This window comes from Amblyomma americanum, chromosome 1, assembly GCF_052857255.1.
Source record: "Amblyomma americanum isolate KBUSLIRL-KWMA chromosome 1, ASM5285725v1, whole genome shotgun sequence".
In the NCBI taxonomy this organism is placed as follows: Eukaryota; Metazoa; Arthropoda; class Arachnida; order Ixodida; family Ixodidae; genus Amblyomma; species Amblyomma americanum.
This window is the reverse complement of record NC_135497.1, coordinates 40,951,161-41,075,432: the sequence shown is the minus strand read 5'-3', so window position 1 is coordinate 41,075,432 and position 124,272 is coordinate 40,951,161. Positions and strand designations below refer to the sequence as shown.

The window sequence follows — 124,272 nt, the reverse complement described above, 5'->3', positions numbered from 1 at the left end:
GCGTGGCTGTAAGCTGTTTCCCTGTAAATATATTTTTCCCTTTTGGTGTGCACATCTTCACGTTACATTATTGGTGGAGGTGCGGGGTAAACGTGGGCGAAAAAACCACAACATCGTCGAGGTAACATAGACATGTGGACCATTTAAAGCCGCGAAGCAAGGAGTCCATCATTCTTTCGAAGGTAGCTGGCGCATTACAGAGACCGAATGGCATAACTTTAAACTGATATAAGCCGTCCGGTGTGACGAATGCCGTCTTTTCGCGGTCATTGTCATCAACAGAGATTTGCCAATACCCGGACCGAAGGTCAATTGAAGAGAAAAATTTGGCTCCGTGAAGGCAGTCCAAAGCATCGTCTATTCTTGGGAGTGGATAGACGTCTTTTTTTGTTATGTTGTTTAGGTGCCGGTAATCAACGCAAAAGCGCCAGCTGCCGTCCTTCTTTTTAACCAGCACAACTGGTGAGGCCCAAGGGCTCGACGAGGGCTCTATGATGTCTTTACTGAGCAGAGAGAGAGAAACAACTTTATTGCCATAGATTGGCGGGATTTAGGGCAGGTGGGCTTGGTGTGGCCCCCAGGTGGGGGCGACTTCCTGGGCCCACGAAATGAGTGCCAGTTGGATGCTCTTGTCTGGCCTTTTGAGGAGTTCGTTCCATCCATCTTCGGAGGGAGCTGGCAGTAAGGTTCGAGGGGGCGGATTTCCCGCGCAACCCCAGAGGATGTGAGCCTGGGTGGCGATTTCTCCCTGGTAACAATTTTGGCAGACGGGGTCGTATTCCCCGTCTGTGATGAGTGAAAGTCTAGAATGGCTAAGGATAGAGTGTGTCTGCAACCTGCGGAGCAAGGTGGCTTGCGCTCGGTTCAAGTCGGGGTGTGGAGGCGGGAACTGGCGTCTCATCTCTCTGTAGAGGTTGGTAATTTCGGCAAAGGTCTGGGGAGCCTCGGCAAGAGCGTCTGGGTCCGTGGGGCCGGCCGCCCGGTTGGTTAGTCCTCGGGCTAGTCGGTCGACCCCTTCGTTTCCAGAGTTTCCCGCGTGGGCGGGTACCCAGACCAAGTTGATCTTATGGTCGGGAGTGCAGCCGCGAAGGATGCGTGCAGCGGGGTGGCAGATAAAACCTGCCGAGTAATTTTGTATTGCTCTTTTGGAGTCGCTGAGGACTGTGCGCGTACGTGGGTCAGCGATGGCCAGCGCGATGGCGGTTTCTTCTGCCGCTGTCGGAGAGTGAGCTACTACTGTGGCGGCGGTGACGAGAGTAGACTGTGGCGTGGCTGCACAAGCCACGTATGTGTTTGCACTTTGCCGTGCAGCATCTACGTATATTGCGTGTTCGTCGGCAAGGTATGTGGCATCTAGTGCTTGGGCTTTCAGCTGACGGCGCGTATCATGGCGGCCAGGTAGCATGTTTTTGGAGATTGGTTTTATAACTAGGCGGCTATAGACCCCTATCGGAATGGGCGTCGTGGGGTGGACGTCGCCTATGGGGTTGATGTTGAGACGGTCAAGTATGAGCCGCCCGTGTTTAGTGCGGGAGAGGCGGTGGATTTGGGCGGTCTTGTGTGCCTCTATGAGTTCTGTGAGCGTGTTGTAGCTGCCGAGTTGGAGGAGGTGCTGTGTGCTGGCGTACTGAGGTAGCCCCAGTGCCGCTTTGTAAGCTGAACGTATAATGCTGTTCACAGCTTCCTCGTCCTTCCGGCGGAGGTGATAGTAGGGGTAGGAGTAGACTATCCTGCTAATGAGGAAAGCTTGCGTGAGCCGACAGAGGTCATCCTCCTTCATACCTCTGCGGCGGGTGCTGATGCGGCGGATAAGGCCGTTGATCTGGTTGGCTGTGGTGCGGAGGCGCTGAATGGCCTCCGAGTTTTGCGTGTTGTTCTGTATTAACATACCCAGAACGCGAATAGTGCGGACCGGAGGTATGGGATGTGTGTCGACTTGAAGCACAATAGGTTCTTGCGGGTCGGGGACAGGCAGGCGAGCTCGTCTGTCCCTGATGACTAGTAATTCGGACTTCGTGGAGGAGCATGTGAGCCCGTTCGCCTGTACAAAGGAGTGTACTTTATCGATTGCTGTTTGGAGGGAGTTTTGGATTTCCCCGTCAGAGCCAGAGTTGGTCCACAGGGTAATGTCGTCGGCATATATTGAGTGTTTAATGTGAGGTATCTTTTCCAGGAGCAGAGGGAGGCCTCTCATTGTAGTGTTGAAAAGGAACGGAGATAGGACTGCTCCTTGTGGTGTTCCTCGGGTGCCTAGTGTGATCTTCTCACTGTGGAGGTCTGCAATATGAAGTTCTGCTGTACGGTTATGAAGAAAGTCGGCGATGTAGTTGTAAGTGCGAGTGCCTACATTCATTTGTGAGAGGTTTGCCAGGATGGAAGCATGTGACACGTTGTCGAAAGCCTTGCTGACATTTAGGCTTAGGATGGTTCGTGTAGCTCGGATGGGTCTCGGATCGAGGATGTCGTGTTGGATTTGCCACATAATGTCTTGAGTGGAGAGGCCGGTTCTGAAGCCGATCATAGTGGGGGGGAAAAGGTCCTCTTGGTCTACGTGAGTGTGGAGTCTATTGAGTATGACGTGTTCCATGACCTTTCCCAGGCAGGACGTGAGCGAGATGGGCCGAAGGTTGCCCAGCTCGAGTCGTTTGCCTGGCTTAGGTATGAAAATCACTTTGGCATGCTTCCAAGTGTCTGGAAGGCGACCCTCATGCCAATGTTGGTTGAAGAGGTCCGTGAGTGCTTCGACGGACTGATCTTCGAGGTTACGAAGCATCTTGTTGGTTATGTGGTCGTCGCCAGCGGCCGCGGTGGTTTTAATCTGGTTGAGGGCGGCGCGGACTTCTCCTGCCGTGATGTCGGCGTCCATGTTGGTGTTCTGAGCACCCGTGTATCCTGAAGGGATGGGAATTTCAGTGGAAGTATTGATGTATTTGTCTTTCAGGGTAGCGAGGAGTTCCTCATTTGTTCCCTGAAAAGCGTGTACGACACGGGTGAGGTTCTTGTGAGATGTGGATTTGGTGTGAGTTGGGTCCAGTAAATGTCTGAGCAAGAACCACGAGTTTTTGCATCCTAACTGGCCGTTAAGACGGTCGCAGGTTTGATGCCATTGCTCCTGACTCAGTTTGACGGAGTAAGCTTCGATCTCTCGCTCGAGGCGAACGAGACGGAGCTTGAGGGGTCGATTGTGCTTTTGGCGGAGCCAGCGAGCCCTAAGACTGCGCTGGGCCTCCCACATGTGTATTAGTTTGGCGTCGGGAGAGGGGCCATCCTCGTTCTGGGTAGTCGTGGAGGTGGCATTGGCGGTGTCTTCGAGAAGTGCGTTTGCCCATGCGTCCAGGTCGTCTATGGGGGCCGAAGTGCGTTTGGCGCGCACGTATCGGAAGGCGTCCCAGTTAGTGTGCCTGATTGTTCGGTTGGGGGCTTTGCTGTGTGTAGCCGTGAAGGTTGTGCTGAGAACATAATGGTCGCTACCTATGTTCATGCCGAGGTTTTCCCAGCGTGTGTCTGGGATGTTGCGGGCGAAAGTGAGATCAGGGCAGCTGTCCTGTGTGACACTGTTTCCAATGCGAGTAGGCCTGTCGGGGTCTAGGAGTAGTGTCAGGCCCAGTGTTTGGGCTGTCTCCCACACTTTGGCTCCCTTACGACCGCATGCTTTGCGGGGGTAGCCCCACTCGGTATGCGGCGCGTTGAAGTCACCTAAGATGAGTAGCATCCCTGTTTGTGCAGTCGCGCAGGCCTTACGAACGAGGGTTGCCACTCGTGTGCTTTTGTCGCTAGGGGGGCTGTAGACGTTAAGGATGTGGAGCGGGGCTTGTGAGTGACTGTTCGGTAGGACCTGTACGAAAGTGTGCGGAACCTCGGGGTAACTAAGGTCTATATGATTAGCTGCTAAATTTCGGTGGACCAGGATGGCGGTGTAGGGCCGTTGGTCTGGTGTCGTTTGTTGGTTATATGCGGCGTAGCTGGTAAGTTTCGTGTCCATGTATGTTTCCTGAAGTGCGATGATGGGGGGGGTGTGCGGCTGGGCCTGCAGGGTGTGCTCCAAGGCTCGCCGCTTCGCCTTGAAGCCCCTGCAGTTCCATTGCCAAACTGTGAAGGGGGAGCTAGCCATCGCGTTTCCCGTAGGGTTCGGGGCGCTGTGATAGCGCGACGGGTGATTTAAGAATGCCGCCTGCACGTGAGCGCGCGGTTGCACTCTCCGATGTGGCGACAATAATGGGTGCTGGGTAGTTAGGAGGGGTTGGCGACTGCAAGGGGGTTGCTGATGTCGGGGGATTCGTGAGGGTATCGAGCCTGGCATGAAGGGTTTGGATGTTGGCTGCCATTGTGGCGCAGCTTTCTACTAGACGGTCAATGGTGGGGGCGAGTCGAAGGAGGGCGCCCTCGAATTGGGCCATTCGCGCATCAGCTGCCTCGAATTTGGCATCTATGTCTGCTTGTGAGGAGGGGAGAGGTGCTTTACGCTTCGTGCGCTTAGGCTGCTCAGTGACCATGCGTGGATCACCTACAGGGTCGGATGTGGGAGCGTGAGCCACCTGCTGTGGTTGCAATTTGGGGTTTGCCTGTGCTGATTCTAGGCTATGAATTTTAGCGTTTGCTTTGGCCAATTGTAGCTGTAGTTCCTTGACCATATCTGCCAGCTCCCTTACCTGTGAATCTGGTGGAGAAGCGGTGACTTGTGCAGGAGTCTTCCATCCAACTTGTTTGGCTGCTTTGGTCCCCGGCCGGGCTTGAGAGCTGGCCCGAGAGCTGGGTGAGGCGGATGTGGAACGGCTGCGAGTGCGGCTGGAAGGGCTGTCGCTGCCGTCGCTGCCAAGCGGGGGGAAGGAGCCGTCCCGCAGTAGGTTGTCGTCGCCGCGTTTGCGGTCTCGGGACCGGGACTGGCGTCCGGGGTTTGCCAAGTTGGAGCCGGTATCGGTGTCAGTGACCGACGGGGAAGACTTGGGCCGAGTGGAGGACGTGAACCGGTATTTGCAGCTTCTTCTGCCTGTAGGGTGGGCACCTTTGCAGACGATGCATGAGGCTTGGCACGTGGGCGGTTGGCCAGCTGGAGGAGGGTCATGGGCTGCGCCACAGCGTCGGCAGGTCGGTTGTCGCGGGTGGGGGCACACATCCGCCCTGTGGCCTAGCTTCCGGCAGTTGAAGCATGCCTCCGGACGGCGTTTGTAGGGGTACACCTCAAAAGTGAAGCCGAGATACCTCACGTAGCGGGGTAGCTTGGCATTGGCGATAGTCACCACGAAATGTCGTGTGCGGCCCATGCGGCGTGCGGCGACTACGGGGAGATCAGGGTTTCGAGCTTGGAGCTCAGCGAGGATCTCAGAGTCGGTCTCGTGACTGTAGGCTCTGTATATGATTCCTCGAACGGAGTCATCGGGGGCTGGGGCGTACGTGGCTACCCGGATGGCATTGGAGTCAATGGTTAACGTTTGTATTTTAGCATACAGGAACGCCCGTTCTTTTTCCGGTGTGCTGATGGTAACAGTGTTGTTTGTGGGGTGGATGCGGACTTGGTCGGCGGTGATTGCAAGGCGGCCGTCGATCTTGGCGGCGTTGTAGATGGCCATCGCCGATTTGGCCGGGCCGACTGCGTTGAGGTCGACGGTACCTTGCGGTCGGAAGACGATTTTGTAGTCCTCTGTAGGCAGGCGAGGAAGTGGTCGTTTTTTAGTCGGCGGTGGTGGACGGCCGCGGGGTCGTTGGTCTGACAGGACAGTGGTGGCTGCAGGCGTTTGGGTGTTGGCCGGCGGCGTTGCCGGTGGTGGCGGGCGTCTGTAGCGGCGTTGCATTTCGAGCGCCGTCCAAGTGCCATCGGCCAGCTCCGCGGCGGTAACATCCGTGCCGGTGACTGTGTACTGCATCTTTAAATGCAGGGAAGCGCCGTCGAGGCGAAGCGGGCGTCGCCGCCGCAGGTGGGAGCAGAGCACGCACTAGGCGTGCGGAGCCGTTAGGCCTAGCTCCCGCGGGCGGGCGTTGCCGCAAATCGGCCGTAAAGTTGAAGACACTCGCCTGAAAGTAGTTAAAAGTCCCACAGGTGACGCCGGATGGGTGGCGGGCCGTCCTGTGAAAAATTGGTGGCTGTAAATAGCCGGAAACTGGTGAAATCGCCGGAAAATCGCAGACCGCATATAAGATGCGTCCGCTCGCTCCGAGCGCAGTCGGCGTTCCTCTACTGAGCATCTTGTCCACCTCTTGCTGTATGATGGTGCGTTCTGTACTGGACACTCTGTAGGGTCGTCTGTGAATAGGAGCTGCGTCACCAGTGTTGATGCGATGCGTGACCACAGATGTTCGAGCCAAAGGGCGGTCATCGAAGTCAAAGATGTCGCGAAAAGACGACAGAAGATACCGAAGGTCGTGAGCTTGCCCTGGTAAGAGGTCAGCAGCAATCATTTTTGCATATTCATCAGGTGGTGGGACGTCAGAGTCGCGGCAGTTCGACGAGGGTGGGACGCTTCTCACCGCCGATACGACGCATTCGGCAGCAGGGCACAGCGTGGCGAGCGACATACCTTGTGGGAGCGGCTGAACGTAAGAGGCAAAGTTAAGAACCGGAAGGGACGCTTGATTTGCCGACATGGTGACAACTGTATGCGCAAGGGCAACACTGCGTGTAAAGGGCACATCAGGAACCGGAGTAATGATGTAGTCACCATCGGGAACTGGCGGGACCGAGGAGAAACGGACATAAGTGGCGGCATCGGGGTCCAGGCGGACAAAGTCGGCGGTGCACAGTCGGTGAACAATTGGATCCGGTGGCTCTGAAGGAACAGGTAGAGCGAGTTGAACGATGCTTGTGGCGCAATCTATAAGGGCGGAATGGTCGGTGAGAAAGTCAAGGCCGAGAATGATGTCATGAGGGCAGTGTTCGAGGACAGTGAAGAGCACAGAAGTATGGCGGCCGGCTATTGAAACACGAGCAGTACACATTCCGACGACAATAGACATACCGCCATCTGCAACACGGACCACAGTTGAGGGGGCAGGAGTGAGCACTTTCCTTAGGCGACGGCGAAGACGAGCATTCATGACTGAGACGTGCGCTCCAGTGTCGATCAGAGCGGTAACAGGGACCCCGTCCACGTCGACGTTAAGGATGTTCCGATGAGCATGAAGAGTTAAAGGAGGGTTTTCTGGTCGGGTCGTCAGAGCAACATCACCCCCAGACGCTGCAGCCATCAGTTTTCCGACCGGGAGCGGGCATATGGGGCCGGCGACGAAGGGCGGCGAGGTCGGGGCGATGGAGATCGACGGCGCTGAGGTGACGACGAACGGTTGGTAAGCGGGGTCTGAGCGTTGTGGCCAGAAGAGGTCGTTTCCGAGGGCGAGGGAGAGCGGCGGGAATATGCAGAACCCGGCGGGTAGCGGCTGTAGGTCGAGGACGGACGGCTTCGGCAGTGTCGAGATATGTGGCCAACTCGGGAGCAGTTAAAGCAGATGGGCCTGTCATCAGGTGTTCTCCATTCATCTGGATTGCGGCTGCGTCGAGGGTAGTATGCACGTTCAGAACCGAGCTCCGGGGACATGCGGCGAGCATATGGGGCACTAACTGAGCAAACAGGTTGAATCCCAAGATTGGCAAATTCTTTGCGAACGACAGCCTGTATAAGGGATACTGCTGGAGTACTGTCTGTTGCGGGCGGATGAAACGCAACGGGGGACATTGCCTCTACTTCTTGGCGCACAAGTCGTGTCAGGCTCTCAGATGTCGGCAGACGGCTCGGTGGAGTCGAGTCTACACAGGACGACGTCGCAGTCGTATTCGGCAACCGCGTGAACTGCGGAGAAATTCGGCGGCTCTTCGCTTGTTCGAACCGGCGGCATTCCTTGATGATTGCGTCAACCATTCCGCAGTCCTTGTATACAAGAAGGTTAAAGGCGTCATCTGCGATGCCTTTGAGCACGTGACCTACTTTGTCGCACTCTGACATAGTGGCGTCGACTTTCATGCAGAGGGCTAATATGTCCTGAATGTATGATACATAGGACTCTGTGGACGTTTGTGCACGGCATGCGAGCTCCTTCTTCGCAGCGAGCTGACGCCCGAATGGCTTACCAAACAGGTCACAAAGCTTGCGCTTGCAGAGATCCCAGCTGGTGAGTTCATCCTCGTGGGTCTCGAACCATACCCTGGCAGTGCCCGTCAGGTAGAAGATGACGTTGGCCAACTTTAGGGTCGGGTCCCAACTGTTGTGTGTGCTCACGCGCTCGTACATTGCGAGCCAGTCCTCCACGTCGACGCCGTCCGTTCCGTTGAAGGTCCCAGGATCTCTCGGATGGGCAATGATGAACGCCGGGTTGGTGGACGCCGACGGAGCGGCCCCTTCGCTGGTCATGGTTGAAGAGCCGGCGAGCTGACGACCGCTGCGAAGTTCCGTGCTTGCTGTGGCTGTACCCCGCACCTCACACCCGCTGTACCCCGCACCTCTCTTGCAGAACGTAATCCTCCACCACGGCGCTCCACACCAATTGCTGACGGACCGCGGCCGCTACTTTTTGTCCCGAGTAGTTGACGATATCCTCCGGTCCTGTGGCACGCAGCATAAGCTCACTACAGCTTACCATCCCCAGACGAACGGGCTTACCGAGCGCCTCAACAGGACTCTGACCGATATGCTATCCATGTATGTCTCGCCCGACCACCGCGATTGGGACGTTGCCTTGCCTTATGTAACATTTGCTTATAATTCGTCGCGGCATGATACCACCGGCTATTCTCCTTTCTACCTTCTGTTTGGTCGGCATCCTGCGCTGCCATTGGATACATTACTACCGAGTTCTACTGCCTCGACCACAGAGTATGCACGTGACGCCATCTCCCGAGCAACTATGGCCCGTTAAATCGCCCGAGACCGGCTCACCGCATCTCAGACCTACCAGAAGTCAGTTTACGACCGCCGGCATCGCCCAGTACACTATCCGCCGGGCTCACTCGTCCTCCTTTGGTCTCCTTCTCGCCATGTCGGTCTCTCTGAGAAACTTCTACGTCAGTACAGTGGCCCTTATCGAGTTCTCCGTCAGGTGACCGACGTGACCTACGAGATTACACCTCTTCATGCTCCGACATCGTCCACTAGCCCTTTGACTGACGTCGTTCATGTAGTCCGTCTCAAACCGTACCACACGCCTGCTACATCATCCACTTAGCACCGGGACGGTGCTTTTGCCGCCGGGAGTTATGCTACGGTTGTGCTTGTGCTTGGAACGCTCGTGCTTGGTGCGCTCGCGCTTGGAACGCGAAGAGGACGAAGTGCGTTTCTGCTACTGGGCTTCGCGTGCCCGGTTGTTCGGCTGCGTGGCTGTAAGCTGTTTCCCTGTAAATATATTTTTCCCTTTTGGTGTGCACATCTTCACGTTACATTATATATATATATATATATATATATATATATATATATATATATATATATATATATATATATATATATATATATATATATTGACGTGGTAGCTGTGGCAGGGGCAGCCTGCACGCCTCTCCTTAACGAATTACGGGTTGCAGGATCGCATGTCGCCTCCTTATGTACCCGCCGGAAAGGTCTCGTGACGATGGGCCACGCGAAGCACAAGCGACCACGCGCCCCTGCGCGCTCGGCTTCTTTTTTTCTTCTTGGTCATGTCGGGTGGGGAGAGAGAGGGGAAAAACTTTATTTGGTCCATTAAGGGTTTAGCGTTCGGTCTTCGCCTGCATCGCTGCAGAATCTTGACCTTCAAAGCAGGGTTGGGCCCCTAGTCCAGGGCTCCACTGAGTCGCGCTGCTTCGCTTGCGTGCTGCACCATTGCCCTTTGGGCGGCGATCTCGCTGCTGGTGAGCCGGCTCTCCCCCTGCTCCGCACTCAGGGTTTTGTGTTGGTGGAACGTGTAGTTTCGCTTACACTCCCAGGTTATATGGTAAAGTGTGGGGGTTGCTCCGCACTACGGGCATGTGTTCCCTTACTATGTAGGATACATTTTGCTAAGAATGTGTAGGTTAAAGAATGTTCCCGTTTGCAGCCTCCGCCAACTAGCTGCTTCTTGTTGTGTTAGGCCCTTATGTGGCGGGGATCAACTAATTATCCTGCCTCTTTAATAGTTTAGGTATTTTGAAAATCCGATCTCCACGGTGAAGAGCTGTCCCAGGGCGTATGGCCGCTCGGCTCGGTACGTGATCTCTCGAGCCAAGCTGTCTGACCTTTCGTTTCCTTCTATCCCCGTGTGTGCGGAATCCAGATTAATTTGTGGGTTGCTGTTTTTCGTAGGTGTCCTGCTTCGCGGAGGATAGCTAAGGAAGCCCTGCAGATTCTACCTTTCGTATAGTTTCTGCATGTCTCTTTTGAGTCCGTTAGGATGACCAATGATTCGTCTTTTCGATAGCCATCAGCCGCTGCCAGCGCAACAGCGACTTCCTCCGCTTCTGCTATCCTGACGCTACGTGTAGTTGCGCTGGTGATTAGATTGCATGCGTTATCAACTACCATTGAAGCTGTCTTGTAGTATCTTTCGCGTCTATTCCATGGATACATGGTTGCATCCGTGAAGACTGTGTTTTCTAATTTGGCTAAGTACCTCTCCACATAATCTGTCCGCGCCTGTCTAATGGCCGTGTGGAGATTTGGGCCCATGTTTTTCGGAATGGGTTTGACCTGCAGGGTTTCACGGACCTCGTCGGGTATATCGGCGGATCGATCGAAATGCCCCTTTGGGACGCGACCCAACCTTGTCAGGAGCGCTCTTCCTGCAGCCGTGTTTCTGAGTCGTTGCAGCTGTGCTTCGTGCTGTGCTTCTGCCAGCTCCACAAAGGTGTTGCTGATTCCTAGCTGTAGGAGCTTCTCATTCGTTGTGTTTCTTGGTAGGTGGAGTGCCGTCTTGTAGGCCTTCCTTAGGATTGTCTTTGCCTGCTCCGTTTCGCTTTTGATCATGGGGTGGTATGGCAGCGAGTAGATGACCCTACTGACTATGAGGCTTCGTACTAGTTTTAGCGTGTCTTCTTTCAATCCATGTCTTCGGTTAGAGACACTGGTTATCAGTCTGCCTACCTGTTCGGCTGACTTGCCGAGCAGGCAGAGTGTGTGGCTGCATTTTCTGCTTGCTTGCAGCCACATCCCTAGGACTCTGATCATGTTTTTCTCCGGGATGTTTTGCTCCTCTAGTTTCACTTCGAGCGGCGCGTCGGTGGGATGTCTTCCTACCCTCAATAGTTCGGACTCTTCTGTAGAGAAGGCTAGTCCTCTTTTCGTCACGTATCTTTCAACGCATTTTGCTGCTCGTTGTAGCAGTTGTGGGGGAGAAATTTCTTTCGGCATTGGTGGTAGTGGTTTTATTAAAAATAATAGTAAAAAGGAAGCAAAAGATTTTTGCTAGCCCCGGCATCTGCCATCGATACTGAAGCACCTGAGCTGGGGCAGCGGAAATAAAGGATAGCAGGCAGAATGGAGAAATGAAATGAAAGAGGAGAGGGGACAGGAAGAGAGGATAGGGGGAGAAGTAATATGTACACTGTTCACACAATAAGAAATGTGTCCAGGTTGTGCGCGTGATTAGTTCATTTTAGAGGAATTAAATCACACACGCGCGCAGCACTGTGTTGGTTACAACTGGAGTGGGGCGTCCAGTTATTAATCGTTCATGGTAGAACTCTCGGAGCGTTCGGCCACTGCGTGTTACTACCTGACGGAGAACAAACGGGACGCCAAGCCCGTGTGTTCGAGGAATGCACAGAGGCTCACCAAATTTCGCTCACGAGTGCGCGCACTGCCCTGCGGCCACAATAGCGCCTTGATGAAGTCTGGTAGTATGCCCTGCGCCCTATAGGCGGCGAGCATATCGCGACGAGCATCGGCGAACGCGGTACAGTGAAGGAGCAGGTGTTCTAGTGTTTCCACTGCACCGCATCCGTCACTTTAGGCATTGAAAATGGGTTTGGGGGTAAGGAAATGGGGCAGTAGCTCTATCACATATCGGCGGACACACGAGCCGCGCTCTAAAGAAAGGGATAAAGGAAGGAGTGAAAGAAGAAAGGCATTAAGACGTGCTGTACTGGAGGGCTCTGGAATAATTTCGACCACCTGGGGATCTTTAACGTGCACTGACATCGTACAGCACACGTAAAAATTTGGTTTTTGGTGAAAAGAAATGGCGAATTATCTGTTTCAGACCTCGGATGGCACCTGAACCTCGCCGTAAGAGAAGGCATAAAGGAGGGAATGAAAGAAAGGAAGGAAAAGGTGCCGTAGGGGAGGTCTCCGGAATATTTTCGACTACCTGCGGATCTTTGCCGTGCACTAGCATCGCAAAGCACACGGGCGCCTATGCGTTTCGCCTCCATCGAAACGCTGCCGCAGTGGTCGGGTTCGAACCCGGGACTCCAGATAAGTAGCCGAGCGCTAGTTCTCACCACTGAGCCACCGCGGCGGGCACAGCACACGGGCGCCTTTTGAGTTTCGCCTCTATCGAAACGCCGCCGCTTCCATCGCAAGACCCTGCGCTTCGGTCCTGCGTCCCGCGTGCATCACCAGGTGGGGAGGGAACTTACTGAAAAAAACGGCTTTTGAGGATACGAAATGGCGCAGTAATTGTCTAATGTTTCTGTCTACCCCCGAACCGCACCGTTCTGCTGTCCAGAAGAAAGAGTGAAAGAGGTGCCGTAGTGGAGGCCTCGGGAATATTCTCGACCGCCTGGGGATCGTTAACCTGCACTGTTATCCCTCAGCACACAAGCGCCTTTGCATTTTGTCTCCATCGAGACGCGGCCGCCGCGGTCGGGTTAGAATCCGGTTCTCTGGATCAGTAGCCGAATGCGCTAACCACTGAGCCACCGTGGCGGGTTCCCTCAAAACCAATTACAGTTTTCCTGTGGAAACTATGGTCTCTCGCAGTGGATGGTGGCAGGGAATGCGTAAAGCAAACCAAGCAAAGCTGCAGTTGTATGAAACCTGGAAACCCATAACACATTTATTTTGTTAATAATAATAATAATAATTGGTTTTTGGAGGGGAAAGGAAATGGCGCAGTATCTGTCTCATATATCGTTGGACACCTGAACCGCGCCGTAAGGGAAGGGATAAAGGAGGGAGTGAAAGAAGAAAGGAAGAGAGAGGTGCCGTAGTGGAGGGCTCCGGAATAATTTCGACCACCTGGGGATCTTTAACGTGCACTGACATCGCACAGCACACGGGCGCCTTAGCGTTTTTCCTCCATAAAAACGCAGCCGCCGCGGTCGGGTTCGAACCCGGGAACTCCGGATCAGTAGTCGAGCGGTTGAAAAAATGAAAATGAAAATTGGTTTTAAGGAAAGGAAATTAAGCATTAACTGTCTCACATATCTCGGTAGACATCCGAACCACCGAGATATGTGAGACAGTTGCTGCGCCATTTTCTCTCCTCAAAACCAATTTTCGCTTTTTTTTTGTCAATAATTGGTTTTAGGGGAAAGGAAATGGCGCAGTATCTGGCTCATATATCGTTGGACACCTGAACCGCGCCGTAAGGGAAGGGATAAGGGAGGGAGGGAAGAAAATGAACATGTGTTACGGGATTCTTTTCAGCATTTCTTTGTTACAGCTAAATTTACAAACTTAGGCATTGAGAATACCTACTGTCTATTTTGCGTATGCGATTATACATGTTATTCAAAAAAAAATAGCTCAGTTGAGGTGTAGTTACGGCCACAGTGGAGCGACTCTGCCTGTATAAGCGGTTGGAGCATAACGCTGGATATCTATGCAATATAGACCGTTTCAGTGGCTATGTACCTTTTAGGACACAAGTGTTATACATTTTAACTACGAATACATGGCTCATGAGTGTGCTCAGGATGGATAGATGGAAACAACCAAGGTGGAGTTCTGCCATGCATATTGCCATATGCGGGCGCCGCAGCCCGTGGTGGCTAATGTCGTCAGGATATGGTCATGGCTTATTGTGTCGAAAGCCTTATGAATACCCAGGGCCAGTATGGCTCACGTAGCGGCTGTACGGCGCTTAGTGTAAGAGAGAGACACTTTAAGGGCGAGAAGTACGTCTTGCGCCGAGATGTTTGGACGGAAGCCAAATCGAACGTTGGAGATAAAGCCTGTTGTTTCTAGGAACGGTTGCAGGCGATTGAGAATGACATGCTCGAAGAGCTTGCCGACACACCTCGTTAAGGAGATGGGGCGCAAATTTCGAAGCATGATGGGTTTGCCCGGTTTGTGTATAAATCGCATCCTGGCATGGGTCCAGGCTGATGGGCGCGTCTTCGCGTGCCAGTGGTTATTAAAGACCTCCGTTAGTTCCTGAAGCGAGACATCGTCCAGATTGAGTAGTGCCTTGTACGTTATACCATCCGGCCCCGGCGCCGTAGAGCGGTGAATACTAAAGAGTGTCCGGCGGACTTCTATGGTGATATCGGCATCAGGTTGCGGGCTAGGTGGAGGTAGATTGGGTGGATCATCTGACTAAAGGGGTGTGGGTATATAAGTGTCGCGTAGTTGGCCAATTACGTCTGCGCCCTTTTGGAGCTCAAGATTTATTAGACGTGGTGTATTTACTTGTGTCTGAGATTTAGTGGTTTTTGGATTTAGAAAGAGCGCGTAGGAGGGACCATGTGCATGCGTTTAGTGCTTAATGTACCCTTGAGGTCGTTACAAAAGGTTGCCCAGTTTGCGCGGGCTTGCGTGTTCGCCTATTCTTCTACCTCAGTAATGAGAGCGGCTGTGTGGTGTCTCAATTTACGATTATGTCGCTGGTGACGCCAGCGCTTGAGAAGTGGGTTGTGTTGTGCTGGGTTTAATGGCGCATAAGGAACTAAATCTATCATGCGCCAGGCTCAATGTATAAGGAATTGTTTCTGCAGAATTTCAAATATAAAATATTACGGCGGTGTAGAAAGCTTGAAAATGTATTTTCTTCTACGTAGTATTGAGAGTGAAAACAAGATTTATAAATGCATAACATTAAAAGCTGTAAAAGAGGTCGGGTATCCTGATCACCCGTCCTTGGCTGGGCAAGGACTGGAGGTCCCTTATCAATCAAATAAAAAAAAACCTCAGTCCTTTTCTCCGGAATGAGAAAGTGGTTGAGGTGCACTAAAACACAGACCAGTGGGCAAAAAAAATTTTCCACTCTTGAAAAATCCTGTTTCTTTGAGAAAGCTAAAACACATGATATATCGATAATTGCATCATCTCCTAAATGCAGTGCAGGTTGAAAAGGAATGCATTCGGTATAAAATTGAGTAAAATACTTTTTCCTTAGTCTTTCTAGTTTCGCACGATACAATAAAGTGTGGTTACAGTTGAATCCTGGCGCTACGAATGCAGCTTCAACGAAATTTTCGCCACAACGAAGAATTTTTCATTCCCCGCGAAATACCCATAGGAGTTAATGTATTAAAATTCCCTCGAAAACGAATTACTTTGTGAGCACGCATTCGCTTCTACGAATTTTTCACGAGCCTTCACCGGTCACTGGTCCGCTTTTCTTCAAAAGTTGGGTGCTGTACGAGATTATTCCCTGCTAAAGCAGTGGCTTGGAGCAGCTAAATAATGCACGTAATGTATGTTTATTATATTCTCATGTATTCTTTATTTAAAAATTGGTTGGGAGTCGTTTATTCGTCATAGGGAAGCAGCGAGAGGACTTGTTGGTGTCGTGCGAAGGCCGTCGGCCGTACGAGGGCCAAAGACGAATCCAAATCCAGTCGCCAGCCTACCCTCCCCGCCTTCGCAGCAGCCATTGCCGCCATTTTCTTGTGTGTCGGTGTGTTAATCGTCGATCTCTCGCTGCAGTCTGATCTTGTCGATCGCCTCTGCCATGTCGCCGCCAACGAAGAAGCGAAAGTTCATTTCGCTAGAAGAAAAGGATAGAGTTATCGCCGTATCGGGAAAAAGAAGGCAATTATTGCCGCAGATTTAGGCATCGCACCGGGTTCGCTATCAACGATTTTGGAGAATAAGGACAGCATTAGGAAGACAATTTCATCGGGCACTTCAGCGCAGCACAAGAGAGTGACGCAACCAACGTATGAAGAGCTCGACAAGGCTGTCAATGCTTGCTTCGTCGATACGCGAGCAACAAACATGCTCCTGAGCGGTGAAATTGTACAGCAGAAGGCCCTAAATTATGTTTGTTGGCTAGGACTGAACGACTTTAAGGCAAGCATAGGATGGCTGAATCGCTTTAAAGAAAGGAATAACATCGTCGGCAAGGTTTTGTGCGATGAATCGGCATCTGCGGACGTTGACGGCGCATCAGCATGGGCGGCGGACAACATGACTGTCATAATTAGCAGTTACGCTCCGTTTGATATTTATAACGCAGACGAGACGGGCACCTTCTATGAGATGCTGCTAGCGAAGACGCTTGATTTTAGAGGTAAGCGTTGTCACGGAGGCAAACATAGCAAGGAACGAGTGACTGTGCTGCTGTGCACAAATATGCATACATTACTGACGCTGCTTTCGCCTCGTGTAGTTTTGATCTTTGGCTCTGCTTTTCTAAGACGCCTTTTATCCTGTTGACCGGCCGTTTGTTAAAATGTTTTTCTATTGTTTCGATTCTGACTTCTTTACAATGATTTTGCTACAACCAGACGTTATCGCCATCCATTGCCACCCACTTACTAGGCTTACTCTTTGTATTTATAGGAATACTGCTACTGTTTTGCTTTAATAGTGATTCCCATCTTTCTTGGCGGCGGTGTTGATGATCTGAATCCCGAACGTCTATTGTTTGCCTTTTTGCTCTGTTTTGTTTTCATATCCTCTTTTCGGCCTTCTGTGATCGCTCACGCTGTTACAAATTTTAGCTGCTTCCTGAGAAATAAAACCGTTGGAAGTTGCGCTCTGTATACGTCATTTGTGTTCCTCTTTCGTCTTTGTCTCCTTTGCGCGCGTATACACACTTGTAAGACATAAATAACCCAACTACCCAATTGTATTCATTCGCTTGTGGCATTTTAATGTCCGACAGTAGTTATTGGTATAGTTATTGGCTGCTCAGAGTCATTGCTTAACGTCTTCGGCATTCATACCTGGGGCTTCTTGATCGTACCTCGCTGCTGAAAGAAGGATTGTTGGAGTTCCACAGAGCCGTGGCGAAGGACCAAGCCATGGAAGCGGCGACATGGAGCACGGAACAAACTGAATCTCCGCAGTGTATAGTGACGACGCACCGGGGCAGTCAATCTATTTTCGAGGTTAGCCGCCATTTCGAGGATTAAAGTACAAAGCCGATACAGTCTGGTTGCGCAGCACGGTGCGAGCAAGAAGCTCCAGACATCAATGCCGAAGACGTTGAATTCAATCGGCAGTAAAAGTTTGAAGGAACTACAACAGGCGACATTCAGTGGAACAATCGCAGCGCGCCTTTGGGGAGAGCATGTTTCATATATACTCTCACTTATCACAGGAACCATGCGCAGTCAAGTGTGCGTTGAACCTGTGACACACGCAAAGCTCGCCAACAAAGCGAAAATACTGCACAATGCACAAACCTTAAAGCGAATGGAAGGGACTTCTCGCAACTTGTTCGCAGAGGAGTGGAAGCGACGAGCGCTTGCGATCCAACCATCACCCATCGGTTTGGATGGTTCACCAACGTAATCCCCAGCTTTATTTGCGCAGTCACAAGACGCCGACAATAGTCGCGAGACACCGATAGGACACTTTGTGCGCGCGAATTAAGCCAATGATCAAGTGGCTGGTCTTGCTCGTCGTGTTCGGTGGCAGAGGATCATGGTCAGCAGCGCATTCAGGGCAGGCCGCACATGGGTGCGCCACGCGGTTGGCCAGCGCGAGCGAGACCTTGGTTTTTTTCTTTTCGCCACGTTATGGTCGGGATCAACAGGCCACTTAGCGACCAAGTCGCTTGTTATCCCTAAACACCCTTTAATCTTATGGCCAGAGGCACAATCGTCGCATTTAAAGAAAAAATGTTGCTCATCATCCAGACCTTTTTGCCGTGCCTGTAGCGTACGAAACCGTAGGCTCCAAAGCACTGCGCGCTGCGAGCCTTGTCAATGACAAAATGGCAGCTAGCGGCCGCTGCCTTCTATGCCCGAGCGCAAAAGTATGGTAACTTGAAGCTTACTGCACCTTTCACCAAAGCTAAGTGTCGCGTTTCAAGGCATGCGTTCTGGACGCCCGCATCTGATAAAAAGTTTCTTCGGCATTTCATCCATCCCGTATTTTCTATTGCTCTCCAGGGTCGCCGTGTTCTTTCAGTATGAAAGGGGGAAGGCGGTGTCACTGAGGAGGAGAAAAAACACATTTAAGTATAGTGTGCTTGTTTGTCTAATAATAATAATTGGTTTTTCGGGAAAGGAAATGGCGCAGTATCTGTCTCATATATCGTTGGACACCTGAACCGCGCCATAAGGAAAGGGATAAAGGAGGGACTGAGGGAGGAAAGGAAGAAAGAGGTGGCGTAGTGGAGGGCTCCGGAATAATTTCGACCACCAGGGGATCTTTAACGTGCACTGACATCGCACAGCACACGGGTGCCTTAGCGTTTTTCCTCCATAAAAACGCAGCCGCCGTGGTTTGTCTTCCCGAGTGGAGTCCTCGTTTCACGGCTTCGCGATCCTGCAGGCCCACTAGAGCAGCTGTCGCTGGTCTTGCGGGTGTGGGAAACGCACGTCGGACTGCGCACCTGCAAGAAGCCGTGGTTTTCAACGGCGGGGACGAGTTTCGCTCTTGTACTTTTTAAGGGTCGGAAATTTTGGGAAGAATATTTGCTCTAAAAAGGTGTGTCCGTTTGTGTGGAAGCTCCGAGTTGGGGTAGTGGGAGGAAAGTTGCAGCGCCATCTGACAGGTTGGGGGGGGGGGGGGGGGGTCCTGGACGAGAACTGCCGTTGAACTGCATGGTTAGTATTAATGGACTGAGGTGATTGTGAAAGGCAGCTAAAGTCTTGCAAGCTTCGTGTTGAAGCGCGTTCGGGCCAGAGTCTATGAATATCGCAGGGAACTTGACTACTTACGCACTTTTAATGCGAAAGCATTTTTCCCTTTTTATTTTTAATTTTATTTTTCTCCCCGTCCTTTCTAATAACACACCTACTCTTTAGCACACAGCCCTAAGACAACACATACACTAAGTTCACATTTCTTTGCCAAGAACCAATGCGGTTTTGCAGGTTCATTTGCAGCTGCCTCATTGAATGTTATTGTATTGTTATTTTGCTCTGCTGCTGATGTCTATTTTTTTACCCTGAACAGGCAATAAAGAAAAAAGTTTTGTGGCCTATGGGTTCATGGCTTCATGGGCCGATGGGTTCAGTGCTCGCCTGGAAAGTAATGGGTTCAATTCCTCACACTTTCGGAAGTAATTTTATTTTCCTTTGATACCACGCTGACATAATCTGGGATTTTCGGAACCACTGCGGCAGTTCAACGCCGAAGCCGGGTTTCGTTGTCGATAAGCAATATAATGCTTTTCCATTAAAAATGAACGGATATAAAATCGTAAATTCTTTGAACAGTACAAAGTGACGCAGAAGGGTTTTGTGAAGGTGGCTTAAAAAAAGGCCACTAAGAAAGGTCGCTAAACAGCAAACCAAGGGCATCACATTCTTTTTTAGTAAGGGAAGGGCCTGTCATTTCAGGTTATAAAGGTGTTTTCCCGATGAAATTGAGGAAGTTTTAAACTTTCGCTTGTAGCGTAGAAGCTCCGGTTTCTAGACATGCAGTTTTCTCTAAAAACCCTGTTTGCTGGTGTTATGATCCTCGTGATGCACATTTAATTGAAGCCATCTTAACATGTTGATGCAATCTCTTTTACGTTTTCTGTTACGCATTCCGTTTACTTTATTTCTCTCTTTTTGTTTGTATTTCTGTTTTCCAAATTTTGTTGGCACTAGTAAGCGTGACATGTGCTTTTTAATTTTATTTTTTTATGTACCCTGTGGCCCTATTTTGTATTTATTTCGGTGTTCCTATGCCAGCTGTTCTGTAATATATTGATGTGTTTCAAATTTTTACTGATCATGTATAGTGCCTTGTTTCCCTCTTTTTGCTTGTCCCCTTTTAAGTTTGATCTTGAAGTTTTGCCGCCCCCCCTTACACAATCCTCTACGGGCCTGTAAGATATTTCAAATAAATAAATAAATAATAAGCCACTCTTACCTTTCGCTTCACCCACTCCAGGTTAGTAAAGCGGATGAATAGACGCACTTTGCTTCAAAATGATCTAGCAAAATCTTGCTACCGTTGCATGCTCCAAACTTTTTCCAACCAGATAAAATGGGCGTGCGAAGCAGGGCATACCTTTTTGTTGCGTAGCTACATTACAGTAGCATTTCGAGCCTTCAGCGTGGCGACGCCGTGGCGGTGGCTGCGCCGCCGTGGCTGATCACGTGGTTCATCATCTGGTTGGTCACGTGATAAGCCACGTGGTGCGGAGCAGCTGCAGATGCTGGCGGCCCGGCGCACCGGCGAAACCGAGCTGCCACAGCTGTGCGCATGCGCCGTGTCAATTGGGACGAAGATTAATTCATTCATCTTTATTCGACATCTTTAAGAGGTCTGGAGCACAGTCAAAAAGCTCAAGAAGACAGCTTCACGGGGTCTGTGCCCCTTAACAATTCATGTTCGCACAGACATGTATAAATGATAGTTAGCAACGTCAGTTGCAAATTTATAATTCAGAACATAAAGAGTCGTGACAGAAAACTAAATGAACAAGTCTCTTATTAATATCTGTGGACAAACAATTCACAATATACTAGTAAAAAATATTGTGGGTAGATACAAGGATAATATTTGAGTATAACAAAGGACGACAGCAAGGAAGCATAGGTGGATACAGGATAGCAAAGCCAACAATCTGAAAGTTAGAAAAAACAACAGAAAGTGACACGTTGATGAAAGTTGTAAAAACTGTAGGAAATGTCGTAGTCTTTCTTCTACGTTTTCTTTTAGCTTACAGATTTTTTTCATAGATTACGAATATTTAGCAGGGACGTTAATCTCACGCGTAATGACTGAAGTAGTTGGTTCGCACTGATGTAATGTGCCATATTTCATGGTGACGTGTTTCATAAACATGATTTCTCATCAGATGAAGAAGGAACGCCCAGCAAAACGGAGCGGCGAAAGACTGACTTTGCAATTCAACTCAGTAAGTACCACTCGGCCAGCTGTAGCTATCGCATCCCTCCAGGTTTAACCTGAGGTAAACCATCACCAATTTTTTTCACTATTAGTTTCTGTAGCAGAATGCATTCTGACCAGCCTTCGCGCTCATTAAGAAAAGGCTCCCCAGACGAGCAGTGAAAAGAAAAGAGTGGCTCTGCTTCCTTATGTTCGCAGCGTTTCAGACAACCTAAAGAAAATTGTGAAAAAACTTGACGTGAAAATTATTTTCACTGTTCCCCACAAGCTAAAACTCTGCAAGCTCAAGAAGCCCTACGCTTCTTTCAAATACCAATGTGGTATAAAACATCAAACGGCATACTTTGAGTGCGAAGATTGAGTTATTGCTTCCCGCTGTCTTGTGGCAAGAAGAATGTGGGACAGTCTGGGCGCTGTCTCAACGACCGGCTGCGCGATCCCAACAAGAATATAAGAAATTCGTCCGGTGGATTTTCGGGCGTTCGCTGCAGAAAACGTCGCGACTGTGTTCTGCTCTTAAATTAGTGCCGCATCATTCGAAGAAGTCGACGGCGACTAACTCGAGATATCACCGACCCACACAAAAAATAGCTTCACTTCGGAGTACCTGAGTCAGTTCACAGTCATTTTCATTACCAAGAAAAGAGATTGCCTTTTTTAGTAATCATTCACATGTATGAATGCTGCTGCTGTCATTCCAGTGCTACAGGAAGCGCGTAAAGCACATGTGGTGTTTCTCCAATTAAATCAGTTGAATCTGTCTGTCTGTGTCCCTGTTTTGGCAGCGCTTCTGAATATGACGTATATGCACCAATTAGCCCGATCCGTCACCCTCCTCGCTTCTCGGTATGAGAGAAGAGGCCAAGGAGAGGAGTTGGGTGGGGGGGGGGGGGGGGTGGAGTATCTCCTGCTATTTCTCTCATATCCAAGCGAGATTCAGTTCAGTGTTTGTGTTGGCGCTCGGTCGGCGATCTCTCCGGCTGTCCCATTAACGCGTTCAGTACCATGGAGAGAGGTGTACGGTGTGCGCAGGGCGCCACCATCCCTTGTGCCAGAGTCCTGCAGGCGGATTGTGGACCAGTGACCATTGTGATGGGCCCGACCCGTACTGGAATCCTCGAGTTCGTGCCACGTATAGTGTTGATGTCCAAAATTCCTTGACTTGTCAGAGCATACAGCGACACTTCCACTCTCTCCACGCGCGCTTATTCCGACGCAGCTTGGCTGTGCAGGTCGTTTCACACCTTCCGGTGGTTTTGCAATATGGGGTAGATGTTGTCGAAAGCCTGGTAGATGTGCTCCCGGACCTTGGCTCCTGCGGGAGTGTTAAACCATTGAAGGCAATGAGTGAGAAATTGTGAGCAAGAACCTCCTAAACGCGGGAACCAGCTCATGCTTGTAGGGGTGAGCACAGATACAAGTAAAAATAAACTAAATATAGACGAGCGTCATGCAAAAGCAAACAGATAATGCGAAAAAAAGGAGGAAAAAACAAAGGTTTCACATACAAAAGGCTCTCAAATTGTCAACAAACATTTCTACATTCAGGCTTTTCACTACACACTTCGGCAATTCATTCCACTCTGTAATAGATTTGACAAAAAATGAGTGTTTAACTGTATTAGAATATGCACGAAACTCTCGTAGCATTTTCCATGGCTATAACGTGTACTTGCTCGCGAAACAGATGTAATATAATCATGAGTGTTTATTTTCATCAGATTATCATATATCAGGCACAGAAATTTCAACATAGCTTCAGTGCCCCTTGTCTGGAGAGATTCCAGGCCAATAGAATTGATCATAGCGGTTACACTATCTGTTCGTTTGTATCTGTTGCAAATGAACCGGTCTGCGACACAGTTGGAGTCAAGCGACTCCGCATTATTAAATAAATAAATATATAAAGTTACTTTCGCTAGCGCTCGTGCTGTTCGCGTCTCTCACATTGTCTTCCTTATTGTATTGCGCTAGTCTTTTTCATGAGCTATGCACCAATTAGAACAACAAGAGTCGCTAGTGAATAATTTTCTCGTTTGCGAAATTCTGTTTCAAACGAACAAATCTCTGCAGTCAGCGTAGTTATACAACAACGTGAGGCTTGATAAAATGTTGGTTTCCAAAATATCAAGTCGGGAATGCTCCTGAATCAAGGGGCTGCTTCAAGTCGTATTTCAGGACGGTACCAACTAGCACCGCGTAGTTGGCTCGGCTAATGAGGAGAGTCGCAAAGGGCTGCACTGCTGACCACAGTGAATATTAATGAGCGTCATCCTTCTTAGAAAAATGTGCTTGTACCACAAAGTGATCCACGAGGGCAAGAAAGCGGCCTATAAGGTAATAACGTTTGTATTTAAATTTGTGAAATTGCGCGTAATTGTTTGCCGTTCAACTGTAGTTGTTTTACGTGCAGTTCTGTAGCCCGAGTTTCCACGCATCAATTTTTTTTACAGCGCCCGCTGGATCCGGGTAGGTCTTCCTCATAGGGGTAGTGGCAGTGTATGCACGCCACAAAAAACCTCACCATTTCGGAATCATGCGATCCTGCTGAGCAGCGGCAATGACCAATGAGACTGACTGCCGTCTGTGGTCACGCGATCGAGTGACCCGAACATGTGGTGTGGATGCGCCCTGGCTTAGAGCTGCTGTTGTTACTTCTTTGCACTTCATAAAATATTTCTAATCCGTTTAATTTCATATGCATATTGTGGCGCAGGACAGGGTTAGCAAGGGGGGATGAGAGAGGCCTCCTGGCGGACTTAGTTGGGAGGCTGATGATGATGACATGGGGTCTTGAGCTCAGCATCTGAGCAACCTTCATTTTTCTGGCAGCTCGTTGTAACAAAGCACAGCGGATAGCAGGGCAAGAATTGGGTCAGGCGGTTGGTGAAAGCACAGCGCCAAGGGACAATATATTATGCGATGACAACGACGCGGTGCAAGCTATTGTGCCGTCGTTTTCTTCGCTTTCTGGGTTGCCTCTCTGCACTGCGTTCTCATCATGGGCACGCGTGCGCTCTTACGCTTCTTTCATTTTCTATCATTTCATAGTGTACTCCGTGCTGATCTGACGAGTTCTGTAGCAAAAAAAAAATGCCGGTGACGAACGGCTCTAACGTCTCGAGTATCATCAACGCAGACCCGTTCATCGCAATAAAAACAGGTACTTTGTGAAGGCAACCACCCACTCCAAAACATCAGTGCGGCCCCGTGCAACATCATCACAGAGCCATCACACGCTCTCGAGCGCTATCGGCATACGTGCGGCGCCCCCTGTGGACTGCAGAGTCCTCAGCGGTGAGCAGCGCCTTTCCAGAGACGAAGACAAGCAATGGGATACTGGGCTGCACCATCCGGTACACCAGGCCCGGGAACAGCTCCGGCTAGTAGCTGAAACATTCCGGAGGATGGTGAGAGCTCTTCGCTTAAAAGCCACATTACTGCTGAATCGTCTTGAAACCCAGCCGTATATTCGACACATTATCCCCAATCATGCAAAGGTGAAATTCTGAAATATAACACAAGATTAGTTCCGAGCCTCGTCCGATGGTACTCCGTGCTCTGGCTTCCGTTCACCTCCTTGGGGCTTTTCGCGAGCCACTGTATTTTGTTAGAGGGAAGAGTTGGGCTTCGGCGGGCTACTGGAGGGATCAGCCTAACATTACACTGCCGGAAAGTATTCCGCTGTAGCGGCACTTTAGATGAATGTGAGGTATTGACCGTTATCATTCATGGCACATTTCTCATGTCCTAAAGGCGGTTTGATGCTTCTCCAATAGCCGCATAATATCCTGTTATCGTTCCTCCTCGGAACAGAATATTGAATTAGACACAGCCGACCACATTTCCCGAAACAGAACCAAACTGAGCATCCAGGGTTACGGCAGGCATTCTGCATGTAAGGTCACTCAAAACTAACACTTGTGGCGAAAAATTAAATTTCAACGGTCGAACTACTACTTGAGCAATTTTACTGCTGATTTGTTGTACATATCCAAATATACGCGAACATTTTATCGCTTCTATTTATTGTTCTGGTCTATCCTTCTCGAAACTAGCCTTACTGACTAGTGTCAGTTGCACGCTGTTAATATATTCATCAGTAAACCTACAAACTTCTCACAAACTATGGACTGGCAACAACTGAATGCTGGCTACTCACACTTCAATCCAGCACATTAGTTGTCCGGGCATGTCAGGGGCAAGGGTTCACAAATGCCGATCTGCCTTCACCCAGTGACCAGGGAGACCTTATTGGCAACGTTCATCGCATGTGGTGGGGCCAGGCTTGATGAAGATGCGCGAGAAGCAGCCATGAATTTATTCGTGGCCTCTGCCGCAGACGCGCTGGCTACCATCCCCTTCAAATATTATTCGGTCCTTTTAATGGCCAAACACTAGAAGCGCGAAACGGTTAAGTTGGAACACCGGCCTTGCCTTTCGCTGCATCACGCACAAGGCTCGAAGGCACCCGCCACTCGTCCCTCTCAAGGTTGCTCTGGCCAGGAGGACATGAAGCTAATGATGACGTTCGATTTTAGTGGCACAAGGATATCTCAGGCCAACAAAGACTGAGGTGAAATTGTGAGCTCATGTCTCTGAAAATGCAAAACGAAGGTGAGGCCAAAGTGTGCTGAAAATCGGGCGTCTAGGATCCATTCTGAACACAATGACTAAGTTTCCTGCAACACTATTCACAAGGTGAGGAGGGTAACAATGGTCATAAGTACGGGTGATTAGCGAAGACTGGTGTAAAAAGCGGTGAAAACGGTTCGTGACACTTTTCCGAGAGGCTTCTCTGCATACCCCTTACTTTCGCAAGAAGGCTCAGTAGCCACCTGGGCTCAATAGTGCCCCCACTACTGAAGGACAGACTTATGTTATTGTATTCTAAGATATGTGTGTTACATGTGGATAAAAATGGTCACTGCTGATAACGGTACCATTTTAAAACTTTGCCTCAGCTGAAAAGGTTTGGTTTATATGGGTTTAACGTCCCAAAGCAACTCGAGCTATGAGGGACGCCGTAGTGAAGGGCTTCGCAATTTTCGACTACTTGGAGTTCTTTTACGTGCAATGACATCGCACAGTACGCGGGCCTCTAGAATTTCGCCTCCATCGAAATTCGACCGCCACGGCCGGGATCTAACTCGCGTCTTTTGGGCCAGCAGCTCAACGCCATAACCACTAACCACAGCCGCAGACTCAGCTAAAGAAGGTTAAAACGCGATTAAGCTATGCACTGGATGATCACATAGGAATGTGGGGGGCGCTGGAATCCGGTTTGTGTTCAATACAGGGAAACATCGCTTTCTGGCGTTTTCTAATGCAGGACACTTCAGCGGGGCGGGGAGCACAGACAAGCAGACCTCACACTTGTAACATTTCTTTTTGATTGCGTTTCTACCTCTATGCTGTTTGGTAGTATGCAGTTCATTATCTGTAAGGTTATGCTACTCATCCAGTCATTGCAACCTAAGTTTTCTTCGTGTCTGTGGTTTGAAATGCCACGTGTTATATACGGTGTTTCGAAGAGCAGCTCATGTATCCTGTCCTCTCGAGTCCTTTCATGAAGTTATCCTTTCTTAAAGTAGGCGAGATGGTGCATCTCGAGGCTATCGACAGCACTACGTGTTCACGCAGTTGTAGTTCAACTGTGCTGAGTTTTATGTGGATGCTTCAAAGTCTTCTGTGGTTCCCCCTGTGGTGCACACGGCCCCAGCTGAAGTAAAACGTTGACGACAAATACCAATAGAAGCATTTTCATAGCTTACATGAAGACTATTGACTTTACAGCGGCCGTTGAAGGCGCGAGGCAGTGCCAAGAAAGTTTTACTTTCTCTACCTTTGCGCCACCGATCTTTACTGACCAACATTCAGAGAAGATGGCTGGAAGGACATTTAACGTATCGGAGCAACACTTGATAAAAAAATACGCCAGCCTTCTTCGATAGGTCGGCCTGGTGCACGGCTTCTCTGCTGTGGAATGTTTGAGAAAATGATTTTTTGATCCCATCTTTGGCAGAGCAAGCACTCGTTACCCATGGCCAAGCTGCATTTGCGCCATCAAAGTCGAACTCTCGCAAAAAAAACACAAAACATCGGGCTCTTCCCCAACCAAAGACCAAAGAGCTAAGAAGTGCCAGCTTGGAGCACAGAGAGAACCACGGCAGCGGTGGCTCACTCCACGTCTCAGGCAGGAGGTACTGGTGCCAAATCGCGGCTGCACTGAACCCAGGTGATACGCGGTCACTGACCATACCTCGCCGAGCGGTCTTGTCAACCCTTTCCCCTGGGACGTGTGGTTCGTCAGAAATCCGCCGCCAGACAATTCTTAGTTTTGCGGTTATATTTTTTTCCTTTACGCACAGGATAAAATGAATCTAAGTACCCTTGGCAACCAGCCTCCCCGTTCATTATCCTGAAGGAAGCGAGCAAAAGTTGCGAAGCTAACAATAGTTCAGCACCCTCGTCATATCTGGAATGTCGTCGACCGTGGCGTCTATCGATTGGCCACCAATGATAGCTTCGAGCAACTAGTGACGCAAGACTATCGGAAATTGAATATCGATAATAGCGATAGTTTTTAATATCGGAATGAATTTAACGGCCACATTTACACCTCCCTTGTCAGCCAATTTTTGTCCGTCCACAGCACCGGAAAGCTCGCGAAAATAAAATACATGCTTCAGTAGTATTCGAACCCACGCACTTGGGTGCTAGACTGACGCACAAGTCACTCAGCCACTGCCTGCTCAGGGCTGCAGTTGATATTTCTGTACTGTGTTTCTGTCTACCTCATAAGGAACTGGTGACGGACGTTTTACAAACGGTCACTCGTCTTAAGTGAAGAAGACAAAGCAGTCGACGCAAAAAAAGGGATAAAGGAAAACAGAGACGGCAGGAGGTCACTAGATAAAGAAGAAAATAACGCGAGAGAAGGCGAGGCAGCTGATGTAAAGCGGCGGTAGGGGTTTAATGTAGTTGAACCGAGTACGCGTGCGAGAGCTATGGCACTTAAGCTCCGCCGTAGGGCTTTACAGGCTTAATGACCATACATGCAGAACTGGTCATTGTGTACTTAACATTCAATTTCTCGCCGAGTCCCCGTACCACTACTGCGCTGGTAGGTGGCCGTTTCTATCATAGCCGCCGGTAGGGATCGTGCGACCCGTGCTGCTCTTCCTGAGCAACCCCTCGTGATTAATCGTTAATTTAGCTGACGCCTACCAGGGCAGCTTGTGATGAATGCCACATGTTTACGTAACCTAGGTGACGCGACGCCCTCCTCTCATTGGCCTCATTTGGCGCGACGCTCCTCCGAACTTACCCAGGTTAGTTTCGAGCACAAGACACAAATTTGTTGGTACATCCTGAATCGTGCTTTCGCGCCAAAAGCGTGTGCGCCGGCGAGCCAACCGCGCAGTGAGGAAAGTGGCATTCGCACTTGTTTTGTTTGCGCTCTTTTGGAGGTGTGGTACCAAGAATCTAACATTGTGTGTTTAAATTTAATAAACAAAATGCCCATTTACCGTCTTGGAACACGCAGAGTGCCTTTCTTTGGTATGCGTTCTCTTTGGCGTTCGATCCCGCATCTAATCTCATCCTCATCTAATCTCGTCGGATCTCATCCTCACCAACACTCCCGACCCACAGCGCAGATTCCACTACCTCGACATCAAGACCATAATAATCAAAGGCACCGCCTACGACATATACTCCTACCAAGCTGCACCGGGGGACTGCGCCCGCGGCATGGTCCACGGGGTCCCTCTTGACCACTCATACGAAGACATCAAAGACCGTCTCAGTCACGAGCGGAAACCTTCCATCCTCGACTTTAGACGCATGAGCTCGACAGAGTCCATCATCATCCTCTTCGAACAAGACTGTGTGCCCAAGCACATCTACTACTCCTCTGTACTCTATAGGTGCTACTTCTTCAAAAAGAAGATCGAGCACTGCCGTAACTTCGGCGCACTCGGCCACCGTGCGGATGTGTGCCCGGCACCCAAGCAACGCCGCTGTCCCGGCTGCGACCAAGTCGAACCCCCTGAGGACCACTCCTGCACGCCGCAGTGCAAGGTCTGCGATAAAGTACACCTGACGGCGGACAAAACGTGCAAGGCGCGATTCCGAACGCCATAATTCGTCAAAAAGAGCTACTGGGATGCGAAGTGAGCCGCCGAGGCAAACGCCAGCCAGACTCCCACCAGCCAGGCTCCACCCCAACACCGCAGCCGCTCCACTACCCGTAAGCCCCAGGCCCCGCAGCTCACATCAGTCCTTCCCGGTGCTGCAGCCTGCCGCACCAAACAGCCGTCCACCCCTCACAAGCCCAAGGCCCGGTCACGCTCCTGGACTGGAACCAGGCCACCACCACCTCCAGTCCCACCGAGACCACCTGATCAGGCACCCGGCCGCTGCACCAATGAGGTGAGCTGGGCAGGCGTAGTTTCCCAGGGCTCTTCCAGCCCCTCTATGAAGAGCTGCTGCGTGTCCGCGCGCAGCTCGCCTCCCTCCAGACCACCAACCACCGCCTCCAGGCACAGCTGCATGCCCACCAGCAGGCCCAAACCCCTACCCTGGCACCAGCGGCCCCGGCCGCTCCTACCCCCAATCTTACACCGCCACCTCTCCCTACTCGCGAACAGCCGGACAAGAAGCGGGCCGCAACACCCACTACCTCCCTCACCACACCAACCCCGACCGATGGAACGCCAGCCCTGCCTCCCAATTTGGAACAGCTCATGGAGGCGAGAATTCAGGCCGCGGTGCAGACGGCCATCCAGGCCTTCACAAATCAATTCGCCAACCTCACTACCCGTCTAGACGAATTTTCTCGCCAAATTGACGAGCGATTTAAGGAGCAAGAGGCTCGCCACGCGACAGCCTGTGCTGCCGTGATGCCTAAAAAGAAAGCCCGGCTCCACTCCGTCTCCAACTCCTACACTGCAAACGAAAGCTTCAGTGATGGCGAGACCACGCACTAGCGTAACCATCTGGCAGTGGAACTGTCGAGGTTTTGGTTCCAAGCGGGGGCTCTTTCATCAGTTCCTAGCTCGGGTAGACGGCCCCGACGTGCTTGCGCTGCAAGAGCCCTCCAATCCCCTCACCCTACCCAGCTACGTGCCCATCGTACCCTTTTCTCCTACACCCCCTCGGGTCCCGGAAATAGATCATCTCCTCATCGAACTCATGCCGCAGCGCGCTCGGGATACTAGTCTCTTTATCGTCAATGTATACAGCCACCCGAACTGCCTGCGGCACGACTGCGGCAGAACCACATCCTTGACTCCCCCGCGGGCGACACGAAGGCTATCCTCGGCGTCGAGCTAACATAAGCTTTCGATAACGTTACCGACGCTGCCATCCTAGATGGCCTCCGCGCCCTAGGCGTAGGCCCGCGGATGCACAATTACGTCCGCGATTTCTTCTCCAAATGAACAGCCACACTCACCATGGGCGACCACCGGCTGTTGGGTGTCTCTCTGGGAGCACGGGGAACCCCTCAGGGTGCTGTACTGTCTCCTATCCTCTTTAATATAGCCCTTCTCCAACTCTTCCACAAACTCGCCCAGATACCTGACATACATTTCAGCCTCTATGCTGACGACATCACTATCTGGGCTAATCGAGGCAGTGATGCCGACAAGGAACACAACCTACAGTCGGCCCTCAACATCATCGACCCATACCCTCGCGCGCGCGGCCTAGCCTGCTCTCCTTCTAAATCGAACTCTTCTACCGCCACAGGCCGCACGATCCCGCCAACCCTCCTATCTCACTCACTCTAGGAAACCGCCCAATTCCCCTGGTATCCAAGATTCGCATCCTGGGCCTCGTCCTTCACTCCCACGGCGCGCATGGCAACGCCATCCAAACTCTCCAGACCCAAGCACAGCAAGCCATCCGTCTCATTCGACGCGTGGCGAACCGGCGCGCGGGTCTGCGAGAGCGGAACACTCTCCGCTTCACCCAAGCTCACATCACGAGCCGTACGGTGTACTCATTCGCCTACCTCCCCCTAAAGCAGAAGGAGCGGGACCGCATCAACGCTTTCCTCAGGAGCTGCACGAAGGTTGCCCTCCGCCTACCCCCCAGCACCTCTACTACCCGGCTCCTCAATCTCGGTACCCACAACACGTTTCAGGAGCTGGCAGAAGCCACCTTAACAGCACAGCTGACTCGCCTGTCGAGTGCCGCGGCAGGCCGCACTCTACTCTGTCAGCTAGGCATCACCCCGATCACCCATCCTACCGAGGGTGTTCCCCTACCTCCAGACCTATACGCTCCCATCTCATCATCCTTCCAATCACTAAGAACATGTACCCCGAGCACGACGGAGAACGCAGGACAGCCCGCGCCAAAGCCCTGCACAAGCTCTACCGCAACAGTCCCGAGGTAGCCTACGTGGACATGGCAGCGTACTCGTCGGGCTCCCGCATGGATCTCGCCGTCGCTAATTCTCAGGCCCGACTAATCGCATCAGGATCCGTCACTACAGACTCATCGCAAATTGCAGAGGAAGCGGCCATTGCACTCGCTCTTGCCTCCACCTCTGCCACGAAAATTATCTCCGACTCAAAATCCACCCTATCCAATTTCGCCAAAGGCCTGATATACCGCACCGCGGCTCGGCTCCTACGCTTCTGGCACCCCACTCACCCCGTAACCCTTATCTGGACCCCCGCACACGCAGGCCTCCAGGGTAATAAGGAGGTCCACTTCCTCGCCCGAGGTCTCACTTTACGGGCCGGAGTTGGACCTCCTCCGCCATCCCGGGAGCGTCTGCTTACGTTCAAAGCTATTCTTGCCTACTACCGAGATACCCGGCGCGTTTACGCATCGCCGGCTCCCTCCCTAACCTTAATCCAGGCCGCCCGCTTGCGCCGACTCCAGACCGGAACTGCTCCCTACCCTATTCTCCTTCTTGCCCGCTACCCAGATCAATTCCTTTCTTCTTGTAAGCTCTGCGGGAAACCGGGAGACTTCCTTCATGTCCTCCTCACATGTCCTGCCTTCGCACACCCTCCATCCCCCACCACGGCGGAGTCATACTGGGAGACTCTCCTGGCCAGCTCCGCTGCTGCTGACCAGCGCCGGATAATTACCTACGCACTGAAGCGGATAGCCCTGCAAGGGCTGTCCTTTGCCCTGTAAGGGCAGCCCCTAAGGGTTGCCTAGTGCCATGTTAGGGGGTTTGCCCCCTTGGTATTTGGCAATATATGTTTCCACCACCACCGCATCCGTGGCCTTCATCGCACCTGCGCTTGCCTGAGCTCGCTCGTGCTCGTGGTGTGTGTTGGTTCTCTTCGTGTCGTTTGTGCGTGTTTAGTGGTCTTGCCGTGTGCATTAAACGTATGTGCTTGTGCCAATGCTGGCGTCCTCGTTCCTTAGTTCCCTCTGACCGGCTTCTCCTGGAACACGTAACATGGCTGAAGAAGAAGGTTTTTAACATTAACACATCTTCCTGCCGAGATGCTGGGAACAGGAAGTGACATAAGCAGACCATACATCAGCGCTCCGTCATCTTGGCCGCAATATTCGCTATGTAAACCTGACAAAACACGACACAGCACACATGTATTCCTGCAGTACGTTAACCCAGGGGTTTCACGGATTAGACTTCAATGTTTTCTTTACACTAGGAACATTGTAAAAATACAATCGATAGTATTACAATAGTTCGCTAACGTTTCCTATCGATAGTTCTATCGATATTTTTGCAAGTGTTGGCTTACGATAGCACCGAAAATTTTCCAATAGCTGACTATTAGTAACACTCAGTTCATGAAGTTTCGCTGCAGTTTTTTTGCGAATCCAATAAATTATTAGATGAAGCTGTGAGTGTTCGAAATATGCTCATCCCTATATTCATGCACAATACTAACCCATACCAACAAAGTTAGAAACCAAGCTCATAGAAGGGGACTGCGGGGCGGCTTATCGCGTGAATATGCCATCAGATATAATGCTTATGTCAAAGAGAACGACCTCAAAATCTTCGTGAAAATTTTCCTATGGCCATTTTTTTCCCTTTACCTACTCCTACTCAGTCCGGGTAAAGTAACGTGCGATAGCTCGCCGCCAGTCGCTTCAAACGAGAAAATTAATAGATGCGGCACCCGGAACATCAATTCGTCCAATATCTGGAATCTTGGAGAGGTGCAACACGCAAATGACTTAATGCAGGTTAAAATGCAAGGAAGAAAAGCACAAGTCTTATTAGTAGTGCTCCGCTTACGGGTTCCGGAGTGTTCGCAATCGTTGGGCAGTTGTAATCTACATCGTCCGCTTCCTCCCGTTGAGCGTTCCGTAGAAGCTTACCTGACACTACCGGCAGCTTCTACTGTTTGGTAAGCAGCAGCTAAACTACTAAGAGCGGGCACGACCAGTGGTGCGTCTCTCGCTACTGGTACCCTTAAATTATGGACGGCGCCGGTGGCTGTTGCCAGCCCGACTAGGAGCTTCGCGGTACTACCGCGGTACCAATACCTTATCCAGTGACTCTACGGAGGGTACATCTGCAGCTCTTGGTGACACGTGGACGGCGAGCCCATCGTCTGTACCACCCATTCCGCGTGCTCGGGACACGCGGGAAAACGTCGTCAAGTTTATGCTTCAGTGTTTACGAGCGGCAAGTTACATGAACTTATACTTTCGATGGTACTGTCGATTGTATTTAGAGCGATAGCTCTACTAGATGGTCAGTCGGTCCGATCCTTGATCTTGACTGACGTTGATAAGCCGCTTAGCAACAGCTTCTAGTTAAACGTCAGATGGCCAACCATAACTGACCGTGCAGAACAAGATGGCAACCTCCAAATTTTGCCTGGGTCATTTCCAAAATGTTTTATCATCGATAGTTCGAGAGTGACTCAACTATCGTTAATATCGATAGTACTATCAATATTCTTGCATTACTGCAACCAAAGCCTTTCGGGGGTATACGCGCCATGAAAATTGCGACTGGTTGAGAGCCAGGCTCTCCAGCTTTATGCAGAAGCCAACGTCGCAGCTGGCCACTATGTTCTGCATCTTGAAGTCGGTAAACCTTGCCTGCGAGGGAGTTTTGGGAGGACGCTTGTGGCATTTGGGCAACATGCGAATAGTAAACAGACTAGCCTTGCACACAGCCGTTGTTACAAGCACAGGGGCCACGCGCGTTGCCCTCATTTGCGCCCAATGGCTGCAATACCCTCGTCGGCGGCGCCATGCCCCACGCGTAAATCATAACGGCGCGTTCCCATGGAGACCGGCCGTGAGGTGAGCTGGAAAGTTCGCTCCCGAAAATCGTCATGCCAAAGGCAGAGGTTCTGCATACCTATGTTATCTGCTGCGGAAGTAGAAAAATTGAGCACTAAAGAAGCCGAAAGGAAGCATTAATGATGACACAAAATATGCAGCTTGCCCCTACTACTTCCACTAACTGCCACTTTATAGAACACAATGGAAGCATGTGCAGCCTCACAGAGCAAGCTACTCTATGCGAACAAATGCAGATTCTTTTTCAAACCGTCCAGTTTACTCAGTAGGAAATCAGTCAAAGAGCATAGCTTACGTTGTATCCCAACTTCTGCGTGATTCGTGCAAACTTTCTTGCTGCAGTCCTGGCCTGTAGTTCGCTGTGAATATAAAAAAAATTAGCATATTGTGCTAATGCTCAAATGTCCGGGTAAAAACAACTTCGCGCTGTCACGTGGCTCAAAAACTATGGGCGATATATAACTAGTCAAGCTCTAAGTCCCGCAGAGTCCTTCAATCGAAGGCAGCGACAACTGCTGAGCGCGCCACCTAGAGCGACCTTGCGCGCGCGGAACAGACGATGCCCACGGCGACTGCGGCAACATATGCTCGGCCATAGGAGTTGCAGACACGTATTCATAGCAAATAATGTCAAAAGAAGAAAGAAACTAAGGAACAATTTTTGAAATTATTTTTATGCAGACAAATCAAGATCACGGGGGACAGGACGAGCGTGCCTCTCCAGATTGTTCACGGCAAATACTAATTATTTATTCCTTACTGATTAAACTAGCTAATTCGAGCACAGTGCGCATCTACTGGTATTTCAAATTGAAATCAGCTTTGGCGGTCAACGCACAGCAGGGAGCGGTAGTCGAAGACGCGAGAAGTGCCATTTCGTATTGCGAGCGTCGACACTGACTGCGATTAATTACGCATCCTATGTGGGGAAAGAAGTGTTTTTATGAGGTTTACCGGGAGTTGAATATACGGCTTAACTTTCCTCTTTCTTTTTGGACGTTATCTTGAGAATACTAATCGTATTAGTCTCAAGTGAAGTGGTTCTGCAACATAAAGCCTAAAAGGGTCAGTTCATGAAGCAGAAAATGTAGAGACCCACAGTAGGAAGGATACAGCGAAAGCAGCACTTGAAGTTTACGGATAAGTATCGCATGTGATGTGGTCATTCTGTAGGCACCGAAAGTCTATGGAAACCAGAATGGTAACTATAGCACATTTCCCGCCAGGTACTTATTTGCTGTGTGGCTCGCTTATTACGTTGGCAGCGACAAAGGACGCTCCTGGTGCCCTTAGTTTAGTATTGCAAACAGTTTGAACGACCTGTAACAAGCAGTTGAAAAGCAGGCAGTTCATTGCGGTTCCGAACAGCAATAATTATCATGTGCGAACCGATTTGAAAGTGCTACCAGTTTGGTGTGCGTCACATATACGGGCGAATTATGCTCTTAGAAATGACTCGCAACTGGGACGAGACTTGCTGCGCACTTAGCACAGATTATCGGTGATATTTCTTACCAAACATGCCAGACCCCCGGACAGCCGTTCCATCTGTCTATAAGTTACCTCGATTTCTGTTTTTTCGGCCCCACATTGATTCTTCGGTGGGCGTTCGAAGCGAGCGGACGTGTTTTTTAGCTCTCTGCTCCTTCGGACGCTGGGCCTAAGGCTTCGCGGCGTTGCGGGGTCTCCCCATGGAGGCCACAGACACCGTGAACGAGCGAAGGCCTGTGTTTGGCGGTGACAATCAGCAACGCAGGGCAGGCCGCTCTCGCTCACGATCACGGAGACGAACGCCGTCCAGAGGAAGGTCGTCCAGCACCATTCGGCGAATGCAGGCCGAGATCGCTGATCTGCGGGACACGGTGAGGTGCCTGACGGCGGCGCTCATCACCACCTCGGAGAACCTCGAGTCCGTCATCGGGACCTTGGACGTGTCGCCGGCGGACCCACGCGTTCTAGCCTTGCGGGACGCCATGGCGCTCGCTCACCAGACGCAGAACTCCATGGCGGCTCCCTCCCCGCCATTGCCGGCCACCCCTGCGCTTCCTGCCGCCATTGCTGCTCCTGGGGAACCAGCTGTGATGCCCTCTCCCCCTGATGCTGCTGCTGCGGGCTCACCGCGGACACCTGCAGCCGAGGAGAGCATGTGCACCCCAATGGACGAGTCTGCTCTCCGGAAACGGCGACGCTCAACGGGGTCCGAGGAGGAGAGGGACTCGGAAACCAAAAAGGACATCGCGGTGGCCAAGCGGGAAGCTCGAAGGCCCCCCACCGTCACTGCTCCCTCTCCCTTCACACTCGAAGGAGCAGGGCCTTCCCAGCAGGAGCCCCATGGAGCCCACCTCCAGCCTGCTGTTGATGCTGCTGCTGTTGCTGGTGGGGCGACGGCGTCCGGAAGAAAAACGGGTGCGACCTCACCAAATCCCGCCGCACGAGACCAGGCTGCGGCTGGGGCTTCGTCTGCTGGCACCGAGCGCGCCCAACTCCGCGGCGCGCCGCAGCAATGCCCCGCAGGCAGCGGCGACGCTGATGCTGGGGCCAGCCTGGTCCCGTGGCGCATTATCACTACCAAGGCGCAGCGGCGTCGGAGAGCTGCCCTGGAGCGAGCCGCGGCTGCCGTGGAGGTCCCGTCCAGCCTGGTGGGGACGGTGCTGTTTCGGCCGGCGAACCGGGGCACCGCCTTCACCAGGGAACAGGGCTGGGAGTTGGCCGAGGAGATCGGATCCCGCCCGGGCGTCCTCGCCGTCCGGGTAAACATGCGGCGGAATGTGGTGGCAGTGGACGCGGGGAGCAGCGATGCTCTCCAGGCCCTGCTAGCCACGGCCGTCATCCGCGGCGTGCCGGTCTGCGCCAAGGAGCCTCCTCCTCGGAATCAAAGCTCCGGCCTGGTCTTCGGTGTGGACGGGCGCAGGACGGCGGAGGAGCTGCTAGCGGCGGCGGAGTCAACGGTACCGATGGTGTCGGCGTCTCTGTCGGGCAGCACACTAGCTCTCCGTTTTGCGGCGCCGACACCCCCGGCGTTCATCACCATATTCAAGCGCAGGCTCGCGGTCCGCCCCTGCCGTCCCCGGCCGCTCCAGTGTGCCAAGTGCGCCAGCCTGGGGCATGCCACTGAGGTGTGTCGTGCTCCTGCCCGATGCACGCGCTGCGGCGGGCCACACGAGCCTGGTACCTGCGCGAGCAAGCCCCGCTGCATTAACTGCGGGGGGCGGCACGCAGCCATTGACCCAGCGTGCCCGCACTGGCAGCGAGAGCGTCACGTGGCCACTTTAATGGCCACATCCATGGCCCCGATGTCCAGGCGGGTTGTCCGAGCCGTCGTCCAGGCTGAGACAGCGGCCCCAGCCCAGCAACATCAGCAGACGCCGCGCGCTCTTTCTTATGCGCAGGTCGTCAGGGGAACACCCCAGCAGCAGCAGCAGCAGCAGCAGCAGCAGCAGCAGCAGACACAGAAGCAACGGCAGCGCCGGCAGCGGCAGCGGCGATCCGGTTGCCCGGCGTCCCGTGCAGCGCGGCCCGAGCCTGCGGCCGCTTCTCACGGCCAGCCCCCTGACGCACGGGACGCGGAGATCGCGCGCCTAAAGCTGGCGTTGCGCGCCCTCAGCGCACTTTTCCCGGAGGGCACCGATGGACACCGGGCTTGCTTAGAAGCAGCGGGTGCTCCCGCACAGATAAGCCAGCATGATGGCTAGCCGCCGGACTCCCTCCCGCATACCATCCATCCTGCAGTGGAACGTGCGCTCACTTGCGGCGCGGTACGCCGAAATGCGAGTTCGCATCGCACAGGACTCGCCGGAAGTTATCGCGCTGCAGGAGACGTACGTACGTTCACATGACGGGGAGCCCCAGATGCGGCTACCTGGCTACATTGGCTACCACTCAGCCACCACGTGCGAGGAACCCACCTGTGCTGCAGTGCCCTGTTGTGTCACATCTCATCGCCCCGGGAAATCAAGGTGCGCGATATACGTGCGGCAGGACGTCCAGCACACCCTCGTCGGCTCGGCGGCGGTGACATCTGATGCCCAGGAGTGCGTGGTGGTGACAGTGCGCGTCGGTGGTGTTGACACGTCGGTGGCCAGTGTTTATGTGCGTCCAGCTGTCGCGTGGAACGCGCTGTGTTTTCGTGCTGTGTCTTCGTGCTGTGCCCCGCGCCAAATCATCTGTGGTGATTTTAACGCCCACCATAGTGCGTGGGGCAGTGCGCGCCACTCCGCGCGGGGAGACGACCTGCACGACGCAGCAACGCAGCTGGGACTCACCCCCTTGAACACCGGCGAGCCCACCTTTCGACGACGCGGAACAACCGGCTCCTGCATCGACGTTGCCTTCGCATCCAGAGGCATCGAGGCGACATGGCGCCGATCACCATCTCTCTGGGGCTCGGATCATTACTCCATCCTAATTGAACCCACTGCGATGGAGGCGCGCCCCAAACGTGCCTACTCCATTACCAACTGGAGTGCGTTCAGGCGGGCGGTCGACGAGGCGGCGGCCACTGGCGCAGATTTCTTTTCAAGTCTAGTCCGAAGCGCTCTCGCAGCCACCCAACGAGCAGAGGTAAGGGCAGGGCAGCCCACACCTGATATGAAGCTGCTCAATCTGCGCGAGAAGAGAGATCGCGCAGAGCGACGGGCGCGACGGACTGACAGAGCCGCCGACTGGACTGTCTACAACCGCTTGGACGCAGCAGCGCGCCGCCACGCCAACAAGCTATACCGCCGGCAGTGGGCTTCACTATGCCAAAGGATGGAGGAAGATGTCAGCTCGCGGAGGCTGTTTGACACCCTGCGGCGCATCACCGAACCACAGGCAAACCGTCAACCGCTGGCCGCCCTCGCAATCTCCAGCGGGCTCAGCTTTGTAGAATTGGCAGAGCGGTTTGCCGATCGGTTCGCGCCGCCCAGCCCCGCAAACGCCGCTAACATAGCTGCTCCTGAGAGCCCCAGAAGCGACGCCAGTCCCTCGCCCGTCGCCTCGGAAGGTCCATGTGATGCGCCGTTCACCGCGGCGGAATTGAACAATGCGCTGCAGCGCTGCCGCCGCCGCTCGGCGCCCGGACCGGACGGGGTGACATACCAAATGCTGCGAAACCTGGATGCGCAGCAACAACAGATCCTCCTGCAGCAGATCAACCTGGTGTGGGAACGCGGGGAGCTACCGGAGGATTGGCGAACCGCGGTCGTTTGTCCCATCCGAAAGGCAGGGCGCCCACCTACGGAGCTGAGCGGATACCGGCCAGTGGCATTAACATCGGCGGCAGGTAAGCTCATGGAGCATATGGCGTTGCAGCGTCTGAACGAGCGGGCTGCGGAGGCTGATTTGTTTGACGAGCGGCAGACGAGTTTCCGTGGGATGCGGTGCACGGCTGATTCTATATCGGACGTTGTTACAGCGCTGGAGCATGCCAGGGCAGCAGGCCAGGTTGCGCTGCTGCTGCTACTGGACGTCTCGGGCGCTTTTGACAACGTTCACCGCGCACCAATTCTCGCGGTGCTTGAGGGGGCCGGTGTGAGCGGGCGCCTTTTGCGATACGTTCATGGCTTCCTGAGCGGGCGCACCATGCGCGTACGAGCAGGGGGTAAGCTCTCCAAGCCTCGCCCGGTCGACATGGGCGTGCCGCAGGGCTCTGTCCTATCACCATTTCTGTTTAATGTGGCCATGTCGGTGGTGCCGGCCTCCCTCCCCACGAGCGGGCGACACCATGTGTACATGTCCATATATGCAGACGACATAGCTCTGTGGTGCCGGGGACCACCGGGCGAGGCGTTCCGCGTGCGGGGGTGCCTTCAGGGAGCCCTGACCGCAATCGATGCCAGATTGCGCGGCCTTGGTCTGTCACTGAGCGCGGACAAATCGGTGGCCATGGCCTGCGTTTCGCGCTCGCGCGCGCACCTTGCGCCACTGTCACTGGACGGGACTCCGATTCCTTGGCGTAAATCGGTGCGGTACCTTGGCCTGGACATCGACTGGCGCCTTTCCTTCCGCCCCGCGGCGACCAAGGCCTGTCTGCAGATGAAGAGGATCACCGCCGCCGTGCACAAGCTCACCGCTCGAGGCCAGGGCATCTCCCAGCAAGCCGCGCTGCGTCTATACAATGCCGCAGCTTTGGGGGCGGTGCTCTATGCGCTGCCGCTCGTCACGGTGCGCAAGCCGTGCTGGAAGAAGCTCGAGCTTCAGCACCGCAAGTCCCTGCGCGTGTGCCTAGGCCTGCCCAAAAACTCGCAGTGCGCCGCAACGTTGGCCGAGGCAGGAGCGTGGCCCCTTGAGCTCCAAGCAGCGCGCAGGGCACTGAATCACATCGACCGGCTTCACCGCGCACCGGACGGCGGCTCGCTGCTGCAGCGTATGCGCTCGCACCCGCGCTCACGAATGGGCGCGGCGCTGCTCGAGTATGAGCAATTGACCCAAGGCCCACCCCCCTACGGCTCCTGCGCGCCCTGGCCTGCTGCCTCGGAGGTACAGCGAGAGATCGTCGGCATCGCGGGGAAAGCGGAGCACACCCCTCTGCGCTGTGCAGCAGCTGGCCAGAGCCGTCATACACGAGGAGCTCCAGGACCATCTCCTCGTGTACACCGACGGCTCAGTGGCCCGCGACAGCTGCTCCCTTGCTGCGGCGGCCACCATCCCCGCCCTGCGACTGCACAGCCAGCAACACGCAACCTTCCTGGGCTCCTCCACCACGGCGGAGTTGATGGGGATCCGGCTCGGGCTGGACCTGCTGCTCACCCTCGGCCCTCCGCCGCCCAGGAGTGCTCTGCTGTGCGACTCCCGCGCCGCCCTCAGCCGCCTGCAATCTAACGGCCGCGGTACCCCACTAGTGCGGGAAATTCGCTCGCGCATCGAGCGCCTCGCGCAGAGAGGCTGTGCCGTGCGTGCACAGTGGGTGCCCGGTCACTGCGGCATCGCCGGCAACGAAGAAGCTGACGACCTCGCGACCGCTGCACACCAACTACCTGCCAGCGATCTGCCCCTTGCGCTGGAGGACGTGCGTGCGGTAATTCACGACCATCTCCGAAAGCAGCACCCCGACCCACGCATCGCGGGAGGTGAGCGCATCGACAGTGTCACCGGCTGTCGCGCACTTACACGGTCGCAACGTGCAATGATCCTCCGCGCGCGCATCGGCTGCGTGTGGCCCGGGGAACGACGGGTGCGTCACGGAATCGCGACGAGTGATGTGTGTGACGGATGCGGTGCAGTTGAAACACTAGAACATCTGCTCCTTCGCTGCTCCGCGTTCGCCGATGCTCGTCGCGATATGCTCGCGGCCTATAGGGCGCAGGGCATACTACCAGACTCCATCAAGACGCTATTGTGGCCGCAGGGCAGTGCGCGCACTCGTGAGCGAACTTTGGTGAGCCTCTGTGCATTCCTCGAACACACGGGCTTGACGTCCCGTCTGTTCTCCGTCAGGTAGTTACACGCAGTGACCGAACGCTCCGCGAGTTCTACCTTGAACGATTAATAACTGGACGCCCCACTCCAGTTGTAACCTACACAGTGCTGTGCGCGTGTGTGATTTAATTTCTCTAAACTGAACTAATCACGCGCACAACCTGGACACATTACTTATTGTGTAAATAGTTTGTACATAATACTTCTCCCCCTGTCCTCTACTCCTGTCCCCTCACCTCTTTCATTTCATTTCTCCATTCTGCCTGCTGTCCTTTATTTCCGCTGCCCCAGCTCAGGTGCTTCAGTATCGATGGCAGATGCCGGGGCTAGCAAAAATCTTTTCCTTCCTTTTTACTATTATTTTTAATAAAACCACTACCACCACCACCGCCCCACATTAATTTTTTAAATGCTGAGTTTTCATAGTGGCTTCAATTTTTAGCTACCCTCCTTTCTCTTTCATTTTTTTATCTCCTCACCCCTTTCCCGCCGTGTAGGGTAGCAAACCGATTATTCTTCCCGTTAATTGTTGTTGTTGTTGTTGACCTCACACAATGGCACATACCCACAAGGGGGATTGGCCATAACCACGCGGTGGCTATATAAATGACCAGTTGCATGTGGCAAGCATGGGATGATCTACCAAAATTTGGATCGCACAGTTTCTGTAGCCGAGGTGGTTGCAGGAGGTTAGGGGGGTCATACAAACTAAAATTTAGGCAAAGAAGGGGTAGGGATTACTATAAGTGGTTGTAAAAACCGAAATACAGAAGCTGATAATGGGATGGGCAGGACGAAAGCTCATGATGGTAGACGTTTTGATTCTAGGAGATAATTTTGAACGGCAGAGCAAACATTCCCATTGGTATGGCCAAGCATAGAAGCGCCAAGAGACAAAACAACCACAGAAGACACGCGCAAACTGAGATTCTGTATTGGAACTTCTAATAGTCGCCTCCTAATCGATGAGTAGCGACGGCAAAAAAGAAGAAAGTGCTCTATTGTTTCCGGCTCCGCACAATACGGACACAATGTGGAGATCGCCAGACCAGGCCTGTAGAGGTAAAAATTTAGTTGCGGCACCCGGCAACAAAGCCTCGTGAAGGAAACTTCAAGATTGCGCGATCGCCAGACTGAGCTTCCCCAAGGGAACAGTAGGTGCTGGAAGTCGTCCAAGGGAGTAAGCGCTGATGCGCCCAATTCGTTCATTGCAGTGTACCATCGAAAGCGTGCCGCCGTGATGTAAGCAGTTGTTGGAAGCGGGTCAACAATCGGTCCACTCAGGGCTGCCTTCGCTAAAGCATCAGCTGATTCATTTAATAGAAGACCCCTGTGCCCAGGAACCCAAAGAAATCGAATTGATGTGATGTGTGGAGGGATCAGGAATTTTAGTATCCGAAAGAGCTGCGATTCAGTGGACGCCGAGAGGGAAGTGCATAAAGATAACGAGTCCGTAATTATTATTACTGCTGATAAAGAAATTGGTACCTTGCGCAGAGCGAGAACCACTGCAAGAAACTCAGCCAGATAGATAGGAGTGAAATCTTGGAGACGGAGAGAAAAAGACCAGTCAAGGGACTGGGAGTAAATACCTACACCTGCCTTTTCTGCGCACACCGAGCCATCAGTCGCAATTGCAACATGTGAGCTGAAGGTCGACAAATAACCCTGCAACATACCATTTAACCATGAGAAAGGCAGTAATTTTGCATTACATGGATAAATGTCATCGTAGATGATAGACACAGTTGCGGGGATGGACCGCACCGGAACAATTTCAGGTATTCGCACGTTGAGTGGGCCCAGCAAAGATTTAACGAAACAGATTTGGGGAGTTTGAAGGCGAGACCATCCGACACCCAAGAACTCCGCTCGCTGCCCTAGGAAGATCAACACAGATGCATGCTGCTCCGAGTCGCAAAACCTTAAAAACGTTTGTACTGTCAAAAGGCGAAACCTTGCAGTAAGAGACGGCACCCGCGCTTCCAGATACAAAACATTGTTTGCCACGTATTTAGGGAGACCCAAACACAGGCGCAGAGCTTCTCGCTCTAAGAGCAGAAGTGGGCGCAGTTTGTATGCAGCTGCTCCAGAAAACAAAACGCAACCAAATTCCAAGATTGGCCGGATATACAATTTGTAAATCAGCAGAAGAGCATGTTTGCGCATACTGCAGCGAGGGCTACTCATCCTTCGCAGAAGGCCTACCGCCCGAATCCCTTTCGCAGCAACCTGATCTATATGTGACCGCCAAGAAAGAGAGGAGTCATAAGTTACCCCGAGATACTTTAGGGAACATACCTGAGGAATGACATGATGACGATAAGACAATGAAATGTGTACCTGTTGAATAACCGGAAAAGGTAACAAAGCGCACTTGTTTACATTAAGACTTAGGTGTAATTCAGATAACCATCGGTCAAGGGAATTTAAATATGACCGTAAAACCATATACACAGAATGTAAATCACTCGCAGCAGCAAAGAAAGCTATATCGTCTGCATACACGTACGTAGTCACGTCAGGGGAAGTCGTAATCGAACTGAGTAAGAGGTTGAATAGAACAGGGGAGAGAACTGCTCCTTGAGGCACACCTCTAGATTGATGAAATTTCCTTGTAGAAACTCCGCGTTGACAACAATAAAATTCTCTGTCAGCCAGGAAAGCTGACACCCATTCCACAAAATAACTTGGCAAGTCCAGAGCCCGTAGTCTGTACATCAGAGGCCCATGTTCGACACTGTCATATGCTTTCGAGATGTCTAGAGTTACCAGCGCAGCTTACCGTCGACGCCGGCGCGCTAGTCGGACACGGCTTTCGAGGTCAGTATGCGCACACCATATAGAGCACCCAGACTTGAAACCAATCTGACAGGGGTTAAGCAGTCCCTTTTCAGTAATAATGGTCATGATTCGTCCATACAGCACGCGTTCAACCAATTTCACCAGATTCGATGTCAATGAAATCGGTCGAATGTTGTGTAAGACCAACCCTTCGCCTGGCTTTTTAAGCACCGGGATAATTTTGGAAACACGCCATACATCCGGGATCCATGGGGTTCTAATAGAGTAATTTACCAGCTCCAATATAGCATTGGGGGATTCGTCAAACAGTATTTTAATCATCGCAGAGGTGACACGGTCAGGACCAGGAGCTTCAGAAGGTAACCGATTTATCACCTGGGAGAGCTCCGAAACCGAGACATTAAGGAAATCATCATAGTGATTCCCAAGCAGTTGTGGGCGAGAAAGCGCAGCCGCAAAACGGTGTTCCAAGCCTTTGCCAATTTCTTCCAATGACCTGGCAAGCTCTACTGGAGTCAGCACATTAGAGGGAATGTTGTGAGGCGGTGGCAGCCTGTTCCTTGACCTCAGAAAGCGAAACAAGGCTTGTCTGTTATTTGATTTTGATAGATGGTCATAATTCTCTTCATCATATTTTTCTTTTGCCCTAGCGACTGCGCGCTTGAAGTTAGCTGCAAGAAACTTATAATCGATCCAATTCCGGGGACATTGATTATGGATAAGTTTCTTCCAGGCTGCCTTGCGCCGCCTATAATCCTTTGAACATTCTGCATTCCACCAAGGGCTCTGAGAAGTGCCTATGCTATAGCACACTATAAACTCTGATTGCCTCCGTACCCGATCTAAAATAGAGCATAAGCCTAACACCCTGCTCTCCTGAGACAAATTCGGCAAAGAGTGTAGTTCTGAACTGAGTGAACTTTTGAACTTGTTGTAATCGACTAGGGTGCAACTGAATCCGCCGATAGAAGTCATCGGACACACAATGTCAAAAGTGAGTGGGAAATGGTCACTGTTTGTTGCAGAGTCAACCGGAGTCCAGGAGGAAACTGCTACCCGTGGGGTTGAAAACGTTAAATCCAATGCTAATCGGGAGTGCCCACGAAGAAAGGTCGGAAAACCCGAGTTATGACAGTTTAGGTTATTCACACAAGCCCAATCCCATAAACGCAAACCGCACTGGTCTGTTCGATAACCCCAAGTCAAGTGATGCGAATTGAAATCCCCAACAAGCAACACATGTGATCTGCTGACATAGAGTAAGGAATCTAATGGCCGTGTGTCATGAACCCCAGATGGAAAATATACATTTGCGACAGTAATGGGATGAAAACCAGGAACTGAAAGATCCACTGCCTGAATTTCGCAATGAGCGTCCACCCGCTGAAACACCAGTCGTGCCTTGTGACAGAATCTGGATGAGACCAGCAGAAGCAAACCGCCCCCCTTGATGGGCGGTCCATTCTAAAAATTCGATAATGTTCCATTTGAAATGAAAACTCTTTCTACAACCAGGTTTCTTGAAGCGCAATGACATGAGGAGAAAATCGATTTTAAAGAGTTACTAAATCAGTGAAGGCTGATTGAATGGAAGGGCAGTTCCACTGCAGCACTCTCAGAGACCCTATTCTGCCGAGAGATCTGCAGCAGCAACTGCCTTTTCCAAAATGCTGTGGTGACCAGTTTTTCCTGAATTACTCTTTTTTGTTTTGGATTGAGGGGAGCTAGACGGACCAGCAACGGCCAAAGGAGACCGGCTACGTTTCTGAGCTCGAGCATTGAGCTCCATCAGCTCAACACACCCATCAATTGCTCCGGTCATGACTTCAGGTACATGAGTTGGAGGCATGCGCTCTTTTTGCGGCTGTATTGAAACAAGGGAAGGCGTCTCCGCACTGAGTTCAGTGTGTACTACAGGATCCACGGATGACTTCAACGCAGCATTGGAGGTCATTATTGAAGAGGTCATTTGCGCCACCATGACTTGCGATATGCACTCTGTTACTGAATTCACTAGCCGATCCATGACCTTGGCCATTGCCTTTTCAACCGCTATAGCAATCGCATCTGACAGGCTTGAATCCACGACCGCAGTCGTCTGCCGTGCTGCCACACTTGAGTACCCGTACGTCCTTTCCTTAACAATAGCCATAGCCTCGCGCCTTGAGCACCGGCGCTTTTCTAACACTTTCAGCACCTTAACCTCCTCAGCCCTTGCAGGACAATTAGAATATGTGGCGGAGTGACTACCGCTGCACAAGCAACACATCTCATCTTTTGAACACCTTCCTTAACGGTCATGATTACCACTACACACACTGCACCTTGAGCTCGACTTGCAGGCGTTCGCGCTGTGGCCAAACCTCCAGCAGTTGCAGCATTGAAGTGGCCTTGAAGAATACGGATCGACCCTGAAAACCAGGGGCCACATCTTCAACTCAGATGGACAGGAGATACCCGCAAAAGTGGCAATTACCGTTTCAGTTGGAAGTTTTGTTTCCTCGACGACCCGAGTGCACCGATGTACAGAAATCACCCCTGCGGAGGAGAGTTTCTCTAGTGTTTCCTTAGGGCTAAGACGTGGGTCAACCCCTCGCACCAGACCTTTAGAGCACGCCAAGTGCGGCGGTATAAATGCGCTTACCGACTGGCTTCCAAAAGCTGTGCACGTTAACAAATCCATGATGCAGGCCTGGTCGGCCGACCTGCACACCACGCCTCCTCTGCCGTACTGCCGGACATCACAGATTTTTAAGAAGTGAGGCGTAATCGCCTGTAGCGCAGTCTGAACCGCATCCGGGTTATTGACTCGAATGGCGCCACCATCCGATGGAACCAAGGCCACGGGAATAGTGCCGACGCCACCCCGAAAAAGGCGTCCAGGGGGAGTTGGTTAGGGGGGAGGCTGGCCGACCAGGGGGAGTTCCCCTGGCCAGGAGAGGACGTCGACATTCGCCCCTAGCGACCTGCAAGCGCCCTGCAAAAGCGAAAGACAATCAAGCAAACAGAAGCTAGTGATACGAACAGTCACCGCCCAGTGAGACCACGCCCACCTGTGGTATGTGGCTGGCCGTCGCTGGCCCTCGCTTCAACCCTTCCAGTTAACCTCCCCGCTTTTCCTCTTCTTCCTCCTCCTCCTCCTCCTCCTAGTAGCAACATTGGGCCTCATGATGGCATCAGGTAGTCGCGTTTTAGATTTTCCCATGACGACCTCCAGAAACCAGCCGCCTGAAAGCTTTGTTTTCTAACTGCTGCCAATTTACTGATTTTGTGCTACCTATAAGATGCAATATATAATGATGTTCGCAGTATTAAGGCCGTGATTTGCCATATGTCTACGTTTTGTGGGCAAGGTTTCCTGTAGCCATCTCTTCAGAGACAGCCTTAGAAAAGATACTCTCTTCCAGAATGGCGCTGTGCAACGAAGGCAAACAGAGGAGAGGCAACGAAACTTCAGACAACACAATTAAGTGTGTCTCGATGCTCATCCTGAGCAAGCAACCTTGAGCCAAAGCCGCTGACACACACACAAAAAAAAGTTCGCAAGTGCAGACATATCCAGCAATCTCAGGCAAAAATTTTGAAGATTGGAAAATTGTAAGGTACTGTTACGGAAATATTGAAGGTAATGGTCCTTTCTTCCGATGTGCAGCAAAATCTTCATTTTTTAACTTTTTCCATCGCTCGCATGGAGAAGTTAAGGCGGCCTTAGAAAACCAGCGGGCAACGCTTCTGACGAGAGCAAAAACGTTAATAGCAAATAATTCGGCACAGACACTTCAGACTGCTTACTCGTGGGAAGGCGAAAGGCCGCCCGCTCACCACGCGTGAGCGCAGTCGTTCACTGTTTATAGCACACGACCACGCACAACCGGCTGCTATGACTGCTAGCAGTGAACTGACGCGGCAGAGGGGGAATCATCGCACTGCCACGCAGCCAGCAACGTTCTACCCCTACAAGGCTGTTCGAAGTCGCCGCTGCGGCACCGCTGCACCCTTTGTGCTCCGCGCGGTGCGGCAAGTGGCTGCTGGTTTGGTTTATACGAGTTCAACGTCCCAAAGCGACCCAGGCTATGAGGGCCGCCGCAGTGAAGGGCTCCGGAAATTCCGACCGCGTGGGATTCTTTAACGTGCACTGACATCGCACAGTAAACGGGCCTTTAGAATTTCCCTTCCATCAAAATTCGACCGCCGCGGCCAGGATTGCACTCGCGCTTGTCGGGCCTGCAGCCGAGCCCATAACCACTAATCCACCACGGCGGCTTCTCAAGCGCCTGCTGTCGACACACAAAAATGAGCAGCGTAAATGGCGTTAATTGGATCTAGCTTCAGTGATGTAAATTTCAGAGATAAAGTATACCGTCTGTGCACTGTTTACAGCTAAGGAAGCTCTCTTTTGACGCACGAAGTGTGGATTGTTATAAATCAGCAGGCCTCGTGGACAAAATAGCAATTCCAGACCTCACTTTTCTGAAAATTCGGACATACACAGACGCTACAAAAGCTCCTGTAACCCATGTGCTCTAAAATTTGGACAAAGGCTGTACCGGTATCGGCGCCACATTGCCATCATTACCCCTCCGCCGCTTGCTCGCGCCCGCACCGGTTTCTGCTGCAATTCGCCGTTTAGATGGAATACATTTCAAACCTGGCGTTCGCCTTATTCGGCTCGAGCCCCGCTGCCCTAGCCCCGCCTGTAGGAACCAAGTGTAGTCTCTTACATACCTAATGCGTCGTGTATGTCCGTAACATTCGCTATAAGCTCATGCCGAACACAGCCAAGGGAGGAGATACGGAGAGGACAAGAAAAACAAGTGTCCCGCCTTTGCCACACGCACGCCGCGAGCTACCGGGAGCAGCTTTCCCGAGAAGCAGACAAAGGGATGATGTGGATAATTACAATGGTTATTATTGTCAATAAATATCATGAAGATAACATTACTGGTGGATCATGATGACGTGTATTGATAGATGAGTACTTGTGCAAAGGGGCTCAGAATGCGATTTCGCAGCGATAGATTTTAGTGCCAATTCTCTCGTTTCGTGGCATGTAGAAGTGTCCTCATATCAAGACATATGAAATCATTTAAAAAGTGGCAATGCAGTTAGAGGCGCAACAGGCGACTTCATGTTTGATATAAAGGCCAGCTTTAACTGCGCACCGTCTAATGTTATCGACATGCTTCGAAACTCCTCTTCTCTGAAATAATATATCGGGTAAACCGGGCAATCAATGAGCGCCAGACCAAATGTCATCGAGCTGACAGCAGGGAGTCTACAGAAGGCAAAGGCGGAACATTTTATTCATCATCATCATCAGCCTGACTACACCCACTGCAGGGCAAAGGCATCTCCCCTGAATCTCCAATTAACCCTGCCATTTGCCAGCTGCATCTACCCTTTGCCTGAAATTCTTAAACTCATCCGCCCACCTAACCTTCCGCCTCCTGCTATGCTTACTTTCTCTTCGAATCCACTCCGTTACCCTTAAGGACCGGCAGTTACCTTGCCTGAACCGCGCCGCAAGAGAAGCGATAAAGGAGAGACTGACAGAAGAAAGCAAGGGAGAGGTGCCGTAGTGGAGGGACCCGGAATAATTACGACCACCTGGACATTTTAAACGTGAAAGGAGGGGCTAACAGAGGAAAAGAAGGAAAAGGTGTGGTAGTAGATTGCTCCGGAATATTTTCGACCACCTGCGCACTGACATCGCGCTTGCCCCTCCACGATGGCACAGTGGTTAGAGCGCTTGGCTACTGATCCGGAGTTCCCAGGTCCGATCCCGACCGCGGCGGCCGCGTTTCGATGGAGGCCAGACGCAAAGGCGCCCGTGTGCTGTGCGATTTCGGTGCACGTTAAAGATCCCCAGGTGGTCGAAATTATATCGGAGCCCTTCACTACGGCACCTCTTCCTTTCTTCTTTCACTCCATTCTTTATCCCTTCTCTTACGGCGCGGTTCAGGTGTCCAAGGATATATGAGACAGATACTGCGTCCTTTCCTTTCCCAAAAACCAATTATTATTACCCACGCACTGATCCAACGTAGCATGCATGACGCGCAGGTGGAGGCGTGCGAGGCGTTCCTCGGCGAGCTACGCTGCCGGCAGCGCGTAGCCCTGACTCTGTTCGGCTACGCCTACAGTGGGCGCTACGAGCTGAGAGCCAGCGTCTGTGGACCCGCGCCTCCGGAACCGTTCACAGACGAGCGCGGGCTGCTCGTCTATTTCCAGGTGCTTATGTCGCGTCTTTTCTACGCAGCCACAGATCCTGGCCATCGCCATGGCCACTAATCGCTTCTTCGCACGTTTCACAATACCGCCGCCACTGGCACTTATCATCGATAGATATACAACTTAACCTCGTTATAACGAAGTGGTTCTTTATAGCCCATATTGACCGAGCTTTCAAGGAGAATCGCCAGTGCTTAATTATGCACAACTTTTCGTTATAAACCGTTTCGTCATAACAAGGTTCGACTGTCACTTTCTAAAATGGCCGTAGAGGATCTGTGTCCGGGAGGGTTTCGTTTCGTCCGGTGTATAATTCCGCTAAGATCCGTGCCCAACGGTAGTTTTCCTTGCACTGTCAATTCTAGGGTTGATCTAGCCTGCCTTATGGCAAAGTCACTTCTCTTCACTCTGTAGAGAGCGTAGGAGAGGTGAATATGTTAAAGCATTGTCGTTGCTAACGCAGCCATGCTTGCTTAGCCATATTTTCCGTACGTTTGGAATTACCGCAGTTAGCGTGCTTACCGTACGGCGCGGTGCTTAACACTGTATTACTAGATGCAACCATAATAAACGTGCTACAGTTACACACACTCACGGCGCTTTTGCACAATGTCTATGCACACAAGATGCCCACTGACCACGTGCATGCGGTGCACGCGTGCGCAGATCTGCCTCGAATTCAGCTTCGGGCGGTAGGTGCCGCTGTACGACAAGGAGGCCGACTGCATGATCGCCGTCAACTGGGACAACCGGACAGTGGATTGGCTACGGCAACAAGGCCACCACTCTTAACAACGTCGGTGCGCGTATCCTAGCTCGCAATGTTTCTGATTTGCGAAAGGTCGCACTCATATAATCTACTGCTTGCCTGTGAAACATATCCGTGAAGCACGCCTTGAAAATCAGGGCGGCGCATGCATCAGCACATTCCGGCGTGGTTGAGTGCACTCACGTCACAGGTAGTGGCCGCCGTGCTTGAGACCACGTGTACAGCGAACACACTTCTTCCCTTATAGCCACCTGCAATCTGTAAGCTATATCCCGTTGCTCTTTACCTGTGTCTTGTTATTGTAGCATCCGAAGTTCCGCAACGCAGAATTAGGGCCATAAAGCTTTCGCGGACGTATGCTCGAGCAGCTGTTCAGGAGTAGAATTAAACTCACGCATTTATTCGATAGGCTTAAGCTGGATATAGACAGAGTTAGAGTGCCATGTCGTCTTCCACATGACGAATGCATTGCTGACACGCTGATGCCACATCACATAACTGAAAGCGCAAGTGAATAGCTGTGCAGCGTTCACGGCTAGAAGGTACGTTTCTGAGCTAAATGAGCTTTAAAGTCCCAAACCTGTACTATCAGCAACGAAAAGAAGAAAACTGAGATGGCAACACAAATAAAACCAACATATTACCTCCCGGGCAGGAAATACAATAGAGGTCGATTAACATTTCAGCAAAAAGTCTTTGCGCCTTTGAAATTAATAACAGGAGCTAGTATTGAGCTTCACCTGGCTAACAGCTTCTTACAGTGTTGTTTGTGGCTCAGCTGTCTTGTTTGCGTCTCATTTCCTGCTACGAGGGACACTGCAGTGGAGGGCTCCATAAATTTAGGCACCCTGGGGTTCTTTAACGCGGCCCCAAGTCGCACAGCACACAGTTTCCAGCGAGAGCTGTTGGTAAAAAGACTACTAAAAAAAATGGCGTCGTGCGCCGTCCACACCGTTCAGCACTGCGGAAGAAAGAGGCACACCACCTTCCGCGCTCGACGCGGCTGGCGAGACGCGCTTTGAAAGTTTGCGGGAGAGGAGAAACGGCGCGTTAAGAACCAGCACTTCAGAAGATAGGAGCGAGAAGGAGAGCTCTGTCGCCACTACACGGGAGTGCAACAGACAGGACACATTTGCAATCATTACAGCGACTGCAGGGGTGTGCTGTTCGTAGCGGACGAACGGGTTTTAATGTGACACGAGGTAACCGCACGGTTCTATCGACAGCGCATTGAAATAAGCTGTGGGGGTGTAAAAAACACTTCATGACAAATGAAGAAGTCATGCACACGTTGACTTGTACTAGGTACACACACCATTTCATTTAAAAAATGCCGTTTTTGCTGAGCTGCTAAAATTTGGACACCTAATCATTATATGCTGTTACAAAGCGAGAACATAAACTCACTGTGAGGTGCCATGCACTACTTTGCACCTCCCAGCAGTGGCATATGACAAGGTTCTTCCCACAGCGGCCACCTTGATTACTTTCTCTCCTCTCCCCTGGAAGAGGAGAGGATGATGCTCATTTCTGCACTGCCGTCTGCTAACAGTGGCAGGTCGCAGCTTTTCTCTTCCATGTTCTTGGCAGGTGACTCTAACGTATGCTAAGGTGCAACTTTTTACATTGCTGGTCGCAAGATGTGATACCACTGGTGAGCGCGGGGACATGGGACTCTTATGCTATCCATAAAAACGCTAAAAGCAGCGGTAGCTAAACTTTGCACATGATCAGTAAAACTACGCGGAAGCACCACTTGCGCGAAACGCGGCTAACAGCTGCCACTGAGTTTAGCGTTTCTCACCTTCATTTAAATGCGGTCGACACAGCCGAGATTCAAGATCGCAACCTTGGGCTCAGCAGCCGAGGCCGAACTGAGTGAGCCGTCGGACGGGTACGCCTTCCGGGTTTGTGGTGTTTACGCCTGCTAGGAAGTTAATGGTCGACGAATACCTCGCAGGCGCTGCTCGCCAAGCGAATGCGTATGGGCGGTATCGCCGTGGTGACCGCTGACATGGACCACTACAACGGCGACTGCGGCCAGCGCAATGGGCTGCTGGGACAGCCGCACAACGCGCTCAACGAACTAGACCGGCATATCAACAGGCTATCAGCGAAGCTCAGCCTGCCTGAGTCAGCGTCGTCGTCAACGACCACCGCGTCCCGCAGGACTGCTGCTACGGCGAGCACCTAGATGATTCCGGTTAGGCCTAGAGGGCACATAGCAATCGCTGGGTTCAGCGACCGCGAGAAGCGTTCACTCTGCACAGGGATTCATTTGACTGCATAGGGCCTCGCTTACTTCGTGGTTCTAGATTGAATGAATGCAACGTGGATGTAAAATATACGCTTTTCATTGAAGCCAAGATGCATGTCGGTCTTTGTAGTATGCTGGCGTGTTTCAATGTATCAAGACACGATTCATACACCGAAAGCTGTCTGAGCAGATGAGCAAAGAGATTGTACACCCCGCACATAATAATAAAGAGGACTTTTCTGCACTGACGGCAGACGAGAAGGGTCTGCTAGCAGATGGGGGAAGGCTACCGGTCACTGCCTTTTATGCGCCCAAAATAGACAGTCGGTTGTGAGGCAGCTGTATTGGTGTACTCCAGACTGTTTTTGACCATGTGGGGTTTTGCAGTGTGCACAGATATATAGGAACACAGGTGCTTTTAACGTGATAGCTTTAAGAAGTTCATGTGGCAGAACATCCGACGTCGCCATCGGCCACAGTAAGCGAAAAATCCCCAGAGAAGAAACCTAGAAGGTGGGTGGACCAGCTAAGTCACGTCACCTTGTGGCGGCATCACAACGTGCCCACAGGACTGTGCGCAAACTGCCCACCGTGGCAGTTATATTAATGATTGGTCGAGAGAGGTTGCTGCGAAGAGCAACCTGGGTCGCACATGTCCCACCAGTGGCAGCATCGGCCCTCGCAGGTTAGTGGCGCATTGCGCAACCGCTGCACCACTGCGCCGGGAGTGGTATGAGGACTCCCAGGGTTCTATGAATGCTAAGTACAGGACGCCAAGTTCCATAAATATGGGGCATTGACCCGGTACCTTGCGCATTATACCCTTAAGGCGAGGCTTGAGTACCCTCCCCCCAGTTTTTGAATTTATTTTTGCGTCATTGGAAATTTGGTTATTGCAGCTGGGATATAACTCTCAAACTCTGCCGCAGTGGTCAGATACTACAGCAACAAAAACCCATGATCATACATGGTAACCTTCAACAGGATTTACTATACTTGCAACAGAAGTTGCCATTGATACTCTGATGGCAGTATCATGTGCAGGTTGGTTTGCATCAGCCTTGTTACAGCATGTTGCATTGATTAGCATTTACGTCCACCACACAGGAATGTGCAGGAGCGCTATATGCATTGTTGACATGCGCAGTGCCCAAAGTAGACACTGGACCAAGCACCATGTTCGTGTTCCGAAATGAGATACTCTAAACAGATCTTTTTTTTTCACTTATTTCACAAATTCAGGTAAAGTCGCAATACAGGAATATTTCGCGAGTGGCAAATTTTGGAAAGGATAAGTGACAAGCCCTTTAGTGCTTCTTTTTACCACATTATTCACGGAAGAAATTTTTTGCAATGTGCTGTTTATGTGATTAGCGACGAAACGAGAAAATTAGGCCTTCACAGAAATTAAAGGTGCACTATAGAGGAATCTGAACTTGTTTTTTTACCGCGGGAACTCTATCTACACATCCCGGGCATTCTTAGAAACTTAGATCGGATTAAGCGTCCCGACTCCCCCCTTTTTTTGAAGAGAACGCGCTAGGTAGGCAGAGTCAACCAATGTGTGGAGTGCCTTTGAGTGAGTCCAGTGGCAGCTCGCTTTCGCTTTTATTTACCTTTTTATGTTTCTGTGAATAAACAGCTTATGTCACACACAATATAGCCGCAAATTAGGACCACGGAAATAAAAATACGCTTGGACTCTGATTTACGTATCACTCCGCCGATGGCAGCGAGGCAAGCCACCGCGGGACTCGCTGACGCCTTGGTTGACTCCTCCTCCCTACCGCGTTGAGTTAAAAAGAAAGGCGGGAGCCGATACGGTTTATACAATTTAATTAGGGTTATCCAATTTAATTAGGGTAATCGACAGCACAGGACAATAAATCGAAGTTTCTAAGAATGTCCGGAACGTGTAGACAGAGTTCCCGCGGTAAAAAGATTAGTTCCGATTCCTCTTCAGTGCAACTTTAAGTCGTTTTACAACATAACAGAGGCGAATGGGGCAACTTGTCCTTAAAGGTGTTGAGTAATCTCTGCTCTTTATGATGATATGGAAAAAGCTTGAGTGCGCCCACCCACTCTCTCAGCACAGACAAGAGCCAGAATTTTTGCAAAATATTTTTATTCCCAATGCATGGCGAATGACTGAACAGGCTTAAGCAATGACAGACTGTGGGAGACGCCCACGTGTGGCAAACCTTCCTCCACACCACAGTTATCTTTGTTCAGCGCAGGTTCATAACGCGCTCTTCGGGGAACAGCCAGACTCTTAACTGAACAAACCGTCAACACTACTATATGAAATAAGGGGCAAATATTTTACATAACGAACGTATGCAGAAGACAATGTTTCATGACTAACAAAAATATCGCTGCGCTCATAAAGTGCATAAAATATTACAAACACAACACAAAACGTTTGTTTGGAGCCCATTTAGCTTACGTTTATTTCAGTGGAATGCAGCATAAGAGCAAAGCTGTCGCCATAAGTGTATGTGGCATTCGTAGTTGCATATGACAGCCATAAGGTACCTTATCATTAAAAACTTCATACGTCACTCATTCAAAACTCCTTGCAAGGCTGGAAACCTTCCTCACAACCAATTCTTTTCCTGTCCCCTAGTCCCAAGCCTGTGTTACCACAGCTCGGACTCCTTGTCGGCTGAAGGCACTTCGAGAATGCGTGGAGAGTCCGTCAGTCTTGCTACCCGCTCCCCATCAATCACATCACCAAAGATCAACGCTGGGCATCTCTCCTGCTGCTCAATTTCTTTGCAATATGCTTGGGCATTTTTAGCGAACTGGGCGTTAGGCCGACTATCGCCCTCATACTAGCGCAGGTCAATTGCACTTCGAAGGCGTGAATATTCTCCTATAAAAGCGCCTGCTTCCTTAGCTTTGCTCATAATTAAAGTTTTTCCTCTCCCTCTCTCCTTTAATAGTGCTAATCAACCTCGCTTCTGTTTCCTTTCCTATAGCTAACATATCCGTGTTTTTGTGTTGAAACTTCGGTTTCCTCGTTCACAGTTAATTTGTTGAGTGCAGTACATACAAAGCGGTGAAATTCCATTCGCTTGGCGGCTTCGGCTTTCGTCCACAAAGCTCCTATCAGTTATGATAAAAGTTTAATCGAGAAGAATGAAAAACCGCCGATATTCTTCAGTACATTTGAATGTATGCAAAGTAGAAGTCAGCGCGTCATTAACACACGTCTGAACACAAAAAAACGCTAAAAATTGCTTTGGGGAAGAAGAAAACAAAGTTGGCCCTGGCTGCCAAATTCCGATTTCTTCTTTTTCCTCGCTGCCTATCTAACCGAGCAAATTCAGGGCGTTCTTGATTAGTTGTTTGTAAGTCGGGCGAAAAATAAGCAGCACAACGGACTGAGAGCAGTGCTTTGTGTGAGGAATAGCAGTACTGCAGTGCTGCATACATCAGTACTGCACGAGAAATTGCGCTGTAAGTGTCTCAGCTATATACTCCGCGTTGCCTTTGCCACTGGAAGCGAGAAAAGGTACGAAATAGTGTTATTTTCTCATCTCTGAAAGTGGCAAGAAAGAATCCGCAGGTTTAGTGTAGTTTGCGGCGTTAAATTAACATTCAGCTGGACCTGCTCGCGTGGCGAGGGGAGCACGAGCGCAGCACCCGAGGCGTAAAGGAAAGAAAAGGACGCGACCATCGGCAGACCGAGCTTCGCTGTCATCCCACGCGCTCCTTGGCTGCCTCCGCTCCCTCGGTCCACACTGCTCGCCTGGCTGCCCCTGCTGGCTCCCTCTCGTCGGCTGTCTCTCAGGTAAGGCCTCTCGCCTTTCCCTACTCACGCAGGCCGCATACGTCACGGTTGGCGTCGGATTCGCTCCCCGTGACACGGGTTTGCTGGGCACCGCCCGCCCATGGTTAGGCCTACGTGGCGCGTGCCTCTGCGAGCACCGGCCGGCGGCCGTCAATTTTACCCAGGCCTTCGCGTCTGGTATTGCTCTTGTGCCACGACGACCGCCTATTAGGCACAGAGGCTCCTTAGCTCTCGATTTTTTTGTTCGAATTTGTCAGCCCGCTGCGACTAATTTGGGCGCAAGCCCGACTGAGAGCCCCAGTCACTTTGCCACCGCGTCAGTGGTCATCGCCTCACGCGTAAAGGAGGAAGACGTGTTTGCCACGCGCCAATTTCGTTTCGTGACTAGGCATTTTTGTGTCTGACACGCGGATGCCGAACCTGAGACATTGGCGCTTGTTCGTAGGATATGTCGCCTTCAAGCGCCTTCTGCAGGTGTCGTCGTCGCGCTCCCCGCAAGCGATGTCCGTGCTGTTGTTCACGGGCATTCGTGGTCGAACGCAATTTAGAATAAGCCTCTTAATAAGAACAGTGGATTTTTTTTGTGTCAAGGCAGATCCTAGGAGAAAGATGTTACGCTGCAGTGGACGGCCCCGAATCCCGATTCCCCGAGGTTATTTCGCGTGGACTGAAATATCAGCACAAAGGATTTTTTTTTCTTTAGCCTTCATCGAAATGTGGCCGGCCGTTGCGGCCAGGAGCGGACCCGCGACCTTGTTCTCAGCAGCAGCGCAGTGCCCACTGATCCACCTTGGCGGACCGGGTGCTATTCCAATACGGTTGCGCGTTGGGGCTGCGGGTTTCTGATTTGTTTCGGCCACTTCTGGTTTTTTACCTTTCGCCGAAATCTCAGCACACGTTCATGGAAGTTCGCCTTTTTTTCCCACGCAAAGACGGTTTCTGGGATGCACGAGGCTCTGTTTTCCCCCGTCGCCCTGATATAGTATACTGTTGAAGCTACTTCTCTCTGTTTCTGGAGACACTTTCAGGCCAGCTAGGGCAATTTGTGAGCAGTACCACTTGCTACTTGTGTCCCATGTCTCGCGCCCATTGTAACGGAATGCTTCTCTTCGCGTGAGCTCTTGGGTTCCACCTTTGTTGAGCAGGAACACATTACGCCAAAAAGACTGCACCTTTCAGTGATGTCAGCTTCGCGCCACAAGCAGCTCACATCCATAGCTTATCTCAGAATTTTCGACACAGCCCCTTGACGATGCTCAAAACGTTACCTTCATTCAAAGCATCACTTCAAGAACGTCGCAAGTAATGTACGCGAACAAGCAACACCTGTCTGCCCTTAGATTTTGCCGATTTGAAGGATGTCGAATGGGGGGTTCATGATGTCGACCCGACAAGCCGCCACTATTTTTTTTTGCTTATATTACAGGTACAAGCATTATGACAGGGAACACGCTTTTCTGGGGCAATACTGGTTGATTCGTCGCCTGTGGCTGTTAATAATGGAGGCACGCCCTCCTCAACGACTGCTTTAGAAAGCAGTATGACAGTTATGCACGCCAGAGTACTCGTTTTTTTTGCGTATGCGGATTTCAGAACTGAAAGCCCAGCTCCTATATTTTTATGCGCTAAAATTTGAGGCTTGCGTCATGGCGCTTGCGACGGGGTGTGCCTTCAGATGTTAGAACAGCCGCAAGCATTCGCGATCAGCCCTCATCGCCACGGCCTCGCGTCTTTCCTTTCATGTATGCTTCTACCTGTACATAAAAGCGTCACGTATCGGAATGTTTATCGACGAACGCTACCTCAAGGCGATGCCGGATTAAATTTACGACGGTTTGTAAATGTTGAGCTAAAGTATTATCGGTAGGAGGAACGTGAGGAAAAAGCTGAGGAAAATATATTTTATACCTGCAGTCCATGGTAGAGAGGTTGGTCAGATGGTTCTTGGTCATCACAGAGTGAACTAGGAAGGGGAAAACCTCTGGGTGCTTACAAACGTTTCGACATGGGGGCTTGCCTTCCTCTGGGCAAAGCGTTCATCACTGGCGGGGTTTAAGTGGGGTCATTCCACCGACGAGGAAGGCCCGGTGAAGGGGAGAGGAGGTTGTGAAGTGGGAAGGGTGTTAAGATGGGGAGGATTAATCGTGTACAGGCGTGATGGCTACTAAAGGTGGTTAACCGGCTGTTGACCTGCAAAACTCTGAAAAGGCCAGCTCACCAGAAAGGAATCTGGGGGTGTGGAGCGTGGAGACCTCAGCAGCCAGATTCTTTTCTTCTGGGATGGCCTTTTTTTCAGCTTTGCAGGTCCACCGGACAATCATGTTCAACAGCCATCATGCCTGTTCACGATTCACCCTCCCCATCCTAACACCCTTCTCAGTTCACACCCTCCTATCCCTTACCGGGCCTTCCTCCTCGGAGGGATGACCCTATTTAAAACCCGCCAGTGATGAACGCTTTGCCCAGAGGAAGGAAAGTCTTCGTGTCGAAACGTTGGCAAAGCATCCTGAGGTTTTCCCTCCCTTGTTCACTTCGCGATATTATATATGCAGTGATTTTATACATGCATGACCTCAATCATATACCTAAGGCCATAACCAGAGCAAGAACAGGCCTTTCTTTCGGTCTAGATGAGGGGTACTACCGGGCCGAATTAATTCAAATAGAAGCACCATTCATCCGATATTACGCGAGTGTTTATTACGGCATTGGCGCATTACCGCTTGAGGAACTTGAGTTCGCACGCGCCTTTACTTGCAAGCACAAATCAGAATGGCGAAACAATGCGTCCTGACTTTCGGTTTGAAATGTTGGAGTGTGCAGTTGATTCTGGCTGGCAATGCAAGACGTGGTCGCCCGCATGTTTCCTTTCCGCCAGCACGGTAGAGCTCCATGACAAAGCATAAGACCAGCTATGCTTTTTACACTTTGCGATGGGGCATCGCATGCGGAAGGACGTGCGTACCATGTACCGTATTACCGTTACCATTACCGGAGTACCGGGAGCCCGCCCACCGCCAATGCACAGGCGCTGATTGGCTCCGATGCGTCAGGAGTGGCCGCAGCTCGCGGGTACCTGCAGCGTCCTCAAGGCGATCTGCGCATGCGCACTGGCGGTAGGCGGGCTCCCGATATTCCGCACTTTAAACACGAATACGCCTATATGGCAGTAAAACGGGAGTAAGCTGTCCCCTAGTGCACCCCTTTTTAGGGGCAGGGCATGCTGCCCAACTTCGGGAGCAGGTTTCGATCACTAGTTACACGGCATGTTTACTGCTGGCAATGGAGGTATGGGGAACATGCGCTGAAGTTTGCGGTGCCGATTGCATCGCCATAACACACTGCCTAGCGAGAAGAGCAAACAGTTTTGGATAGTACTATTAGTACTTTTCCGCGCCACCTACAGGCGCATATTATCGTGAGCCTCCGCGCTCTGTCGAAAGCGCACGTGCCGTGCGTCAGCTATCTGGGCTACGCTGAGAGAAGCTAGGCAATAAATGCTGTCAGCCAAACGCGGGTATCTAATCGCGCAGAATATGTTCTCGCGTTTGCAGCGGCCTGAGCGGCTGACAAAAGCAATTATGAGTCACCGAATGGAACAATTGCGCGGCCACCTTGGCAGGGCAGGTTCCCCATATTCCCACTGAAAAGCGTAGTAACTTGACGCAGCAACAGGCGCAGCCTTTTAAACGCTGAACCGGGGGTCTTCTAATTAGTGAATACGTGAGGTTGGAACCTGGGTTAAAATCTTTCTAACTGCTAGAACTTCGCACATGTTTGGAAGAGGAAATATGTTTCCGTCGTCAACCGTAAGTATTCCCTATTTTTAGTGACATAAATCTACCCCAGGGCTTGGGTAGCATAGCCTGCCCCGTAAAGGGAGCTAGCTAGGGCGCACTTTAGTCCGTTTTTGCACATTTGATGTCTAGAGTGCGGTAAAGGCAACGGTAACACGGTACACGGTGTGCTAAAGGCGTCAGATATAACGGCCAACATTACACTCGCAACGCGCCAGCAGCATCCTGGTCATATTCTGAGACAAGGTTGCATAGCACCGACGTACAGGGTGCCTTAGCTACGATTTTACATAATTTCTAACAATAGACTTTCCGATTTAGAAGAGCAGTTTTTTCGGCATAGCATTGCCAGCGGTGTAGTAAATTGGAATACGCGAAATGCGCTTCCAGCACTTTCCGGCGGTCTTGTGTCGGCATCCTTGACCGAGAGTGCCGACATGGTGTCGAGAACAAAGCTGATTGAAGCTTGCGCTCTCAGTTCAATGTGCGCACTGCTCCACACACTTTACGAAGCGCTCAAACAGCACTCCGGTGGGAAACTGGGACGTTTTCACTTGAGCGAGCGGTCTAGACAAATCATTGGAGGCATGAACAGTAAGCCATACGAAAGCGAAGGCATGATAGGATTCTGTTGCGATCCATAGGCCGCTCGTAAATTACATAGCGCACAGGACGGTGCTCGGTTCGCGTGCTCCAGGCCAGTGTGTGCGGTATGATGCGACGAAATAGATGACCACACGCCAGAGGAAAATGTGCTATTTTCAGCCATGGCAAATGGAGACAGTTACAGCGCCTACTAATGCCTCACAAGAGAAACTTTTAGGCGAAACTCAGCGGATAATTTGAACGCGTTTGCAGCCAAACCTTCACCATATCCATAAACCATAAAGAAAAATTCGTCAGGGTCTGGGGTTCGAACCCGGGACCACCGCTTCACCGGAGCAGTCGCTCTACCAACTCAGCTAACCGGGACGGCAAACTTTGGTAGGGCGAAAACGAATTGATCATTAAATCGAAGAGGGAACTGTGTCGATCAATTGTTATGGGGGAATCCCCCAAGGTGGAGTAGACCATACCAAGACGAATTTTTCTTTAACTACGAAGGTTCTGAGAAAGCTATTTAGCTTTCCTTTGTAGCCCTATGGCTGCACTCGGGTGGATGTCTATGGGCAATTACTCCATTATAACACATGAAAGTGTTCGTTGGCTTCATTGTTAGGTTCGGCGTATCCGAGATTAGCACACTAATGTTCGTTATATGCCACCTCGAGGTGGCATACTGCTACCAGCCACGGTGGGCATATGGGAACCTGCCCTCTGCGTTGTGGACCACTTGCTTTTCACTGGCTACTGAGATATGGAGCTCTCTATTTCTGCTTGGTCACACTCCTTTGTTTCCTAGACATTGATAACATTAGCTTTCTTGACACATATTCTTGAATAACCAATGTATTTTTATGTTTTCGGGCTCATTCAGCCCCAAACAAGCAGACAACTCATCTCAGATCCGATTTCTGTGCTGTTAGGTGTTCGTTCTGTTCTAATCGCAAAACAAGACTCCATGAACGGCACAGCGTAGATCCTATCAGCAAAAGGTGCAAGCCTCGTACGCAGGTCTTCCGATATATGCCACAAATACAGCCATTAAGGGCTAAAGTGAGAGCCTCTTCTTGCTTTAGTTACCAAACAATAATCGGAAGTACTGCGCTCTGGGCACCACCAAGCCGTTTCATATAGTTTCTTAGAACGCGCAGTTGGCATTCCGCGGGCCGAGATTTTGCGTCATGGTGAAAAGCATTTTTGAAAACATTTGGTGTCATTCAGAGTTCAATTAGAGCAAGTTACAGCTCACCCATCAGTTTTTATTTTCGAGCAACCATGGACAGTTTTCATTCAGTTTTGTAAAGCGATATTTAGCGACTAATTCTATGAGGTGTTTCAGGGAAGCCCGCCACCAATTTTTTAAACTGGGGTTTTTGAGGTAAAGAGAAGCTTTTTGCTGCTTACTAACACCATTGTTGCCGGACGTCAAAAACAGGCGAATATTAATTCTAGGATTTTTTTAAAACAGCGCAAAAAAAGACAGACGACACACATGTGGACGGATGTGGACATCTGTGTCGTCCGTCTTCTTTTGCGCTATGGTTTCAAAAAACTATTACTAACTAGCACAAACCAAGCTACTGTTGCGACAAATTTTATGAGGTGTTTAAGGGATGCCCGCCACCAGAACAGGCGAATCATGTTAATTATTAAAAGCGATTAACTAAATTTTGATAGCTAACTTTTTAACTAGTCCCGATAGGCATCATCATCATCAGCAGAAGCAGCAGCACGACTACACCCACTGCAGGGCAAAGGCCTCTCCCATGTCTCTCCATGTAACCCGGTCCTTTGCAAGCTGCGCCCACACTATGCCTGCAAATTTCCTAATCTCATCCACCCACCTAATCTTCTGCCGCCTCCTGCTAGGCTTGCCATAGCTTGGTATCCAGTCCGTTACTATTAACAACAAGCAGTTATCTTCTCTTTGCATTACATGCCCTGCCCAAGCCAATTTCTTCCTCTTGATTTCGACTAGTATGGCACTAACAAGCGTTTTTTCCCCTACCTGAATGCACTTGGAGATATGTAGCCAGCCTTTATTAATAGCCATATCAACTTTTAGAATTCCGAAAACGCGGTTACTTTCGCGTACCCTCATCTAATTTGGGCCATTCCTCGCGCCATTCGGAAACAGCGCTGCTACGGTAGGGCGCAAAGCGGCGTCAATCAAACGCGACACTCCGTGACTCACCTACCGCGACGCACCTGCCATGCAACTATCTCTGCCCTGCCCGGGCTGGAGCAGTGAAGTGGCGAGGTGGGCTGAACACCCCTGCACGGGCGGGGCAGATATTGTCGGTCGTACACGCGGGTGCCCTGAGAGTTTTTTTGGAATTCGATTATTGCAACACAATATAATTACCGGGAAGCCTAATCATGTAGCCATGAAGTGAAGTGTGTGCTTTGTAGTTCCCAGCGCGACCTGCACAGTGCACCCCTCACTGTCTGCTTGCACTTCTAGTCAGCGACGAAATTGATATTTTTCGTGATTTCGACGTTCTGAGAACTTTCGTGGCACCTGCTCGTGCGGCACTGAGTAACGCGTTTGATTGATACTGCATTGCGCCCTCCCGCAGGAGCGCTGTTTACGAATGACGCGAGAAATGGCGCGAATTAGTTGAGGGTACGCAAATTCAATCGCGCTTTCGCAATTCTAAAAACTTGGTGTATGGGGGTTTAACGTCCCAAAGCGACTCAGGCTATGAGGGACGCCGTAGTAAAGGTCTCCGGAAATTTCGACCACCTGGGGCTCTTTAACGTGCCCTGACATCGCACAGTACACGGGCATAAGGAGTGAGTGCATGAAAAGTATATATATATATATATATATATATATATATATATATATATATATATATATATATATATATATATATATATATATATATATATATATATATATATATATATATATATATATATATATATATATATATATATATATATATAATCATAACACAGGATTTGCAGCAATATAGCGGCAATACAGGAATTGCGGTAAAACAGCGGCTATTTAATTTCAAGTTTATTTCATAGGTTGCAGTGACAGTTTATACTGTTGAAATCTATAGCATTAGTGAGTTGTATTTTCACTTTCTCGAGTGGACTGCTGATGCGCCCTCCAAAGGGGTGAAATCTCGTTCCCAACAACTTGATAAGCCTGAAAATGAGCCTAACCTTCAAATTGTCTGCGCGGTGCTTCTAGCAATGAATGAGAAGCTCGATGTTCTGATGCCACACAAAGAAACATTTGACGGAATTGAGCTGTCTGTTCAATACATGTCGCATCAAATGACACAGTTGCTGAACCGAACCGAGAAAATTGGACTTTGAACACTTCCAATTTTTTCTATATGATTCGCCTTTCGATTCCAGAGTTGATTCGAATACGGCAGCACATTTACCTTTATGGCACTCAGATTCACACATACTACAAGAGACACTTACATTGGGATCGGCTATGAGCTGTTCGCATTCACTACACTCAACAGTGGGAGACATGGTAAGGCACTTGGCAGCAGCAGGGGCAACAGTAGTAGCGTGGAATTTACAGCGGGTTAACGAGAAAGAATGTGTCGCCAACCTGTAACGGTACAGTAGACGTGATCAAGCAGTGTTCCGCCCACGGCCCCTGCTGCCGCCAAAATGTCGTCTTCGTCCTTTTGCGGGGGTTTATCTCCAGCGAAGGAAGAGCAGCATTCGTCAGAATCGGCCCTGGGTCCCCTGCGGTGGCGATCGGCGACTTGCATCCAAAACGGAGCATGCGTCGGCAGCCTCTCGGTGTGAAGGTGTTCTGGTGATCCCTTGACACTGGGCTATCGGTGAGAGTAGATTCCCTCGATAGTACACGAGGCTGTAACGATACTGTAGACGTCATCAAGAGGTGTTCCCACGGCCCCTGCTGCCGTGGTATCTCGTATCTTTCAATGAACAAGCAAAGAAATATAATTAAGCCTGCCCCTTGCCTAGCTTTTCCACCGTAGGTGACAGTGTGTGTCATTGCGTGTTTGCACGCGTTGTCAGAGTGGAAAGCAATTTTGTTGGATGTGAAGTGAGAGCCAAGCTTCACAGTTGATGATTGTGCCGATGGCTCCAACCCATTCAGTTCTTTTCTCGAGCACTGGGAGTCTTCAAATGTAATAATCACGAAGCACTAATTTTGGGCAAGATTTTGGCCAAAACCTGTGCAAGGTATTCGCTGGATAACGAGAGCTTCAGGCTGCCCTTACTGGCAATATTGATGCTCATGCCAACTTTGCTCGTACTGCCCCAGATGGTGCGGCAGGTGGTGTGCTTGCCAGTATGATCGTCACATTTTAATCTGCCTGCGTGCTCCACAGTCTCTAGCTGGCCGGCGCCGACTTTCAAATTTAAGCTCTGCTGAGCCACTTAAGGCCGCACACAAATTTTCGTCTGCTTAGTTTCAAGTCAGGTACTAGAATTTATATCATGTTTTATATTGACGCTAAAAATACATATTGTTCTATGAATCTGGAGTTACGAAAACTAGAATACATGCTTGGTTGCATTGAGGTTTAATACATTCCACATTTGCTCTGACTTCTGGCAACGACCTGATCATTGCAGTATTTTTTACATATTGCTCTATCAGTTGAACTGTTTGATGGATGGTGAAGCCCTCAGCAGCGGCGTTCCCTTGCCAGTTGCCTTCATGCCAAAAATTTAAGCCGCTCAGAGCGCCCCGGTTTTAAAAACGTCTAAAAAACTGCGAGCCCTTAAAATTTGTTTTTTTTTCTTCTGCATTTGTTTGTGCACGCAGGTTTAGAGAATCAGATACACAGGGCCAGAAGTATGGAGGCTTACTTTTTCTTCCCCTCTTGGATAGGGCTGAGAGACTTCGTGCCGGTGCTGGCAGATTTTCCATTGTCCCGGTCAACTGCGCCCTCCTTTCGGATGTCCGAGATGGCGTCACCATGCGAGGAGGACATTCGGGCAGCAGCTGCAGAAGCAGGTACGTTGCTTGTCACTGTGCCCGTTCAGCATTCACCATAGGTTGCTTTTTAATTTCTGTCCTTTGTAGGACAGTGAGACCCTTGTTGTCCCACCTGCTTCAAGTGCTGGCAAACTGACAAAGGTGCGCTATGTGTGCGATATTTTTGCATTCCGTATTACCAAACAATCTGACAAACCATTCAGCGTGTTTTTCTGTCCCGCGGATAGGCCCCGTTAGTGTAATTTTTTTACAGTAAGACCTTGCTAGTTGGACCATTCTGAATTAGGAAATTCGGTTGAATCTGACTGCGGCCGGATTCGCGCCAAACGCCCATGTAAGCCAATGGTGTCAGAGGATCGTTAATTTCGATACCCCGAGGCTGGCATCGGTTAATTCAGACGGGCTCCCAAAGTGTATTATTTGCGGGGCTCTAATTCTAATTCTGTGGGCTGTAGGAATGATCTGCTGGACAAACGACCGTCAAAATATTCGTTTTCGGGCCTGCGCTGCAAAAGGCATTGTTACCCGTGCCCCTCAGATTTGTGCATGATGGTGGGCGTGCTGACGATCTCCTTGCCTCCCATCGATAGGCCGAAAGAGAGTCCGGTGGCGCAGTTTCAGTTCTGTATCTTTGCTGCCAGCATGCGGCGACGATGGCTATCAGTCGCCCATATTAATTAGCCAGTCAAGCTCACCGTTCAGAATGACAGCAGCGTTGGTGGTCTTTTTTCTTTTGTTTGTTTTTCGAAGACTTCTTTCCACTCCGGTGCCAGTGGCGCTTCCCTTGCGGCCACTCGTCGCGAGGTGTTTTCGATCTTCCAGTGGACCGAAACTCCGCACTTGACACGTGCGGTTTCCAGTTGGTGCAGAGGAGCCCTCTCACATGTGGTGCCACGTGCAAAGGAGGTCGAGCGCTACCGCGTCGCACCCTGAAAGAAGCCGCTGACAGCCTTCCCATTATGAAGCAGTTCTGGTTCCGGCACTCGCAATAGCATGCATAAAGTAAAGCATTGGACAGAAGGGCGAAGAATAAGCAGTTGTCGTCTTAAAAGATGACCATAGCCATGGTTTTCACCAGCTAAATTTTATTTTCATGCGGACGACCTTTAGATGCTAATTGACATTCGGATAATTTGGAAGTTATTTTCCACTCCCTTTAAGTCCGAGCCTTTACCGTATATTGCCGATTATATAAGTCGACACTTTATCGAACAGTGACCCTCCTAAGGTAGGGGGCAGACTTATAATTGGAGTCTACTTGTACGCGGACGCATTAAGTTGACACATGTGCGAGGTCAAAAGTAGTGTCCATCGAGCCGTGGATGTCTTGCCCAGTGCTTGCATAATTACGTAATAATTTTCAGAGGCGATGCAAAATTGAGTTTGCTCAAAAAACAGGAATTTGAGCAGAAATTCGTAGTTCAAAGCAAAAATCCTGAGGGCACCTAAGTCGCCTTACGTGGAGGAATGCGAAAGCATGTGTTCTGTGGAAAGGAAAGGTTTTTGAGGAAAGGAAAGGGTACAGTAACACTCGCATCTCTACATCTCAGTGGACACCTCAACCGTAGCTTGAAGCATGCAACTGAAGGGGCATATGTCATTGGTCCGAACCCCTGTTGCAAGCTAGCCTCCAAGTTCACTAAAACGTGTAAGCTATATGCAAAGGGAAATGTTCTGACGCCACCTGGTAGGACGAAGAGTTGCTCAAAATTTTGATGCGAATGTAGTCGGCAAAACTGCGACCATATTTATGTAAGGCAGTGATGCCATCGCTGGAATTTCATGTATTGGGGGTGGGTGGGGGTTTCGTGTGACATTACATTTTCCATCGCCACATACGTGACTTGCTATGATGTCACACTCATATGGCAGTACTATATATACTAATTAGTTTTGATGTTACCTCAATACATAAACATTTTTTAGGCGTGTGTATTTAGCAATAATTATGTGATGTCATCATCTTCATCAATTGACTCGTCGGTTCGTGACGTCACATTGCGCCATTTCTTAAAGACGCTTTTTTGCTGACGTGACCTTGAAAGTGAGCCATCTAATGGCTTCGCATTAATAAATGCGCAAAGCCAGCAGTCTGAGTCAGATGGAGATAATAGGCAATAAAATGGCACATTCGTGTAAGGCCGGCTGACTAGAGGCAAACAGAACATCCAGTGGTTCGGTAGTTTCGATTGTTGTCATTGGAGGTTTCCCGAAGTACACGGCGATGCGGATGTGTCAGTATTCCCAATCCTGCCTTTTGCGCACCTGAATGCATGCTGGTGGTCTGGAGGAGCAGGTAGTGTAAAATGTGCGCGTAATAGTATTTTTTTAATAAACGGAAAATAAATTAGGTGCGCGCAAATTACGCGAGTAAATACAGCAAACCATGTGACCAGTCGCATGCACGCGGAGGCGTTTTCTTACGTTTTTGTATACCTTTGTGCCATTTGTACATTTTACTTCGCCGAGGTGACAGTCACTAGCTGTGCCGCGTGGCTTATCTCTACCCGACGGACACCAAGATGCCACCTCAACCTCTGCAACATTATAGCGTGGCTTTGTATTGCCACAGCGACAAGCAGTCCTCTATGCCGAGTTGGAAAACAACGCATCTGCAGGGTAGAAGTTTGATGTGTCAGAAATGTGCGTGAGGGAATGGAGAAAACAAAGAAGCAATATCTTTGCATGTGCCGCTACACGTCGTTCCTTAAGCGGATTGAAATTCAGATGATACCCTGCTGTTGAGGATGTGGTTCGAAATTGAGTTCACGACGGAGTGTTAGTGTTTACTGCGACGACATTGAAGTGAATTCACACACTGCCACGGAGGAGATGTGCATCCCACGTGCCGAGTTTTAAGGTGTCTAGAAATGGGTGACAGGTTTCATGGAACGAAATGGCCTGGGCCTAAGGCGACGCACCACCGTTTGCCGAAAGTTGCTTGAAGCACACGAAAAAAAACGGCACACGTTTCTGTGCTACGTGAGTGACGTGGGGGCAAAACCTTTGTTCCTCATTCGTGAAAACGGGAATGCCGACCAGACCCTGTTCTGATTTGCATAAAGCCGGAAAGCTGGGCTAGTTGTATGCCCAGTAAGAGGACAGTGTGCGGGGAAGGGGGTTCCATGTTCGCCTACTGACCACAGGTAACATGCACAACTGTTTTATGTTCATGTTGTGCTGCACTGCAGATGGACACAGTAAATTAAAGATGGTTCTTTCCGTTTCTTTGGAGGGACACAGGACCCCTCCAAACGTGAATTGGATGCTGTTGAAGGAGCAGACGATGATTGATGCCAGATGATGGAGACAAAGAGAAAATATTTCTACAGGATGCACAAGAGAAAACTGCCTTACAAGTTGAGTCACAGTCACACAAGCTAACTGTAACTTAAAAGATCTCACAGAGAGAAACTCGACAAGACGTTACTCATCGACACGAGGTTAAAGTCTAGGTCTGTAGAATTACGTGCCACTCCACGAAGCCTCTACCTCAAGTAGACAGGACTGCTCTCCAATAATTTCACATGCATTTTGAAAACTTTCCCAAACAAAGAAATTAGGGCGGCCATATTTCGAGGCCCGCCCTGAGCTTCCGTAACCAATGAAGGCAGCCACAGCCCCTGAAGGTTGGGCCCAACTTCATGTCCAGTGGTTGGCTAAATAGAAGAATAAACACATAACAAAAACATTCTTAAAACCCTCTCCCTATGGGAGAAAAGATTTTTATTTTTCACCCAATTGGCGGGTCTGCTAACCCACTGGCTCGTCGCAGGAATGTCAGATGGCGGAGGCCCGCGACGCATCGGCGCCCTAGAGAATGCCAGCAAAAATACGCCCATCGCGGAATGTGAAGCGGTTCGAATATTTGCGCAGACGCGCAGCATTGGGATCTGCTGCCGTAGGAATGCCGCCTAAGACCAAGCGGCGCCACGTGCTCATTGTGTGCGTCTCGCATGCTTTCTTGGTGCGCTCAACAAAGCCAGGAGCCTTCGGCCATCACAGCAGTGCTGTCAAGCAGACAGTGGCTCCTGCGTGTTTGCCACTGCTTGCGGGGGACACGCGAGTGGGGGGCGCTCGGAGCTTCACTGAGGGCTCTGCCCGTAGGCCGGAGGTCCGCAGTGACCGCAAGCTAAAGGAATAAAAAGTATGCCTCCATGAAGCGCGGCTTTACAGGCACAACAAGCTACTGCCCTTTCTTCTGTTCAAGAGGGAAATGATGCCGGCCAACGAAAGTTCCGCCTAAAGTTTTCATGCCGGTTGATGGAGTTTTTTTTTTTAAATGACGAAACTGTCCTCGAATGGTTTCGCGTTGTGTGGTGCTGGCATCCAGTTGCAATGCTAATCACCCATCAAACGTGTGAAAAAAGCGGTAGCGGACGCTCAATGTGACCTGGTCATTATTCTCTGGCCGCATCGGTGCGTGCAGCAGGAAAACCCTAAGACACCGACAGGGCGGCTGAAGCGTGTTCCTTTGAGCGAAGCGGCACAGTGGGTCAACTGTGCCTGCTGTGGACTGCCAGTCGACTTTGTCTGCGCAGCGTTTTTCACATGCGGAATCTCTGCACCGCTTCTGACAGCCAGCACCAATCATTCGCAGGAAAGGCGATGGCCACGACTGTGTCCTCACCAGCAGTGACAAGTCGTAAGAGATGTCTCGTGACCATATAAACCTTTCCTTGTGTGACTCTGTGTTCTGCATAAACTTATTTCCGAGCTAGGGTTGCAGAGTGAGGCAGTGTCAATCTATATTCGGAGTCACTTTTTTAAAAGCGAAAGCTTTACTGGCTTAGTAAAGCCAAGGCCATTGGCGCCACAATTGGACCTTCAAATAGAGGAGCGGTGGAAGTGTGGCAGCCACGTGACATATCCCACATCACTCGCCGCAGCTGCACGCGCGCGCCGTGCCTACACTGACCACCGCCTTGGCAACTGTGGCAACATGACTAACCCACTTGAGTCGACGTTTGTTGGAAAGAAAAGCCGGCGCCACTCTCGCGCCGTTCGCATTGCAGTTCTCGCTATGCACGGAGTGAGTCAGCTGGAGCAGTCTACGTTGTCGGGACGATTTCATTAAACCATGCTTAGCTGAGCTAAACTGCAACCATTTTTTGCCCAGTGGGAGTCACAAGTTGGGGTAGACTTATAATCGGCAGTATATGGTACTGCGGCCCATATTAGCAGAAAAAATAAAACTGGAAATTGTTTAGCTTTTGAGCCTTTTCCATGTGTCACCTGCCTCATAATAATTCTTGATTCTATTGCGAGCTTTCGTATCCATTGATAAGACTGAGGTATATATATATACGACATTTCATGTATTTCTACAAAGTCATACGTACAAATGTGTACCCCCTTTATTCTGCAAAACCGTTGGTCCAAATTGCTTGAAAGTGATATTCGATTTCTAGTCATTCTGAGTACAAATTTAACATTTGTATGCATGTGAGACATGCATCTAACTTGGGCCTTATAAGGGGTTCATTCATTCACGTCTGTATTCATTTTTATTCACTTGTTTGATCTGTACAAGCCACATGTGCTTCCCCTGTGGCAGCACCCAATGAGGCCCTGCGACATTTCTGGTCGCAGCAGCGGTGCGAGGCGCAAGTAGAATGCCTAATCAAACAAAAAAGCTACACACAGCGAAAGCGTGGGTTGTCGCCACAGTCGGACTCATCACTATCGGCTGTGCTCACCGAACGTGAGCCCTGTGGCATCTTCTGACAGCATGCAGCCTCAATTATACCGGCATCACTCAAGGGCTCCAATGTCTCCGCACTGCTGCCCACGTAACTCGAGGTACCAACAAAAACCACGACGGTGGCACCCGAAACACCGTACTGCAATTCATTATAGATAAGCGTCAGGACGCGACATCAAGGAGATGCGGAGACACTGCCGTCAGCAGTGACTTTTGTTGTGTTGGCAAAAGGTGGGGCCGTCCGCATTAGGTTTGCCGCGCTTGCGTGTTTTGGGGCAAAATTCACGGCGTGCCGATAAGTTGTGGCTCTATTCGTTGAGCCCTAATGCACAAGAATGGAAGCGGAATACGTTTCTACAAGTTATAGCAGTCAGATAGGCGCGAAAGCGACGGGCAGGGGCCCAAGGAGCAGGGTATGTTCGGCGACTGATCGGCTTTGCGGCTACCATCGCATTTCTACGTTGGAATCTAATCATTTGGTTCGTGTCTCTTGAGTCCACATTATTGCTGCTCCGTTGGGTGGCAAACAGCGCATGAATCGAGCAACGCTTGCAACTCCTTCTCATTTTATTGGGCTCTGAGCATAAGTTTAGGAACAATATTCCGTGTGCTTTAATCGTAAGTTGAACGCAGGGGCTATTTTCAGATGCTGAAAGGGGCTATTTTCAGATGCAGGGGCTATTTTCAGATGCCCAAAAGAAGGCAAAAAGCTGCTGCCAGTCGCTTTCAGCGTTCACAGAGTTTGAAGCAGCACCGGACTCAGAGCTGTAGAAGGCACGACGTGCAGTTTTTCTGTTTTCATTTTCACGACCTTCAACAAGTGCGTCGTTTCAACACTGGTCCAATGAAGCTAAGATCTCGGTAAATTCATTCTATGTTATTTCCCAAATTATTTGAATTTTTCCACGGTAGGTCGATCAGAACCTGGCAAACACAGCAAATGCTGCACCAAAATCCACTCTGATCAAGCGGAATGTGCACATATGAGTGTAAATTCTAGAATGAGAAGCAAAATTTTTTGTTTATAGCTTGGCAGAGTGAGTGTAAACTCTGTTTGGAACTGGAGGTAACGGCTGTGCATTCACTTGTGCAGCTCTCTGATCGCATTTGCCTTATTCAAAGCAGCTATATGACTTAAGTGTTCATTGAATGCCGCGGCCTCCGGAGTGAAGCGGCACGGCGAAAATAGGAAGCACATTCCAATGTTCGTTATGTAAAAAAGCTGTTTCGCGTCGTGCATCATGTCGTCCCATATCTTCCACTAGCAATTGGATGGGCTGTATCGGCCCAGAGGTTGATTAATGTGGATGATTAGTTTCTCCCCATAAGTTGAACTTTCGCCCGCCGTCCCTTGTCTCTAAATAGGAGCGGAGGAGCACCCGATGCAGAGCTCCACCGACTAATTCCATCTGGCGAACAGGGTGAAACAGTGCGTAACTACTCTCTGAGCATTAACAAAAATGTTTCTAACACAAGCGACGCGCACGGCTTGAAATATTAGCATATGCAAGTTAACTTCAAAGGCAGCGTCGCTTGGCACAGTGTAGGCATCTGCATTTTTGCGTACACCCGCGACGCTTGTCTGTAGAAGTACTGTGTTGTGTACACCACATGACCAGCGACCGCGGCACAATGAAAATCTGGAACGGCTTGCACCGAAGCATTGATGGTGCAAGCGATTGTTGCAGCGAAAACCTGCTTCAGCATGGGCCAGAGCACGGGCTGCACAAGCCTCGTGCGCTCGGCTTTTTTTTCCCATTGTTTTAGGTCTGTAGTGAATTTGCAGCGCGTTGTACTTGCAATGGGTCAACTTCTTTCTACAAGGAGCAGTGTCAGCCAGGGGCTTCTAGTACGAATCAATCGAAGCAATGCCGGTTCGAATTATCGGGAGTTTTCCCCCATTGAAATACACAGGGCTGTGGCGGGACCCGGGCGTCAGTTCGAATTAACAGAGTTAGAATTAATGTGCTTCTACTGTAGTCAGTTTGCCTGTGATGATTGAATGGTACTCATTTATAAATAACGACAGATTGAGCGAGTTAGTTTTCCATAGTTGCCATATGAAGATTTTTAAGGTGCACACTTTTTTTTCTGGATTTGAGGGCGAATTTTCGGGGTGTGTCGTATTCAGTCGTCACTCGCAGAGCTAGTGGTGTGCTCTTGTGGATGCTCATCCCACTAGAAGTCTCTCAGCATGTCTGCTGTCAACGCGCAGCCGTTGTTCCGCGCTTCCATCACTTAGCAGAGTAGCTCTTCTTCCAGTCCGGGAAACTTGCACGGCTGGCCTCGGACAGCGCGCTTTTTGCAGCTTGTGTTCCTCAATCAATCTTTTTGGTTGCAGCATTGTCGGGCGCACTCCTCGGCCATGTCGAATTTCCTGCCGGCCGCACGCTTGTCGTGTTCGACAGCAAATTCCCTGTGGGGTAGTTATTAGTGCTTGCCCATATTGCTAAAATAGTTATGCTCGGTGGAGGCATGCGAAAGCCATATCTATGGTGAACTAACACGCAACCACAACTTCCGTTCCTTTGACAGCCACAAAAGGCCGGATCTGGTGATACTGATGCCGATATGGATAGCGGGAGCTAGCTTCGGCGGAAAAAGGTTGATAATGACGCAGCCTCAGGTGCTATCCGTGGGCGGCACCTGGAAGCTCCTGTGCGTATGCATCGCCTCCGCGATAAAGCGAACCATTGCTCTCAGCCTTAGCTGATTGCGGAGGCCACAGCGCATGCATTTCGAAGGCTATTCCCACGTAGGTTGTGGAAAGTTTGAGTGCGGCCCTCACATGGACCTTTTTAATATTTCCTCCTGGAAAAAAAGGTGCTGCCCATACACGGGTCCGGCCTTTACAGGTGTTTATACAGGGTCACAGGAGACAGAAGAAAAGGACACACAATGCCCTATGTGTTATTCTGACCTGTGTCCATAGCCCGTTTTTATTAGTTTGTTTATAAAGTTCTTCCCTCAGTGAGTAGGGCATGCTGCATTTTCTCTTGGACTTGCTGCTGTGTTTAATGTGTTCCCATTTCTCCCTCGGGCAGACGAGTCATTGGACGCAACCCTGGTGGCCGACGGCAGTGAAGCATCGCAGAGCGATGACTCAGTCAGTGTGGAATCAGCTCCGAGCAGCTCTGCTACTATGACTCCCGAGAAGGCCACTACGGATCGAAGCCTGTCTGACGGACGCCTGGTGAGAGCTGCTGAGCCTGACCTGCCGGTGAGAGGCCACAAAGCAATTGCCAAGCAATCGTTCGCTATAATGGCCTCTGTAGTGGCTCAGTGGTGATGGTGCCGGCCTGCTGAAAGAAGCCGGTTAGATCCCGGCCGTTGCGGATGCATTTCAATGGAGGCGAAATGCTAGAGGCCCGTGTACTGTTGATGTCGATGCACATTAAGGAACCGTAGGTGGTAGAAATTGTGCGGAGCCGTTGACTATGGCATCTCTCATAGCCTGAGTCGCTCTGGGACATTAAACACCATAAAACCATGTTCTCTATAATGAGGTTCAATAGTAGTAGGATACTACATAGATAAAAAATAGTCGAAACAGTGCACCATGCCCCACGGATTCCTGTATTACTCGGCTAACCAACCTCATCATCAGTAAATAAAAACAGCATTTTAATGCCTCACGCTTTCATATGTGTCACACGCATGAAAACTATAGCACAGTTTGCTTCTTGCGATGAGCTTTTTACTTGTGTAACAAGGAATCTTCAAGAATAGACTGTTTCCTTGTGGCTGAGGTGGCAATCTAGGAAGAGTGGTGCAGCATTACGTGGAAAAACTGTGGCTGCAGGGTGCGGAGAAAGTGCTGTGCACCCACTGACTGCTTTTGTGGATCCGCACAGGAAGCCCTGGTGCGTCGGCTGGAGGACAGGATCATTGATCGGACTCGCCACCTGGACGACCACCTACGAGACATGCACATTGAGCTGAGCCTCACGCAACACACGTTCATGGTGGGTGCCCCCTGCCTCTTCAACCCTGGCCGTGCCTGCCAGACTGAATGTGGAGGGGTCTTGTCTCGGTCCATGCTTTGGCGAAACGAGCGGCTACATATCATATCTTCACACTTTCTTACTTAGCAGTGAGGAACTTGCCATATTCTTGAATTTCGGTCGACAGTGGACCGCCAGCGCCTTTTGTGACGAGGACTAGCGAGTACGCAAGATTTGTGTTTGCGATTTCGGCGATTGCGGAGAGCGAATTCGCAATTTTTAGCGCCTGCAAATAGCTGTCGAGCGTAGTTTTTGCTACAGTGCCCTCAAAGCGACGACTGCCTACATCGCTGAACGCGAGTACAATAAGGGGGAAGTGCCGATATATGTGGCACGGTGTGCATAGCATGCACAAGGCAGCCGGCAGCAGCCGTCGGCGTCGACTGTGGACAACAAATCTGGTTGTTTTCAGTAATTCAAGTAATGTCTGAACGTACTCTTATCAAAAGTGATCTAAAATTAACTTTTGGTGACGTAAGAGAAAGCAGATACAATTAGCGGGAAGCTCCAGTATCCTACACGAAGCGTTTCCCAAGCAGGCGATATAGCATCATCGACGCTTATTGCAGTGTTATCATGGTATGCAAATGAGTAACAGTGCAATGTGTGAGCAAGAGTACGTAATATTTAAGATAACGATAGCCCACCTGCCGTTTTATGCCACGCAAACGAGCAGTACTGTTTGCGCACAGCCATGTAAACTAAATCAGCGCGGGGCTGCAGTTGTCGTAATCTTCCCGTGTCTTCTTCTATTTTGGAAGACTTGCGCGGCTTGCCTCGGAAAGCGCGTTTTTTGCAGTTGTGTTCCTCAATGCATCCGTTTGGTTGCACCATCGTCGGATGCACTTCTCGGCCACGTCGAAGTTCCTGACCGCCACACGCTTGCTGTGTTCGACGGCAAATTCCCTGTGGTGTAGCTATTAAAGTGCTTGCCCATCCTGCTAAAACAGTTATTCTCGGTGGCGGCATGCGAAAGCCACAACTACCTATCCAACTACGGTGAACTAACACGCTACCACAACCCCTGTGCTTTGACGGCTGCGAAAAGCTGGAGCTGGCGATACTAATGCCGATAGCGGGAGTTCGCGGTGGAGGAAAAAGTTGACGATGTTGATGAGCCTCGGCCTCGCGCGTCATTTGTGGGTGGCAGCTGGAAGCTCCTGTGCACGTGCACGGTCGGGCTCAAGGAGCGGCGGCGGCGGCGTGCGCGCGCTCCTCAATGCGCTCCTCTCCAGACTGGCTCGGTGTGTGCGTGGCCTCTGCGATCAAGTGCACCCTTGCTCATAGCCGGAGCTGATCGTGGAGGTCACAGCGTGTACATTTCGAAGGCTATTCTCCCATGGGTCGTGCAAAGGTTGGGTGCAGCCCTTACACGTGTTTATACGGTAGCATATGGTGGCAGCTTCTGCCCAACGGCCATCGCAGCAAACATGACAGTGCATCACTGGTTTTCTGCACCAGATGTCTTCACGAGAACACTCCAAGCGCCCTTCTCATTGACCGTTGTTTCAGGACATGTCGCAGGTCAACGGAGCTTGATCGGCGTTCCATATTAGTGAGAAGAGGTAGCCAATCTTTTCGCGGATCTTGGTGACTAAACGATGAAAGTCGATGTCCTTGTTTTCGTATGCAGATGGGAGCTGCTGGCACAGTGACGTTCGCCACTCCAGTGAAAGTCCATTTCGACGCATGAAGCGAGTCGTCCAACTGCAGCTTGCGCGGAAGTCTTTTGCGGCGATTCCCAGCTTCCTGGCAGTTGTGTTTACCTTTGTTTGTATCATTTCTAATAATACTGCGCAACCATGTTTGCGTTGGTCCCTCGTGTATTCAATGACCGCCTCCTCAACGTGACAGACTGGCCCGTTTTGGGTCTGCGGAAAGCCCAGCGAGTCCTGTTAGTAGTCATTAGCTTCTCACGATGCATTTTCCAATAGCATATTCGGATTTCGTCCAAGCCGAAATGCCTGCCGCAGCACAGTTGCCATGCTCCAGCTCATAATCAACAGCCTTGAGCTTGGACGCGGCCATGAAACTCGTGATCTCCCCATGGTGAAATGCCACTGATACTCCCACAAGACCATAACACACACCGCTGACTTGCAAATGGCGAACACTTGTTTTTATCAAGAATCATGGGAATTCGTCGGAATGCGTTTGCTGCGGGATGACTGCAGGTCACCCAACAGGCGGCTGCCGCTGTAACAGTGCGGGACATCAAAAATGGCGGCTGACAGAGCAACTCGAATGTCGCATTCAACAGATGGCAAGCATGATGAGCAGCAATACTTGGCACACGACAAATCGCAGTGGCAAGTTCGGAGTACGATCTTTCATGATCTTGATCACGAGATCATGAACATGATCACGAGAGATGCTTCATTCATGCCGCGATGGGCCAAAGTCGACACAGCCATACAATGATTCATTTCAATCTTAAGCGCATTGGTTCAAATTTGTATTATGATGTTGCAATCACTGCCATGCGTAGGCGCGCGTCTTCACTCAATGTTGCGCATTCTGCTTGCTGGGTTATTCCAGACTCCTTAAAGGGGAATGCGAGCCTGAAGAGTCAACTTTTGAACTACTGCAGCAAACCCGATAAAGTTTACAGGGATGGTGTATCTGCTTCCCGTTGCACTATTTAAATTGTCAGCTTCCTAGCTCAAAATGAAAAAAAGTTATAACTGTCATATTGAGTAATCAGGTGTGTCAACTTCGGAAAACTATCATTTGAAAAATAATTGAGATATGCTAATATTTTAAGGTTAGATATCTTCTGGATGTTTTATAGTGCAGGATAAGGCAATTCGCGCGTTTCAGTAAGGAAACAAAGAACCACGTGTCAATCAAGAAAATTTCAGTCAAGAAACCTCTTCAAAGCAGCTTTTGGAGATGCAGTTTGGAAATGAGTTTTTCCTAACAGTTTTGTTTTCCGAAAAAGTGCAAACTGTGAAAAATGAGTTCAAAGATTGAAGAACATGCGATTTATTTTGGGATAAAAAAAGTTAAGGTGCCCTTCTCCATAGGTCGGGCCCACCTCTTCAACACGACCCTGCTCTGTGGCAAATGGTTCAAGCCTTGTTTTCTGCTCGTCAAATACTTTGATGGGTTGCTCGCTGGATGTGCTTCATCGTCTGGACTCCATGTTCTAGTTCCAGCTTGTGAAACGCTCGTCTTGATGACATTTGCACCCTCATTAAATTCTAGTACAGCGAAGGCTGCTGTAATCTCCACGGTTCATAGCGATGCGAATTCGGTCTTCAGCTGATGGACCATCACCGGAGGTCGGGGGTTCGCTTCAGACGCCGTTGGCAGGCTTAAGCCTGGGGAATGCACAAGCATACGCTCACTTGCTGGCGGTTGCCCAGTAGTGTGTAGGCATCGCTCTTTCGTGATGCGTTTTCGCTTCCCGAAGCTTCTCCGTGTTGAAGCCTTCGCTGCGAGCATCTTCCGGTCACACCACCGGCCACCCGCTGTTCGCATTAAACTCACATAAGGCAGAAAATGTGACAGATAGCAAGCTTCGAACACGACCAGAGTGGGAGTGAATTCGAATGGCGCAAAAACAGCGTTGGGTGGTTGCGTGGTATATTTCCGCCAATATGAGGTCCTATTTCGGTTTTCCAGCCACTCTGCAGTTGCTGCGGCCAGAAATATGCCATATGCCTTTCTTTTTTTTAGTTTTTCGTTAGCAGCCTTGCTTATTCTTGATGGAAGGTCTTCCGTGACTAAAAAACACGAAAAACAATCTTTTCAACATGGGCACTCACTTCTCGTTCGGTTTTTTACCCGCACTGCGGCCGCTTCTTGAGAAGAGCATTCATAGACTCCTTCAACGGCCTACCACCGCCTCATGAAGAATTAATTTTCTTCGGCTCAGATAACAACAAAAATTTGTGAGAATATTCTTCATTAAATAAGCAATCTAAAACAACTCAAACTTAAAAACCGCATATTTTTCCGAAAATCAATATTTTAGCCCCGCATCCACACTTAAGCCTTCATTCACCAAGTGTGCCGACTATTTTATGACTTTCGTTCCCGCTTCTTCGCCGTTTTACCTTTACCTTCAAATCCTAGCTGTGGCTGTTCGTGCGCGCTTCCTTTGTTTGTTGTATTTACATCACGAGCACTACGAGGAGTAGGTGTGCGGCTCCCCGCATTTCGTGTTCGCCTCGTGTACCTCCTGACTGCAGAAACTGTGTCTTCCACGGGAACCTTGGCCTTAAGAACTAGCGCTCTAAAACGGGAATCCATAACGGGCTGCAGATACAGGAAATGTTAGCCGGGAGTACTGTTCAGGGCCCCACCCTCGTCCTCAAACCACGCATCTTGCCCTCCTTCGTCCTCACCTCACGTCTTCCCACCCTCGCTCTCACTTCGCCTTGTCTGCCTCACCCTCACGAATTTCCATGCGCCAATCCTTCCTCACCTCACCAAGTCAGATCCTCATGAGGTGAGGGTGAGGACGCCTTCATAATGGCTCGCGGTCATGAGAATGCCCACCTCTGGCTACAGGGGTATTCGTACATATATGTTAATGCAGTTACATCAAACCGTGGCAGCAGCACTGCTTGAGCTAATGGCCTTGCTCTTCAGGAAAATGGTGCCGCTTGTTTAGGCCGTATGCACTTGTCTTACTCTAAACAATTATCTGAGGAGCTCTATTTCAGTTGTCATGTGTGCATTAATGCTTAAATATAACCCTTTGAAAAAGTTTGATACTGCGCAGTACCTTCAGTAATCATGTTGTCTTTCTGTTGTTCATGCTTTTTGCAGGGGGAAATGCAGACCACGTTGCAGGAAGTTTTCGATGAAGTTCTTGCGCTGCGAACCATCATCGATGAAATGCGGCAACCCATCTAGCTTGCATCACACCCTGTATATAGCCAGATGAATCTGTAATAATTTTGTGTTTTCATAATTTTGTGCTTTGGTGAATCTTTAGTAGATATGTACTTATTTATTTGTAGGCTATTTTAAGTGAAAGTAGCCTGTTTTTATATTTTCGGCTGGTAAGGGAACAGTGCAAGGGACAAGGCACAAGGAAAGAAACATTGAAAGACACACGGGTGCCGATTATTTGGATTTTTATTTCGAAGTACAGAGAAGATGTAGCCAAGGGTTGGTATCAATTTCTTCGGGATGAGCAAAGCTGCGCCGTGATGCTATTGTTACTGGCTGTTACATTACACCTATAATTGTTTTCCTAGATTTCCATCCAACAAATTTTATGCGTTAAATTCATGGATTTTTCCCCAATGTATATGTCCCGAGGAAAGTCTAAAAGCAGCATCACTGCGCAAAGTGCATCTTGGGTGATGCAGTTCTATAAATATTCTTAATTCATAAATTTTTTTTCCTAACTGCCTGGGACGAAGAGCCCAATTAAAAACGGGGAACTCCTTGCATCATACTCTAGTTCAGCTATTCAAAATTAAAAAAGTTGTTTCAAGGCTCTTAACTTTCTTTGTACACTGCGAACTTGTAACATTTTTTTAATATCTTCTACTCAGCTCTGATTTCTCTGTTTCAACCAAATTGAGAATCGTTCAGGTTGAAAATAGGATGTTTTTTTATGCACTCTCAAACGCATGCAAATGACTCAAAACAGCTGCGTGGCAACTCTGCGACAGTTTCCTTCGGGGATTTCACCACCTGTACTAATGTGAATTTTTACTGCAAAAGCAGTACTACTGCACCCCCCTCAGATATTTAAGCAAGATTCGTACACCGTCTACTTCCACCCAGCAGAGCACTATCCACCTGCTGGCCTGATCCGACCAGGGGAAATCAGGAGTCGTTTTTTGCTGTCCTCCCCTCTATATTTCACTTTTATATCCTTTTCTCACAACTATCCTTCTCCCTTCTTGGATTTTTCCTTTCTTTCAGGTGGCGAGGGCTAATCTTGTGTGGCTAACCACCCTGCGTTACGTTATATTTGACTATAGTTGCAGTGTGCAACTGGCGTGGGCGGGGCTTTTTTTTCAATTTCCTGTCCTGTTCCTTTGTTGGGCTCCATGGTGGGCAGTTGGCACTGTAGCTGAACAACACATATACTCTATATGGCCTCTAATTCTTTATAACCTGATCGCCCTGATAAAAGTAGGTGGACCGAAGTCTCAGCAGAGTTCCTGCAAAGAGCCCCAAAAAAGCTTGTCATTCACTCTGAAATCCAGTAAAAACCAGCCCGAATAGAGTCAAAATGTGACAGTCCTTAAGCTTAAGAGGGCTCACCAGCTACGAGGCAGCTCAGATTTGAACTTTCTCAATATATGGCAGCACTTAAGTACCACAAAACTGAGGCAACTTCCATTTCCCCTCCAGGTCTGTAAATTCTACCTTGACAGCTCCTTGACCGCGCCACGAAAGTATTAGTTCTTCCGCGAACAAAAAGTAGGGCCGAGAACTTCCTGTGTATATCCTGTCAAAGCTGGGAGACGGAACCACAAAAGAATAACCGGCCTCATGAGGTGGTGGTCATAGAATGGACCTTTCTCTAGTAACCCACCACTCAGCTGCCACAAGGGAAAGTACGTTTTCTGGTTTGGGTCCCCCCCTAAGCTCCCTAGCATATTTTCTGCGAAAATACATTTGCAATATCTGATATGCGGTCCTAATTGGGCCCAAGATGTTAAACTGATTTTTGGAGCGCGGGGGAGCGCTCGGGGCTTGCCCCACCACCGCCACGGGTCGACCCGGCACTGCACTATCTCCGGGACCGGCCCAGCAAAAAACAAAAAACACATTTACAATGGTCTAAGAGCACTTGCTGCTGGGCTAGTTGGTTTTGGTTCATAATTAAATAGTTTTAGGCGCAAAAAAGGACAAGACACATAGGGTAGGTGACGGGACGAAGCGCCAACTTCCAACTTCCAATGGTAGGGTTGGGTATACAGCCTGTAGTTAGAAGCAGTGCTGGTTTTGCCTATCCAGAACGGATAAGTGTGAGTCATCTTCTGGCCCACCTTGGGCGCACCTCCCCTTCGGCACTCCGGCCATCTATTCCGTATCCCGAGTATTCCTCCATCGCCACTCGCGATACAAGCCAGGCGACCGTGTACGATCGAGTGTGGACGGCGATTGGACGACGCGACCTCAGTGAAAAGCTTTTTACGCTCTCATTATATGCGCTTTATAGTGTTTATTTTGCATTGTCTTTGCTGCGTTTGACCGTACTTATTGTTTAAGCATCCGGCTGATGTTTCTTTGACAGAAGTAATGCCGCAGTAAATGATGAACCGCGTAGCTCCTACCTAATACACCATTCCAGAGCTTGTCCCTCAAGTATTGTCATTTAGGGCTGTTGAGGATAAATATATATTAAATTAAATTGGCCTAATAAAGTGCTCATTCTCTTACTCACCACGGCAAACCGATACAGTCCTGTCTGCATAACATGTCTATTGAGAATTTTCCTGATAATCTATTTCAAGCAATATCAAAGCAGATTTACACAACAGTTGCGTTTTGGTTAACTTGCATGTTATGCACAGGCTGTCTCTGTAAGGATAAATTCTTCCACTGCATATATAGCTAGACATCCATTGCGAGTCATGTGTGTCAGTATTTCCTTTGTGCTCGTCTCCACCTTCCCTGTGTCAAGTGAAGCAACGCAAGACTTCTATTATGTGATGTGCATATAATGCTAGGTGCGTATGTTTACGCATGCAACTTTTGTGTGCATGTGTCTTTTGATCCTTATCCTCATCTGAAATGGCTAGCCAGATATGTTGCGGGGCTAGCATTCACAGCGTTTTTAAAAGAGTTCCTTCTGCTCTATAATGAGGGTATATAGCACATACAGTTCCGTCGTCCTGATTGGAGTCAAATTGCAGCTGCACTGATTTTCTTGCATTGACGGGTGTGAAACGCATATAAAAGCACAAACCTGACACTAAATACTAATTTAATCATGGGGTTGCTGTTTTCCTTAAATTCGTAACACGAGTTTTTTCATGCAAGGTCCTAAAGTGGATTATCATTTTGATGCGCAAATCATTAAGAGGAGGCCACAAAAGATTTTTGTCCGCTTAAATAAATGCGGCCATTCTAGAACGCTTTAATTTCACATAGACTCCTTGTATGAAGCAGCAAAGTAGCCATAGCCTTGGCAAAAATTTTCAAGCAATTTAGGCTAACCACAGTCGTTTTAACCTAAGGTACGCCTAACGAATACTGGCAGTTTGAAAACCAAACTGACAATGAAGTAAGCTTTATTTTGCTCAACCTGTTGCTTATAAGCAACAGATAGCACGTTCCAAAATGTTATATATAACAAGTTGTGTACAGAATGCTCAATTTTACCTGCTGCTTTGGGAACCAGAATCACTGTTACGATCCCTCTTTTTTTTTCTGGTCTGAAAAAGTCTAAACATCACTGTACAGCTATACGAGAAGGCATATGCATGTATGCCCCTCACACCCTTAAATGCTTAATTTTATTTCACTGTATTTTACGTCATAATAGCTTTTATTCTGTAGATATATTTCTACAGATTCTGCTTGAGATAACCACTATACATGGTAAATGTATCCTGTTTCCCTGAATATACGAAGTGTTGTTTCCCGGCCTCAAGCGGGAGGCGTTCAGGAGCTGTAAGCCCGTTTACCAACTCCATCATGTTATGTTTATAATGATGGCGGCATGTATGGCCGTTTACGCAGTACTGAGGAACCACTTTGTTTTCCATTCACATGGACACTTTCACAATTGTTTAAATTTGTACAGACAACATGCCAGCTTGTTTCTTCATGTGTCAACATTGATTGGCTCTCAACACAACTCTCCAGGTTTGTTTGTACTTCTGCTATTGCAATATGAGCTCAGGAATGACTGCTAAATTAAAACTGGTGGTCCGCTGTCACTGTTCAAAAAACAATGCCTTGCTTTTTAGCAGTGATACATGGCTTGGCCCCTTTAATTGTCTCCATACTGTGCTAATTCTATATTGGCTTTTCTAAGGGATTGAAAAACATGACAGAAAGAAATCAGTATCGTTGCGCGGTCACTGTTCTGTGAAATACCGAAGTGCTGCAGTTACAACTGATCTTACAGATTTCAAATTATTGGGAATGTCATAAATTTCTCGTGTATTTGGATTCGGATTTGACAGCAATGTACTAAAATATGAATTTTTTATATGCATAAATCAGACACACAAACTTCTTATGTCAATAAATAAATGTCTTTTGCAGTAACAGTTCAGCGGCGAGACAGCAAGGAGGTCTGCTAACATTACAGCGAGAGCAAACGTTATAGCTGACAAATCCTTTGTGTGGATTAATGAAACAGCTACAAAAGACTGCAGTGTGCTCGTTAGAATAACTGATCATTTAACCTGTACTAGTTCTTAGCTATCTGAGAAATCAATGTGAATTTCCCGGTTGTAACTATACAAACAGCTGAATATGTACTGCGGACCAAACTTGTTCTAGTCCCGTGTCCTCGGCTCCGATAATTCGTGATGCGAATGGGGGCGTCGTTCTGATATGGTTATTGCATGTTTGGAGATAGCGTAACTTTTAATGGGAACACTGTTCGAATAACAGGGGCAAAAATCCAAGAGCGCAGTGAGAACAGTTGCATATATGGGCGGATTTTAGCTGAGACTAGCCGAGTAGCGATCGAACGAGGTGCACACGATCGCGGTGTGATGCCCTTTTTCATTTTCTGGAATAGAAACAGCATAGAGGTTAATCGTTTCCCGCGATGCTGTTTCAGATAAAGCTCGCCTGCTCTGTTGCAAAGTTTGTCGTGACTTCGTTCGCGGACGTCAGGGTGGCCCGCGCCGAGCTCCATGGCCATGGCAGACAATCGCGGTTTTACCTTCCACGACAAATCTATAGCTAAATATTCCTCGATGACTCGAGTGAGACGCAATCAATGCGGGTATTCGTACCGCAGGATATCCATGTTTTGCTTCGACACATGCCTCTGCCGCCACCCGGGTGTCAGTGAAGGGCGCGTCAATAAGTACGCTGGAGTCACCCGCTCGGTCGCAAGCAGCAAACTCTATCCCCGCGCCCTCACGCGGCCGTGCGCAGAGTCGCGAGGGCGCGCCCGCATGCGCCTTAAAAACGATCGTACAGCGGCCTTTAGCCAGGCATTCGCGGCACTCCGTTTTCAGCGCCTGCTGTGAACAGTTCGGCACTAGAGAGATTGTCCGCCCCAGCCACGCCACACACAACCTTCTCTTCCTGATATCCTTGCCTCAGTGCAACGCAAAAGAAAATGCCTGAAGATCTGCGCTCAACCTTCGCATTAGGGAGTATCGTAATCGTCAGCGAATTTTTTTTCTTCTCTTTTACATTTCCTAATGACACTGCGATGATTTGGCATTATTCTTTTGGAATTGGTTGTATTCCAGGAGCTTACGTTAATTCGCTTAGCATCGATCGTGGATGCGCATTCAATAGGCCAGTACACGAAGACGCATTTCTGCATAAATTGGCGTACGCGATAGCGACAGTAATCATCTAGAGTAGCGTGCCTTGCATTTCCGTGCAGACAAGTAGTGGTGGAGCTCTTCTTTATATAACAGAAGATTAAGTGGCATAGACACCGCTTCACCTGAGAGGAGGAAAATAGCCTCGAACTACAGCCGCTCCTCCTCTCTGCTATAGCCGGCGGCAGGGGCAGCAAGGCCTGGTACACAAAACACGGATCTGCGGCCAAGTAGCTGCAAAGCGTTTCGCTCCTCAGATCGACAAGGTAAGTTGTTGGGCGAGTTGGTTTAAATATTCCATGACTACAGCGCAACGAACGAGACATAGAAGAAGGACACAGGCAGGGACACAACACAGCGCTGCGCAAAAGAGCCCCTTGTAGGAGGAATGAAGTTCGACAAGGTGTCTTCTGTCCTTCTTATATGTCTCGTTCGCTGCGCTTTAGTCATGGAATGCGCCTAGATATCACCACTAATCGAGGCTCAAGATAGTTCGGCTACCTCTGTATTATTGTTGGCTGAAGTAACAAAATGGCATTTTTCTGGGCCAGTTGGTATGAATCCATGATTTGGGCCAGCATGAACTTTAGGACACAAAGGTACATCCCTGTCCTAAAGCAGGGTAGACCGAAGAACACACCTCCCAACCAAGGCAAGATCCCCGTAGTAACCCTCGGGGAAGTTCAACTCACTTCCAAGTCAAGACAGGTCAGCAGTGTGTTCCGTGTTCCATGTGTCTCTCTTCGTTTGTGTCCCAAAGTTCATGCTGGCCCAAATATGAAGTAACAGTTATTCGAAGCGGAAAAAATTATCTCCAGAAACATGCGAAATGCATCGACAGCCACGGCATGTGCGTGCGTGCAGGCCATTTCAGTTGCACCACCTCAAAGGCAAGGGGCGTCTTCGAATTGCAAGCATCAGCCAGAAGGGTTTCTTCCTGTCAGCCCCGTCTCATGCGTGCTCTGAACGCTTTGTTCGTTGAGAACGGATGCTCGAAAACTTAACTGTGCGGGAGGTAGTATTGGCAGAAAAAGTTGACGGGAAGCGGGTGAGCGAGAAAAAAAATTATCTCGGCGCAGTAATGTAAGCCGACTTGCGTGAACTGTACGGATGTACGGGAGGACATGCATGCTCCACCGATGTTAACAATACACGACGATTTAGTCGCAAGGCAGCGTTACAACACTTCTTTTTCCGAGATCACGCACCCCGTTCATTTTTGCTGCCGATAATATGTGTGCATGTGGCTATGTGAAAAAGTCATTTGTTTCGCACACGGGAATTTATCTGCATCAAATGCCCTAGAAAAAACCGTGCATGAGGAAAACGCATACCCAGCATTTCTGGACAAAAGCATTTTTGAGCGGGAAACCGTTTATGAACGCAATTTTTTTTTCATAAAATATAACATTTCACTGTAGCGATCAATACATCCGCAGATCACCCGACAGCAGTGTTATATTTTTTTTCTATTCACGTTCTTGCTATCGTCCAAAGCGTTCCCCATTGGTTTCCTATGGCAGCCTTAATTGTTCGATGCAATCCATGGAAACACTTCAAAATAAAGATTTTGCTACATATCAGAATAATGGACAATTACCTTCACTATTTTCATAAGTGTCTCTAAAAGAAAAATTTTTCAAAACTTTATTCCGAGAAAGCTGGACTTGTTCATGGAGATAAAAATTTGCAGGGGGCGTAGCGTGAGAACCGACTAAAAGCCAACAAAAAAGAAAAGAAAACGTAGTTAAGCTTGATGCACATATGCCCTGACCTCCTGTTGTTTTTCGCATGAAAAGGCATTGTGTTCTATTTTGCATGGAAGAATTCGGTGTGACTTTTCGTCACATTAAAATTGTGCCACAGTATACAGTTCGCAAAAGCACTCGGCTAGAGCTCACTTCCCCGTAATGTATGCAGCTGGTAGATTTTAAAGAACACAGCCTAGATCTAGACTTTCATTATTCGAGCCAGTTCTTTCTTCTAATTTGCCCCAAGTGACGATCGTTCCCTAAGCCTCGGTGGTCACTGTCTCAACGTTGCGTCGTTGCATCGCATGCTGTGCTCTCTTCAGCTTTCGGTCATCATTTTCTGCTACAGTGTTTTCTTTCCTTTTTTTTTCCCCGACCCCTAGCCACGACATTTTGCTCCATTATTTCTCGCGCCTGACCTACGTAGTGCTGCGTACAGGAGGTTATAAATTTAGTCCTATGCGTTTAGGCGAATCCCCCAGGTGGAGTAAATTTGTAATAGGGAAGTGTACGCATTAGCATCCAACCAAGTTTTCTCTTGCAGCCCTATGGCTGACCTTGGGTCGGTGCTAATGAGCAATCACTCCTTTATTACTGTTATAAATTTGCCAGCTAAACCGTGTTTTAGGAAAACGATAACGCAACATCCTCCGTATAAGCTGCGCAGTTGAATGCAACCTTGGCCTGCGTCTATAGCGCCTGTGTCCTCATTTTTTTCCACCTTGGGAGAAGGTCGGAACGGATGCACTTTTTGGATCGAATTTCTTTCGCGCACAGCTTTTTAGTGATAACAGATAAATGCTAGGTGCTTGAGCCAATGTTTATTTTCATAGGATCCCATCTCCTTTGCGGCATTATCAAACGACGGTTGCAAAAGGAGGAAGGTTTCCAGCTTTCTTTTGAGTTATACCAGCACTTGTAATGCGGCCACAGAGACCGATAAGTTGGGGCTGTTGCTTCAAAGCTGCAGGCTCACAATATTCACCGGCGTTCCGCCGCCGGCTTTGCCCATTGCATCGATTGTGTACGGTGCCTCTAAATCTGCGCGTGGATTTTGCTGCAGCGAGGCACAGAGGGATTTCGAGGGAAGACTCGGGTAACGAGGCCCCGCCGTTAACGGACATGTTACTTGCGATATTTGCAATGAGGAAGGCCGAGCCCCTTGCAAATGAGCGCTTTTTACGTTATTAGGAAAGGAATTATTAACGAGCGCGTTAATGAACTGGAGCGAGTATGTGGGAGAAGGTCCCATGGATGGGCCATTCCAAATAAACAAGAAAAATGAGAGTGGCGCCACTCCTAAGACAAATGCGTTTTTGTAGCCGCCGCGGTGGCTGAGCGGTTATGGCGCTCGGATGCTGGCCCGAAGAACGCAAGTTCGATGCCGGCCGCGGCGGTTGAATTTCGATGGAGGCGAAATTGTAGAGGCCCGTGTACTGTGCGATGTCATTGCACGTTAAAGAACACCAGGTGGTCGAAATTCCCGGAGCCCTTCACTACGGCGTCTCTCATAGCCTGAGTCGCTTTGGGACGTTAAACCCCATAAACCAAACCGAACCAAATGCGTTGTGAAGCGTAAGAGGAGTCTGTATAGAGATTTAAAGGACGCGTATCGATAGGGGACACCTACGAAGTCAGCCTATTGAGCTTGCATTAGCGTTATTTCCCGATTTCGAATGCAGTTCATAATCATGCCGCGTGGTGTGGGCATCGCCTGTCCTACAGCGGACGCAGTTTGGCTGACGTTGCTGATGAGGGTGACGACAACTGGCTGGTTTCCCCTCGCCGTGATGATGCTGTACAGGCAGCGCCAAAAATCCCGCGCATTGTGAGTGGTGCGCTTAATGGGGCGTCGTTTTGTTCGCAAAAATCACGCTTTAAATTTTTTATTTCGATTCTCTCTCTTCTTGACCCCATAATGTTTTTTTTTTTTTCCGCGTCAGCTTCATTATGCAACTGTGCCATTTGGTGAGGGGCCTTCTTTTAGGGTGTTACGGGTGTGCGAAAAGCAGTTTATCGAAACTGAATCGAATGCGAATCGAATATTCCTATCATAAGTCACTACTTTTCCAAATATTTGTATTAATGCGGTAGAGTGAAGCGCTAGTAGTGGTGGTATACAGCTCATGGAGATAAAGCTACAACTTTCGAAAGACGGGAGACGCAGGACACACGAAGTCAGTATTATAACGGTGTGACCTTCATGTTATGCGTGTAAGCGAATATCCTTTTACTGCCGACGGCGGACGACGGTGAACAAACGAGCTCCACTTCTAAGTTTACGAGAGTAAAAATAGACACGAGCCATAGCCTCCGATATCGGGCGCCAAGGAAGCTTTTGTTGAACCTGGCTGAACCTGCAGGTTGCGTTGAATAATAATTAATAATAATAATTGGTTTTTTTTGGAGAAAAGAAATGGCGCAGTATCTGTCTCATATATCGTTGGACACCTGAAGGTTGCGTTGCCCAGTATTGAAAGTGTGAGCATCATGAACGCCGCCACACAAACGGGCCACCTGGCGGCGCTGAATCGTCGTTCCCGCGCAGACCGATCGAGGCAGCATTCTTTGCGGTGCTCGAGCGGGCCTTTTTTTTTTTTTTTGAAACACTCGTCGAAGGAAACTATGACGTCCACTCTCTTCGAGCTTTGTGCCAGTTATCCGAAAACGTCACAACGTACTCGATTCGTTTCGAATTGTTTTGAACATGCATTTTTTATTCGTTCAGAGAAGGCACACTTATAGCACTTCGCGGTGCGTAGCATCCCACTGTGCGTCTAGCTCTTCTTGTCCCGGCTTTTTGCCGCGCCCTCACCTGCTTTGGAACCTGTTGGCGCTGATACGGTGGGCCTCCTTTCGACAAACACGCAGAGAAGAAAAAAGTGGCGAACAAATTAAGCAATAAACCGACTTCTGAATATAATAATTGGTTTTGGGGGGAAAGGAAATGGCGCAGTATCTGACTCATATATCGTTGGACACCTGAACCGCGCCGTAAGGGAAGGGTAAAGGAGGTAGTGAAAGAAGAAAGGAAGAGAGAGGTGCCGTAGTGGAGGGCTCCGGAATAATTTCGAACGCCTGGGGATCTTTAACGTGCACTGACATCGCACAGCACACGGGCGCCTTAGCGTTTTTCCTCCATAAAAACGCAGCCGCCGCGGTCGGCTTCAAACCCGGGAACTCCGGATCAGTAGTCGAGCGCCCTAAACACTGAGCCACCGCGGCGGGGCCGACTTCTGAAAGGAAGGTTTCAATTGGTTTATGGGGGGTTCAATGTCCCAAAGCGACTCAGGCTATGAGCGACGCCGTCTATAGTGACGGGCTCCGGGAATTTCTACCACCTGGGGTTCTATAATGCGCACTGACATCGCACAGCACACGGGCCTCAAGAATTTTGCCTCCATCAAAATTCGACCGCCGCAGCCAGGATCAAACCCGCGTCTTCCGAGCCAGCAGCCGAACACCATAGCCCATGAGCCACCGCAGCGTCCCCTTGTGAAAGAAAGAAGAAAAAAACTGCGCCCGTTTCACACAAATTTTTCGGCGTTCCTTTACTTTTCCTTGCATTCCGTACCAACCAGCATGGCATAGGCGTCGATCGTGCTATGCATGTCTACATTTCTAAAGTGTCCGATAAGAAGTTGATTGCGTGAATTACTGAATTATTGCGCAGTTAACTGATCGTGATCGAAGCTTCTTGCACAATTATGCCAGGAATTTTGACGGCGGAACCAAACGCATAGCAAGCCTTACGATTCGCTGGGAAAGCATGGCCAACAGCTGGCGCCGTAGAAGCTATAACTAGGGGTTGTACTTTTCGGTTTTTATATTTGAAAATTCAGTTGACATTTGCTGGTGTTTATGTCAAAACGCAACTTTCGGTTTTTATTGGCGAATATTATTTGCTACTTAAGGATGTCCTGCTTTTTTTCGATGAAATTGATATTGTCCATGTGCAGTAAAAAAGGACGTAGAGTTTACCTTGGCCTCATTTTTCTTTTTTAACAAGGAACTTATGTAGCAGTTATCAACACACAGATGGCGCAGAAACCAGAACATGACAAGCCCAAAAGTTGTCAGTTTCCTGTACACGCATTTCAAAAGTCTATTTGACCAAGCGTCGACCCTAAGCCAATGATAAGTCTGAGCAGATGGCGCTTACCTAAGAACGAGAGCCTCCCCATCTTCAACGGCGAGTCTCAGTTCGCTGTTGAATACCTAAAAACTCACAAGCATGACACTGAATTCCAAAGATACAGTTACCTCACTGAGTTCCCTGTTCTAAAAACTTATTTCCAAAGCATTTTGCCCTAAAAGAGCCGAGCACCAGGCCAGGGGAAAGCGTTTGTCTATTGCATCACTAGTGGGTACCCGGAAGCACTGGGGATCGAACCCGTCACCGGTCGCATGTGAGGTGGACGTTCAAACCACTAAGCCACCGCTGCGGTAGCACTTAATTTTCTCCCGTGACTTCGTGTTACTAGTACTGAATAGCCAGGAAGTTGCGATATGCATTCCAGAAATGCTGCCCTTTTTCGGTTAAAACAGAATTCCAGAAAATGAATTCGGCGCACTTTGATTGGTGTTTTTCCTTTTATGGTGTTTTTCGGTTTAAACAGAAAAGTCCAACCCCAATCTAAAACACAGGAGGAGGCGGTTAGTGCACTATTTGCAAAAAATCTTAATGTCGATAGCATTCTCAAAAAGACTGAAAGAAGCTGCAATATATTATTCTCGACAAACACAACTTCAGCTGGAGATTCCGAAATTGATGAAAACAGCCCAAAAGCAGAGAACCCGAGGAACAGTTCTCATGTCCTTCAAGTGATAGTCTGCCGAGAGGTACCGTGCTCTACTGCACATTGATAGCTCTTATGGGACCGATAGAGTAAATTGTTGGGCTTGTTCTTGTCCTGCGTCTGTTTCACTGGTTCCACCATTGCGCATTATTGGACCCACATTGTAAATTTAAAACTCTTTGAGGTAGTTCAAGCGTTTCACCTTAGACAGCCATTGCGGCAATGCACACTGGTTTTTTCTGCTCTTCAACAAGACAAGATACACTCTCGGAAATACAGCATCACGGGCCTCACTTCCTCATCACAATGAAAACCGGCCATGCGCGACTACCGTAAACAGTCCAGGTCGGTCAGCATAATGAGGAGAAACAGAAGCTCGTCGGCATTTCCTATTAGCAAGTAACGATTACTGTATGGATCCAACGGAAAATCTTTGATTCCTCTCCTGAGAGCATGCCAAACATACACCCCCTCCCAGCAAGAAAAGAAAACGTTATCTGTAATTTCTGGTTGCTTACATGTAGGTATTGGGTCATCCATAGCATGTAAAATCCCTGTTGCTCTAAGATTGTTTTGACTGACGGCATTTGTAGCTTAAAGAAAAGGAATTTCTTCCCTGTCGGAACTTCTTTTCTTTCGTTTCAGGTCATCCTTGCTCCAGCCTCCACCGTGCAGGGCTGAGCGCAAAGGGAGTGGTAAAATGCCGTCACACACATCAGAGTATATAGTGCGCTCCTTTTCATGGGGCAAGGTATGAGAAACTAACCGGCAAAAAACCCGCGCTAGCAACAACCTCCCTAAGAAAACTGAAAATAGTCCCTGGTACAACTTCTGTACCAAAACATAACCAGGTAACGCACGGCTTAGCCTCATCTGGAACGTTGTGCGCAAAAATGAATCGCTTGCGTGGTGGAAGAACAGAAACCGATATACTAGTTGCCGTGAAAAAAGGTACCGAAGCCCCAGACCCCCATCCTTCAGTTGCCTGAATAAGTTCTTTCGACTGCGTCTTTCCCGCTGCGATGCCCTTCCTATTATCTCGAGAAGACACCAAAAATAACCGTTCGCGTTTATCTTTGGCGCCTTGTCGTAGCAATGTCGAACCAAATCGCACACCAGTGCGTGCCCATAAAAAAGCGGCAAGCAGCCTGTGCAGCATTTGCACATTTAGCCGCGAACCGTGCAGTACTTGCATCAGATACCGCAGATTACTGACAAAAAAAAAAAAGATTATACACGGTAGCTCAGGCACAGAGCGAAAGACAGACACCCTTCCACTTCTCAGCTTTTTCGCGTGTTTCTTGCACCTAATGCAGCTAGAAATCATCAGTCCTTTTGTAACATTCCAAGGAGACACCTAAATACTTCATGGGGGCTGCCGCCCATATCATAATAGCAAAACTACCTGGGTTTGATGATCACTCACTGTGCCAGAGCCCAAGGCGGTTTCTTCAGTTAACTAAAGTTCCGGTGAGGTCCTTAAAATGTTTAACCATTTAAACAGTTGCTGTGATACTTTCGCGGTGAATGCATCCCACCTGATCATCATCGGCATAAGCTAGAAACTTCACTGCTTTCGCATACGCCTAAAACTCATGAAAAAGTCATTTTTTTTATGATGGAAAGACACACTGTTTCATTATAAATGCGAAACAAAAGTAGGTTAGGGGGCAGCCCTGGCGCGCCGAGCGCTGCACTATGAGGGGGCCCCCTATGACTTGTTGATAATCAGCTGCGTGGAGCCGTTCTGGTACTCCATGGCCATGTCTTCTCTGAGGACCAAACCAACATTGATATGATGGAGGAACGTGAACAAAAGAACATTCGGGGCACACTCAACCGCGTTCTCTGGGTCAAGCTGTAACACTGCGACAGAAGCGTTTGTGACGTCAGAGCGATCGAGTAATATTTTCATTGTATTCTTTTGCAACAAGTGTTTTGGAAGTCTGGTAGATAATAAAGAAGTGTCGTGGTGTAGAGAGTGGCGTGACGGGCCAGGAGTCCGACCAAAACAGCTTTGAATCTTGGGTGGTGGCGTCCTATTTTTCCTTTTTTGCCGTTTATTAACCGATGTATCTGTCGCTTTTTTCCGGGTTGTGATTGTTTTTGCCCGAGTTTTTGTGAAGATATTGGGAGGAAATTGAAAGGAAGTTCAAAGAGAGGACACCGAGGTTAAATTCGCGAGGAGGGGCTAATTTTCGGTTCACAGAACTATGGGAAGAAGTTCTAAGAAAGGAAATTTAGATTTAATTCACGGACAGGGGCCAAATGTTAGTTCATATTAAATTCGAAAGCAATTACTTCGTACTGTGTTTGGGCAGTTCACTTTGAATTCAAAGGAAGTCAGCATTTTCGTAAGGACCGCCATGTCTGGCATTTGAACAGCTTGCCAGTTCTCAACGACGTCTTACCAAACTTAGCAATCTTCATCTCGCCCTTTTCTGATAATTAAGTTACTTCCTTCTTACCCCGTATTATCCTCCATATTTTCGTGCTACTTATTGCGAAGAATAATATTCTGCGCCCTAATCAACATAGTTTATAAACAAATCACATCGTCCATTGTGCTCAGCCTAACACAAGTGCTCAGTTCTGCTGTTAATGAAAATAATGTTGCCATCTTGGAATCAAACTTGGATATCAAAAAGGTTTTTGATACCGTTAACCAAGCATTGCTACTTAACAAGCTCTACAGATATGGTTTCAGTGGTAAAATATTAAAGCTGCTCAGAAGTTACCTGTCTGGTAGCAAGCAATTGGTGACTCTAAATGACTTCCTAACTAGTCCCCAAACAGCCTTAACGGGTGTACCGCAGGGCTCACTCCTGGGGCCCATATTATTCTCCATCTGTATGACTGATTTTCCTCCTACACTCAAGCACTCTACAGCCTTAATGTATGCTGACGACACAGTCCTAGTCTTTGTCAGATGATCTATAAATAAAGCAAGTGTTACCACAAATCATGAACTAGCCAGTATTACTACATGGTTCATTACTATCCGTGTAACTTTTAATCTTAGCAAAACAAAGTATAACGTCTTTCACACGAGAAAAAAAATATTAAATCTGGATGAATTGCCTATTTCACTAAGTTGCACAAGTCTGGAACGGGTTCAATGTTATAAATACTTGGGTGCTTATTTTTATCCTGATATGAACTCGAAAACTCGAACTGCACAAATGTGCCTAAAACTGGCACGAGAATGCTATGACTTATATAGAGCACGTGATTTTTTTCACTTCGAAATATTTATCGTTTTTATAAGTTTAACGTCCCAAAGCGACTTAGGCTATGATGGACGCCGTAGTGGGGGGCTCTGGATAGTTTCGACCATCTCGGGTTCTTTAACGCGCACTGACATCGCACAGTACACGGGCCTCTATCATTTAGCCTCCATCGAAATGCGACCGCCGCGGTCGGAATCGAACCCGCATCCTTTGGGTCAGCAGCCGAACACCGTAACCACTGAGCCACCGTGGCGTCTTCACGCATTCTTTATCTTTCGTTCGTGCACAGCCATATTCCCAATAGTGCACAGCACTATTATCCCAATAGTGCACAGTCAATAGAACACAGTACTACTGCACAGATGCTTGGCGCGTGCATATCCAACATAAGTTGGGCACCTTACGCGGCTACGAGCTCGACTCGTACACAGCACACCACTTTCTTATTCTCGCTAGTTCGCACTCCACCGATTGAAACTTTATACAACTTGAAGGTTTATCAATTGAAGCGCTAACCGCATGAGACGACAATTCGCGGCGACACGCCGCGCGATGGGCCGAGGGCGGCCGAAGCACTGTCGCTTATCGCGTCGCCCAGGTTCTGGGTTTGCAGAAAATTTCGCCCATCACCCGGAAGTGCCGTGCGAGACTAGCTAATGACGGTAGGCCTCGCGGGTGCGTAACTTCCGTTTTATTTTTTTATTTATTTCAATACCCTAAAGGCCCAATGCGGGCATTACATAGGGGGGGATTCATCAAGGAAAAACTTAAATATACAACACAAAACATAAACGGCTGAACACAGAAATAAACAAGTTAAGAAGTAGGGTACAAGTTAATAGGAAAAAGTGGCTATTGAACAGGTTCTTGGAAAAATGCACATGTAACAAATCCCACAAATCAAAATAACAAAAATTACACCTTCAGAAGTTACAAGGGATGGCATCTAACATTTCGAGGAACGTTTGGGCCGACACGCACACACTGAAGCAAACACTGAACGCACATCATTCTACATTGGAATTTTCTAAGTAAGACCAAAGAGCTGTTTGAAATGATGATGATCCAGTGATATTCGCAATGCTAGACGGAAGCGAATTCCACTCTTCAATAGCCAGGACCAAAGGTGAGTACTTGTATCGTTCTGTCCGAGCGAAAATGGGTTTAGTCTTCTTGATATGGTCTACACGAGCCGATGTGTGCGGTGCCGGGAGAAGATGTGAACTTGCAAATGGTGTGTTGCTGTGGTAAAGAGTGTGGAAAAAAGATAAGCGGCTGAATTTTCTGCGCATGACCAGAGGCGGGAGATGGAGCGATGTTTTCAGTGCTGTTACACTTTGGTATCTAGAGTAACGGGAAAGGATGAATCGAGCAGCCTTATTTTGTATGGATTCCAACATGTTAATAAGATAGGTATGATGAGGGTTCCAGATCACTGACGCGTATTCGATCGCAGGCCTGATTAGCATGTTGAATGCATTCAGTTTTGTGTCCTGGTTGCCTAGGTGTAGTCGGCGTTTAAGAAGACCAAGTTTTTTTAAGGCTTTGGCAGTGATCAGTTCAATATGAGTGTTCCAGGATAAATTAGAGTTAAAATTTACACCGAGGTATTTTACCGACGCTGCAGTTTCAATGATAGTATTATTAACTGTGTAGGCATTAGGACTCGGGCTAGCAGTGGAAGTAAACTTAATATGTTTAGTTTTATCTGCGTTAATTACCATTTGCCACCTGTCGCACCAATGAGTTAGCTCGTCAAGATCAGTCTGGAGAGCAACGATGTCGCAAGGGCTCGATATTGCTCGGTAAATCACACAGTCGTCTGCAAATAATCGTATTGTGGATGTTATGTTCGACGTGATGTCATTAATATATATTAGGAAAGCAGTGGACCCAGCACCGTACCCTGGGGAACTCCTGAATCAACACCTGTACGTCTTGATGAGAAGCTCCTTAACTTAACTGACTGAAAGCGATTTGTTAGAAATGCGTTAATCCACTGCGTGGTATGTTGGTCCAGCTGCAGGTTTCGTATTTTTATCATCAGGCGGTTATGAGGCACGCGATCAAAGGCTTTAGAGAAGTCAATGAAGATGGAGTCAATGTAGAGGGAAGAGTCGATTGCTTGATGAAGGTCCGTTTTGCGCGCGAAGGTCGATTTTTTTTTTCAGCCGGCTTTCAGCGGAGCAGCATCCGACGTATCCCTCACCATGGCAGCTATGCAAGAATTCAATGAAAGGCTCATTAATGAAGCTCAAGAGGAAAGGGTGCTGTGGGATATGTCCTACATGCATTATAAGTCGCAGCAGCGCAGGAATGTCGCCTGGCGCCGCATCGCAGCGTCCCTCGGGCGCGCTTTTCTGCGTCACCCGACTGTGTGTAGTAGACTAAATATAAAATTACTATTTAAATATATTTTTCAATCTTTTTACTGTGTTTTGCCTTGTATGAAGCCTTACGAGCGTTGTTCTACTCGTTAATTAACGCAAAATGACTGAACGCTGAAGCTGCCGGAAACGAGCAACACTGAAAGCGCGCCGCTCCGACGCCGAGCCCCGGTGCGGTTTGCGCCAGCGGCAGCGATGGGCGACGGCGGCGTCATCGCGCGACGTGTCGCGAAGGAATATCGCCTCATGCGGTTACCGCTTAACTCACAGCATTATATAAACCAATGAAGCATTTTCGTTAAGCACGCTTACATTACGAGAACGAAACGGGCAGCGTGAAATCAGAACTTTAACTTGTCTGCATGCCACAACTTATTTGGCAAAAGGTTGCTACAATGTTGCGGCGCACTAATATGGAACGAATTGCCTAAAGATGTTAAACAACTTAGCAAGTTTACTGCTGCACAGAAGTATTTTATGTATAATATTTACCGAACGCCTCTTGTCTTCCGTATTGTGTAGTTGGTTGCTATTCTGGTGCTCTCACGTGTAGTGCCATGATATATTTTACTATGAATTCATGTGTGTATTCGTTCCTTCAAAATATGCTCCGTCATCTTAGTTGTGTCCTGTACTGCAATATGTGTTTACTTTGTTAAGTATTTCGTAGATTTATTTTGTTACGCATGTAGCATAGTGAACTTACTATTTTACTAGACCCGCAACTAGCCTTTGGCGATGGGTGCAACAAACGCTTTTTGCATTCCATGTTTTCTATGAAAAAGAAAAATTTCAAAAAGCAAAAATTAATCCGTATTAACTATTACAGGAGATCCTAATGCAGTGTAACTTATAACTTCTTTTGGTAAACCTGATTCTCACTGTGCATAGAAAAAATTTCGGTTTTTATGGTGGTTTAACGTCCCAAAGTGACTCAGGCTATTAGGGGCGTTGTAGTGCAGGGCTGCGGAAAATTCGACCGCCTGGGGTTCTTTAACGTGCATTGACATCGCACAGTACACGGGCCTCGAGAATTTCGCCTCCATCGAAATTCGACTGCCGTGGCCGGTATCGAACCCGCGTCTTTCGGGTGAGAAGCCGTGCGCCATAAGCACTGAGCAACCGCGGCGGCACGTCCAATAAATTATTTTTCATCGATCGCTCTACTGTCTCTTTCTGCCCCTATGCTGTAGATAAAAACTGTCATGTTTGCTAAAACCGAAAGCTTACTTTGTTACACCTTCCTCTCTGAGGAAATGGATATCTTTAGAATTGATTAAAACAAGCTCGGGGTGTTGCTTTTCTTGTGTTCAGCAAGCTGGTAGCGGCTGCCGTACGAAACCTGGCTGTTTTCGGAACGGTAAAGCTTGCTTTCATGCCAGTGTCCAATCTTCCAGCACAAACATGCAGCACGGAGCTCAAGGTTTTGTTTTCGCAGGTAAAAATTATTGACTCGAGGACTTGGTTGAAATCCTGCCCCATTTCTGATGACAAACAGGGGCTGTGCCTGAAAAGTAGCGTCCGCACTGCATGTGAGAGGGCTGAATGAGGCGGACATCGGAGCATGAGCGCAACCTAAGACGCATGGCAGTGAGAAGCCATCGAGAAAGCGCCGTTGGCCACGGCAAAGTTCCGCCTATCTTTTCATCAGGTTCCGCATTTCATGAAAAAGGGGATCTATTAAAAGCACGCCTACTAGTTTTTTTTTTCTTCTTTTACAGACCCACTAAATACTCGCGAGCTTCAGGCTGAGCTTGCTAGGGGCGCTGCGTTGTGCGTGTCTCTGAGTTACTCGTGCGTGTCGACATTAGCCTGTCATTATCTGGCCTCGATGCCGGAGAGTGTCCAATTGGATTGCCTCATAACATTGATTGTAAGCTGCTTACAGCTGTACGCAAAATTAACGCCGCACCAGAACATGCATTTGGGAACCCTCGCTGCCTATCGCTCTTCTTCCAAGTGGGTTAATCGCGGTTATTTTTGGCCTCCTTCGCCTGAGAGATAAACAACCTCGTATTTTATTTTCAACCGTTCTATAGAAAGTAAATCCTTTCTGCTGCCCAAAAGTTACGCCTTATGTATCCGCTTTAAGCTGCTGGCGGTACGTTTGCCTCGGTCGCTGAGTAAGTTTTTAGTCTGATAATGTGGCACATTGCGAAATATTCATTCCACCGGTGGCGTTTGAACTTCCTGTTCAAATGAGGCCAAGTTTGTACTTATTCCTTAGCAAGCATTTTTTTCTCGTCAAACTTTAGAACCTTCATGCATTCCCATTGATAAGTCACCGATGTGCACTGAATATTTTTATGCCGCATCAGCAGGACATTGAGATTGAGCGCTTGCTTTCCTGCATTCATTTTAGAAGTATAATAACCGCCTTTAGTCTTTTTTTATTATTTTATTTTAGTACTTTCCGCACCCTCCTCTTTCCGCACTTCTCTCTTGAAACCACTCCCCACCGCAGAGTTGAATGCCAGCGTTGTTTCAAAGCCGGCCTAGTTGATTGTCCTTAATTAAGAAAGCATCTCTCTCTCTCTCTCTCTTTCATTAGCTACTCTTACTGCAGGCTTTTAAAGACTTTCTTCTTCGCTCTAAGGCGTGTGGCTTCGCGCGTAAGACAGGCAAATGCATGCGCCCGACTTGCATCTGCTTTCTTATTTCACTCTGGACTGCTGACTAAAACACGTCCAGGGCTCCGGTCTCCGAGCTTTACAACTGCATGCGCAAGGATGGACGGTGTGGTATATCGTAACCGAAAACTCCAGCATCCAGTGCCGTGCAGCTGTTAAGAACGCACGCTGTGTGGACACGAGAATAGGGGTGGGCGCCCACCTAAGGTGTTTGTATGTGGTGTCAGTACAGCTATTCTCAGCGCATGTTGTGTCTGTTACAAATGTGCCGCGTGGCAAGAACAAGCTGTCATGGGAGCACCAGTGCTCTGACCTGCGTTTTTCGCCTTGCTGATTTCGCCAAGTTATCGATGGCTAACCTGTGAGCCTTTTCCTCCATGTATGCCTTCCCCTTCCTTGGCTAACGTAAGTTTCAGCCGCTCTCGCAACAGGAGCGATCCTTAGTGAACCAAGTTGCAGAGTCGTGAGCATACATCAATGTCGCCCAAAGCAGTTCCCAATGCGATACTTGCGCACCTTCCGGAAGCAGCTTTTTTTCACAGCGCAGCTACCACCCCTTTCCCCGGTTCATTGGCGTCGATACTGCTGTAGCAGATCACGTGACCTCTGTGACCACGCGTATGGTAGTTCTTTCCCGCGATCAGATGACCACGCCGTCAAGCGCTTCGAGCCGCCTCTCGGACGCTGTGTGCGCGTCTGTGCAAGAGTTATAAAAAGCTCCAACGCAAGGAGCGGTAGCAGCCATAAAGCGGGTGGATACCCGGAAAATATCGCGAAGGATGGAAGAAGGGGTATGGTTGCTATGCTCAGTATTAATGCGTAAATGCAGAGCAGCTGTTTTAAACTCACGGGACGATCTTGATACTCGGTGAAGGTAATCGTAAACGCGTCGCCCGGCGCCGCCAGCGCATGTCCAAGGCTGTAAGCTGCCGAAGCAGATGTGCCGCGATGATGTGGACAAGATCCAGCTGTGAAAGCAGGCTCGCTGCTTCATATGGCGTAAACTATCTCTAGAAAGACTTCTTTATTCAATCGAAAAAATAGGCGGTGCCGTAAAACAGCATTACTGAGTATCGTAAGCGTGCTTCGTTTTTTTTTTTTTTCAGCCGTCTAGCAGCCAATTACAACGCACTTTTCCAATCCTCTGCAACTTCTGTGCTTCTGGAAAGCCAGCATAATTGACCTGAAATGATTCAAAGTCCCCAGTGCTAGCCCCCGCCACAAGAGACTTGCCCTGTAGCTTGCTTCATACCTAGTCAGCCCTGCTTCGGCCACCAGAATGCAGCAGGTCGCTTCCTTTCGCCCTGACGTGGAATTTCCTGCGCCTGACAGAGGCTCCTTTCGGCGCCACTTTCCCAATGTTTGTCCTGGCCCTTTCGTCTTTCTCTAGGGCCATCCGATTAGGGGCTCTAACGCGAGGGTATTTGTCCAGCCATCCACAGCTTCCTGCCAGCGCCGAGATATTTGCCTTGCTAAACGTCTCCAGTGTTTTCTGTTATCGCATCTGCCCTCTGTTCCCACGTATGGGTTTGCGCGCACCTTATGCTAGACATGCATCTATCGCTGCCACGCTTCTGCCCTCACAACTCGGCCCTCGTGTAGCTCTTTCTCGTCATTTCGTTCCGTTACCTTGAAGGTTGTTTCGGGTGGGCACGCGCCGGCATTATAGATCAGAAAAAAAACAAATAAACTTAGAAAAACGTGTTATGACTTCAATGCTTAAAAGCAAGATATAAAGCACTGCTGAGGTCAATGTCCCCATATCATTACAGATCACGTGCACGCAGCGTAGGAAGAAACAGTAGATGGTGCAAAATGTTTTTTTTTACACCTAAAGTGGCTGTGGTCCTCTAAGCAGAAGAGTAGATGGTGCAAAATGTTTTTTTTTACACCTAAAGTGGCTGTGGTCCTCTAAGCAGAAGAGCGCCCTCACAAACAAATTCGGTTTTCGGTCTCCATTCTAACGACTAGTGCACAGCGAAGCGAAAGTGATAAAAAACTGTCATCCCCGTAATCTTCTTAATGTAAGACTGTTACAAAGAAAGCAGATTTTTATGTCTCGATACGTCGCTGCGTGGCATATCATTTACCAAAGAAGGCATGCGGGCCGCCGTGGTGGCTGAGTGGTTATGGCGCATGGCTGCTGGCCCGAAAGACGCGGGTTCGATCCCGGCCTCGGCGGTCGAATTTCTGTGGAGGCGAAATTCCAGAGGCCAGTGTACTGTGCGATGTCAGTGCACATCAGAGAACCCCAGGTGGTCGAAATCTCCGGAGCCCTTATCTACGGTGTCCCTCATAGCCTGAGTCGCTTTGGGACGTTAAGCCTCCATAAATCAAATCAAAGAAGGCATGTCCTCCGAAGGGAGAAGGACATAGAGCTATTGCTTTCGGGGCAACGTTTACAAAATTGAAGGCGACACTTAAGCTCCGCCTCAAGGGTATGACGCGTTAGCCTAATGGGTTCATGGCCGTGTACCCAGAACGGGTCATTCTCTATAGTTTACATTCATAGATCGCTGGGAGCCCTCATACCCCTCCTGGCGCAGTGGCACAGTGGTTAAGCGATGCGCCACCGCCCTGCGATTGCAGGCGCTGCCACCGATGGGGTTTGTGCGACCCAGGTTGCTCTTGCCGAGCAACCTCTAGCGGTTAATCATTATCTTAACTGCCATATGCCGCGGTGCACCGTTTTCTCCCGGTGGGCAGGTTGTGATGACGCCTCAAGGTTACGCGTCCTAGGTGGACCACCGGTCGCCTATAGGTTGCTTCTCTGGGGATTTTTGTGGTTTTTTTCGCTCATGGTCAACAACTGCGACAGCGACGGTGGATTTTCTGTGACACGAGCTCCTTAGCGCTGTCGCGCTAAAAGGGTCATGCAGACAGAAAGACGCGACCGAGAAAGACTTCGCAAGGCAATCGATCCGGCTGGTTTCGCTGAGATATACTGAATCCTGCTTCACGTGCAAGCGAAAACGCTAGAGACTCCTGCCGCCGCGGCGCAAAAACTGCTTTGAGCCGTCGCGGCGGCTCGAGCGGCCAGAGCGACGAGGTTCCAACAACTTGGAAAACACTCACTGCGACGCGCCGCTCAGTCGCTCACTACGTTCACTCGTGTGCATACATGAACCAGCCTTGACGCGTACAGGCCGTCCAACGTAGTAGGCGATGACTACTACTTTCGATCATTGAACGATGTTCGACAGTCGAAGGGAAAATAACTTTCTCACCCCGGTTCTGAAGAAAAAAATCTCACAGTGCCTCGGGTTTATACGCGAGCGCACCAGCGGTGTATTGAAGCCTGTATACAGGTTGCTTCACCTGAGACTTCACATAAGTTTTTTTAAAAATGGGGTTTTGGAGTTAGAGAAAGCAATTTTTTCGGCATAACGTTGTGAGTGGTGTAGTAAATCAGAATACACCTATAAGAGGTGCTAAATAGCAGGCTGGTCAACTAACAATGAGTTGTGAACTTTTTGAACTTTTACTGTTAGGCTCCTTAATTATTGAGGCGTGTAGCCCGTCGTTAGTGGCATCGATACCAACTTTTAGAATTTCGAAAACGCGGTTACCCTGGGCGATGTGGCCCAACAAATTTTGGCTATTTCAACGACTGCCATGCACTGCAGAGGTTGCTTTGCCTGAAAAATTCTCGAAAGCGCATGCATATATCACAGATGCGATCAAGAAATAATATACTTCAGAACCCTAGAAGGTTAGCAGATTCGAGCACCGCTTCAGTATCGTTTTAAGGCAGTCTCTCGCTGCTACTACGTGCGGCACCACTAGCGCCTTTGAGGCCGCAGCCGTCACGGCCTCCGACGTGGAACGCGACTGTTCAGTGTCCATAAATAATGCCTGCATGCGGAAAATAAGCGACACAGGTCAGGAGGAGCCCCATATACTTCTGTAGAAGTTAGAACGTAGAGTCGCTCTCACTTCCAGCTTCATGATGGCGTCGCAGCATGAATGCGCAAGCAAGCATGTGCGGTAGTGTGCCGCAGCACGTTGTGCATGTACGTCAACACCCGAAGAGAACATTACCGTCTTTGTGGATTTCTGGTCGCACTCGGAGTTGTTTTGTCTGAAGGCCGGAGGAAGAGAGAAACGTCGCCTCCAGGAGAAGCATAAAAGGGAACAAAAAGGATAGCGGTCACTGAGACCCCGGTCGGGCAGAAATAGGCAGGCACAGGTGCTGTGCAAAAAGATATCCTAATTCAAACAAGTCCACGGGGACGCGAGTAACTAAAACGGCCTCAGTGGGAATGGCGCCTGAACTGTCTCTGCCTCCAATCGACTGCGGTGCAGGGCTGACACGTATGAAGGAGCTATGGAGCACACAACCTGGCAGTAACGTAGTCTGCTCGATCAATGAAGGACGAACAAAAGGCAGCGAATAGATGCTTGCGAAGGCATGTGGCACATTTTGTGGCATTCGGATAAATATAGCTGGCCAACCCCCACTGCTTTTCCGCAGAACGAAAAGCCCATACACAGGGAGCTCATCCATTCTCCTGGAGGGCCCGATTGCGTTCCGGCGCAGACAAATGACAGTTTGCTCGTAAACAGAATATTCACTCTCAGAATTACCGGGGGAAAGGGAGCGAATAGAGAAAGTGGGGGGAAGGGCTTCCGCGAGGCAGCATTGTATCCCAGCTGGCGCCCTATTGTTGGAGAGGTCGCGCAGCTAAAAGATGACTGAGGATCTGCGGATTTCAGTCACGACTGCAGCACGGCTGGAACGCTCCAAAGCTTGCCCTCTTAAATGCATGCAGCGCCGCTTTCCCTCGGCCGCACGGCGAGATGCTCGCGGCATGTACAGGACTCTGAGATTGCTCCCGCAGAATGCCACATGCAGCGGCCCTGTGGATACGCCAACCCTGCGTTCGACGGCCATGTTGGTGGGCGGCCATTGTTGTCTCTACAGGCGCTCTGGGCCACTGACGTCACGTGAATAGTCGCCATAGGTAGCACGCTTTCAGAAAACTGCAAAGAATGTTTACTACATTGGAATCAGTGCGGAAGCACGGAGTTTTGCTGCGTAGAAGACCACGATGAGCGGGCAGTGCCGCGGGATGAAGCGCTCGCGTTAGGCGAACAGACAACGCGGACAGACAACGGACGATTTTGCTCGGGGGATGGTATACCCATCGGATTAGTGCTGGAAAACTAAAAAAAAGCGTCCCACTTCAGAAATACAGGCCGATTTACCGAGTCGAAATATTTTCTTTCCGACAGCGAAGAGGTGTGTAATTGGAATGTTATTTATAATAAGCCTGGTGTTCTTGTTACTTCTCTATTATTTCGGCCAAATCAACCAATACACACAACAAACAACCTACTTTGTGGTCAAGACAAGCGCATTAACTTCACTATGCTATTCTCGTCTACCGGTAAGACCTAAGAAGAAAATAGTCCTTTTATACACTACTTTGGTTTCGATGCCTGGCCGCCGCCATCTTACTTTGCTGGTGGCGCCCCGTATGAGCGAAACCTAAAAGCCCGCACCGTCTTGGGCTGTGGGTACGGCTTTGGTGCAGCGGCTGCTGCGCTGCGCTTGCAAACGCTGTCCGGCAGCGTGGTGTTTCACGGTGTTCCCAAACTGACAATATATACGGCTGTTTGTGTGTAAGTGAGGCAACAAACCGCAACATCCGAGTATAAGGTGTCGTCAGTGCTGCATGGAGGAAGCGGCTGCAAGCAGAAGTAGCGTCAGCAGCGACCAGCGCGATGCCGAAGGGCGGCCCTCCGCTCACTATGACAAGACGTCTGCTTTATCTTTTGTGGAACAAGTCTTTCGAGCTATGAATTGTAACTCTAATTTTAATTGTAACTGCGTACACAACCGCACAGTGGAGGAACCGCTTGCGTCGCTCCCTATTGAGCGATGCAGGTGCACTATACGGCTCACCGCAGCACATCTTCACCGCGCAATAATCACCGCGCAGTGCGCCCTGCTTCGTGTATAGATCTCCCGATGGTGCCTGTCACCACTTAAAAGTGTTCTATCTTCATATCGCATTAAAGAAAAGTTGAAGTTAAGCAGGTAACGTCACATGCGTGTTGTTTTCCGGTGTTTATGAGGTTCGCATTTCCCTTCAGGTGGACGTAAAATCATACGTCGGGCCTTTTACCTCCTGGGCTATGCCATAGCGTTAGGCTGCTGTTTTGCCTCGTCCATCACAGGGTATTCGATCTGTGCTGACGGGCATTTTTGCATTTCGTCCAGATCAAAACTGTACATCGCGTATAGTGGCAGCCGCAGAAAGTCTCCCACCCATTTAAAGTACGTTGGTGAGAAACGAGCTTTGAGATTGGGCACCGAAATCAGCTGACGAACGTCTCAGTGTACTGTGGGAACGATCACTATAGTGCCGAGATGTTGCGTTCGTTATATCAGTCTATAAAGTTATTGCTGAATTCACTCTACGATCCTCCTTATTTACAATTTCTTCTTTCCACTTGGCTCATCATACACACGTGCTGGTAGACATCGAATTGGTGGATAACTGGAAGGAGTGGCCAGAAATTTGCAATGCCCAGATTGTGCCCATGTTTCTATTGTAACTTACTAACCGAGTTTGCGTACCTGCCACAATGCATTAAGTCTTGGTGGTGCACCACAATCATGCCACGATGACCTGGTCAAATTTAACATAAAACGGGGATAAATTTACCATCGCTATTACGACACAGTCTCAGTAATTTCGTGGTAACGCAAGCAACTTGTTAAATAATGCGCGAAGCGATAAAAGTAGAAATATCACCTGTCCTGCGCTTGTATCCTAGGTTCAGCATCAACTACAAGATTTTCTTTCGTGCGACCATCCACGAAATGCATTGAACATATACGAGAGTTCGTAATTGGTACTTTTTCCTTTGCGCATGACGTCAACTGGCAATTTAATTCCAGGTCAGTGGGAAAGCGGTGGAGCAAAAACATGTCGCAACGGTATTGGGACAGCCTTTGGATGCTTCCCGCACGCCCTCTCAGCGAACATCTGATTTCTTTGTTTATTTGTGCAGTCCACGATCAAACGGTGCTATTCCGACGACCTACCCAGCGAAACCGGCGTTCATAAAGTGACACGAATATTTAAAAAAAAGGCACATCCGCCGTGCTTAAATCGCGCCACTGCAGAGCCCACTCAATACTGGCAACAATGGACCGGCGGAAAAGGAACTGGCTCTTGACGAGCAATGTACCACAATGCATGGGGATGGAGATTAACTTCCTCTCCCCAAGCTTGTCGTGAGTAAAATGGTCTATACCGCAGCCAGGAAACCACTCAAGCATCTTCAAACTCACGAACGAAACAAGATGAATAGAAGGAGATGAAGAGAAGAAGAAAAGAAAAAGATTTCAGTAAAAGGACCAGCCAGTTCCGAAGATACAAGGCGCAAAAGTAGACAGGAAGAACAAACACGGACAAGGCGCTTACCACAACCGTGGTTTATCGCACTAGCTCGTCATTTATAGCAACGTACAAGGAAAAAAGCAACCAAGCAAAATACACACATGACTGTCGATATCAATTCACACTTTCGGCGAAATACACAAGCTCTGATTTTGACAAAGATACAGAGGGGGTGCTCATACATGCCTCACCTTCTCTTTTGATTAGGAAGGCTTCAACTATTTCTCTGGTGTCTCTTTCTTTATGCTTACTAACGACACGTGCATCGGAAAACTCGGGAGTACAGTTTTCGCACCCCTGCAGCCCTTTGCTGAGGCTGCTGCTGGTGGTAGATCTTGTTTTTCCATTTGCTTTTACTCCACGTCACCCTGCCTCTTTCAGCTTTTTTTTTGTAAATTGACTTTCGGCACTAAGACATTTTTTTGAATTTACAATTGGCTTCCTCCTCACCCGTGATACTTCAGTAGTACCTACCTGCCAGGTCTCTCTACTACATGCTAGAAAATAAGAAGCAGCCTTAGCTATTTGAGTCCAACATTTGGCGAGGAGGAAGCAGGGAGGCGTAACCCAAGTCGAGGTTAAAGAGACAGTGAGGAGAACTCTATCAATTTTTTTTGACACCAAAATCTGATAGTTCGGCAATTCATGGCTTTGTTGCCGCTTGTCCGGGAGCGAAAGATGCATTTATTTAAAGAAATTTAGATTCGAAGTTGAAAAAGTTTTTCCCGCCCTCCGATTCAAACTCGGCGCACTCTTATGACGTCACAGCAACTCTTATGACGTCACAGGACGGAGTGAAGCGCAACGTGACGTAAGCGCAGACTCCCTGATTTCTGGCGATAGTGGTGTGGTCTACCAGCAGCCGAAATGAAAACTACCGCCGCCGTACGTTGATGGCATCTATCGGGGGTCGCTTCGTTTACGTTTGCACCGGCGTCTTGCCAGCGTTACGATGGATCTCGTTCTCGAACCCGCCAACGAAGTTCTCACAAAAACTCCGGCCTGCATTTCAGCGAACTCAGCCCCACAGAGCGTGCGATGCTTTTGAGGGAGCACGGTTAGGTTAGGCGCCGGCGGGTCGTTTCCCCTTTCCTCAATGAGCAGCCATTGCTAATTAAATATATTTACCCCAGTGCGGGATGTCGCGAGGGGTGTGGACAAGGTCGGCATGTCGCGCCCATCGGAGGCTGGCCGAGGCTTTGGGGCCAATGGATTGTGATCCCTTGAAAGGCGCTGTTGCACGGTCCAGCTTCCGGCGTCGATGTGGTTTCTCACGGTTGCAAGGGCCAGGGGATTTCTTTTTTTTTTTTGCCCCGAGAAACGGGTGGGTGTTGAAGGGCGCTCGCGTTCAAAATTGACGGCTTTAAAGTAAAACCTGCGGACGACACTTCAACGGGTTCCGCGCGTTTCCGGAGGTACGCGGTCTACTGGATCGGGCTCTCTCGCCAACTTGCATGTACCTTCATATCTGTACTGTGAATTGATTAAATTAGCCGAGAGCTTGAATAAAACAGCTTTGCACAACTGCCGAAGCTATTGAATGGAGCCGCAAACAAACGAGTTGGAGGAGAGCGGAGTCACGCTATCTGCAGGTTCGAAATCTCTTTTAAAGCGAAAGCTTTGCTGACTGGGCGCGAACATGCGATTTCGCCGTGGCGGTGCTCCAAGGAGGCACATGACGTCACAATGCGCGCCTCGCCGCGGAGCAGAACCGGTCTGGCCGGGACGGCGGCGTCTGGCGCACTCGGCGCGAAATAGATACGTCCTCCAAGCCTCCGCCAGTGTGGTTAGAGTGCGCCGAAGTCGCCGAACGCGTCGGCGGTGAAGCGCTGTTGGAGTATAGAGGGTCTCGCTCACGGTGTAAGAATATATTTAGGTGTTGACACTGGCCGCCCGCCGCGGCGGAGAGCGCGCACAGATTGTGTTCGCCCTCTAGTAGTACATGCGCCGACCGCAGCGGCGCGGGGGCGCTGCGGAGCAGAGGCCCTTCGCTTTCGGTGCGGCAAGCGGCGTGCCCAGAGCCGTATATTCCCTTCTCCGGCGTGCCCTGCTTTAGGTGCCCTTTTAGGCTGCGTTGGTCGATGTTTTGGGCTGAGAGAGTGCATCACAAGCTGTGAACACCACGATCTCAGCTTCCACGTCGTCAGCTTCCATCGTGGACGAGCAAATTTTGCTAGAACTAGCTTTTTGTGTCGCGGTTTGGCACAAGCCGGATTGACAGTTGTGGAAACGCACGTGGTGGCGCGGGCCGACGCCATGGACGGTCGTCGCGGCCTATGTGCATTGTGTCTGTGATCTGTTGTTTGTTGCTGTGACACACCTGTCAACTTCAGCCGGGTCCAGAAGTCTGCTAGACGCAATTATGGGTAAGAAGTGCTTCGTACCCAACTGCAGTTCGGGCTACCGGAGTTGTCCGGATCAAGTTTCACTTTTTAAAGCTCCGTCGGAGCCTGCTCCCTTAGAACTTTGGCGCCGGGCAATTCCCAGAGCAGATAGGATATTGCAACCGAGCGACCACGTCTGCGCGAAGCACTTTCCCGAGCATATGATATCAAAATCGTACTATGCCGAGTTCAATGGCAAGGTACTTTTAAATGTACCGAAGAAGATCCCGGTGCTGTCGGCGAATGCTGTGCCCAGTATTTTTCCCGGGTGTCCGAAATATCTCACAAAACCGACAAGGTCAAGAAAGCCTCCTAAAAACGACAGTCTACGGCCACGTGTGGCGATCAGTCAAGCAAGCGGCCCGCTCCCGCCGCTGTCGCACTGCCCGTTGGGACGGTCTGTGAAAAACAAAAAGGCACCGATCCATTATCGAGCCCTCAGAAGAAACTGCAGACATGTGAGTGGAGTGATCAAGGAACGTGCCCTTCTCCCACCATGGAACTTGGAGGCACCTCCTCAAGTGCCACCTCCGTCTTTCTTGGCGTTCATGACGTTAAGGTTTGTTCTCTTCTGCACTGCTCCGGGTACTTAATATTCTAGGTGCTTAGTGTTCCCTGTACATAACTTTCTGCTAACCGTATCGGTCCTCCCGGCATGCCATAGATACCTATAGGTGCCCCTGGATAACGAGATACAGTTGCTTGCAATACAGGTTAATAGTAACTGCCCAGCCCAGGACATTAAATAATTTAGCTGTTGTTAACATACAGCATGATTAAGCCCTTAGCTTTTGAAGCAGTCCGCGAAACTTTTGCCTGTAGCTTTTTGGGTTTGGCTGCTTTTGATAGTAGCATATGTTTTATAACAATACCTTAAATCCATTTCCACTGATATAATTTCTCTCATTTTTCGTCAGGACAACCGCACGAGTCCACATCAGGGTGGTCCAGATGGATTGTGTCACGTCCAGACTGAAGCACCATTGGCAGCATGCAGCAGCCTCGGATTAGTCGAGGAAAGTCACGAGGGAGGGTCTGTCAGCGGCCAAGATGAAAAGGAACCGCTCACATTTTCATGTCTCTCGAGTTATGTATCCAGCATTCAACTTCCAGGAACCTCGTGGGCAACACAAGTTGTTGATAGCTTTGGTGTGGAGGCTGTAGTGTTCACGGAAGTGGCTTTGGCGAAGAAACGCGACCAGGCACCTTTCCTGAGGAAGTCATTAGATGCTACAGTTTCATCCAGCGGAATGCTGTCACTGCGTGCCTTCATTTATGGTCACCCTATAACTGTCAACGCCATAAGCGGCGATGTTGTTCCATGCGGCCTAAGCGACTTGGAGAGTGTGATTCACAAGTTTCACAACCTGCACGTATGCGCTGATGGCCCCGGTGGCGAGATGTACCACAACATCCAACCCGAGTGTGCATATATCGACGCATGTGGCGTGTGGCGGCACAGAAACTGCATGTTATTTTCTGAACAAGCAAGTTGCGACCGTTGCGAAAGATTGAAAGACACACTCCGGATACATTACTCCCGTATGAAGAAGAGAGGAGAAATGAAGCACATTCGTATTTTAAGCAGCCCTTCCAAAAAAGCCCGCATTGACCTTTTGCGCAAGGCAAGAATTTCCTGCTACAGGTCCAAAGTGCGACTTCTAAAAGGAAAAAAAAAGCTTGAGGCGGAACTGAGCAAATGCAAAGCCAAGCTTAAACAATTAAGTGATGAAACACTTGACCGCATTTCTCGTGATGCGAACCTTACTGAGGCACAGCAGCTTGTGTTAAAGGAATGTGTGGCTGCTGGCAAGACTGGTTCTAAGAAGGGACGACGATACTCGGACATCTGGATCCTGCTTTGCTTGCTCCTTCATATCAGGTCACCAGCAGCCTACAGGTTCGTGATGGAAAACGAAGTGCTCGCATTGCCGTCAGTCCGAACAATACGCCGGTATGTCTCTATGGTGGGATTTAAGTCGGGATTTGACAGCAAGTTCTTTTCTGCTCTGAAAAGGAAAATAGAAAAAATGGACGACTTCAAGCGACATGGGATTATCATGTTCGATGAAATGCAGGTTAGAAAAAGTAAACGTGTCAATTCTCGCACGATGACATATGTAGGGCGGGCAACAGACGCTGGAAACGCTGATGAGCTCGCTGATCACGCCCTCGTTTTCATGTTCTGTCCTTTTGGCGATAGCTACGCTCAACCTATAGGGGTGTTCGCAGCAAAAAATGCAACCAAAGGCTCCATTCTCGCTCAGTTGCTTCTCCAAGCTATTGTGATGCTCGAAGAAGCCGGTGCAAAGATTCATGGGTTTGTCTGTGATGGCGCGTCAACAAACAGGAGCATGTGGAACATTCTAGGTGTTAATGGAAGCCTCAAGGAGAGCTGCAACTCGTTCACGCACCCAGTTGACCCTGAAAGAAAAGTTTTTGCGTTTTCTGACACTCCACACTTGTTTAAGTGTGTGAGAAATAGACTTAAGCAGCAGCGATACTTGAAAAACGAAGGACAGTGGATCAAGTGGGAGTACTATGCTGAAGTCTACAAGGAAGACGCTGCCAACGCGGGGGGCCTAAAAGTCTGCCCGAAAATAACGCACTCTCACATATACCCGAGTAACTGTGAGAAGATGCGTGTGAAGTTAGCCACCCAAGTCTTTAGCCGCTCCATGGCGGCGGGTATTCAGTTTTATCGGGAACAAGGTATCCGCAAACTCATAGGCAGCGAGAAAACTCAAGAATTCATGTTGTTTTTAAACAATTTGTTTGATGCACTGAACAGGCGATTTCCAGCAGAAGGGATCACAAGGAACAGCCGAGACCTCGCAATTCTCAAGCATGGAATTGACTGGCTGGACAGCTGGGAAAGAGAACTGGAAAGTGGCAACATTATAAAAGACATGTTCTTGACAAAGAGCAATTGCGAGGGACTTCGAGTCAGATTGAAGTCCACTTTGGATCTTTGTGAGGTGCTGCTTGATTGCCACAACTTCAAATATGTCCTAACCAACAAAATGAACCAAGATCCTATCGAGCGGTTCTTTGGCAAAATACGGTTGGCAGGAAGCCAGAATGATCACCCTTCGATGCCCACCTTTATGCAGCTTTACCAGACGCTGTCGATCTACAGTATCCTTAAACCTCCGAAGTATGGCAATTGCAAAGTCGTCGAGGGTGAGGAAACATTGCTGGATGCGTCATATTTCAGGGCCCTCATTAGAACAGACGACAAAGTGGCATCATGCCCTGGATTCATCAATCAAATTAAAGAAAAGCTAGACGATCTAGTTTCAGTAGAAGACTGGGAATGTGAAGATATCGTTCGGAAACACAAATCAGACGGAGGGCAAATTACAGACTGCATACTTTATTATGTCACCGGTTTTTTGTGCAGAAAGATGCGAAGAGTTACCAACTGCGCTGCTTGCTTGTCAGCCTTCAGCGTAAAAAATAATTCTTTTGCTGAAGCAGCTCTAACAAATGTGAAGACCAGAGGGGGTCTTACCCACCCTAACGTCAACATATTTGACCTTCTAAAGCATACGGAGCGGTTTTTTGTTGACTATGCAGACTGCCACACGGTGTACTGGGACACCATAGACGCAGTGATAGATACATACACGATGACATTCCCATGTGCTGATCACAAGGAAGAAGTACTCGCACAGCTCCTCCACTATTACGTCAGCATGCGTATGAGGCAGCATTGTAAGCACACCAATGCAGTCATGACAAAGCAGTGTCAAGAAAAAAAGAAACAGGCCAAGCTGTGCTCATCCTAGATGATAGAGGATGATTCGCTCAGTGTATCGTCCAAATAAACGAATGCAGTGATCATCACAATTGCAGTCACGGTCTTGGCTCTTGATTACACGAAAGTAGCCCAGTAGGTAGTGATTCACTGTGTTTTGTGGCTGCGGAGTAAGTATTTCTGATGCAGGCGAAATGCGGAAACGTCCTTGAGGTTTCTGTGCAAATTAAAGAACTCCAGGTGGCCGAAGTTAACCATGTTCTCAACACGGCGGTCATCTCGCAGCATTGGCGCAATACACTGCTAAAGCAATGTTTGAATGTACGCGTAGGCTCTTCAGGCCAAATGTGGGCGCGTTGAGTCCGACCTTTTATATTTAAGAGGCAGTGTAGTTAACTATGCTCACAGCAGTCGTGCGGATGAACGAAAAAAAAATTTGCTATGAACGCATTTCGATAACGAGCTCGGAAGCAGCACAGGGCTGCGTCCTCGCTGCTGTTCCGCCCATTCATGCAGTCTCAGCAAGAAAAACACGAAGTAGCCCAAAATTATTTGGTGTCGACAGCAGTTTCAATCCTTCGTTGTCTTGCCGCACTTCACAAAGCACGCGTACACGCAGCGGCACCGAAAGATCCCGTGGCATCTGCATTACGGCTGCCGAAGCTCGGCGACTAGGGGCCCCGGGTGCGTAGCGCCATCTGTCAGCGTTCGAGAGAAGCGCAGGGAGCGGCGAACAAGTTCTGGTCGCGCCGCCGAGCGCAGTGTCAACACCTAAATGTATTCTTACACCGTGGTCTCGCTTTGGCCGACGTGACGTCGCCATGCATCGCGCGCGCGCGCGTTACGCCGGAGTATAAACGCGTCTTAACAGAGCCTGCGCTTAACCGCTAACCGACGTATTCGGTGGCGGCATCTATGGGAGCCACTGAGCCTTTTGTTGCCGAGCAAAGATCAACAAAGAGCCAAACAATATAGACTCATTCAGAAGAAAAATTGCACGGTCAGCGTTTTTTAAAACACTGTTCGGTATTCGTCGGGCTTTACTTGCGAGTGGTGACATGAAGCACGGCAAAGTACAGACGCATCAGCAGTCGGCGTAACCGACTTCTTCCAGATGCCACGGCAGAATAGCGGCACTTCGCGGCATTGCTTATCTCGTATGGAACAGCTTTTCCCCTGTCCGACTCGAGGTAGCAGGGCTTTAGGCGGGGCTCCTGGGAGGCGATCTCTGCTTTGTACACACACGTGCTCTGTTGTGCAGCTGGCGTATCACGCGAATCGGAAATGCGCGTTTATTTCGGTGAATTCGCGTTCCGACCGAGTTATCCCAGAGCAATGAAGTGAGGAAACGAAACAGGGAAGGGAGAGAGCTGGCACTGCCCGGGATTAGTCAGACCGCCCACGAGGAACACGCAGGCCCGGTGATTAATGGCGCTGTTCCTTCGCTCGCGATGAGTCATGTGGGGCGTCGAAATCGGGACCGACCCTTGATAAAAGAAGGGCCCAAGTGTTTGCCCGCTACGAAGGAACGCAGACTCGGTGCAAGGGTCGCCGTGCACGCGTATATTTTCCTTCCTTCTGGGTGCCGGCGTTTCCACCGGGTGCTACTTGGCGATTCCGCGCTCTCATTTCGCTACGCTTTGTTTGTTTGTTACCTCTGCGAAGGGACTCAGCTTTGCAGCTGCGTAGACAGATTTCACTGAGCGATGCCGAAGCACATCTTGCTGATTTGAGCAAGTCTTCGCGAAACGCGCAATTTATTAGCTTCAGAGAACCCCACGGAAGCACGTTTTTTGTGCAATGAAGATAAATTGAAAATTAGTTAAAGGTAAAAAAAAAAACCAGCGCACGCGATTTATAGCAACCGAGCGTATGAGAGGCTCCGGACAGTATCGTATTGGAGTGCATCAGCCCGCCCGAAATGAAAACTGAAAGTCTGAATTTCCACCGGCCGAGGCTTCGCTTCTTGCCATTTGGCCTGCGCCGCATTTGCAACACAGCTGACGCCAAGCAATGCGCTGAGTTAAGAAAGTTGCGCAGCGCGTACTTCAACGAGCCGCGCTATCACCCCAGGCTTGCTAATTCGAGTTCCTGATGAAAGCCCATATCTTACTGCCTGTAAAAATGGTCAATTTGTGATAGTGTCTTGGTGCATGCAACTAATCAAAATTTGCGGCAGTTCGTCTGAAATTAGCAAAGTACCTGTTTAGTTTAATCACAGGAACTGGTGCCTATTCATTATTCTTCACGATGTCTCCCCCTGTGCATGCAAATACCTCCAGCTACCTGCGTCCATGCTCGCTGCTACGCGCCATTTCACCGAATGCCACTGTTTTTTTTCTTGTGAACACGTTGTACCGTTACTTCCGCTGTTTAAGATGGCTGTCTTCGTATATTGGGAGAAGTGCTTACACGTGTATTATTCCGAACGGGCGAATTGCCGTCAAAGACCACTCCGGTAAAGCAAAACCAAGTATTTAATGTTTTTACCGACCAGCGGCGATAAAAAGAAAAAACGAAATCGTGTCCGCGGGCGAACGAACCGCCGCTTAAAAGACAGATCCATCCAGAATGCCCTTGCTAACAGGATGGACCCGAAGGCGCACGTACTTGAGCACCGTTTTCTCTTGAATACACACTACCAGCCTGGCCGTGCACTGTCACTAGTTAAAATAGGCTAAGAAAGAGGGGGAGAAGCAGCAGGCAGGGGCAGACGCCGCACAGAAGGAGGACACGCTCGCAAGGTGTGACAGCAGCGACGCTTCAAGGGCCCACTGCGTGAGTTTAGCCGGACGCGAATGTTCGTGGTTGGATCGTCCCAAAAGAGTCCGGCGACAGTCGCTTGCGCTCACTCCAACCGTCCACCCACTACGTGCGAGCGCGTGTGTGCTCTATTGGCGCCAGACTTATCAAGTGGTGAAGACGGCAAAACACTTTTTAGCTCCACTCAAGTTGTCTGTATGGCCATTGGTAGGTTGCTCGCCCTGGTCCGGGGTTCAAACCCCAGACCAGGACGAATTTTTCTTTAAGTACGAAGTTTCTGAGAAAACTGTATAGCTTTCCTTTGTAACCGTATGGCTGCGCTCGGGTGGATGTTAATGAGTACTCCCTCATTACAAATCTACTCCACCATGCGGGATTCCGCTAAACATTTGACCAAACAGTCTTTTTGAACGAAAACATCTTCGACGTAGGTACGTCTGGTTGGGTTCTTGAGGTAGTTGAGAGAAAACTGACGCCAACCAATATTTTTAACTTTACCCAACGCTTCGGGACCAACTGGGTCCCTCCTTCAGGGGTGACAAAAGTGTGCCAGCAGCAGCAGCAGGTTGCTGCCTTCGCTCTCCCTTTGTTAGCACGTGGCGCAGTCCACTAACGTACGCAGAGGGGAGCGTTCCTGTAGTCCTATTCATCGCCGCCTTTGTGAGTCGGATGTGCCATGACTCCAGATGTCGCCTCTTCAACAGGATTCGCTCCACGGCCAAAACGCTCACCTCCTCGAAGGCTATCCGGTGGTCGGCGCATTCGCAGTGTTCGGCGAAGTGGTTGGATTCTGAATTCATTAGTCGGATGTCATTTTTTGTTGCCTTATTCTTTGGGGGAGGTTTTTGTTTCGCCGATGTATGAAGCCTGGCGTCAGCGAAACAAAAACCTCCCCCAAAGAATAAGGCAACAAAAAACGACATCCGACTAATGAATTCAGAATCCAAGCCCTTCGCCGAACACTGCGAATGCGTTCGAGGAGGTGAGCGTATTGGCCGTGGAGCCAAACCTGTTGAAGAGGCGACATCTGGAGTCATGGCACATCCGGCTCACAAAGGCGGGGATATATAGGACTACAGGAACGCTCCCCTCCGCGTACGTTAGTGCACTGCGCCACGTGCTAACAAAGGGAGAGCGAAGGCAGGAACCCCGCTGCTGCTGCTGCTGCTGCTGGCACACTTCAGTCTCCCCTGAAGGAGGGACCCAGTTGGTCCCGAAACGTTGGCTAAAGTTAAAAATATTGGTTGGCGTCAGTTTTCTCTCAACTAAGCAGTCTTAGTTTATTTTCGAAATTTTGAAAAATGGCTAACTTTTACTTTTGAATTACCGTATAACGGCATGCTTCAGTTTTTAGATTTACGTTTAAAGCTTTTAGATGGGCACATTTGCCGGACCTATTCCCCCCGTGCTCAGAAGGGGTTCTTGTCGCATAATTCTGCCCACTCAAAATTTGTTAAAAGAGGCATCGCGACTCTCTGCTTGGAGTCCTCGCTCCGGAAGTCGTGTGTGCATGAAATGCAAGCTAGCTTCCATAATTAATTGGGCAGGCTTGTTGCAGCTGGCTTCTCTGTGTCGGGGTTGGTCCCTGTGGCGGAAATACTCCTCAAGAAGGTGAAGGCTGGCGCAAGCAGGAATGAATGGATCGAAGGGCAAAGAGAGGCCTGTTGTGGTACCCTATGTCCACAAAGTCAAACACAGCCTGCAAAAAAAAGTGGCTTACCGGTTCAGTATACCAGTGGTGTTCTGTGCCCCCGGAAAGCTGGCTCAGCGAAGCCGTCTCATAACTTGCGAAAACCAAACGGTTAGCTGTCAGAAAAGACACGATCAACGTTTCGTAAAATGTGCCAACATTGTAGTCTACGAAATTCCCGACTTGCGGAAAATCCTACATTGGCCAGACGGGGCGCTGCGTGAATGACGAGACCGACTTAGGGAGCATGCGAAAAATATAGATAATAGTGAGGGTGAACTATTTGTTCGACACTGCACGGCTTGCACCAACTGTATACCACGGTTCCGCGATGTGAGGATTCTGGGCAGAGGCAGACAACAAGCAGCTCGTGAAACCTTGGAAGTCTTTCACATGAAAAATGCGGGTTCAAACTGTGTCCGTGATACATCTGTTTATCTCTATGAGTCTGAAAGGAAGTTCCTTTCACGTCTGCTATGATAAGACCTTTTGATTGTATTTTCATGCAGCCTCGTACGCGTGTGCATGCGCAAAGGTTTCGGAAGGGTATGTCGATCGCCTCCACCTTATTGAACACTTGCGAGTGAGCGCCCGTTTTGTCTTCTGTCTTCTTTCTTGTGTGCAAACCGCAGCGGTGGCCAAGTGGTTGAGCATCCGCCTCGCATGCGGGAGGTGCGGGGTTCGATCCCCAGTGCCGCGGGGTACCCGCCGGACATACAATGGGTACAAGCTTTTCCCTCGTCTGGTGCTCGGCTTCTGTAGGGTGAAATGCTCGGGAAACGGGTCTTTGACTCCACCTTGAGAAATGGAAATTACCTTGTGTCATGGCGCTCTTTGGCCGCAGATGCCCTTGCGCCATAAAAACCCATAATCATCATCTTTCTTGTGCGTCTTGGCGCTAGAATCCTTTTATTATGTAATACAACTAGCGCTGCAAAACTTTAGCCCACATTGAGGACAGCGAGGCGAGGTATTGAAAAGGAAAATTACAGGAGTTGGGAGAACGGAAGAAGCGTGGATGGGGGTTCCCAGCTGAAATCAAGAATGAAGGGGCGGGGCGGCGAGCAGACAACCCCTAACAAGGCAGTGAATTCCAAACTGCTCGAAGACAGGGAGGATATGGCATCCGGGGACAGGGTGGCCGCAGGACAGGGCTGGTTGGAGATCGATTCCAGAGGTATACGTCCTGCATGTGACGTAGCTTGGTGGATGGTTATGACGGTGACGCGCCATTGTTTGGCTGTGTGCACCATATTCTAATCACAATAGTTGGAAAGCGGTAGAACGCGTACACGTCCCACTCGGACTTCAGATAAATAAATAAAACTAAAAACTGCAGAAGAACAGAAAAATAAATAGCAAAAAACAAAAAATTAAAGAAAATAAAAATACAAAATGGAAGGAGGAGGAGAGGAAACGGCTTTAGCATTTCCATTCATAAGCAGTGCAATCCTGTAATTTTTGTATTTTCCTCTTATGCGTAATTTTTTTTTCAAACCATCGCCGCCTTTATGAGCGCTGGAATCCGAGTTCTTACTCGTTTCGCCCAAAACAACACAAACAAGTGACGCGAATAGCACAACGGCTTCTCACTTGACGCACCGCGCAAAAGGTCATAAACTGTATTCGCGTCGTGATAAGCCGTTAGGAATATCTTAAGGGAAGAGCTTACTGAAGAGGCATTTAACGGAGCGACTGCCATCAGTCCGCAAAGGAGATGCCTTTCGTCCTCCCAATGCATTGGCAAAGGTGTGGCGGAAGTGAGTTCAGAATTTAGACTTTAAAAATTGGGCCAGTAGCAACGTTGTCGTTGTTGCTATGAAAACTCGGGCCACTAGCAACGGCGTAGGGCGTCATCGTTGCTAAGGGCCCGAGTGTTTCTCTCGGTGACGGCGAATGGGCTTTCGGTGCATTCAGCATGGTGGGTTCGGCGTTGCGTGTTGAAGTCTAGGTGCCTCGCACATGTGTGTACGAACGCAGCAACAACAACAACCAAAATAGCCTAACGATTTCGGCAGTACACTTGGCGGAACTTTGCCTGCAAGGATTTGCCACGTTTAGCCTCGAGGTGAGCGTCAAATATTCAGTTCGCCGATTGAAGTGGCTCTTATGAAATAATCAAGACATTGTACCTTCTATCTGACGCCGAGCGACTTCCGAGGAGCGGAGCACACGCCTGGATTCGAGCGATAATGCATCGCGTTCATAGATGACCCCAGTCCTCAGGAGAGCCATGCGCCGTGGAGGGAAGCCCCGAAATCGCACCCTTGGCGGCCTTCTGGGGGCTAATTGACGCGCATAGCAATCATGATGACTGCCTGCAGAGTGGGAGAGCGCACGGGGGCTGCGTATAACGGGAAGTGTTTTCGCGTGTGCGTGTGTGGTAGATAATGCAAAGTTTCAGAATGCGGTCACAACATGCCCCCAAAAGTAACTGAGCGGAGCAGTTGAATTCATCAGAAAAGTTTCGACGTTCACGACTCCGCTGGAAGCAGCTGACGAGGCGCGCTGCACGAAGCGCCCTATATATAGAAGGAGAGACACTTTGCGGCCTGTACTCTTATGGGAGACAAAAAATAAGACCTGTGTTCACAATATAAATGATAAGAGTCGCGCAATGTTGCGATCAAAATCGACCTGTCGCTGTCCGCCTCAAGAAGAGCCATTTTTACTGTTCCGTTGCAACTTTTAAAAACATGCGATGATGCTTTAACGTAACAATTTCCTCCTCCCGTTACAAAAAGTCCTCTGCGTTTAAGCTGCACTGAACGTTTATAGCAAGGAAAACGAGCTTATGTGATGCGCGTTCGAAAATAGGCCTCCCGCTTCACTCAGCATATCGCAAGCACGCCAAGGAGTAGCTCTCAAAATAGCAGTCGCGAAGGGATGTTTAGGATTACAAGCTTTCCTCGGCCAAACGAAGCTGCCTTTCCGTGAAAAAGCTGTGTGGGCTTCCAAGACGTCAGTTGTTTCCTTGGCACGGGTTCCCAAAAATAGTAAAAGCCAAAGTCTTTAGAGCGACTTCACTGGACCTTTTCGCCAGCTTCATAGGTGTCTCCGTTGCTCCGAGCAGCAGCGCATTCAGGGATAAAATGCTTGAAACTATCGCAAATGTATCGAAAATGTTCTGAAACTATCGCAAAGTATTATACTCTAAACCCGTCTGATCCGGCTATCACCTGCAGCTGTGGCTCAGGGACCACGCTTTGGTCGTGCTGCTCGCGGAGAGAATGGGGCGCCAGAACCATTGCGACTGCTGTCCCCATGCTCCCGCAACGTCTCGAAAGCCGAAGCTTATAGGTCGTTATATGTAAGCGCGCTGAAACGCTAGAGGAACGCTAAAAATAGCTTCAAGCGACTTAGTTGCGCAGCCGCAACGCCAAAACATCGGGAGTCGCGCCGAGTGGGCTCAGCGGGACCGCAACGATGGGCCACACTTACCTGTGGAATTTTCCTGTCTTGCTTGTGCAGGTGAGCAATTGCCTTTCCCCGCATGCTATAAACGCACAGGCAGTCGCTTTCTATTCGTGCTGCCGAGCCCACGGTGCACATGCGACATTGTATCTTAATGCTGTTGTGTGATTTTCAACTTGCTTTTAAAAGCTGGCGACATTGAGGCCAATCCTGGGCCCAATCACGTTGAGCCCTTGGCATCCGATCTACTGAAAGCCATTAAAAAAGTTCAGACCGGACTGTCAAACTTGCTTGCAGAGCTGTAATCTATCAAAGTATCACTATCTGACCATGAGAAAGCATTCACTGAAGTGAACAACCGCCTCTCGAAAACCGAAGCAGATTGCGCTTCTTTCTCTTCGATAAAATTGGAAGTAGAAGATATTAAGTCCACAACAGCCGAATTCAAGGCTGAAATTGCAAAAAAATTACTGCCCGGTTGGACAATGCGGAAGATCGAGGACGAAGAAACAACCTAGTTTTTTACGGTCTGAAAGATGCAAGTAAGGAGTCCTGGCAAGATTCTGAAAGAAAAAAAATCACTGCGGCCGGTATCTAAATCTATCCATTGCACCTCGAAGCATTGAACGCGCCCATCGCCTTGGCTCATTTCGTTCTGGTAAAAACCGCCCTATCATTGTCGCAATCGCCCACTTTAAAGATAAAGACCAGGTTTTGTCCGTGTGTAGCAAATTTATAGATTCTGGCTGCAGTGTGTCCCAGGACCAAATACCCAAATACCCGTCTTGCACGGAAGTGCCTTTATGATTCTGGTAAAAGTAAATGCCTCACGTTTAAAATAAGACATGACCGAATGACATCCGGAAACAAAACTTACACTTTCGATTACGTCAATAACACCGTAGTTGAACAGCATACCTAGCAATCACTACATCAGGAACAC

At 49.5% G+C, this 124,272-nt stretch overlaps 1 protein-coding gene, 1 long non-coding RNA gene and 1 pseudogene across 2 annotated transcripts; 2 read left to right on the top strand and 1 right to left on the bottom strand.

Annotated features, from left to right (window-relative positions):
- Positions 1-20,476: 20,476 nt before the first annotated feature.
- On the bottom strand, positions 20,477-47,346 carry LOC144132257 (uncharacterized). Its single transcript, XR_013314738.1, has 3 exons — positions 47,185-47,346; positions 34,633-34,696; positions 20,477-22,383 (listed from the first exon to the last, which is right to left on the bottom strand). It is a non-coding gene; the product is annotated as an uncharacterized LOC144132257 (long non-coding RNA).
- Positions 47,347-57,509: 10,163 nt separating this feature from the next.
- LOC144132250 (uncharacterized) lies at positions 57,510-81,545 on the top strand. Its single transcript, XM_077664510.1, has 5 exons — positions 57,510-57,593; positions 66,843-66,968; positions 75,699-75,874; positions 76,509-76,619; positions 81,438-81,545. The coding sequence occupies exons 2-5, from the start codon at positions 66,911-66,913 to the stop codon at positions 81,522-81,524; spliced, it is 432 nt and encodes a 143-aa protein (XP_077520636.1). The 5' UTR covers positions 57,510-57,593; positions 66,843-66,910; the 3' UTR covers positions 81,525-81,545.
- Positions 81,546-83,231: 1,686 nt separating this feature from the next.
- LOC144116643 (U2 spliceosomal RNA) lies at positions 83,232-83,393 on the top strand (annotated as a pseudogene).
- Positions 83,394-124,272: the final 40,879 nt, after the last annotated feature.

Excerpts from the sequence above, each read along its gene's own strand:
- LOC144132250 (XM_077664510.1), top strand. The coding sequence starts at position 66,911 with ATGTCCGAGATGGCGTCACCATGCGAGGAGGACATTCGGGCAGCAGCT. Across the intron at positions 75,875-76,508 it reads CTGCTGAGCCTGACCTGCCG|GAAGCCCTGGTGCGTCGGCT; the intron begins GTGAGAGGCCAC and ends GGATCCGCACAG. Across the intron at positions 76,620-81,437 it reads TCACGCAACACACGTTCATG|GGGGAAATGCAGACCACGTT; the intron begins GTGGGTGCCCCC and ends TGCTTTTTGCAG.